General features: G+C 33.5%; 2 protein-coding genes across 3 annotated transcripts in view; both read left to right on the forward strand.

Moving 5' to 3' along the window:
• Positions 1 to 5,899: 5,899 nt before the first annotated feature.
• LOC114333077 (serine protease gd-like) lies at positions 5,900 to 92,192 on the forward strand. Its single transcript, XM_028282901.2, has 8 exons — positions 5,900 to 6,038; positions 12,957 to 13,172; positions 23,220 to 23,373; positions 32,143 to 32,491; positions 49,510 to 49,757; positions 60,276 to 60,470; positions 67,854 to 68,102; positions 91,890 to 92,192. Exons 2-8 carry the CDS (start codon positions 12,966 to 12,968, stop codon positions 92,090 to 92,092), a joined length of 1,605 nt encoding a protein of 534 aa, XP_028138702.2. The 5' UTR covers positions 5,900 to 6,038; positions 12,957 to 12,965; the 3' UTR covers positions 92,093 to 92,192.
• A 7,265-nt stretch (positions 92,193 to 99,457) lies between these two features.
• LOC114333078 (serine protease gd-like) overlaps positions 99,458 to 144,179 on the forward strand; it is a 57,158-nt gene continuing 12,436 nt past the window's right edge. Inside the window, exons 1-6 of one of the 2 annotated variants that reach the window (XM_028282903.2) lie at positions 99,458 to 99,879; positions 106,265 to 106,483; positions 116,389 to 116,542; positions 123,438 to 123,726; positions 128,875 to 129,140; positions 130,275 to 130,469. In XM_028282903.2, the coding sequence (XP_028138704.2) occupies positions 106,274 to 106,483; positions 116,389 to 116,542; positions 123,438 to 123,726; positions 128,875 to 129,140; positions 130,275 to 130,469 (1,114 nt within the window). In that variant the 5' untranslated portion in view covers positions 99,458 to 99,879; positions 106,265 to 106,273. The other variant, XM_028282902.2, reaches the window with a different exon arrangement.

The following is a 144,179-nucleotide window of genomic DNA, read 5'->3' on the forward strand; positions in this document are numbered from 1 at the left end:
TCTCCCTCAATTGTTTCCACACTTCACGGTTTTGTGCTGATTTTTGCCAGTTTTTACTAATCCGCCTGATATCATCTGCCCATCGTGTAGGCGGCCTTCCTCTACTTCGTTTATCTTCTCTTGGTCTCCACTCCATCAGCTTTCGTGCCCATCTTGAATCTTTCAGCCTGGCGACGTGTCCTGCCCAGTTCCATTTGAGCCTGGTGATACGTTCTACAACATCTGCGATACCGGTTGTTTGTCTGAGATCTTCATTTCTTATTTTATCCCGTAGAGTTACGCCCAGCATGGATCTTTCCATGCGCCTTTGAGCAACCCGCATTTTCGACGCTGTTGCCTTGGTTAGAGTCAGTGTCTCTGCTCCATATGTCATTACCGGTAGCACACATTGGTCAAACACTTGTCTTTTTAAACCGATCGGTATACTGCTCCTAAATATGTCTCTCAGAGCTCCGTAGGCTGCCCAAGCAAGAGTTAATCTTCTTTTTATTTCGCATGTTTGGTTATCTCTGCCAATTCTAATTTCATGACCGAAGTAAATGTACTTTTCCACTAGTTCTACTTCTTGTTCGCGTATAATCAGCTGCCCGCTAGGAATCAGATTAGTCATAAATTTAGTTTTAGAAAAGTTCATTTTCAGGCCTATTTTCCAGCAGATAGCGTCTAACTCATTTAGCATTTTCTTTACTTCTCCTAGGTCATCAGTTATAAGGACTATGTCATCTGCAAAACGAAGATGATTTAACTTTTCTCCATCTATTTTGATCCCTTTATTGTCCCAGTTGAGCATCTTAAAGGCATATTCCAGAACAGTTATGAATAGTTTTGGCGAGAGTGTGTCGCCTTGTCTTACGCCGCGTTCTATGCTTATTTGTTTGGTTTTATCCTGTAACTTAACACTCATTGTTGCCTCTTTATAAATATTATAGATGAGTGTACTGTAACGGTAGTCAATGCGGCATTCATTTAGAGCTTCTAAAATGCTATCCAGCTCTATCGTGTCAAAGGCTTTATGAAAATCCACGAATGCTAGGACAAGGGGTTTATTATATTCTATTGACTTCTCAATTAGTAACTTGACTGCCTGCAGATGGTCGTTTGTCCCAAAGTTTGATCGAAATCCAGCTTGTTCTTTTGGCTGGTAAAAATCCAGCTTCTTTTCTACTCTTGATGTCACTACTTTTGTAAAGAGTTTGTATAAGTGGTTTAGCAGGCTAATGGGTCTATAATATTCTAAGTCTGTCTTATCTCCCTTCTTATGCAAAAGTATTGTTACTGCGTTTTTCCATTTTTCAGGTATCGACTTTTGATGAAGGCATAAGTTGAAGAGATTTTTTATTTTACCTATAAGAATGTGGCCTCCGTTTTTAATGGCCTCTATTACGACTCCATCTTCACCTGGTGCTTTTCCATTTTTCATTTTTCTCAGTGCTTGATGGATTTCGCTAGTGGTTATCTCTGGTAGTATTTCGGAGCCTTGGTTTATTATTTTCTTTGAAACCGCTTCCCTCAGATTATTTTGATTCAGCCTTTGGCTCCTATATAGTTCCAAATAAAATTCTTCTACGATATTTAGTAAATCTTCTCTGTTTGATGTTATTTCGCTGTTTTTATTTTTTAATTTATGTATTTCGCATTTTCCGTTGGTCAATTTCCTTCGTAAAACTTTCAAACTTTTATTTTCTTCTATGGTTTTCTGGATGCTTTGAGTTTTATACTTCCTTAGATCTTTTCTGATTTCCTTTGACACTTTCTTGTTGATGTCTCTTAACGCACTTTTTTCAGTATTTTCGCTTCCTCTCATTTTACTTCGCGTTTTGATTAGTATTTGTATACAGTATTTGTACTCCTTCTAATATCTTCGTTCCTGATGTAATCTTTTTTGGATATACCACACGCTCTCCTTAGATAATCCATTTCAACTACTTCTGTTCTTTTTCTATCTTTTTTCGTGATCTGCCAAACGTCTGCCCCATGAGTCATAATAGGCCCTACCAAGGTGCGATAGATTGTCAATTTCGTTTTTTGTCTTATATCTTTTGGTAGTGCCTTCTTTAGATATTATAGATCCGAGATATTTATATTCATTACATGTTTTTGTGTTTCTAATTTCTAAATCTGGATTTGCTTCATCATCCCCTATTTTAAGATACTCTGTCTTTGACATATTCATATTGAGGCCACATTTTTCATATTTTTCTTTAGTTTTCTAAACACTTAGTCCACGTCTTCCTCATCACTTGCTACGACTACCTGATCATCTGCCAAAAACAAAGTTGTTAGACATTTACCACCGCCTATATCTATTCCCATTCCGGATACTTGTTTCCTCCACTGCTCTAGCGATGTTAGAATATATTTAAATAAAGTCGGAGACAGACAACAGACAGATTTAAAATTTACTATGGCAATTTCTCCTAAATTGCTTTGAAATATTATCGACTCTTAAATCGGTATCAGAGAAGTGAAAAGAGAAGTAATAAGGAGTAAAAATGACACATGGGAAAGAAAGTGCGAAGAGGTGGAAAGATACATAGGCGGATCCAAAGTAGCTGAAGCATGGAAAACGATAAAAAATATCAGAAAAGAAAATAAAGGGCAGAGTAATTTAAATTTAATAAGTACCAAAGAATGGGAAGATTACTATAAGATACTACTGAAAGAAACTAGACCCGAATTTGTGGTAAATGAAATGGACATGCAGACGAATGTAAATGAACAAGTTAGAAGAATAACTACAAAAGAAATAAAAGAAGCCTTATTAGAATCAAAAAATGGGAAAGCATCAGGACCTGGAAATATCCCCATCGAACTGATAAAATATGGACCAGACATACTGCACGAAATAATGACGGATCTCTTCAACAAATGCATGTTGCAGGGAGAAAAAATACCAGAAGACTGGAATTGTGCATACATTAGCTCGATTTACAAAAAAGGAGACAAAACGTTGTGCAAAAACTACAGAGGTATAAGTATATCCAGTGCAATGGGGAGGTTGTATGGCCGAGTATTAAAGAAAAGGGTGGAATTTGAAATTCAGGACATGGAAGAACAAAGTGGTTTTCGCGCCGGTAGATCGTGCGCAGATAACATATTCGTGATGCAACAAATAATAGAGAAAAGAAGAGCAAGGAATCTGTCTACTTACCTAACATTTATTGATCTGAAAAAAGCCTACGACACGGTACCTTTAAAGAAACTCTTTGAAATTTTGACCACGATAGGCATAAGCGAAGCATATGTGCGAGCAATTCAAAATATGTATCAAAATCCGAAAAGTTGTATTAAACAGGGAAAATCTATGTCGAAACTATTCCCTGTTACAAAAGGTTTAAGGCAAGGGTGCTGCTTATCGCCAACACTATTTAAAATATACATCCAGAAAGCTCTGGAGCAATGGAGGAAAACAGTTGCTGGGATGGGAATAATGATTGAAGAAAACTGCTTAACAACTTTGTTTTTTGCTGATGACCAAGTAATTCTTGCCAACGATGAACATGATATGGATTATATGCTAAGAAAGTTACAGATCGAATATGAAAAATGGGGCCTATGTATGAACATGGAGAAAACGGAATATTTGAGAATAGGAGTTAAGAAATATAAGGAAATGTAAGGAATATAGATATTTAGGATGCATAATATCAGAAGAAGGAACTACAAAAAGAGACATACAGCATAGGATACAGCAAGGAAGGAAAGCAACTCGTATTTTAAATGGTCTACTATGGTCTAACAAGGTGAAGCTGAACACAAAGTTAACAATCTACAGAACAATTGTGGAACCTATTATAACTTATGGAGCAGAGTGGTGGCAACTCACAGGAAACGAAAGAAAAAATATAGAAGTAGCGGAAATGGATTACTTACGTAGAGCATGCAGAGTATCTAGATTAGAACATGTACCAAATGAGGAAATAAGACGACGGACAAAAAGTTTATATTCCACGGTTGACTATATAGAAACAAAGAAATTGCTATGGTATGGTCATGTTATGAGGATGTCAGAGGAAAGATGGCCAAAAAGAGCATTAAATTACACACCCATAAATAGAAGAAGAAGAGGAAGGTCTACAGAAACATGGAAGAAAGGCATAGAACAGTATATGGCAGATAGAGCTATTGACGAAAACGAATGGGTGGATAGAAAACGATGGCGAGCGAAATGTAGGATGCGGAGGAGACCGTAGGAACCCCACTACTTATATATATAAATCGGTATCAAGACGCGGTATCAAGGTTTCATGACAGTGATACAGATGGCGATACCTTGTGATACTGAGGCAGCGATACTGAGACAGCGAAATACACTATGAGATTTGTATCGAGATACTGATACTTGCAACATATATCGATGCCCATCTCAATGTGAATAGGGATCTACTCCGACAGATATTTCACAGTTTTGAATTCATCAACCTACTGCGTTTTAGTTCCTGGTTTTGAGTACAGTAGAACCCCGCAAATCCGAATCTAGCTCATCCGAACGTTCGGCAAATCCGAACCAACATAAAGTGGAAAAAATTTTAAAATTCAAGACAAAAACTTAAAAACATGTTTATTATACAGAGTAAAACCAGAAACTTGAAGAATGTAGGATTAATAGGGCTTTGAGATTTAGAATTTCTTAAAAATAAATACATACTTTATACGTATTAGTGCTTATAAAGATTAAACATAAACTAACGTAGCGCGTCGGCTCTTTTGTAGTCAACTTGAGTCGTAAAATATTGTCCAGACTCTTGCGAGAACGTTTGCAGCCGTAAAGCGCATTCTGAAAGAAGTCGGTCATTTTTTTCTGACACATGGAAGTGTAGCGGCTTTACTCAGCGATGTTGAACCATTTAGGCATAAAAATTACATCGACCGGCAACGCAGCAGAGTTCTGTTCCACGTAACGTAGAGCCACATCCAGAGCTTCAGTTGCATCTATGTGTGACTGTGACACTCGATCTGGCAGGGAAACTTCTTTCTCGCTTTCTTTATCTTCATTAGGGTTGCCTTGAGGTTGAACAAAGTCTACAATATCTTCATCCATAAATTCTTGGTGCCCATTGTGGTCAGCTTCAATCCATTCGGTAATTGCACTTTCTTCTTCAGTTTCTCATTCTGGAAGTTGTTGTAGGACTTCTCCAAGGTCATCTTATAATGGAGCTTGGAAAAGTGGAGCATCTTCAAATTGTATATCTAGTCACAACTTCTTCCACGACTTTCTAATTAAAGTCTCAGGGCAGTTGTCACAGGCCTCAGCCTCCCAAAAAATGACATCTTTTACGGTGATATTTTTCAGATTGTCAGTAATGGAACTTTCCTCACCTTCTAATACAGTCCGTACCAAATTATTTCTATAGTACAGTTTTATAAACTACAGAATACTTTGGTCACATGAGTCACATTTGGTGGTAGGAAAACAGCTTTAATTTCATCACGTATAAGTTCCTTTACTTCATTGTGTGATGTAGCATTGTCTGAGAAACGTAGGGCTCTGTTGGGAAGCCCCATTCCCTTACTAAATTTCGAAACGGATGGAACAAATTGTTTTTCAAACCATTCCTTAAAAAGTGCACTATTTCACCCATTCACTATTCATTTATTATATAATAAACAGACAATGCGTTCTTGTTATCGACTTTCAAAACAACTAGTGGTTTTTTATGCTGTTAACGGTATTTTGTTGGTTGCTGAAGCATTAAACAGGCCATAACAGTCAAACGTTGTTTATTTATAGGCTAACTTTAGGATAATCCGAACTTTTCGGAATCCCAGCAGGCTGTCCCCCAAATTAGTATGGATTTGCGGGGTTTTACTGTTTCTTATTTTTATTTATATTCGCGAAGCATACTGTTGTGAGGTTAGAGGTTATTGGTATCTCGCTAGATCAAGTTTGAATAATAGTAAATATTTTTAATCAGATAGTCAAGGAATACAAGTATTCAAATGTGTAGTGTTTAGCCCATAGAGTTTAGTAGTGATTAGTATAAAGAAACATTTTTAGGTGTGAAGTTTAATAAACAAGAATAATATAAAAAGATCAGGTAAGACTATGTGTAATTTTTAATTTATATTTGTTAATTTTTTTCTAAATTTTTGGGAGCTCTTGAAGTTCTAAAGATGTTTTTTTATTTAAATTAACACCCCCGCAGGGGGTGATCAATGTATAGTTCTGTTCTAACTTACATTACTACCGGGGTACTATATAAACTAAGAACTCAGTCAGTCGTGTTCTTTAAGCGGCCCCTAAATACTTAATATTTTTTCAATATATTGCACAATATTTAATATTGTACAATATATTGATCACATATAGATCACATTGAGCGATTGCGCAATATATTGCGTCAATCAACAGTATTTTGATTTTTATTGCGCAATATACTAATATTGCAGCGTCTGGTCTATATTGCGTAATATCAAAGAATACCCCAGTGGGGTATATTTTTTCACACGATTACTTAATTTTTTATTAAAAAATCAAATTTGCCAAAATCTCAATTTTACCATAAAAATAAAAAAAAATAAACAACGTTTTTCTTAAAATTAAAAGTTTCACCATTTTTTTTTTCTATAACACGCCTAGATCTAAAACTCTCCATAACACTTCTCTTTGGACTCTATAGTTTAACAAAGACGTGATCAAATAGATAAATTTTAAATTTTTTCACTTAATTTTTGCGATCTAACTTTGCAATTCACGAAGCTGCATCTTTTATTTTTAAAAATTCATAACTTTTACGAGAAGAAGACTAAAAGTCTACAACAATTGTCATAGTCTTCACAATGGTAAGAGATATGTGCTGTAAAAATTTGAGAAAAAAAATTTAAAATGGAACGTTGTAGCGAGTTAAACCGTGATTTAGGGCCGGTTGTTCGAACGCTAATCAACAATGATTATTATCAAATATTTAATTACTGTCACCAACTGTCAATGTCAACTTTGTTTGGGTTGCTGAAAACATAATTAATTACAATTATGAGACTAGTTAATCAATTAACATAACAATTATTAACATAATCGATTAATAAATCTCATAATTATTGTAATTAATTATGTTTTCAGCAACCCAAACAAAGTTGACATTGACAGTTGGTGACAGTAATTAAATATTTGATAATGATCATTGTTGATTAGCGTTCGAACAACCGGCCCTTAATGTTTTTTTTTTCATTTTTAGGTGAAAACTCCGATTTTGACAAATTTGATTTTTTAATAAAAAATTAAGTAATCATGTGGGGAAAAAATAAATATGCCATTTTAATTGCCTATTTGTCTAATTTGTAAAATTCATATTAGAGTTTTCAAAAAGCGTATACAGGGTGAAATTTTTTCTAAGAAATAATTTTTTAAATCCGGGCCTGATTTTTTCTTCTTTGAATAAATCAGTTGATTGGGTGGTAACATAAATTCAATATTTGTTCAAAAACAATTAATTTTTGTAATAAAAGTAATTTTTTTAAATCTATGGTTCACTTTACCAAACTTTTAATTATTATTCATAGTCAAATTTGATTTTTCTATAAAAAATTAAGTAATCACGCGGGGAAAAAAAGAAATATGCCATTTAATTGCCAATTTTCTAATTTGTAAAATTCATATTAGAGTTTTCAAAAAGCGTATACAGGGTGAAATTTTTTCTAATACCCAAACGAACTAATTTTTAAAGCCGGGCCTAATTTTTTTTTAGTCTGAATAAATCAGTTGATTGGGTGGTAACATAAATTAAATATTTGTTAAAAAAAATAATTTTTGTAATAAAAGTTTTATATATACACCGTTCTTAGGCGTCAACGCCCTTCGGTAGGGATCTATGGAAGAGTATCACCAAGTCGGAAGCCCTTATCCCTTCCCGTACCGCTCCTCCATAGGCCGATCAGACGCCAGTATATTCCAGACCAAGCCGTAGACTCTATTGAGTTTTATACTACGGCGTTGGCCTTTTAATAATTTCTTGACCTGGCTGAGGCTCGAACCATCGATCGCAAACCACTATACTTGTCGATCGACTGCGCCTTTGCCAACTGGATCGTCTAGACCGACTGTAATTTAATTTTTTTAAATCTATGGTTTACTTTACCAAACTTTTAATTCATAGTCAAATTTGATTTTTCTATAAAAAATTAAGTAATTACGCGGGGAAAAAAAGAAATATGCCATTTTAATTGCCAATTTGTCTAATTTTTAAAATTATATTAGAGTTTTCAAAAAGCTTATACAGGGTGAAAGTTTTTCTAAGACCCACACGAACTAATTGTTTAAAGCCGGATTTGATTTTTTTCTAGTTTGAATAAATCAGTTGATTAGGTGGTGATAGTGTAATGATTGACCAAAATAAGAGACACATCGATCTGACCATTAAAAAATTATGACGAATATAAATTTCTGTCAAAATGCGAAACTAGCCCTGTATATTATTAAACAAGCGGAGCAGACACTTTTTAATGGTCATTTGTTATTCCCCATAGGAGCCTCTATACGAGGTAGGAGTATGTACATTTCCTCATGACTCACCCTGTTTATACACAAAGTGTTCTAGAAAATAAGGAGCCAAGAACTACACGATTAAGTAAGATCTAAATAAACTGAAGAGTCTTAGATACAGAATCCACCATTATAATAAAATTAAATTGGTAAATAATTATTTAAATCTAAAAATTTTTCTTGTTAGAAATTCTTTACAATTTATAAGACAACAGATGACGAATATAGAAAACGAAAAGGACTCTACTATATGCAGTCACATTCCGTTTTCATTCGTCTAGGAAAAGGACAGAAATAAATTTCTTAGTACTTAAAACTGAGTAAAGATAACAAAGAAAAAGGCGGTTTATGCTTGCTTTCGATTCAGAGGTATGCACAATCCCTAGACAGCTGTTTCTGTCTTACAGACTTCCTCATAAGAGCTAGCGTGCACCAGTGGCGGCTCGTGACCTCAGTATGCGGGTAGGCTACACATATACTTCGGGTAGGCGAGAAAAAATATCCTAGAGTTTGTAATACATTTTGAGCCGTCTTGCAATACTAAATGTAATCTATGAGGGCAACAATGTGTAAAAATTGCTTTTCGAGCATCTACTTTAATTTTTGATTGTAATCCGTTTAAAGAGCCAGCCATTACACTTGCACCATCGTAAAATTGAGCAATTAATTTATTTTTGTAATCATATGGCTCAAGCACGCTTGAAATTAAACTATATAGAGCGTCTGCAGATCTATTATCGCTAACATCAAAAAACCCTAAAAATCTTTCTGTTACCTGACCAACTTTGTTAACAAAACGGATTGTTAAAGTACACTGTGATTTTTCGGTTATATCAGTAGTATCGCCAGCTAGTATAGAAAAAAATTGACTTTCATTAATTTCTGTTGAAATTTCATTTTTTACGTAATCGGCAATCTATTAAATCATTTTGTATTGTTTTTGACAAACCCGTGAACACCCCTTCTATTTTTTAACATGATCCTGGATTTCCTGATCGCGTTTAAATACTAAATTAAAAATTTCTTTAAAATTACCCATGTTTGTAGAATTATGGCTCTCATCACGACCGCGAAATGTAAGTTCTTGTTTTGCTAAAAGAATTGTAACATCAATTTCTTCAACTTCTTCAATCTTTTTCAACTTCTTCATTATATATCTTATTAGATAGAGAAATATGTCCAGCGAAAGCACTGTCAGTAGTTTGTTTATTTTTTTCTAGCCGTTTTAAATCCAAGCAATTGTTTAAATGTTCTTTCGAAGATTCATGTTTTTTTACACTAGCTGATAAATTTTTCAAATCTGAATATCCCTGACTCACCCAAACATTTTGCTTCAAATTTGAGAGCAACGGACAAGGCCAACAGAAAAGTGAATTTTTAAAATAACTTCCGCTTAGCCATTTATGATTTTCATACCATATTGTTTTAAATGATCTCGAAAATGGTTGATTGTCTTTTGTCTTATCTGTGGATAAAATTGTTAAATTTTGTAAAGGTCGGCCCATTGAAATAATTACTAATCTTTCTTGATTTTGGCGCCTTGAAAAAGGCGTCTCGATCAAACTGCATATTACATCGTTTAAAATATTCATATTCGATGACTAAAGTTTTTCCACCAATAAAACTAACACACCTACGTTTCAACAACGTCAAATATTACTTATTTTATTTATGTATCAAATAATAATTTACTATTCGAATAAATTGATAAGTTAACAATTAACCTCGCTTTGAATTTTTAATTATCTATATAATCTAATAACACATTATTCAGTTTTCATAAACAAATTTAAATTGTCCTACCTAGTTTTATTCAATACTTAACCTACTAATAACAGCCAAAATCAAAAAACAATTATTTTAAAACAGTTTCACAAGACACAAGAGAAGCAACTGATAAAATTTTGTAGGTCCAGCTATAAGACTCTGTGCCTATCCGCCCGTTCAAAATCGTAGAATACGGTCGCTACGAGCAGACCTGCAGCAAGCCTGCTCGCGTAAACAGAGAGAGATCGCACGTCAATTCGGTGTTGGCGTCGTTCTATTTCAGGCTACGTTCCCGAGTGCCTGACCAAGGAGAATATAGAATCTATACAGTACTACTGATACTACAAGGAGCGTACAATAATTATAACTACGGAAAAAAAATTTTGGATATTTTTAAAAATAATTTGGATAATTTTTGCTATTTTATTGTAGATATTGTGTCAAAATTTATAAATTACAATTTTGAAATAAGTAATTTATATTAATAATTTATATTATTGTACTACATTTGAAGAGGGCCGCCCCTGGCGTGCACACCTCTGTAGCAAAACCAAGCGAACCCATCTACTTATGTGGAATTTAAAATCCACTTTGGGACGCAATCAGCGACACCTCTTAAATAAACTGAAAAGTCTCAGATACAGAATCCACCATTATAATAAAATTAAAATGGTAAATAATTATTTAAATCTGAAAACTTTTCTTGTTGGAGATTCTTTCTGCTACATCCTTAATCTGCGACTTTTACAATTTATAAGATAACAGATGACGAATATAGAAAACGAAAAGGACTCTCCTATATGCAGTCATATTCCGTTTTTATTCATCTAGGAAAAGGACCGAAAGAAATTTCCTAGTACTCAAATTTGAGTAAAGATTGAAAAAAAAAGACGGTTTATGCTTGCTTTCGATTCAGAGGGATGCACAATCCCTGGACACCTGGGTTTTGTTTTACAGACTTCTTCAGCAGAGCTAGCGTGCACACCTCATTTTAACGTCTACCTTAGTTTGCAGTATCAGCTCGTGTGTGAATTATTGTTATCTTTTCAACAACTTTCTCTATTTTGCGCTGTTTAAAAGTTATTCCAGCATGTTTACTCTTGTGAGTACTTCGTATTTAGTGCTCAATTAATGAAGTTTTAACCAGCTGGGGATCCACATCTTTCACAATACGGTTTAATATTCTTAGCTTTAGTAACTAGGTAGAGGACCACAAAAATCTGAAAAGGTTTAGATTGAATCGAAGGAAAACATTCCCCTCACATAAGTAATTAAAAAAAGAGTGAATGCAACACTATGAGAATATAAAGTTGCAGTATATAATATGACTTACAAGAGCAAATTACATATGGAATTAACCATGCCGATGCCGGGAATTTACGAAGGCGATACTAAAGTATAACAATATACAGGGTGTCCCGAAAAGATTGGTCATAAATTATACCACAGATTCTGGGGACAAAAATAGGTTGATTGAACCTCACTTACCTATATACAATAGTGCACACAAAAAAATTTACAGCCCTTTGAAGTTACAAAATGAAAATCGATTTTTTTCCATATATCGAAAACTCTCAGAGATTTTTTATTGAAAATGGACATGTGGCATTTTTATGGCAGCATATTCTTAAAAAAAATTAAAGTGAAATTTGTGCACCCAATAAAAATTTTACGGGGGTTTTGTTCCTTTAAACCCCCCCAAACTTTTGTGTACGTACCAATTAAATTATTATTGTGGCACCATTAGTTAAAAACAATGTTTTTAAAACTTTTTTGCCTCTTAATTCTTTTTCGATAAGCCAGTGTTTATCGAGATATTTTGAATATTTGTCAAATCCACCACACATTTTTATATGGATTACGATTATAGAGACCTGTTAATAATCTGAAAATTTATTTATAATTTACATTTTTAGGTGTATTTTAAAAAAGAAGCTACATCTCGATAAAAGGTGACTTATGAAAAAAAGACTAAGAGGCAAAAGTTTTAAAAACACTGTGTTTAACTAATGGCGCCACAATAATAGTTTAATTGGAACGTACACACACATTTGGGGGGTTTAAAGGAACAAAATCCCCATAAAATTTTTACGTAAATATATTGAAAAGAAGCCGCATCTCGATAAAAACTGGCTTATAGAAAAAATACTAAAAGGCAAAAAAGTTTTAAAAACGTTGTGTTTAACTAATGGTACCACAATAATGTATTAATTGGAACATACACAAAAGTTTGGGGCGGTTTAAGGGAACAAAATCCCCATAAATTTTTTATGGGGTGGAAAAATTTCACTATAATTTTGTTTTAAGATGATCCTGCCATAAGAATGATACATGTCCATTTTCAATAAAAAATCTCTAATAGTCTTCGATATATTAAAAAAAATCGATTTTCATTTTGTAACTTCAAAGGGCTGTAACTTTTTTTATTTGGGGCACATTTGAACTAAGGTAAGTTAGGTTCAATCGAACTATTTTTGACCCCAGAATGTGTGGTATAATTTATGACCAATCTTTTCGGGACACCCTGTATAAGCAGCATGAATAACAAAAAAAAAAACATTAAAAATTTAATATAGGAATTTTTTTCTACTGTTGATGGAATTCCAAAATTGTCTGATATAGCATCAGTCTATGATGGACTCTTTTTATCCTGTTTATTTTAATAGCCAAAAATATATAATTTTGTTTATACTAATTATTTTACTTTCAGATCATTAGAATGAAATACAAATATAGTCTTTATTTTCTACTAATTTGGCTGCCCGTGATCCTGAGCAGATTACCTCCCAATCCCTGCCCTGATATTTTTCACTACTACAAGAGTCCCTTTGGAAGAATATACGGAGTAGTGAATCTTCCATACGATGACGACACGTCGTTAGTGTTTGGTGTAAACGCATCTTTCGTGGGAAATCCTAAACAAACGGTAAGTAGTTTTAATTTTTTTCTTCTACCTCTCTTTCTCCTTTCTCTCTCTCGCTCTCTCTTGTCGTTTCCTCATTACTGAGAATCGTGATTTCTTCCAATATTCCTAACAATGTTTCTCCATTGGTCTCTATCTTGAGATGCTCTAAGAGCTTCGCAAAATAAGTCTCCAGCTAAATTTTTAATTTGGTTGGACCATCTAGTTGATGATCGTCCTCTTGATCTTCTCCCCGGAACGTTTCCAAAAACAATTACTCTCTCCAAACTATCGGCACCTCTGCGAACCACGTGACTCAATGATTGCAGAATTCGTTGCAGACATATTGTGTACGGCCTTTTTTTAATCTCGAGTTGATTTAGAACGGAAACGGTTGTTCTATAAGCTGTCCAATGTATGCACAGTATTATTCTCCAGCACCACATCTCAAAAGCATCAATTTTTTGTGCGCGAAGAGTCCAAGTCTCTGCCACGTATAGAAATATTGAGAATACAAGGGCATTCACCTAGCTCGTCTTGATATTTTGAGAGGTAGATCTGTCTTTCGAAATTTTACTTAGGCGACTCATCGCATTTTTTGCCATTACGTCTCCGAACTTCTGCTTCACGGTTACCATCGTTAATTATAATAGACCCGAGATAGACAAAGCTGTTTACTATCTGGTATTCCTTTAACATGTTATTCAGTTGAATAGTGTGGCATCTGTCGACCACCAATATTTTTGTATTAGCTTTATTGATTTTTAGACCAACTTTATTGCTTTCTTACTCAACTCTTCGCAGGAGTTCAACCATTTCTTGCTGATTTGCTGCTATAAGTGTAGTGTCATCAGCAAATCGTAAATTGGAGATTTTCCTACCAGCTACTGTTACTCTTCCATCTTTATTACATTTATCTTTCTAAAGCCATCCTGATGACATGCTCACAATTTATGTTGAATACGTCAGGTGACAGCACGCATCCTTGTCTAACACCTCTCTCGGTCTTGAATTGGTTTGAGAACTTCTGATCTAGCCTTACTGTTGCTATACATTGGACTGGTACAGATTTTTAGTAAGTGTCACCAAGTGCATTGGTGTGCCCATTTCTATTAAAATGAACCACAGATTTATGCAATTTACAATCCACAGATTTACACAATCAAATGTCTTTTGGTAGTCAACGAAGCATATAATCGTAGATACCTGAAATTTTGTAGACTTTTCATTGAGTTGTCTCAGGTTCAGGATTTGTTCCCGTGTACCTTTACCCTTTACAAACCCCGCTTGTTCCTGAGGTATTTGGTAATGTAGACAGGTTTTTAATCTGTTTCTGATGATATGCAACAAGATTTTACTAGCATGTGTTATTAGTGACAGTGTGCGGTAGTTTTCACATCTGGTAGTAGTTCCTTTTTTGTGTAGTGGGATATAAATTTAGGTACACTAAACAGATGGCCATTTTCCTGAATTCCAAACAGCGACACAGATAGAATGGATGATATGATATGTAATTCTTTGTCACCTAGTAACTGTAGTATTTCACCTGGTATTGAGTCAATACCTGGGGATTTATTTCTCTTTAGCGATTTAATTGAATCTTTGACTTCCTCGAGTAAGACAGTAGGTTTTCTAGGGTAGCCAGGGGGCCACTGAAGTAGTTTTCACATCTGGTAGTAGTTCCTTCTTTGTGTAGCGGGATATAAATTGAGGTACACCAATCAGATGATCATTTTCCTGAATTCCAAACAACGACACAGACAGAATGGATGATGTAATATGTAAGTCTTTGTCACCTAATAACTGTAGTATTTCACCTGGTATTGAGTCAATACCTAAGGATTTATTTCTCTTTAGCGATTTAATTGAATCTTTGACTTCCGCGAGTAAGACAGTAGGTTTTCTAGGGTAGCTAGGGGGCCACTGATTCTCTGCTGGTACCTCGTTACTTTTATGTAGATCGCCACAGTAGTTTCCATGTTTCCAATATTTCGTCAGTATAGGTCTTTAGATTACCTTCCTTATCTATTACAGACCACGTTTCAGATTTAAATTCTCTGGTAAGGAGTTTGATCTTCTGAAATAAATCCCTCGGTTCATTTCGACAGCCTTGTTACTCTATCTCTCTGCATATTTGAGATATGTAGTCAGATTTGTCTTTGCAGTACTGTTTTCTGATTTTTATTTATTTAGCGTATGGCTTAAGTATATCACAGAACATATTTAGATTTATGCATTATACAATGCATCACAAACAGATGTCCAATTTTTTTATATATTCGATTGACCCTTCGGTTGCCATTACAAAGTCTATAGGGTCGCCTGTGTATGCTCTGCGTGGGCAGTCCTGAACAATGTGACTGATCGTCTGTCTTGCAGCGCCGCAGTCACAAGAAGGCGAGGGGAGTTTACCCCATCTGTGGAGGGAGTCGGCGCATCTTCCACAGTTTGTTCGAATTCGATTAAGGGCTGCCCAAATCTTACGGGGACGTTCAAATTCGCCAGGTTTCCCTATGATGTCCGGTAGACTATGGTAATGTGGATCTGTCCTACTTTCCCAATCTTCTCTCCATCGGGTATTTAAGTCAAAGTTGGATTGCTGCAGCGCTTGAGCAGATTGTAGAGGGGGTAACCTGGATCGGAGACGGTTTCCAAGAATATCGGGGATGTCGTTGTGGACTAGAAGCTGGCGACTGTCCATTATTTTGTTATATTCTTTAACCAATGCATGTTCGCGGCGTAGGTTGGGTGGTGCTATATTACTAAGGGTAGGTAGCCACATTGTAGGGGTGGGCTTAATTGTGCCTGTTATCATACGCATAGTACGGTTTAGTTGGGTGTCGACCAGGTGGGTATGCCTGCTATTTAGCCACACTGGAGCACAGTATTCTGCCACCGGATAAATCAGGCCAAGAGCAGAGGATCTTAATGTTGATGCTGTGGACCCCCATGTAGTGCCGCAGAGTTTCTGTAATATATTGTTGCGTGTTTTCAATTTTGCTGCTGTTTTCGTCAGGTATTCTCTGAATGTGAGCGTTCTGTCTAGAGTAACCCCAAGGTATTTCGGGTATTTATTGTGTTTTAACAGCTTGTTATTAAAATACACTCGCAATTCTCTGTTTGCCAACTTGTTGTTTAGATGAAAAGCTGATACTTCAGTTTTTGTAGTACTTGGCTGTAGTCTCCATTTCTTAAGGTATTCGCTGAGGATGGATAAGTCATTCGTGAGAGTGATTTCTGTAGTTTCTAAAGATTGGTGGCTTGTTGCAAGGGTCCAGTCGTCAGCATATCCAAACTTCCGAGATTCGGTTTCAGGCATGTCAGCAATATAGAGGCTGAAAAGTAAAGGGGCAAGGACAGAAGTTTCATCTGTCTACTCGTCTCCTTTCCCATTATAACCTGGAAGGCTCTGTTGGTCAGCATGTTGTCAATGAGGTTAATTATCTTTCTGCAGGGGATAATGCGGGCCAGTTTATATATTAATCCCTGTCTCCAAACAGTATCATATGCTGCTGTTAGATCTATAAATACTGTTACTGTCTTCTGTTTCTTTTGAAAACTAGCTTCTATAAAAGTTGTTAATGACAGCACTTGGTCCGTACAGCTTCGATGAGGGCGGAAGCCAGCTTGTTCAATGGGGACATTTTCTAGTATCCTGTGACTAATTCTGTTGAGGAGAAGCTTTTCTAATAGTTTATATACCATGCTGAGTAGAGCTATGGGGCGGTAGTTTTCTGGCTTATCGTTTGATTTGCCCGGTTTCGGAATTGCAATTATCTTTGTTCGCTTAAGTGAGAAAGGAATGTTACCTGACTGAAGTATATCATTAAAGAACATTGCAAGCCACTGTTTCGTGTATGCACCACTGTGTATCAAGAACTCTGGATGGATACCATCAAAGCCAGGTGCTTTACCTGATTTCATTTCTTTCAGCGCATGTGTGATTTCAGAAATAAGTATTCTTGCTGAATATTCGGAGTTCGTTCTGTTCATTTGTTTTAATGTCCTTAAGTCTCTTTTCACGTTGGTAGTAGGTGTTCGATCTCGTGGAGCTCTGGATAGAGATACTATATGGGAGGCAACCTTGTTAGGAGACATTTTAGACTCTCTGGATTCCAGCTGGTTAGCTCCTCCAATTTTCCGCAACAAGGACCATGCCTGCCGGCTTGATTTTTTGAAGTCAAGGTTTTCGACAGTCTTTATCCATTTTTGGCGTCTAGCTTTATCGATGTTGTGTAAAAGCTCATCGGCTATTTCTCGGTCACCACTTTCGAGAAACTTCGTGTATAAGTCTTCACATGTTTCAGTCCATCCAGGCACATATTCTTTGCGATACCCCCTAGGGATGGTTTTCTTGGCAGTGCTTATTACTGCGCCCACAAACCTCTGATAATGTTTGCTGGTTGGAGGGACCCAGCTCAAGGTCCGGTCTAGTTGTTCAGAGAACTTCTTCCAGTTTGCTTTTCTAAGATTCCACCTGGGTCGAGGATATGATCTAATTATTGGAATTGATATTCCGATGGTGATAAGCACCGGACGATGTTGAGTATGTGGGAAGTCTGCAAGGACACTTCTCGCAGTTGTTAGTGGTCTGTCATTGGTATCTTTTGAGACAAAACATAGGTCTGGGTTATATTCTTTTCTCCATGCAGCTGATTTAAATGTTCCTCTGTCTTTGGCATCAAAAACTAGATATGTGTTTTGCTCTTCAGACCATTCTACTAGTGCCTCCCCATTTTCATCATTCGTGGTGTACTTCCACATTTCGTGGTGGCTGTTGAAGTCGCCGATGTATATAGTAGGATGTGGATGAGTATTTAGCACTTTTGGGTTCCATGTAGTGGCTGGAGGTTTGTATATGTTAACTACGGTAATATCTCCAATCTTGGTGACTACTTCATGTATATTATTTTCATTGGAAGCAGAAAGTAGGAAACCATTTTCTATATTGCAGCGAATGTAGGTTGCGACGCCGTAATGTTTATCATAGGTGGCTCCCAGTAAATCGTAGCCAGGTATCTTTCCCCTTAAATCAAGCTGGACTTTGTCTTCAGTATGGGTCTCTTGTATGGCAACCAGGTCAATGTCGTTATCGTGTAGGATTTTTTGCAACATTTGGCATTTTGCCTGGCTTATGCTCTCGATGTTAAGGTGACAGACTCGGATACACGGTCCGAGATCTCTAGTCAGTTGGTTCTGAGAAGAACCTTTATTTGTTCCCATCGTATGTTTACGTATAGATAAGATTTCTGTTTGTGATCTGTGATGTTGGCAGGATATTGTTTTTGTTTTTCGTTCGTCTGCCGCCAAATTTTTGCTAGTTCATTTAGCGTTACCCAGGGTGCACCACATGGAGGCGAACTAGCATTACACCCTAGCATTACACCCTGTTTTCTGATATCTTTCGATAACGCTCTGTATTTATCGTTTGTTTAGAATCTAGTTTAATGTTATTTTCTGCGTTGAATCAGAGTCCACGTATTATGGGATATCCATGACTTATGGCCCGTGAAAACCGCTGCATGCCTCACAGTTCGTGCAGACTCGATTACCTTATCTCTGAGACAGATCCAAGTGCTCTCAGGGTCACTATCTACTTGGTCTAAAGAAAGAGCTTCTTCTAGGTTTTGTTGGAAGTTATTAATTTTTGATGGATTTAGAGACATGACTTTTCTCTGGGGTCTACTTTTGGGGACTTTAAAACGAACGTTTTAAGTCAAACGTTCAATACCACGCAGGAGTTGATGATCGCTTCCACAGTCTGCGCCAGGATATTTTTTAAAGTTGATGGCCGATGACTTCCATCTTGATCTTATTAGAATGTAGTCTATTTGATTTCTTGTTCATCCATTTTGGCCATATAATCATGTATAACATCCGTGGATGATGATGATGTTAATAGAACGTGTTTGTAATAATTACAAACAATTATTGTAAGATGTTGTTCTACACAGAACTCCACTAGACGGTCGCCATTATAATTTCTTTATGCCAGTCCATTTTTGCCCAGCACCCCTTCAATATTTTCATTAGATTACCCTAGTTAAAATCTCCTAAAATTATGATTAGTTTACGATTCGGAATAGCGCTAACAGTTTCTTCTAGACGACCATAGAACCTCTTGATGTCTTCTTCTTGTGCAGCTTTTGTACGAGCGTATATATTATCCTACTATATGTGGGTTTATAAAGCTCTCCGCCGCTTTGTCCGGTTGTTCCATAGGTCCTTGTTCCGAAAACGCGTGGTTTTAAATTTAAATTAAATATTAGAGCGCCAAATAAAAGATGAGCCGATAAGCTGGACTTATGTTACAACGGGGGCGTGGACAGTACGGGGCACGTTGAAGAATCGCCTGATATGAAAAGCATTGGTTAGTTTATCATACAACGGAACGGGCAACACCGGGAAATGCCGAGGACGTGCGCTTTCTATTGTTCTGTGCGCCGTGCCATCCACGGTGTAAAATAAATCAGCCTTCATGTCCACATTTATCAGAAGGCGCGAGAAATTGTTTTCGTCTCGTCACGTCGGTCGTTTAGTACGTTGGCTTTATTGGAGTTTTATACACACGCGTGTTGGAAACTTTATCAACCATACGTAAAAATTGTAATTTAATTTTTTGTATAAATGTTGGATAAAATAATTGTATATTATCTTAAATTCTTTAGTTTTATACAGGAGTGGATAGAAAATTGTCACCCAAATGTGTAGTTCAGCATAGTTCATCATCATCGTTCTCTTTGCCTTATCCCTAAGCGGGGTCGGCTTCCCTAATTGCATTTCTTCACACAATTCTATCTTGGGTCATATCAATGTCAATCCCCTTTACCAACATGTCCTGCCTTATCGTCTCCCCCCAGGTCTTCTTTGGTCTTCCTCTCCTACTCCTTCCAGGAATCTGCACTTCAGCTATTCTTCGTATTGGGTGATTAACGTCTCTACTTTTAACATGACCAAACTATCTTAACATATGCTCTCTCATTTTGGCATCAATTGGTGCCACACCTAGATTTCCCCTAATATACTCATTTCTAATTTTATCCATCTTTGTCACTCCACTCATCCGTCTAAGCATTCTCATTTCCGCCACATGCATTCGTTGTTCCTCTTTTTTTATCACTGCCCAACATTCAGTTCCGTACATCATAGCCGGTCTTATGGCTGTTTTATAGAATTTTCCCTTCAGCTTCATTGGATTTTTTCTGTCACATAACACACCACTCGCTTCTTTCCACTTCATCCATCCAACCCTAATTCAACTACATGCATCTCCATCTATTCCTCCATTACTCTGTAATACCGATCCCAGGTACTTAAAACTATTGCTTTTTACAATCAGTTCACCATCCAAAGATACCATTTTATTTGTAGTAACTCCATCTTTAAATGAACATTCCAAATACTCTGTTTTTGTCCTACTAAGTTTTAAACCTTTTTCCTCCAGAGCTTGCCTCCACTGTTCCAGTTTTTGTTCTAAGTCTCTTTCACTATTTCCTACTAACACGACATCATTAGCATACATTAAGCACCATGAAATGTTACATTCTAGTTTCGCTGTTATCTGGTTCAAAACTAATGAGAATAAATACGGACTAAGCACAGAGCCTTGGTGCAATCCTACTTTCACATGAAATTTATCAGTCTCTCCCACACCTGTCCTAACACTAGTCGTTACTCCCTCATTCATATCCCTCACAATCTTTACATATTCACCAGGGACTCCTTTCTTATTGAGTGCCCACCACAGAATCTCTCGAGGAACTCTATCATATGCTTTCTCAAGATCAATATAGTTTAGCATAGATCATTGGGTTCTATTTGTGTAGTGATTTAATCGAAGTAGTAATGAGGTTGTAGATTTGTGGGGTTTGGGCTAGTTAGTCGTGGTCCGTGGCCCTAAGTTTCGAGACCAGCAGATTGCTTTGAGTTCGAGTTGTGAAGAAGTTTGAGAAATCCTTGATAACCAGTCATCGTGAAGTGCAATAGGACTGGTAGCTATAACAGAACTTTTTAATAAACGTTTTCAAAGAGACACGGAATTGCCAGCGAATGTCTTCTGTTGTTTTAAGTTTCAAGAGGTTAACTACAAAATTGATATTTACTTTCATAGCCATAAACGAAAAGGACTCACTAATATTGTTTTCTGCCTTTTAAAGTATAAGAACTTTGCAAAACTTTACAGATTTCATCAATAAGCTTTGTTATCGGTTTGATGTAAGTATTCACTTCTGTAAGAACTCATGCCACGCGCCATTTTTTCTTTCGTCTCTAAAATTATCGCCCGTGGCTTATTACCCAAAAATCTAAAATAACTATATAACTATAAAAATAAAAAAAAAATAACTATAAATTTTTTTTATAGTTATTTTTCCATAACTAAGATTTGAATCTTGCAGTTGGATTTCATTAATTATTAATATGTATTCCAAAATTCTTTTAATCATAATCATATTGGTGAAAACACTTTTTTAGAATACATAAATATTTAAATATTTTTTGTATAATTCACAAATCTTCATCGAAAATAGTTTATTAATGTTAATCTGATCCGAATTAATTAACATAAAGACTTTTATTTATAAACATAATTTGGTAAAACCACATTTAGTTTAGGGAAATAAGCAAAAATTTACCCCGTTTGTGTTACGGACCCGGCCGCGTATTTACGTTTCCTTAATCATTTCACATTTCACGACAGGGTAGTTTTGAAATAGCCACGGAAACGGCGTAGCATATTGGCCTTCAAACAAGTGTGCATTTCAAGACAACAAATAGGTACTTGTTAAATTGGCAATTTTTTTTGGTCTATTTCAACTGTTTATCACAAATAGCTCCTATCTGCAAAAAAATTGTTGAGCTGAAAATTAAATATGTTTTTAATAGAATAATAATAGTCCAAGAAGTAATGAAGCTTACAATAGGAAAAAACCTCGCAATTTTTACAGAATGGATCGATTTGCTTGAAAATTTCAGAATAAGTAGTGGATAGTCCAAGGATCAAAATCTATATGATGCCTAAAGGCGCTCTTACCATGGGGTGGTTGCCACCCCATGTCGGGGTGGAAATTTTTTATCATATTTTGACCTCAAAATTTGGTAAAAACATTCATTTTAAGCAAAAAACGTTCTATACATTTTTCTCATAAAATTAATAGTTTTCGATTTATTCGCTATCGAAAGTGTTAGTTTTATATCGAAAAAATCAATGTTTTTAATAAGTTTTCTAAAAGAACACAGTATTTTTATTTTCTTTAAGACCAATAGTAATCGAGCTATAGTTTATTATATTATATTAGCTCTTCTTCGTCAAATAAATGCTAAATATTGTAGTTTTAAAGTCAAAACACGGGAAAACTATGTATTTTTCGAGGATAACTTGTTCAAACTAATTTAAGGTACTTAAAAATATCTATCTTTAGAAATAAAAAAGTCTCTAGCTCAAAAATTTAGTGACTTATAATGAAAAGAATGTCAGTCCCTATTTTTTTCAGCGAAAAAGTGATTGGAAGCAGCCTCCTAATTACCACTCTAATTAAAATAGTCATTGACCTTATTTGGTCTTCTTTACGCGTCATCCAGAAATAATATGACATACTTCACCTTGTCATGCAAGGTAAAATAATGGGAAAAAGAAGTATGGGCCGCCGTACAACTTCTTGGCTTAAAAACCTACGCCAATGGTTTGGGAAAACTAGCACTGAACTATTTCGTGCGGCTGTAAATAAGACAATGATTGTTAATATGCTGGGCAACATGAGAGCCAACGATCGACAAACGGTCTCGGCACCTTAAGAAGAAGAAGGTGTTCTTTATTTATGTATGTAAACCTAATAGAATGGAATCGACTTGAATCGAATCGTATATATTTGAATCTACAAAAAGTATTTACTTCTGTCGGCACTTTGCAATATCCACGCTCTTTTTGTCAGTGCAACAATAAATCAGAGAATAATAAAGTTACAGTAATTCTACAGGTAGCTTGTGAAAGAAGAATGTTTGTTGAACTGTAAAGTTCAAACGACGTAGTCATATTTATTCTTTTATTTAACCACTTCTTTACTTTTTTTGTAGATACTGAAACTGGAAAGAGTAACTAAAGTACATGAACTTAACGATGGCACGGCGGAAGTTGTCTACAATATATTTTTCCCATTTAACGAAACTATACCTAAAATAACGTTAATCTCATATAACGATAAATTTTACTGTAGCGGTCATAAACCAAGTAAGTCTTTTAAACACTACCTATAAGCTTATTTTCATGAGCATTGTTCAGTGAGTCACAAATGATAGAAAACTAGGTAAGTCCGTGATAATATACATTTTAGCGACATGAAATATTAGTTAAATCTGACAGTTGTCACATTTTATTCGCAATTTGGCATAAAAACAAATCAATTGTGTTTATTGCATTTATAAAATGGTATTTTCTTTGATTTGTATAGTCTTATAAATTGTACAGATTATATTCGTAGATATATTATATAATTCGTATTTTTTTTTCGATTATAGCGCCATCTATTGACAACTAGAATAAATGTTATAAATGTCACCGATGAAATGTAATCACCGACGTGCGTTTTTTTCTGTCACATACAATTTAATGCGTTAGAATGAAATCGAAAAAGTGTGACGCACTGAAAGATGCTCATGAGAAAAGGCATATCATATTTTATTCGGTTGCATTCTTCGCTCATTTATTAAAATATTTTTATCTATATCTTCTCTTTAAACCTTATTGATAATAGACCAGGGCGTATCTGTTTTGAGGTGGATGTGAGAGGTGGCATTCGGATTTTTGCTGATAAAGTTAGGTGACAACTTCAATAATTATAATTAACTTATGCTCCTCAAATATGCCCAGGATATTAATAAAAAAATTTAAATATTTAAAAATTTCGAAAAATATCGTTTTTTTCTACTTTTATTGCTTATAACTTTAAAATGATTCATTTTGGAACAAAGTCGTAGGGAAATAAAATAAAGATAATTAATTTTGTATAATATACGGCTGGTTTAAAACGTTTTAAATTATTACCCTTTCCGCAAAATAGCAATGAATAAAAAATAAGGGGGCAAAAAGGACTGTTTTTATTCAATGTTTTTCAACCACTTTGGTTACACTTATAACCTTCATAATGAGTTTAGAAAATTCTTATAACATACCGGTTATAGAAAAACCGGTTTTCGGTTTTTTTAATCCAATAGGTTACAAAGTTACATTTACAATACACTTTAGTTTGCGATACTCCATTCGACTCGATATCAATATCATCAAAATTATTATTTACTATCGAAAGAATATGTATTACTTTTAACACGTTTGTATATTTTTAGAATAGGTACATTTTAACTCATTTAACACTTCCTGTATGATTGTATTGTTTTGAAAACGTAGCGAAATTCTTGGAGATTCGTATTCGTAATCAGTAATTCGATATTCATAGTCAGAGCATTATTTTTGGTAATCAGAAAAAGTCATTCACCCACTTTCAATGTCAAGAGTTAAGTGTGAAAAATAGATGATGTTTGCGTCTAATTCAACCAGATCGCTTCTTATGTAAATATTATGATTACAAATACCTTTTCAAGGAAATATTATAATAAAACTTATTAATTGTTTCTGGCTGACTTTCAGTTTGCTTCTGTATTTTATAAAATAAAATAAAATTTGAATTATGGTTTTGTTTGGAATAATTACTTGACAATAATAATTATGATTGGGATCCAAAATAATACCTAACCTAACCGGTTTTTACTTTCAAAAGAAAAAACCGGTTATAACCGGGACAAAAAAACAACCAGTAAAACCGGTTATTGCGGAGTAAAAAAAACCGGTTTTAGGTTTAAACTGGTAGGTTTTTCCATCCCTGTTTTAAAATTATAAACAAGGTTTTGCTTATAAACAAATACAGTGATGTCGTTTGAATTGGAATAAATTCATTTTCTTGAGAATCGGCGACTCTGGAGGTAAGTAAATTCCGAAACAGATCGATTTCTATTTTTAAATTATAATTTTTTGGCATAATATCATACTAGTGATGTCATCCATCTGAGTGTGATGACGTAATCTAAATGTTGGAATTAATTTAATTTAATTTTTTTTAATTCAAACCCTGTATAAATAATTATGTTAATGTTTATATTAGTGAATATAAAATTAAATAGCCTTTCGATTGAGCTATCACGGGCACCTGTTCTTATTTAAAAAAATAATCGATTACGTCATCACGCCCAGATGGATGACGTCACTAGTATGATATATATACCAAAAAGAATTTAAAAGATAAAACTTTAAAAAAGGGAGTAAACCCTGTAGTTGGCTGTATACCTTCAATATAACAACGTGGAATGAAGTAGAAAATGCTGTTGTATGTAGGCATATATGAATTTATTAAAAAAATCCTTAAAATTTATCCACGAAGGAGTGAAAGTACAAAACGTTTTCGGTCAGACTGACCATCATCAGTGCAAACGTCCAGTGTACAAGTAATTGAAACTAGCCACTTCAATAGGTATAAAAACCTCTAAAATACATTATTGTTACATTCTATAATAAAAAGTGGTCGACATTAAGTCGATGTCTTGAGATTTAAAGATCACATGTGAATGTATTTCATCCTTGCTCGAAAATTGCACAAGGTAATTACTTGTGTTCAGGTGAGAGGTTGGTTGAGAGGTGAGAGGTGAGAAGTTGGTTCGTAACCTCTCACCTGAACACAAGTACTTACCTTGTGCAATTTTCGAGCAAGGATGAAATACATTCATATGTGATCTTTAAATCTCAAGACATCGACTTAATGTCGACCACTTTTTAGTATAGAATGTAACAATAATGTATTTAAGAGATTTTTATACCTATTGAAGTGGCTAGTTTCAATTACTTGTACACTGGACGTTTACACTGATTATGGTCAGTCCGACCGAAAACGTTTTGTACTTCCACTCCTTCGTGGATAAATTTTAAGGATTTTTTAATAAATTCATATATGCCTACATACAACTGAAGTGTTTACTTCATTCCAAGTTGTAATTTAAAAGATTTTAGAATTTAAAAATAAAAATCGACCGGTTTGGGGATTTATTTCCAGAGACGCCTATTCTCGAAAAAATGAATGGATGTCAACTGAAACGTCCTCACTCTATTTGTTTATAAGCCAAAAACTTGTTTATAGCTTTAAAACAGTGCTGAGGTCTCCTAAATAATCCGATTTTAATTCTGTAAAGTGTATTAGATAGGTAGAGAACCTCTTTATATGTAAAAAAATTAGCAAACTACTAAATGATCTACTTTTCCTTCAGAAAGTTTTTAAAAAATTTGAACTTTTTTAAAAAAATATAGATTGCAAAATTTTTCTGCAAAATCTATCAGGTCGATTTTAATGAAATTTGGTGGACGGTTTAAGTATGTTGTAAGGAATTTTTTAAGCTCATTATAAAGGTTCTAAGTACAACCAAAGTGGTTGAAAAACATTGAATAAAAACAGGCTTATTTTGCCCCCTTATTTTGTATTTATTGCTATTTTACAGAAAGGGTAATAATTTAAGACATTTTTAACCAGTCGTTTATCATAAAAAATTCAATTATCTTTATTTTATTTTTCTACGACTTTGTTCCAAAATGAATCGTTTTAAAGTTATAATCAAATAAAGTAGAAAAAAATCGATGTTTCTCAAAATTTTTAAATTTTTTAATTTTTTTATTAATGTTCCGGGCATATTTGAGAAGGAGCATAAGTCAATTATTATTGTTAAAATTGTCACCTAACAGAAGATTTTTCACAGATCCGCCCTGATCTATAAATGAATGCAAAATGCAGCATAATGTGAAACTCTAGGTTTACCCTGGGCACCAGGTAGCTGGTCCTAGGAGGACCATCATCGTTATTATATTCGTATTCAGCGACCTCGAGAACCATCCAAATAATGACTGTCGATTGATTTCGATTAAAAGTAACTCAAAAATTAAAGTTTATTTCCAATTTCCCTTTTTTGTACCTACTCCTCAATTAATTTCCTTGTAGACCAGAACTAATCTGTAAAAAAACGTGTATTTTTGTATTCGGATTTTTTCAGATAAAGTTAGGTGACACCTTCAGTAATAATAATTGCCTTAGGCTCCTTCTCAAATATGCGCGGAACATTAATAAAATAATTAAAATATTTAAAAAATTCGAATTTTTTTTTGGAACAAAGTCGTAGAAAAATAAAATAAAGATCATTGAATTTTGTATGATATACGACTGGTCAAAAATGTCTTAAGGTATTACCTTTTCTGCAATATGGCAATAAATACAAAATAAGGGGGCAAAATACGCCTTTTGTTATTCAATGTTTCTTAACCACTTTGGTGGCATTTAGAACCTTAGTAATTCGCTTAGAAAATTCTTATAACTTACTTAAATGGTCTACCAAATTTCATTAAAATCGACCTAATAGATTTTGCATAATAAATTTGCAATATACATGTTTTTAAAAAAGTTCAATTTTTTTAAAATCTTTCTGAACAAAAAGTAGACCATTTAGAAGTTGGCTAAGTTTTTTACATATATAAAGGTTACCTATCTAATACAATTTACAGAATTAAAATCGGATTATTTAAGGGGCCTCAGTAATGTTTTAAAATTATAAACAATTTTTTGGCTTATAAACAAATAGCTTTGTTTAATAATAAAAACATTAATTTTTAGCAATGCAAATAATTAAAACCGGTATAATTTGACTTAAACTTTCAAATGCTGTCAGCAGAATTGCTATTTTATTTTTTAATCAAAAGTTATTCTCGTTCAAAAATTGCAATTTTTCGATTTTTTTAATGTTACACCGCGTTTATCTCGAAAACTATGCATCCTACGAAAAAATTTGTAAGAATATTGTTTGCTTAGAATTACCCAAGAAATACAAAAAAATGTTTTATTTTGCGAAAAATCGATGTTATTTAATTCCTGAAGTTCTTTGTTTATAACAATCTTATCTACATCCGGATCAACTATTACCCAAAAAATTCGTGTTCTACGGGTCAAAATACATAAAAAAAATTTGGATAAGTCCATCTAAATAAAAGAGCCCGTAGCATCCCCTCCTGGACACAGTACTAGTTTGTTTATAAGCCAAAAAATTGTTTATAACTTTAAAACATTGCTGAGGCTGCTTAAATAATCCGATTTTAATTCTGTAAAGTGCGTTAGATAGGTGGAGTGCTTCTTTATATGTAAAAAAATTTACAAATTTTTGTATGTTCTAGTTTTTGTTGTGTAAGATTTTAAAAAATTTTATGCAAAATCTAGTTAGACAATTTTAATGAAATTTGGTGGACGGTGTTAGCACATTACAGAAATTTTCTAAGCGAATTAGGAAGGTTCCATGTGTAACCTAAGTGATGGAAAACATTGAATAAAACAGGCTTGTTTTGTCCCCTTATTTTATATTTATTGCTATTTTGCAGCAAGGGTGTTAAATTAAGACATTTTTAACCAATCGTATCTGATACAAAATTTAATTATCTTTATGAATCGTTTTAAAGTTATAAGCAAAGAAAGTAGAAAAAAACGAAATTTTTTGAAATTTTTAAATATTTTATTTTTTTTATTAATGTTCCGGGCCTATTTGAGAAGGAGCATAAGTCAATTATTATTAACGAAGCTATCACCTAACTTTATCCGCAAAAATCCGAATGCCACCTCTCACATCCACCTAAAAACAGATTCTTCCTGGTCTATTGGTACTTATTCTATATCATCGTATTCTTGCGCTAGTACAAGTTGGTCGTCTGCAAATGACAATGTGGATATTGTATTGTTATTGATCGATAATCCCTTGTTTCTACATTTACGTTTCCAAAGTTTTAGAGTTTGTTCGAGGCCTGTTCTGAGGTTGGACTTAAATAATCACAGCGAAGGGCAGACCCCTGTTTTAGGCCTTTGCTAATTTGGCAACCTCTCGATAGACTGCTTCCAACTTTCACTCTTGCTCTGGTTTTGGTATACAATTGTTTTGGTATACAATGTAGTTTGCTTGGTAAGAAGCTATTATATGCTTTTCTTAAGTCCACGTACAACATGCTCCGGGTTGACGGTCAGATTCTTCTCAATAAACCCCCTGACCTAAATCCTGCCTGCTCTTCCCGTCTGCCTTTTTTATGTATCATCATCATCACGTAGCGCTACAACCCTGGGTGGGTCCTGGCTGACTGTACAACTTTCTTCCAATTGGTTCGGTCTTCCATCAACCTAGGATCAAATGGGATGTTCATTTTTCGGAGATCTGCTTGGATGTTATCTCTCCATCGCATTCTGGGACGTCCGAGTGGTCTTTTGCCTGTAGGAATCTCCTCCCATACCAATCTTAAAAGTCTCTCGTTATGAAGTCTGTGCACGTGGCCTGCCCATCTTAGTCGCTGTGATTTAATTTCTTGGACAATATCGATGTCATCGTAGAGTTCTTTTAATTCGAAGTTGGTGCTGATCCTATACTGGTTTGTGTTAATGTCGTGGTGAGGTCCGAAAATTTTTCTAAGTATTTTTTGTTCAAAACGTCTGAGCTTTTCTTCGTTTGATTTGGTCATGGTCCACGTTTCGCAACCATATGTTAGTACAGGTCTGACGATGGATTTACAAATTTTAATCTTGGAACTTCTTATAAGATTTTTTGATTTTATAAGCTTATCCAGTGCGAATAGACAGCGATTTTCTGATTGGATTCTGCCTTTTATTTCTTCAGTAACATCGTTGTCAGCTGTGATTACGGCCCCCAGATACTTAAAACGTTGTGCTCTTTCGAAATTGAAGGTGTTGACCGTCAGATTTTGTCCTATCCTGTCTTTTCGTGTCGTTCTATTTATACACATATATTTCGTCTTCTCTTCATTAATCCTCAGCCCTACTTCGCTTGTTGCTCCTTCCACCTTGTTGAAAATGGCTTTTGTGGATAGGATGGAGTCTCCAACGACATCAGTGTCATCTGCGCATGCTAGTAATAACTTGGGACCTTGAACCGATAGCAGTTCTGTTTTTATTTCGGCCGACCTCATGGCTTTCTCTAATACAAGGTTAAAAAGTAGTGGAGATAACGCATCACCCTGTTTGAGTCCACTGTTGATTTCGAAGCTGTCAGATAGTTTATTATTTATACGTACTTTTGATATTCCACCCTCCATACAGACTTAAGTCATCCGAATGAGTTTCTTTGGTATTGAGAACTCCGCCATGGCATTCCATACTTGGCTTCTTTCTACGCTGTCATATACCTGTCGAGAGTCTTTGAAGAGATTGTGTATGGGTCTGTTATACTCCCATCCCTTTTCTAGAAGCTGTTTCAGCGTGAATAGTTGATCTATTATGGATCTGTTTGCCCTAAAACCGGCTTGATATTCTCCTAGGAAGTTTTCAGCATAAGGTTTTAGTCTAGTAAGAATGATGTTTGAGAGGATTTTATATGCCGTGTTTAAGAGTGAAATTCCTCTGTAATTCGCGCATTTTGTTTTGTCCCCTTTTTGTGGATGGGCACTATGATGTTTTCCTTCCATCTTGCTGGTATCCTTTCTTCAACCATATTTGTGTTATTAATTGGTGGATTTGGCGATGTAGTGTTTCTCCATCATATTTCAGAAATTCTGCTGGTATCTCGTCCGTACCCGGCGCTTTGTGATTTTTCAGCTTATTTAAGGCCTTTCGGGTTTCTTCAAAAGAGGGATTTTCGACGGGCATGTCTGCTGTTATATATATCTCTTCTTTGTGCTGTTCTTCCTGTATGATGTTTAGAAGGTCCCTGAAATGCCCTTTCCATTCTTCTGTTAGTTCTTTATCGTCTGTTGTCATATGGCCTTGATTGTCTCTCAGTGTATAGGCAGAATTGGTTCTATGTCCTCTTTTCTCTGTGGAGACTGCTTTATAGGATTCTCTGAAGCCTGTTTTGGGTCGGTCTCTCTCCATAGCTTCATATTTTTGTTGTTCATAGTTCCTTTTCTTTGTGCGTATCATTTTTCTTGTTTCCTTTTTTATGTATGGTGGATATAAATTATGTTTTCCATTCCTCTGGAATTTCCACTCCGTTGATGCTTTGAATGAGTTTGGCTAGGTTGTCATATAATTATGTTATGCCATATTTCATTAGCTCAGCCGTTATGTTCCCTGGTCCTGGGGTCTTGGGCCCCTGCTTTGTTGTTCTTTAAAAATTTATGTACTTCTTCTGTTACTACTACACTAGTCACTTTTATACCTCCTGATAACGGTGAGCAAAGTCTTTTTCTTCGTGCGACTAGAAATACTTCTGTTTGTCTGCTATTACTTATTCTGTTTCAGTTGTTGTTGACCGTACATTGTCTTTCCACCTTTTCGGCATCCTTCCAACGGGTCGTCTGCTATACGACTTGTCGTTTTTACAAATGTTTGCTTATTATCTGGTCCCATTCGATTTACATGTTCGTTCCAGTTTTTTTTCTCGTTTTTATCTACCTATTAATATTTTAAATTTTGCATCGTTCACGTATACTTCTGTTGCTTTGTCTGTCTCTTAATGACATGCCCGCTATTAATTTTAATACTTTAATTTCGATATTGTTGATATGTTGTTTCGTCTTTCTTGAATTGGTCCTTGTCACCGCTGCATATGTTAGGATTGGTCTTACTGTTGCCATTACTTTCATTTTGCTTTCCGTGGTCAGATATTTGTTTCTTCATATATGGTTTCTCGGAGGCAACCACTTATTCTTGCTGCTTGGCTTGTGATCTATGTTCTTATATGTTCTAATATTAATTTGTTTGCTGTGATATTGCAGGTGTGGAGCTGCCTTTACATGTCATCTTCGTTATCAGCAATTAATGCTGCACCATCGACATGGGATTATTAAACACGATAGGATTATTACCATCTTAAGTCACATTGGTCCACGTATGTGGACGTTAATTATTATCCTTATCCCCCTTTTTGCCTTTATGAATTTTCTACCGCCTGATCGCTAATAAAATAATAATATATTGTTTATTTTTACTTTTAGTAGGAACCGAGATAGTTAACGTTAGGTACATACACAAATCCAATTTTATTAGACACGAAAAAGGATTCTACAAACCTGAAACTGAACAAGATATTTCAGAAGACGATATCCCTGTTAAAAGTCCAATTGACATACCTACAGCAACTCCGGGAATACCAAAACTGATTCCAGACAGAGTCACTACAGTAACCCCTCAGATACCACCACCACAGAACATACCAAATAAATCGCCTACTGTACTTGATCCACCCATCGTCGACAAACCTGACATCGTGTACATCGACATACCTGAAAAACTATCTTCCGTTCCTGACCCTAGTGAGGCTGCTGCGGAATTCAACCTTGATAAGTACATAAATATATCTAAATATTTTACTATAAAACTCATAAAATATATTTTTTATGCGCATGCTTAATATAGTCCAGGAACTGAAGCTTTTCACCTCGTAATTTTTACAGAATGGATCGATTTGCTTGAAAATTTAAGAACAAGTAGTGGATAGTCCAAGGATTAAAATCTATATGATGTCGAAAGGCGCTTTTACCATGAGGGTGGTTGCCACCCCATCCCGGGGGTGGAAATTTTTTATTATATTTTGACCGCAAAAGTTGATAAAAACATTCATTCTAAGCAAAAAATGTTCTATACATTTTTTTGATAAAATGAATAGTTTTCGATTTATTCGCTATCGAAAGTGTTAGTTTTATATCGAAAAAATAAGTGTTTTTCAATAATACACTAATTTACGATTCACTTAATTTTTGCCGTAGAAAAAATTTTCTCAAACCAATTTCTTGGGAATTAAATAACCTACAATTTCATATTTAAACATTTTTTCGTATCTCTGATGCTAATCTTTCTATTCTGAAGAAAAAGCCATTTTTTACCAAACTGCAAAAAATCGTTATTCGCTTTTAACTCCAGTTTTTTAAAAACTAATCTTTCTAAGCCAGTCAAACTTCTAGAATCTATTATTAATACATAAATAAAGAAGAATGAATAAGGCCAATGACTAAAAACATTGCTAAAACTACATTATTATGCTTCCAATTTGATTTCTCCTTTTTTTTTTTCAAAAAATATATTGATTTTTTAACCGTAACTTTTCTATTTTTTATCTTAGAGAGTTTGGCAAAAATGAATTTTGTAGGCTTTTATAAGGTCTATAAGACTATTAATATTAATTGTTTTTAAAATCCTCAATCGCAAAAAGAGGTGACTTTTAAAGGGTTGGTAAAGGTGGTTTTTGCATGTTATTACAAGTTTTAATTATTAATAGCTCACTCAATTTTTGTTATAGTAAAAATTTTTGCAAACCAGTTTCTTGAGAATTAAATAAGCTACAATTTCGTATTTAAACATTTTTTCGTATCTCTGATGCTAATCTTTCTATTCTGAAGAAAAACCATTTTTTCCAAACTACAAAAATTCGTTATTCGCTTCTAACTCCATTTTTTTAAAAACCAATCTTTCTAAGCCGGTCAAACTTCTAGAACTTATTAATAATATAAAAATAAAGAAGCCCAAATAAGGTTAATGACTAATTTTACTTAGGGTGGTGATTAGGAGGTTGCTTTGTGCAAAAAATGCATAGTTTTCCCGTCTTTTCACTTTGAAAATACAGTATTTAGCATTTGACGAAGAAGAGCTAACATTTAATAATGTATAGTTCGATTACTATGGGTCTTAAAAAAACTAAAAGAAACGGTTTTACTTATTGTTTCAAAAGGTACATTTTTGTTAAGTAAAGTTGTTTTGATAAAACGAAAACTTTTGAAGTTATTAGCCGAAAACTTATTAACAACATTGATTTTTTCGATATAAAGTTAACACATTCGATAGCGAATAAATCGAAAACTATTAATTTTATCAAAAAAATGTATAGAACGTTTTTTGTTAGGAATGAATGTTTTTACTAACTTTTGCGGTCAAAATATAATAAAAAATTTCCACCCCCGAGATGGGGTGACAACCACCCCCATGGTAAAAGCGCCTTTCAGCATCATATAGATTTTGACTCTTGGACTATCCACCACTTATTCTCAAATTTTCAAGCAAATCGATCCATTCTGTAAAAATTGCGAGGTTTTGTCCTATTTTAAGCTTCATTACTTGGACTAATAACACTAGTTTACAACCAATTTGCGACTGGAATGCAAAATGGTGTTTTTTGTTAATTTATGCTCTCTAAATATGATTATGATGGTAAAAAGTTCCCAACACGTAAGATTTTTGAGTTATGATTTTTTCAAAAAAAATGAGTTGTGCTTTTTAAGTTATGAGTATTTTAATAATTTTTTTTAAAACAGTCATTTGTGATATATCGTGGCGTGATCTTATCAAGTTACCGTTTTTCCTAAAAATTGTGAATAATTTGGCCACACTGGGATATCTAATGTCTACGAATAACACATTAGCATTTAAATAAAGAACAAACCAAAGGTAGTCCTTAATCAGTAAACCTAACCATTTAAACTTATATAGTTCTTAACCATTTTAACGACTGTTACTCTTGCATGACAAAAGTGTCTGGGTTTTCAAGGAAGAACAAGCATAAAATTAAATATCCAGATATTACCTCAGCAATAAAACCGGTTTTTCATGGAGAAGATTTACCAGTTCCAGGACCTCGGCAAATCAGGAGAAAGATTTGGAAATGTATGGTGACAAAAGTGAATCTGATGATGTATCGGAAAATAATGATTCTTATTTTCCCGAAAGCGACGTAAAAGCACCTTATTGCATCCAAAAAGCCGAATTACATTATTTAGTTCGAGACCTTCACTTGTCCAAAGGACATGCTTAACCCATAGGCTCTAGATTACAATAATGGATTTTTTAATGGAATTTACTAGCCAGGACAACTTATAACATTTAAGAACTGTAACCAGGAGCTATCTTCGTTTTTTACTATGCAGGATAAAAGTGTGTTTGTGTTAATCCAAATAGTGATATGGGAAAATTGGGATATGCAAAAAATTGTGTACAAAATACTTAATATAATTTTTGTTTCTAGTAGTGTTGAACTTAAATGTATATAGTATATAAAAATTTTTATAATAAACAGCCATATTTGATGCATTCTATAACTCCAAATCTAATATTTCACATGACCAGACAATGTACGGTGGACGCATATGCAGAAATGCGCGAAGCTTTAAGAAGAAGATAACTCAAAATATATACGTGGTGGAACATTTTGGTGTTTGAATTCGCAGTCTGGATGCTTGTAACTCCCCGATACAGCCATTTTAACATCAGTCGCAACTTTTTTTTGTTAATTTGTTGACTAGTGTAATCAGAGATATATTATGTACCTATGTTAAAATTATGCGAGGTAGAGGTATACGTGGGAATTAAACGTTATGAGGGTATTTTGAAAAAGTAGAAAGGTACCCCCATTAAAATAGGCAAACTGTCCAGAATTTATTTTTTTACGTTGTATGTGATTAAAAATTCGATTCAGCGCAATTTTAATTTTCTGTAAAAAACGAACAAAAAATATAACAATATAGGGGAGTCTATAGAGAACGAAAACTTGCATTGTTTCGGAAAAATTCAAACAGGCTTATATTTTTCTAAAACTTTTTTTTAGTTTATAATATGTTACAGTAAAAATTTCTACTCACAGATTTCGACGCTAATTGTTTATTAATTGTTTAAACAGTAACAATTTTTTTGTGTAAATAATTTTAAAAATATCGTTGAATTCATCATTTTACTTTAATAAAATATGTTTATATTTGTTTAATTACGAAAATTCAAAAATTTTGAGCTCTTATACACGTCTGCGTAACTAGGAACCATATGGAAAACTTTTTATCAATTTTACGAAAAAAAGTTATTCTTTATAGTCTAGGCGACAAATAGAGGTCACCGTGTCATTTTCAATTCTGATGGACAAAGTCAACGGTTTCTTATGGATTTTTGGCTGCTGATTACGAATTTCGAGGGGGGATTTCGATCTGAGTGGTCAAAAAATTGTTATAAACAATTTAATTGTTTATAAATTGTTTGTAAGGCTCTGGCTCAAAAACTATAAAATATACAAAAAAATGTTTAAAATAAAATTTGTTCCTTAATAAAAAACTAAGAAACAACCGTTTACCAAACTTAAATCCGACAATTAGAACTCAAGATATTGTAAAATTAGTGCACAATGCAAATTGCAAATTGTAAAATAAGTATTTTTCGAAGCTTTATCGATCGTAACTCGGCTTCTACGCATGTAAATGAGCCTTATTAGGTGCCCTTTTAAAGCTTAATTAAGAGGCTTCCAAACAAAGTTTGTTAAATTTGTAAGTTATAATTTTCTTAAAAATATTGTACATTCATTTGTTTATAAGGGTTTCAAGCAAATTTGAGCTATAAACATTTATACTTTAATTAACAATAATGATAGAAAAACTCAAAAGGAACAATTTGAGCTTATGAAACTGTTCGTAAGTTTATTTTTGGCTAAGATATCGATATTTTAATGGCGCGCTATGAGGCGCAAGATTGGCCCACAGCGTAAAGGTTCACGCGCTAAGATCTCGACGCAAATTACAATTTCTATGTATATATACGTTATCTTCATTTTTCATTTTTGAAGATCCTAATAAAATTTTATCATATACTTCTTATAATTAAATCATCATACTGTATCTCGTATCACATTTCATTCTATTTATTTTGTCTTCTATTTTTTGTACTAAATGACAGAAAAAAACACATTAAAAACTAATATTTCAGAAATATAACTAAAAGGTGAGTTGATATTATTTATTATTACTATTTTTACAAACATTTTCTTTCATACAGCTGCATCGAGATATACAGGAAATCTCAGCTTTTTTCTTCTGCATAAATTTTTCGAGCAATTTTTACAGACACATGGTGGTACTAATTATGATTTTGAAGGCATTAAAATTAAAACTTTTTGGGGCTTCAGAGTTTCATTATCTATAAGATATCCATAAACAAGTGGATCAAGTTCTTTTGCAGAATCTTCGAGGCACGTTAATTGTGTGTACACCACATAAAATGCTCGTTTTATATGTAAGTGGATTGAGTTTGATGTTGGTGGCATATCTTTAACAAGAGAAATGCCTCCTTCAACAAGAGAAAACAAGAGAAAAATTTTTACGAATATTTGCTGTTTCAATTATACGTGCACAACCGTTCTCAGTAGAAGACACTTTGATGTTGATATATTTTTGACATATATTACATAATTTATTATTAATAATTATTCATTATTGCAACGAATCAATATCACATTACACTATTAAGAGATAATGATTTTGTTGTAACAAATAGACAGAATTGACAGTAGTAGTATATTATATTATTGTAGACATTGATAGACATATTAAGAATCATACATATAATGGCTTCCTGAGCAAAATAGTGTAACACGAGAGCAGTCGATCGGTATATTTACCAAGATATTTATTACTTGACTGAGAGTTGATCTTGAGCCTCAGAGCGTGCTATTATATTATCAATATCTTGGCCAAAAATAAACCTACGAACACTTTCCTAAACTCAAAATACACCTTCTTAGTTTTTCTATTATTAGTTTTAATTAAAGTATAAATGTTTATTGCTCAAATTTACTAAAAACCCTTATACAAAAATTATTGTACAAATTATTTACGAAAATTATAACTTCAAACGAGTATAACTTTAGAACAAATGAAGATAAAGTAATTTGACAACTTTGTTTGGAAGTCTATTAATTCAGCTTTAAAATGAGACCATGAAAAGCTCATTTTACTGCGTAGAAGCCGAGTTACGATCGATAAAGCGTCGAAAAATACTTAATTGACTGTAAGCCGATCTTCCGCCTCATAGCGCGCCATTAAAATATCGAAACCTTGGCCAGAAATAAACTTATGAACATTTTCGTAACCTCAAATTGTTCCTTGTGAGTTTTTCTATCATTATTGTTCATTAAAGTATAAATGATTATAGCTCAAATTTGCTTGAAACCCTTATAAACAAATGAATGTACAATATTTTTAAGCAAATTGTAATTTCAAACGGGTATAACTTTAAAACAAATGAAGATCAAGTAATTTAACAAACTTTGTTTGGAAGCCTGTTAATCAAGCTTTAACACGACACCTTCTAAGGCTCATTTACATGCGTAGAAGCCGAGTTACGATCGATAAAGCTTCGAAAAATACTTATTTTGCAATTTGCAATTTGCATTGAGCACTAATTTTACAATATCTTGAGTTCTAATTGTTAGATTTAAGTTTAGTAAACGGTTATTTCTTCGTTTTTTATTAAGGAACAAATTTTATTTGAAACATTTTTTTTATCTCTTTTAGTTTATGAGCCAGAGCCTTATAAACAATTTATAATCAATTAAATTGTTTATAACAATTTTTTGACCACTCGGATCGAAATCCCCCCTCAAAATTCGTAATCAGCTGCCAAAAATCCATAAGAAACCGTTGAGTTTGTCCATCAGAATTGAATATGACACGGTGACCCCTCTGGCGCCTAGACTATTATAAAATGCTCTGCATAGTCTAAAATCTAAATCTCAGCCATCAGATATCAAATTTTATCAATGTTATACGAGGTATGTAAAAAATATGATTTTTTTTTAATTAATTTTATAATAATTATTTTTTGGCCACCATGTATAAATAATGATATTAATGTTTATATTACTGAATAGACAATTGCATAACGTTTCAAATGAGCTACCACACGACACCTGTTTCCATTTTAAAAAAATCATCGTCAGCGTTTCCCAACCGGTGGGTCGCGACTCACTAGTGGGTCGCGAGCGAATTTCAGGTGGGTCGCGGCGTAACGCTTACAGTAGCTGAGTAGCGTGGGGAAGGGATGGGTCGCGAATATGAAAAAACATCAGAAGGTGGGTCGCCAGACATAAAAGGTTGGGAACCACTAGATTACGTCATCACGCCCAAATGGATGACGCCACTATTATGGCATATAATATGTCAAAAAATCATAATTTAAAAATAAAAATCTACCTGTCTCGGGATTTTTCTCAAAAGTGGCCTATTCTCGAGAAAATGAATTTATTCCATAATTAAATAGATAAGTGGATAAAGGTCATATGTCACATTTTTTTAGAAAATTGTTTTATTAGCTTTTTGTTCTTGTAATATGCTGTTTAACTTATTAAAATTTTAAAATTACCTATTTTTAGCAAAATAAAAATAACAGGAAGGTATTAAAGCAATATGCCACACAGTGATTTCCGAATTGTGGTGGATAAAGGTATTATGTCCAAAATTGCGTTTGGACATCATACCTTTATCCACGTGTAAACATGGAGAATTTTCTACTACTTACTATTTGAATAAAGGTAATAATATGTCCACAAAATTTGAAATATTTGGCTTTAGGTAACTTTTTTTAAATTTAATTTAAAGCGTAAAAAGTACCTTCAGATACCTGTTTAAAAGAATATAGTAATGCAAATTTATAAAACAAATAGTCGAGGAAATGAAGCTGAAAAAATGTCAAAACCTCGCAATTTTTTCGTCCAGCATCGATTTGTACAAAAATTTGGGATTAGGCTCATTACACCCTCTAGTTCATTTTCTATATTGAGACGTTGTACGCTTTTGGTTTTGTAAGTGTGAAAACAACCCCTAGTTGTAAAAAATTATAAAATAACATTTTAAACTTTAATATTGTCAACATTGGTTCTTATTAGTTACATAATGAATGTTTTATGCTTTAAGATATACTATCATAATATTTCAACCCTTAAAACCACCCTTGTTGGAGCTATATACAAAAAATTACTTATCCTAAAAGAATAATTTCGGCTTGCATCGATTTGCATGAAAATTTGGGATTAGAATCATCTCACCCTGTACTTCATATTCTATATCATTCTTAAGGGCGTTGATTATTTTTAGGGGTGTAAACAACCCCTTATTTTCAAAAATTATATAAAAACATTGTATACTTTAATATGGGTAAAATTTGGTTTTGATTGGTTAAATAATGATTGTTTTATACTTTAGGATATAATATCATAATATTTCAACCCTTAAAAACCACCCTTAATAACATTGCAGTTTTTATAAGTAGATATTTTAATAGGTCTATACAGAAAAAAAAGTAGAATTAAAGAATTACAAAAACATTTATTTACAATACAAATAGTTTTTTAGTCATCTTCCAGTATACGAACCGGTTCTGTGGTATTATACGTACATTGAAAATTATCCATAAGCGGACTATCCGAATTTTTCGAAAAAAAAAAATGGTTTTATAAACATAGCTCCTTCATTTTTGGCGGTGAAAAGATTTTTCAATAATGACTTTGTAGGATTTTTGAAGAGTTATAAGACTGTGTAAAATAAATTCCGTAAGATCTCTCAGTTTTTAATTAGGGTGGGATTAAAGGGCTCGAATAAGGGGGTGTCTGCTCGTAAATAGAGGCTTTAAACAGCTATATCTCGCTAACTGTTTACTATAATGAAAATCTATGTACAAGGAAATTTTAGATATTAAAGAATCTATAATTTGGTAATCTATAATTTTTTTCGTATCTCCAGTATTTTCGGAGATATTTTGAGGTAAACGGTGAAAAATGGTAAATTCCAAAAAATTAATTTCCATTTAAACTCCAATTTTTTTAGAATTAGGACTTTTAAATAGGTCAAACTTCTTGGGTGTATTTATAATACAAATATAAAAGGAATTACAGAAAGGTAAAGACCAATTTTTAATCAGCAGGGTAGTTAGGGGTTTGTTTTCACTGATTTTTTCATAGAGAAAAGCTGTTACCGACCTTTTTGGATCATTAGTCGCTTACTTTTCAGGCTAGAAACTTTTTATTATTTTTTTTGATAGGCCTAACTGTATACTTGAAAAAAGATTAGGTAAGTTTTCCTCTAAAAATGCAAAGTTTTTCCGTTATTTTACTTTGAATATTTCAAATTATGCATTTGACGAAAAAAGCTAACTTTTAACATGCCGTATCTCGGTTTGTATTAGTCTTAGCTATATTACAGAAAAACAATTTGGTTTGTGTTACTAAAAGATACAATTTTGATATCCACAGTTTTTTTGATTAAATGCATATTTTTGGAGGTGTTCTCAAAAAACCCTCTAAAAATGTCGATTTTTTCATCGAAAAACTGTTACTTTCAAGCGCGAATAACTCGAAAAATATTAGTTTTACGAAGAAAATGTAAAAAACATTTTTTTCTTATAATCACTTTTTACATCGATTTACATAGTTAAAATGTAATAAAAAATTCCCACCCCCGAGATGGGGTGGCAACCACCCCCAAGGTTTTAGCATACAGCGGCATGATATAGAAAATGATCCTTGGACTATTCCCTACTTTGTATGAAAATTTCAAGTAAATCCATGCTGGACGAAAAAATTGCGAGCCAAAATGCTTCATTTCCTCGACTAAAATAATTAACTTGGAACAAAGACACTAAAATGCTCATTACTCAAAAACATTATTATGTGACATATGACCTTTATCCACTTATGTCTTAAATTTTGAACTTCTCTATATTTACAATCTATATACTATTATTATATCGGACTTTCGTAAATCTCTAGTCGATGTGACGATATTTTAGGTGTGGATCCGGCGTATGAAAAAAAGTTGATTAATAGCAAGCTGAAAATTTGTTAATAGCTTACCGGTGTCTCGTCGGACAAACTTTGATGTATGGGAACACTGAAACAAGGAAAGTTTTAATTGTGGAACAGGTTAGAGGTTTCGAACGTCAGACTACGAAAACGTCCCATGTATTTTGTCGGACAGAACTTTCAATTGATTTGTTACCTTTTCATTAAACACTCATGCAAAAATCAGACTGCTATTTGTCACCTGTCATAATTCCTGTCATTTGACATGTCCTACGTGTTCCACTCATTAAAATGCCCAGTTGGGGGTAAATAGCAGTCTGATTTTTGCAGGACAGTTTAATGAACGGCTAACAAATTAATTGGAAGTTCTGTCCGACAAAATACATGGGACATTTTCGTAGTCTGACGTTCCAAATTTTTAACCTGTTAACAATTAAAATTAACAATTAAACAAATTAACAATTAAAACTTCCCCTGTTTCAGTGTTCCCATATATCAAAGTTTGTCCGACTAGACACCCTTAAGCTATTAACAAATTTTCAGCTTGCTATTAATAAACTTTTTATTCATACGCGGGATCCAGACCTATTTGATACATGATTAATGATACTAAACGACGATCGAGTAGATTAGAAATCGGAATTATTTATTAACGCGAAATAGGTGTATACGGAAAGGACATCTCGCTCATCTCGCCAGAAGGTAAGAAAATGGCAGGATCGTTTCGCTCAGCTCGCGTGGCTTAGTATGGGGTTTTGACTCGTCGAATTCGCTCAGCTCGACAAGACGACGGGGTTTGGAAGGTTCCGGAATATGGTCAGGATACGTTTAACTCACCTATACCTGATTGGTTATTCTCCGTTCAGCACACAGGGAATCAATCGAATGGTTTTTTGTTTCGTCGTTATACTGTCAGAGACATGGGCGCCCATATAAAAATTTTTAGGGGGGGGCCAAACGTGTAGATGTTGCACATTACATTTTGTATATGTCGGATGACAATATATACAGTAGACTCTCTCTATAACGAACACGGATATAACGAGGTTTCCCTTATAACGAGGTACATTAGGTGTCCCATGAAATTCCTATTGAACTATAACGCTCTATAACGAGGCATATTTGGTTATAACGAGCAGTGGCGTGCTGGAACTTTTCAAGCGGCCCGGTGATTTTATAGAAAAGCGGCCTCCCATCCTTATTTTATCTTCTATTATCAGAATTTGTATTTCTAATTTATAAGACAAAAATACTTCTTCTTCTTTTTCTTCTATTTGTATAAATATGACTGTCTGTTTGTTTTTTCAATGCGACTCTAGTAAGTTGCCATTCCATCGTTTTTGTGGTCTTCTCACTGATCGTCTTCCTATTGGGGAACCGTCTCTCGCTGTCCTTACTACTCTATTTGTTGTCATTCGGCGTATGTGGTCATTCCATTCTATTCTTCTGTTTCTTATCCAGTTATTAATATTGCCCACCTTGAATTTCCGCTGTATATCTGTACTTCTAGCTCTGTGTCCCATATAGTCTTACCATCGATTTTTCGAACGGTTTTTTGTCCTCTCTGTGTCGGGTCATGTTTCTGCGGCGTATGTCATTATTGGTCTTATGACTGTTTTGTAAATTCTGCCTTTCATTTCTTTTCCGATATTTTTATTTCTCCATATTGTGTCATTCAGACAACCTACCGCTCTGTTTGTTCTATTCACTTGATCTTCCACTTCTGTTTAGACCCTTTCGTAGCTAGATAGTGTGATGTCTAGTTATTAAAACTCCATCACTTGTTCTATTAGCCCTCCAGCTCCAATTTACATATTATTGAATTTGCTGTTATAACCATGCATTTTGTCTTTTTTGGTGAAATTAACATGTTAAATTTTCTGGCGGTTATGTTAAATTGGTGCAGCATACGTTGTAAGAAATGTTTGATCTCCTGCGAAGAGTTGAGTACGAAAGCAGTAAAGTGGGTCTGAAAATCAATAAAGCTAAGACAAAAATAATGGTGGTCGACAGATTCGACACTTTTTCTTCTTCTTCTTCTTCGTCTAGCCATTCACTTCAGCATCTGAACATAAGCCTCTTCAAGTCTTCCTTTCCATTGTTTTTGTTGTACGCTACTTGTAGCCAATTTTTCCCGGCAGTTCGTTTCAGATCATCTGTCCATCTCATAGGAGGTCTGCCTCTGGGTCTTTTATGTTCGTATGGTCTCCAGGTTAGAATTCTTCTGTACCATTTGTTAAGATCGCTCCTAGCTACATGTCCAGCGTATTCCCATTTCAATTTTAGTGATTTTTGAACCACATCGGTGACTTTGGTTTTCTGTCTTATCCATGTGTTTGTTCTCCTGTCCTTAAGTGATATGCCAAGCATTGCTCAGATTCGACACTATTCAACTGATTAACATGTTACAGGAATACCAAATAGTAAACACCTTTGTCTATCTCGGGTCTAGCAGTACAACTAACGATGGTAACTGTGAAGCAAAAGTTAGGAGACGTATTGGTATTGCAAAAAATGCGATAAGTCGTCTAACTAAAGTTTGTAAAGACAGATCTATCTCTCAAAATATCAAAATGAGACTGGTGAATGCCCTTGTATTCTCAATATTTCTATACGGGGCAGAGACTTGGACTCTTCGAGTCCAAGTGTGGTGCTTTTGAGAGCGAATGCCTTTGAGATGTGGTGCTGGACAAGAATGCTGCGCATACCTTGGACAGCTCATAGGACAAACGTTTCCATTCTAAACCAACTCGAAATTAAAAAAAAGTCTGCCCACAATATGTCTGTAACGAATTCTGCAAGTCTTCGGTCATGTTGTCCACAGAGGTGACGATAGTTTGGAGATTTTAATTGTTTCTGGAAACGTTCCGGGCAGAAGATCAAGAGGACGATCACCAACTAGATGGTCCGACCAAATTAAGAATTCAGCTCGAAAGTCATTCTGCAAAGCACTTAGAGCAGCTGAAGATAGATACCAATGGAATAAAATTGTGAGGAATATTGGAAGAAATCACGATCCTCAGTAATGGGGAAACGACAAGAGAGAGAGAGAGATACGCTGTAAATCATCTTCACTTTATATATTTCTAATGGATCTATCCTCGCTAATTTCAAGATAACCGCGATACATCGCCTGGTTTTGTCCACTCAGCAAAACCGAAAACATCCAAAAATACTTAACGAACTTTTCCCAGGAACACATATTATCTAAAAAAATATATACAATTGCTGAGTCGTATTTTGTGTAAAAATCTGTGTTTATATTATCAGCCGAATAATACCTATTCATGGCTCAATTGAACGTCTTAATTTTAACCGTTTTGAAATACAGGGTGTGTATAAAACAAACAACTGCAACAAATGCAATATTATTCAAATGGCTCGAACACTATGTATGGAAATAAAATATTTTTGAAATGTTCTGTTAATATCATTCGATTAGAAAATAAAAAAATTTTTGTTACATCCAAAATTTTTTGCGAAAAAAACTTATTTGACCGGCCTCAATAGGCCGCGGCCTCTCGGTGATTGCACCGATTCATTTATATGGCCAGCACGCCACTGATAACGAGGAAAATTGAAATTGAAGAATACATATATCTTTACCTGTTTTTAGCGTTGTAATGGTCATATATAAATAAATGCCCCAACTGCCTGTACATAGAAATGTCCAATATCTGTCTTATTATAAGTGCTGTAATAAACTCGGCCACCTGTAATAAACTTCTGCCTGTTTATCGACCGATATTGAATATTATAGGAAATTTACAATTTATGACAGCGAAGTCTCATTGTTTACTGTTCAGGTTGACCATCGACACCTAATAAACTACGTAAGAGGTATCAAAACAAGGCATCATATTACTGTTGTTTGAAATAATGAGATCCGGTTATAACGAGATAATTAGTCCACCATTTCAGTTCTTGTTATAGAGGGAGTCTACTGTAGTCTAAACCACCTAAAAAACCTAGTTTGAACCCTGTTGTGAGAAATCGTTCATACATTTAAATACTAGACCAAGTTTTTAAATGAAAATGTCATGGGTACCACAAAAGTTGCGCCTCTCTTAAAACCCGTTTTGAAAAGAATACAATGCTTGCAAAGCCATACCTTCAACTTTGGCGAGTAGACTAACCATAAGCATTGATTATAAATATTCCATGTAGTTATTAATCAATGCCATAAGTATATACCGAACCAAGTTTTTACTTTAAAATCTTAAAAAGGAGCCCCCTTTATTTTTGCAGATTTAGAATCCTTATGAAAAATAAGTCACATATTATATTCCAAACATTTTTAGAATTGTTTATAGATGGCGCAAAAAAATCGCATTTTCCGATTATAGCGCCATCCGTCAACAATTCTAAAAAAAGTTTCGAATAAATGGGTTCCATGAGAAAAAACGAGGGTTCCTATTTAAGATTTTAAAGTTAACTCTCACCGCCACCTCCAGAGTGTGGAATAAAAAATCCTGTTTGGTGTCATTCTATAGATTTTTGAAAAATTTTAAACACGTGTTCTTTAGTTTTTCATTTGGAAGTATGTATATTTCTCGAGATATTAGACCGTTTCTATAATTATTTTGCTATGGAATCACGATATATCGTTTTTTCCGATTATCGCTCTCTATCCACAATTCGCAAAATGGCTCGAATAAAATTTGCTTATTTTTACAAGGAAAATCCAAATCTGCAACAAAAATTAGGGGTTCCATTTAAGATTTTAAAATTACCCCCCACTCCACACGCAGGGGTTGAAGTGGTGGACATGTTTAGTGTCATCGCATAAATTTTTGAGAAATATTTAACGCATATTTTTCAGTTTTTCGATCCGATGTTCATTTCGCGAATTATTCGACCTTTCCGCTACTTTTGGGACACCCTGTATATAACACTCATTCGTCATGAAAGATCACCTGTTTTTCATTTAAATAAAATTGTTCTGTTTATCATAATGTAGGTACACTTTAAAATAATCTACTTACTAAAAAAATACTTTTGCAAACTAAAATTTGACTATGTTCAATCAATTTTAAAAATTATTTTTCAATATGAATTTATTTCTGCTTATGAAGATGGTTCTATTCGGTATACACTTATCTCTATAGTGCCAGTTCTTTTCTTAAAGACAAATGGCTCATTAGTGATTATCGGTCAGAGATCGGATTTCTTGCGGATGTGATTTTCTTTGCGGTATTATAAATGATTCATTTAATTTGTAATTTTGGGTGTCGATTACAGTATATATTATGTTCCCACGTTTCTAATCTCTTTTAATGTTTTAGTTAATGTCATACGTGACTGTGCGAAATGTGTATTATGCACATTCCATATAGACCGCTGTCGCAGACACACATATTTTTTGTTAAACTATTAATTACCCAATATGTGAATTTTTTTATTAATAAACATGTTCTTTCCAATTTATCTCTCAAAATTATCCAATAATTTTTTGACAAAACTACGTTTATGTAATATAAATTTAATTTTTGTTCTTTTCCGAAAAGCTAGGGGGCCACGGCCCCCCTGCCCGTGTGTATGGGCGCCTATGGTCAGAGACGCTATAAAAACACGTTTTGCTTAATACATAGGCGTAATCTAGACGATAAAATTATATTATCGTGACAGTGCTGACACTTAGACAGTACCCTTGGCTGGTAGATTTCTTCTGGAAGAGGAGATCCGTGTACGAATACAAATGCTCTGCAACATTGATTTCAGATCAACATGATATTTTATTTTTAGTAATTAATGTATTTAACTGAACAAACTTAACAAGCGACTATTTATGTTAAAATAGCAAAAAATCTGACTAGTGTAGTCGCTGAAGGTGGATATGAGCTATTACCTCCGATTTCGCTGAACCTCCATCGATTTGCATGAAAATTGGTAAGTGGTCAGAGAATATCTCAAGGAACAAATGTGACATGGTGCCAACTTGCGCTTTTATCCTGGGGGTGGATGCCACTCCTTCTCGTGGGTGAAAATTATATTATTTAAAATAACCCCATAAATCGATAGATGGACCAATTCTTAGTAAAATTTGTTATATAAAGTTATTAAAATAAATCAATACTTTTTGAGTTATTAAAGATCAAATATTTTAATTTTTCGTCAGAAAAATGCATGTTTTAAACCGAATTTTCATAAATAACTCAAGAACTATAAGTTTTTACAAAAAAAAATATTCTCAAAATTGAAGCTAATAAAAAATTAAGCTCCTAACTTGAAAAACCTTTTAATGTTAACTAGAAGTGAGTTATAGGTAATTGAAAGTATATGTTTTTCGGCGAGTACCCAAATCTAAGAATTCAAGCTCAACCTTAAATAACGGGAAAATGGTGCATTTTATAAAGTATAGAATTTATAACATAAACTTATTTATAACATAAACATTTTATAACATAAACTTATTAAATATTTTTCAAAGCACTTAGAAATATCTATCAAATAAGCCACCGAAGAAGTTGATAGTATTAAAATTTATACTCCAAAATTTTTTCAAAATTTATCTTTTATAAATTTTTCCAAAAAATGTTATTGTTTTTTTTAATCCCTTTAATTTATACGATATCGGGTTCAGCTATAAACCATTTAAAAGTTAATTTCAAGAGACATTAATCCACGTTGCACATAATATTTTAAACCCCTTACTTTTTTAATATAAAAGGTTAAATGGCCCCGGTTACATAGCTCTCATAGTAACAGTTAAGCTTTAAACGTTTCTATCTCGGTTATTTTTTACCACACAGAAATAGTAAAACCAGTAAAATATTTGCTAAAGAAAAAAAATGAAATTTGGTTAAATATCATTTAACCAAATATATTGAGTATTTTTGGAGTCATTATGAAAAGAAAATGAAAATAACAATAGTTTTAAAAATTCAGATTTTTTTAAATTATACCTTTTTCTCAAAAATATGCACTCTAAACCGGTCAAAATTGTTGAAATCATTACTTATGCTAATATAAAGAAATTCTTGTAGGGATTACTATAAATTTTAATTTTTGTGGAAATGGCGTATGTTTTATTTTTCACTTTTTCCTGAAATATTCGAAAGGTTTCTCTTATTTTCATCATAACATGCTCAATTTTGATGCTATTAAATTCTTCTGTAGCTCATTTGATAGGTATTTCGAAGTACTTTGACAAGTTTTTAACAGATATATCTTATATCTAATAACAGGTATTTTAAAATACATAGTTTTGCCGTTATTTTAGCTGAAATATTTAGATTTGAGTACTCGCCAAAAAAAATATACATTCAATTACCCATAACTCACTTTTAGTTAACATTAGTGTAGTTACTTAAGTAAGGAGTGTATTCAATTTTGAATTATCTTCAATTTTGGTAATAATATCTTTTTTGTAAAAGCTTATAGTTTTTGAGTAATACGTGAAAAACAGATTTAAAACATGCATTTTCTTTGCGAAAAAAATAAAAATTTTGATCTTTAATAACTTAAAAAACATTGATTTATTTTAATAACTTTATATAACAAATTATGCTTATAATTTGTCCCTCTATCGATTTATGGGATTATTTTTAATACAATAATCATTTTTACCCCCGAGAAGGGGTGGGATCCACCCCAGGATTAAAGCGCAAGTTGGCACCATGTTACTTTTGTTCCTTGAGGTATCCTCTAACTACTCACCAACTTTCATGAAAATCGATGGAGGTTGGAGGTTCAACGAAATCGGAGGTTAAAACCTTCAGTGACTGCACTAGACAGCAACTTAATCAATCCTGTACGTTTTCAGAGTTATCGACTCGATTTTTGCCAAACGAGAATTTGAATCTCCATCGTTAAATAGTTATTTTAAATGTGGAGTGGCTAGTGAGGAACAACCGAAAAACGAGATAGTTTCGATTGACCCTCGTACATCAGGTAGTACTGACACTAAGATTGGACAATGCCCTTGGCTGGTCGCTTTCTTCTGGAAGAGGGGACCCAAGTACGAATACAAATGCTCTGCAACATTGATTTCAGATAAACATGTTCTCACAGGTAATATACTTCATATTTTAACATTTTAATAGCATGAATTTTTAATTATTATTTTTTTATATTACTTTTTTTATTATTTTGAATTAAAAATATTATAAATTATATTAATTTATTAGTCCATTGAAAAGTTACATTTAGAATTGCATTTTTCAAAAGACACAATTTAATTTTTTCGATGTGTTGGGGGCAGTGGCGTATCTAGGAGGGGGGGGGTCGTCAGCTCCAGGTCTCTGATATAAGCATATAAAACTATAATCTGGTACATAACATAAAATAATTTTAATACTTACTTTATGTTTTCTTTTAAAAAAAATTATTTAGTAGGCATTGTAATACACGCTGCAGTCACATATAAAGCTTATTCAAATGTGGTATAGCTACTGCACTTAGCTTTAAGTACAAAAGTAGTATGTACTACATCTAGTTTAATTTATTAATATTTTGTATTTTGACAACGACATCCGATAGGACGTCGAAATGTTAATAATATCATTTTTTTAGTTAAATTGTGGCCTATTTCCCATTAAGAATACAGTGGAACCCCGATAAGTCGGCCCCCGATAACCCGGAAATCCGACTAACCCAGACCGATTTTCATCAGACAAACATTTCAACAATAAAAATGTATGTAATATACTATTTGAGAGATAATGTGTATTTGTGTAATTTGAAGTATACGATAGTAAAAATGACTTATAGCACAGGGCGGCAGAGCAGAGCAACGTTCATTGCCTCGGTTTATCGGAAACAACAGGCACCTGTTGTAGTATTCCTTTATTTATTTCAAACTGTCTTAGCATTGTTTAAAAAAGATTAAAAGACTATTTAAAAAATTATTTTTTAAACAATGGTCTGAGTTTTCACTATTCATAAATAACATAACATCCTTCCGATTTTTGACTGTATTGTGTGTAGTACAGTCTTGTATTGTTCGTTTCCGTCTGTTATAGGTTTCTGTTTGCGTGTTTTTAGTAATTCAGATGTGTAGGTACTGTGCTGTGTATATATACAGGGTGTCCCGAAAAGATTGGTCATAAATTATACCACACATTCTGAGGTCAAAATAGTTCGATTGAACCTAACTTACCTTAGTACAAATGTGCTTATAAAAAAAGTTACAGCCCTTTGAAGTTACAAAATGAAAATCGATTTTTTTCAATATATCGAAATCTATTACAGATTTTTTATTGAAAATTGACATGTATCATTCTTATGGCAGGAACATCTTAAAACAAAATTATAGTGAAATTTGTCCACCCCATAAAAAATTTATGGGGATTTTGTTCCCTTAAACTCCCCCAAACTTTTGTGTACGTTCCAATTAATTCATTATTGTGGTACCATTAGTTAAACACAACATTTTTAAAACATTCTTGTCTCTTACTATTTTTTCGATAAGCCAGTTTTTACGGAGATGCGGCTACTTTTTTAATACATTTAGATAAAAATTTTAGGGGTGTTTTGTTCCTTTAAACCCCCCAAATGTTTGTGTACGTTCCTACTTCCAACTAAGCTAGTATTGTGATACCATTATTTAAACACAGTGTTTTTAAAAATTTTTTGCCTCTTAGTCTTTTTTTGACAAGTCACCTTTTATCGAGATGTGGCTTCTTTTTCAAAATATATCTAAAAATGTAAATTATAAATAAATTTTTAGATTATTAACAGGTGTTTATAATCGTACTTAACCATGTCCAAATATGCGGTGGATTCGATAAATATTCAAAATATATCGATAAACACTGGCTTATCGAAAAAGAACTAAGAGGCAAAAAAGTTTTAAAACATTATGTTTAACTAATGGTGCCGCAATAATAATTTAATTGGAACGTACACAAAAGTTTGGGGGGGTTTAAAGGAACAAAACCCCCATTAATTTTTTATCTTCTTCTTCTTTAAGTACCGTGCCCAAATTTTTAGGCGTGGGTAGCTTCCATAACAATTTGCCGATATCGTTCTCGATCTTGTGCGGCATGTAACAATTGATCTGCTGATAAGCCAGTCCATTGACGAAGGTTTCGGAGCCATGAATATTTCTTTCGACCAATTCCTCTTTTTCCGTCGATCTTTCCATTGAGTATTAACTGCAGCATCCTGTAGCTGCTACCTCTCATTATATGCCCCAGATATTCAAGTTTTCTCTTTTTTATCATCTTCATTAAGTCACCTTCGCCTTGACCTACTCTGTTTAAGACTTCTCTGTTTGAAATGCGTTGAACCCAAGATATTCTGAGCATTCTACGATACGACCACATCTCAAAGGCTTCTAATTTGTTCATCATGTTAACCTTCATGATCCAGGTTTCACATCCATATAGTAATAAAGGATACACATAACATTTTAGGAACTTGATTCTTAGTTGTAAGTTCAGCTGAGAGTTGCTCAGAATAGATCTAAGTTTCATAAATGCTCCTCTTGCAATTTCTATACGAGTTTTAATTTCTTCATCCGGATTTAGTGTCTCGTTTATCCAACATCCTAGGTATTTAAGATGGTTAACTTTTGTTATTGATTCATCATTGACAATTAGTTGCATAGGGCTGACGTCTTGTTTACTAACCACAAGTAACTTTTAATTTTTTATGAGGTGCACAAATTTCACGTTATTTTTTTTAAGATGTTGCTGCCATAAGAATGCCACATATCCATTTTCAATAAAAAATCTCTAAGACTTTTCGATATATGAAAAAAAAATCGATTTTCATTTTGTAACTTAAAAGAGCTGTTAATTTTTTTTGTGTGCACTATTGTATATAGATAAGTGAAGTTCAATCAACCTATTTTTGACCCCAGAATATGTGGTATAATTTATGACCAATCTTTTCGGGACACCCTGTATATTTCATGTTATTTCAATTATAACGGAGTTTATCGGTAAGTATACCTTGTTTTATTAATTTTCACCATATTCTCCGGCTAACCCGGATTTTCTATAACCCGGATCGGCCGCGATCCCGATTAATCCGAGTTACCGAGGTTTCACTGTAGTTGATTACAAAAATGCCACAAGGAAATAGCTTCAGAACAACACTACATTTAGTATTACCTATATACGTGATTGTGCCACAATTGTAGGTTCAATGAAAATTACATTTCTTAATTAACTTCTGTTTAACGTTTAGATTTTTACTCCGGAGTACTCCTCAGAGTAAATTAAAAAAAAAGAATGTGTGTGTACTTTGTACGCACGTAAGAAGTTATACTTCTATCTTATGATTATATGATTATAAACGAAATTAATATACTTTTTATTTATATTTTATTTAAATATTAAACTAATTTATACCGATATACTTATACTTTTTATTTATATTTTATTTAAATATTAAACTAATTTATACTTACTACTTCTCAAACATTTTTATTAAAACAGTGCCAAAAATTAAAGTAATAAAAGAATAAAACACACACAAACACATTAAAAATGCCACAAATGATTTCTGAACATTAATTGTCGGAAAATGTTTTAACTAAATACCTATTTTCTGAAAATAAAATTATATAATAAATATACTTACAATCATAAAATGTATACAAAAATAAAAAAATTAAAGTTTCTATTGGGATTCGAACCAACTTATCAGCGCGGTTGGTATTGGCGCTGTATTGGGGGTCATTCGCATTAAACGCTTCGCCACGGAGACAACGTGTCATTATGTGCGAAGATCGACTAACTAAACGGATTAAACTTTTGACATTTTTGAATTACATAAATCAAATTATTTTGATTTTGAATTGAAATGATTTAGAATTGAAAAAATACAACAAAACATAGAGTAAGAAAACAATATATTAGGTGAATATTGATAGAAATTTTGATGGTAATCAAATTATGTAAATAAAAGTATTACATACTATGTATTTTGGTAGGTTCAAATAGGTAGGTACCTATGATACATTTACAATTATTACGTACCTGTTGCTTTAAAAACTATTCACTATAATTATAAACTTTTTTGTTTCTGTCCTCACAACAATAAAACTAATATATTATACATTTGTTTACCTTCATATTGAACAATTATTTATTATTGACAGATCATTTCAACACCCAATCAGAGCCCGTATAACGACTAATACCATACTGTCGGTGTGCGCATGCGCGCAGATCAATATAAATTCACCCTCAATCTCAATCGCGCCTAAAGAAGTATAACTTCAAAAAAATTAAGTTTAAAAATTCTGGGAAAATTTCTCATAAACCGATCTTTTTAGGTTATGTGTAGGTAATTTCCATACAAATAAAATTTTGGTCTCGATCTTATGAACATTTGGTTACCAATACTAAACGAAAAAGTCAAGAACAACTTGAACATAAAGCAACAACCAACGTTATGGTTGTTACCATAAGGTAAAACCAACAGAAGAACATACCAACAGAAAGGCCGAAGAAAATACCAACATTAGCCGAATGAAGAACAAACCATCGAAAATCTCATTCCCAATACATGTGCAACACACACAATTCTGAAGAATAATATTGAATTTTTAATTTAATTAAACAAGTTATTATTAAAAAAATGCTATTAAATAGATTATTGATAAATTTAAAATTTGATAATGAAAATAATTCAATTTTAAATTTGATTTTTTCAACAGTCACATTTACGATACTAGGCGAAGCAACGAAGCACTAAAAAGCCCAAAAACCTAGGAATTTTGTGCAGTAAGATGAATCATCATGCAACTTTTTGCATTCGCTTCGAGAGAGTGTCAGGCAATTTTGTGAACTAAAATTGATCTCCGGCAAAAAAATTTTTGCACGAGAAAATACATTTTCAAAGTGTTCTAAAGAGTTCTAAATTTTTTATTTTCCATCTCTTCGAGATGCACTTTATAGATGCATTTTCTTATGCACAAAAATTTTTGCCGGAGATCAATTTAGTTCACAAAATTGCCTGACACTCTCTCGAATCGAATGCAAAAAGTTGCATGACGATTCATCTTACTGCACAAAAGGCTATAGCGGGATAAGATGGTCAAAAATGCCCCCGCACCGATCAGCCCAGCTACTTATGTTTTCGATAAAGGATATAAAATTATGCCCTCATGCAAATTTTAGCTTCCCAGAGGTCCTAAAACCTCTTAAATTGAGAAAAGAACAATTTTTAGGTTTTATTTTTTTGTGAGCGCAATTTTAAATTAAAAAATCTGAAAAAATTCAAGAGGATGTATATTTCGATAATTAAAAAAACCGTTTTTGGCTGTCTCGAGATGCATCTCGGGACAGCCAATTTTAGGATTTAGGATCCTGACTAGAACAACTGAAAAAACACTAAAAGTGTGAATTTTGTCATAAAATTTGGTATGTGGGCTTATAATAATATTTGGAACAGCTTTTCCAAATAACTTTTTTCGATATCTCTAACGCGAAGCAAATCGAATTGCATATCGAATGAATGATAATTTATTGCAACTAATATAATCGTATTTTTTATAGATTTAAAATATACAATGAGAATACTGACTGATTCACTAATTTTATCATAAAAAGTTCAAATTGATTGCATTGAAGTATTGAACCAATTAATGCTTATTAATATAACATTATTATAGTAATTATAATATTCAGAGTGAGTTTTATGTATAGAAACCCTCAATTATCTCGGAAACGTCTTGCACGATTTTTATAGGTTTTGGTGGGTAGGAGTTTTCTAATGCAGTCAATATTATAGTGATAATTACATTGTTGTCAGATCTTCCGTTTTTCTGTATATCTTTTGCGTTTTGAAGTCCTTAAGAAATACTGATTATCTTTCATGTTATATTCCCTATACCCAAATGCCATAATTTCGGAGTTATTACTACATGTATTTAAAAAAACTAAACACATTATAAAAATCAATTTTTTCGGACCGGGTAGACAGTATTTTACATTCTTTGGATCATTGGGAACAAAAAAGGTCTTTTGTAATTTTTCTCTAAAGTTAATGGTTTTCGAGCTCAAAACAACTTAAAACTGAAAAAAATCGAATACTGACGATTTTCAAGGTTCAAAAATACAAATAAAAAATATTATTTTTGAATCTGCTGAGTACCCAAATTTAAGCTAAGCCCTTCTTCTAGGCGCTCGCTATAAACTTTTTTGGCCCGTTTTATTCTAAAACATTACTTTTTAATAATTGTTATTGAAGCGCATATGAGAGGACGGGCGATCGGGCTGCATTAACAACTAAAAAACAATATTTTAGAATAAAACAAGCTTAAATTACTTATTGGTAACTGAATAAGGCTTGAACTTGAATTTTTATACTGGGTAGTAACAAAAATAATATTTTTGATTTGTGTTTCTGAACCTTGAAAATTGTCATTATTCGATTTTTTTTTCAGTTTTAAATTGTTTATAACGCGAAAACGATTAACTTTAAAGAAAAATTACAAAAGAAATTTTTTGTTCCCAATGGTCCAAAGAACGTAAAATAATGTCTATCCGACACGTGTAAAATAATGTTCAATGTGTTTAAATTTGTTTTTAAATAAATGTAGCAATAACTCCGAAATTATGGCCTTTAGGTATGGAGAATATAACATGAAAAATAATTAGTATTTTTTAAGGACTAAAACGCAAAATATATAGAGGGTATTTCAATTGAATTAAAAAATTTAATTAGATTTTTAGAAAAACGGAAGATCTGACAACAATGTAATTATCACTATAATATCGGCCGCATTAGAAAACCCCTACCCACCAAAATTTATAAAAATCGTGCATACCGTTTTCGAGATAATTGAGGGTTTCCGTACCTAAACCTCACTCTGTATTATATTATTATTACACATTAATTGGTTCAATACTTCAATGCAATCAATTTGAACTTTTTATGATAAAATTGTGAATTAGTCAGTATTTTAAATGTATATTTTAAATCTAGGTATAAAAAATACGACTATATCAGTTGCAATAAATTATCAAATTGATAATATATCCACAAACAGGGTGAATTTCCGATATGCGATTGGATTTGCTTCGCGTTAGAGATATCGAAAAGTTATTTGGAAAAGCTGTTCCAAATATTATTATAAGCCCACATACCAAATTTTATTCACAATTTTCAAACAGACAAAACTCACAATTTTAGCGTTTTTTCTGTTGTAAAAAGTCAGGATCCGAAATCCTAAAATTGGCTATCCCGAGATGCATCTCGAGACAGCCAAAAACGGTTTTTTAAATTTTTTCGTTCTTTCCGCTCAGATATTAATAATTCTGCCTTTGCCATTCAAAAGAACGACAAAAAGCACACAAAAAAATACTATTTAAAAGTTGGCCAAATCATATTTACGTAACCTAAAAATTTTTTGAAAATTTCAAAAATTTTTCCTGGGCTCATTTTTTATTAGAAAAATCTGAAAAAAATCAAGCTGTTTTGTATTCAAAATATACATCCTTTTGAATTTTTTCAGATTTTTTAAGTTAAAATTGAGCTCACAAAAAAATAAAACGTAAAAATTCTTCTTTTCTCGATTTAAGGGGTTTTAGGACCTCTGGGAAGATAAAAATTTGCATGAGGGCATAATTTTGTATCCTTTATCGAAAATATATGTAGCGGCGCTGATCGGTGTGGGGGCATTTTTGATCATCTTATCCCGCTATAGCCTTTCTAGGTTTAATGCTTCAGATCTGACAATCGCATCTGTGGCCTTTTTCGTTTGTGGTTCCACGGTCTACAATGTATAATCATTCATCATAGTCCATCTTTCATCCTTCTTCCGTAGGGTGTGTCCGGCGAACTTCCATTTGAGCTTTGCTACTTAGGTTGAGAAATCTTTCACTTTTGTTTTGTTACGAATCCATTCGTTTCATTTCGTGTCTGATAGTTTCAACATTTATCTTTCCATGGATCTTTCTGTCTTAGCTATTTTTTCCGTATTTTCTTTTGTAAACGTCCATTTCTGAGAGCCATATAATAAAACAGGGAGTATACATTGATTGAAGACTCTTGTACACATAACCTAAAAAGATTTATAAGAAATTTTCCCAAAATTTTCAACTTAATTTTATTTTATTTTTTTTTGAGGACGATTTTTGGAGTGGAAATCGAAACGTCAAAGAATTGTTAATAATTAAGAAATGTAACTTTTATTAAAGCTACAATTATGGCTCAATTCCATATAAACATAACACTAAATTAAACATGCCACAAGAAAACAGTTTCAGAACTTCGATAGTACTACATGTATGTACATATGGACCATAATATGTCAGTATTAGTATGGTATAACTAGACCCAAACCCAGACATCCAAAGTGAAAGTTATCCTCCAACACCAAGTCACCAAATTGTTCTATATGGTCCACATATTGTTCAGTAAAAAGTCACACCATTTTGAGCGTCGGGTTTGGGGGGGGGAGAGGGGAGAGAAATCGGTAAATTTGTAGTTTTTTAGGTTTTTCGTCAATATTTCTAAAACTATGCAGTTTAGCATGAACAACCTTCTACACAAAATTATTCTACATAAAATTTGAAATAAAAAAGGCCCTATGCATAATCCTTCTAAAATGAACGGTTCCAAAGCGTACGGAGATAGTATATTATAATTGGTCCAAAAAAGGCCTAAACCAGACATCCAAAGTAAAAGTTTTCCTCCAACACAAAATTGTTCTAGATGGTCAACATATTGTTCAGTAAAAAGTTACACCAACTTGAGCATCCGGTTTGGGGGGAGATGGGGGAGATGTCGGTAAATTAGTAGTTGTTTTACGTTTTTCGTCATTATTTCTAAAACTATGCTTTAGCGTAAATTATGTTCTATACTCAAATTTTCTACATAGAATTTAAAACAAAAAAGGTCCAATACATAATTGTTATAAAATCAACGGTTCCAGAGTTACGGAGGGTGAATTGTGGAGGTTTTCGATACTTTTTATATTTTTTGGGCAATTTATAATATTATTATTGATGAAAGAAATTTTTTTGTAAATAAAATTTGCTGTTTCAGTGGCCGATGGTATGTTAGTGATAAGCTTTAGAAAAAACGTCAACCTCACCACCCAAAATCATCATCAATTGTCCAAATCATATAAAAAGTATCGAAAACCTCCACTTTTTACCCTTCGTAACTCTGGAACCGTTGATTTTATAACAATTATGTATAGAACTTTTTTTGTTTTAAATTTTATGTAGAACATTTTTGTATAGAACATTGTTTACGCTAAAGCATAGTTTTAGGACTATTGACGAAAAACGTAAAAAAACTACTAACTTACCGACTTTTCTCCCATCTCCCCCCCCCCCCCAAACCGGACGCTCAAAATGATGTAACTTTTTACTGAACAATGTGTGGACCGTATAGAACAATTTGGTGTTGGAGGAAAACTTTTACTTTGGATGTCTGGGTTATGCCATTATTTGGATCAATATTATCATTACTATATTGGGAATATTAGGCAGCTGATTATCCTCCTTTTTAGATTCTGTCAAAGAGAGTCCTTTCATCTTTTGGCCATCTTTCCCACGGTGTCTTTGCTAGATCACATATATTATGTTTTATATCTTCCTGTGGTGAACATGCATTTTTTATCAATAATACCAGATATAAGTACGAGCTGACAACCTCAAACCGGTCAATTGTGGTTATGTGTGTATGATTGTTTGATGTGTGGATGAGTTTTGTTCTCTGACAACATCAAGGAGATATGTAGAATGCCACATGAACTTCACTTAGTGTGTTCTAGTGCGGGTCTTAAAATAAATATTTTTCAAAACAAAATTCATGACCAACGTAGTACCTATCGAAAATATCAATATTGGAGACAACGAAGTAAAGCTGGAGGAAAAATAGATATACCTTGGACACGAAATAAAGATCACAAGAGACAACCACACATGCGAACTACGAAGAAAAATAAACCTAGCATGGACAGCCTATGGAAAATTCAAAGACATATTTAAAAACGAAATACCAATTTTTTAAAATGTAAAACATTTGACCAATATGTGTTACCTGTGATGATGATGACCTATGGTGCCGAAATTTGACATTGATAGCTTCAACTTCTAAGAAGCTGCAAATAACTCAGAGTAAAATGGAAAGGTCATGGAGCTGAGTATATCGCTTCGTGACCGAGTTAGAAATGACAACCTAAGACGAAGAGCAGGGGTTACCGTTCTAATTTCCCGAATTGCCACACTGAAATGGAACTGGGCCCGACACGTCGCTGGAATCAGTAATGAAAGTACAGGAAGACCCCCGACTCGTTGGACTGACGATCTCGAGAAAATGTCAAGAAATTGGATACAAAGTGCTCTAAATACTGCACAATGGACAAAAATGAGGGAGGCCTATGTTCAGCAGTGGACGCAAAGGGCTGGGCGATGATGATAATGATGATGTGAATGATTGTTATGTTGTCTTTTCTTTTCACTTTTCCACTTTTTTCACTTTTTTTATCTTCCACTCTTTAACTGCAGACCAAATATTTAACAATCATTTTTAATCAGTAAATGTATTTTACTAGATATTTATTACAAAAATAATTGTGTGTGTAATAATTATTATTTCATTTTGTTTTGTTTTTAGCTGCACGTTGTGTTCAGTACTTTAAACTTCAATTAGTAGAAACCGAGGACATATTCTTAGTAATGGGTACCAATGACTTAGAAAATTGGAACAGTAATGGAGCTGTTACCAGGAAAGCTAGACGAGTTGACGTACATCCATTTTTTATGCAAAATTCAAAATCTGCTCATGGGGATATTGCTATTATTTCAATGGGTAAGCAATAATCAACTTTAATTAGTCTGATTATTTCATTCATAGGAGATTCTGACCAATAGAAACCTACAGAAATCTGAATTAAATTGATAATTTTTGATAATTGCCCGTCGTTTAAAAGTATATTACGTCACATGTCCTTCGTTGCTACGAAAAAATACATTCAGTGACATTAATGACAATTATTAATGTTTTAAAAATTATAAAAGTGATGACTTTCAATCGTCAAATATTTATAAAAACTTTGTGTTTAATTGTACTAATTTGTACTTACATAAATAAATTACAATAAAATTTTTGTTTTGAACAGTTTTATTCATGAAATAATCGCAACAAATTGCACGCGATCTCTAAAATTAATATAGAATTTTAGAGCTCTTGTGCAATTACTACTGAAAATCTATATAAATAATAATTACATTTTTATAAAAAATAACTTTTTTATCGAAAACCTTTTTATTATTTATAGGAGAGAATATAAAATAATTTAGCGATATAAAATGCTCAAAATTCCAAAAATACACTGTAATAAAAAAGTACTTTTTATAATATCACGGTTTTGTTATTGTATATTATAAGACACAACATGTTTCGAAAGAATAATTAACTTAGAAAATATGAATTTTTAGTAGGTGTATTTTATTATTTATAATTATGATTCCAAAAATTACACTAGTATAAAAAAGTACTTTTTATAATACCACGGTTGTTTAAAATAGTATATATAATTTTAAGTATATAAACTTTTAATTATTTATTAGAACAATTAAAAAAAGATACGTAACAGCCGGGTTCCAACTCGGGACCTCTCGATTTGCAGTCTAATGCCACTGAGCCACCATCAAGTTTTATGTAGCAAATATCGAGTTATTAACGTACTTTAAAATATCATTGCATTAGTCACATTTTTAAAATGGTTTGAAATTTAAAAAAATCGATTTATCCATACAGTGCGATTGGTTAGTGGGGTAAAGCTCTGTAGATTTGTTATAGTAATAGATAGTAATAAAAGTTAATATTCTTTTTCTCATGATCATCTTTCAGTGCGTCACAGTTTTTCGATTTCTCTCTAACGCATTAAATTGTATGTGACAGAAAAAAAGGCACGTCTGGGAATACTTCGGTAAATATTCTAGTTCGGTGATTATTCTAGTTGTCGATAGATGGCGCCATAATCAAAAAAGAATTATTTATTAAATAAAATAATAATATTATCAATATAATCTGTACAATTTATAAGACTATACAAATGAAAGAAAATACCATTTTATAAATGCAATAGACACAATTGATTTGGTTTTATTCCAAATTGAAAATAAAATTTGACAACTGTCAGATTTAACTAAAATGTCACGTTAGAATAAATGTCATAAATGTGTATTATCACGGACTTACCTTTTTTTCTATAATTTGTGACGCACTGAAAAATGTTCATGAAAAGGAGAATAACAAAAATTGTAACTTTGATTATAGATTGATAATCAGTAATCGTAAATTGTCAGTTTTAGACAATTCAGTCATGGCTTACTTAAAATTTGGAAAGATTTAGACCCGTATTTATTCATAATTTTGCTCTGAAAAATGAAAATATCTCGAAAACTAATAAATTTACACATAGGCAATGTTAGGTATATAAAAATTAAAGTATGGTAATGGTACTTTTCGATGATATAAAATACAGGGTGTGCTATTTAAAATTACTGAGAAAATAATTTACTTGCACTTTGACTCACCCTGTATTCAATATAAAGAAAATTAAAGTGCAGCTCAAAGTACGCTACAATGTTTGATATTAAGTTTTATCGCTATATATTACTATAACGGATCTACGGAGCTTTACCCCACTAATTAATCACCCTGTATAATAGCAGTTAAATATTGCATTGTTAGCTAGTTCTGAGCTTTTCTGAAAATTTCAGGTGTCTAGGTAGCCTAGAACTATTTTTAAAATGGATTACAAAATTTGCGAAGTCCGTGACACCAACCAAGCCAAGTATATAAAAAGGTTTTAATAATATTCAATAGTTTTCACAAATAAAATATGAAATTAATATGACATATAAAGTAACGCCATCTATTAACAGTAAACATCAACCGAGTAAACTAGTAGCGTCATCTTTTGTATAAAGCCGCGGCGAAATAACAAGAACCAACACTGCATTATTTTATTAACGCAGCCGGCTGCGGTTTCCGTCGTTGTAATATGGTCTTTCAACAAATTATGAGATATTATCAGATTTTTATCAACATCCTAAGTGCTCTTAACTTTGTTGCAAACACACGCTAAACACAGTTACTCGAAATAATATATAGTGTAGTTTAAACTCCGAGGTCCAGTTTATAATTCCAAACATTACACTAGTATAAAAAAGTACTTTTTATAATACCACGGTTATTTAAAATGGCATATATAATAATTAACTTATAAAGTATGAATTTTAAATATATTAACTTTTTATGAATTAAAAAAAGGTAAGCGAGAGGTAGGATTTGAACTCAGGACCAGTAGATCTCCGGCCTAACGTTCTAGCACTGAGCTATCAGGACTCGATGTATTATGTTACGTTAAAATGGAATTTAACTGTCATAGCATAAGTCACATTTTCAAAAATATTTTGGAATTAAAATAAAAATCATTTATCTATACAATAGCAGGTAATGGTTTTTCAACCAATTATGGGATATATTATTGTAGATTTTTATTAACATCCTAAGTGCTCTTAACTTTATTATGGTAGGGGAGCCCAAGCGGGGATTTTTGCAGTTACTCGAGCGCGTCAGATTAGCATATGGGAGAAACCTGGTACCCTGCAGATGAACCTCTACCATATATTGGCTCTTAACACAGGGGAGTTCGTTAAGGGGGGCCCGAAAAAAAAAATCTATCCTTAAAAATACTCGAAATTGTCAGATTAAGATAAGGTAAGTTAAGTACATGCAAAAGAGTGTATATTTCAAAAATCTGACGATTTGAGCAGGGGGTAAGGAAATGGGTGAGTCCCAAAGTTTCACAAGAAATAAGCGAATATGTCGCGAAATAAATGACAGATCGAAAAACTAAAAAATATGTGCTCAATATATTTTAAAAATCTATCGAATGATACCAAACACGGCTTCCCACGGGGAGGGGTGGGGGGTAAATTTAATATTTTAAATACGAATCCCTCGATATTTCGCGAAATGAACATCAGATCGAAAAACTGTTAAATACACTTATTCGATACTTTTAAAAAATCTATCGAATGGCACTAATCACGACTCCCCAAGGAGGTGGGGTGGGGGGTTACTTTAAAATCTTAAATAGAAGTCCCATTTTTTACTGCAGATTTGGATTCCTTACGTAAAAATAAATAACTTTTATTCGAAACATTTTTTCGAATTATGGATAGATGGCGTTATAATCGGAAAAAACGATTATTGGAAATGGAAAATTAAATTAAAAAATGGCAAGCGCCCACTAAAATGGAAAATTTTACTTAACTTTTTTTGGTTTTAGGACCTACTCTTCACAACCCAATAGGTCCCCATAACGCTCGAGTGACTGCACATTTAGCATACTTTGCTCCCCTACCATTACAAACACACGCTAAACACAATTACCTACTCGAAATAACATAGTGTAGTTGTTTACCTCCGAGTTCAAGATTATTTTCCAAAAATTACACTAGTATAAAAAAGTACTTTTTATAATACCACGGTTGTTTACAATGGCATAATATAATAATTAACTTATAAAATATGAATTTTAAGTATATTGTTTCAATTATGTATGAAAAAAATAAAATATATATGAAAAAAATAAGAAAATGTAAGCGACAGGGAGGTTTTGAACTCAGGACCAGTAGATCTCCGGCCTAACGTTCTAGCACTGAGCTATCGGCCCTCGACGTTTTGACTTACGTTAAAATGGAATTCAAATGTCATAGCGTTGACTGATAAATATACTGGTCATAGTTAATAGAAAATGTCATAAAAATTACATTTTTAAAACAGTTTGAAATTTAAAAAAGAATCCATTTATCCATACAGTAGCAGTTAAATATTGCATTGTTAGTCAGCTCTTAGCTATCCTGAAAATTTCAAGTACCTAGTTAGTCTAGAACTATTGTTAAAATGGATTACAAAATTTGCGGAGTCCGTGACACCAACCAAGCCAAGTATATAAAAAGGTTTTAAAAAATTAATGCTTTGTCTGTATGTAATATTAATAGTATCCTGCTTTATACCGCTAACGCGGCTTTGGGATTACAGCAGGGTAGTTTGCTATATCTAGGGCCTACGGTATACACGGAAGGTAACAGGGCCAGTACTACGCTTCAACCGCCTATTATTGCCCCTGGTTTTACCCAAGGTACTCATTTTTATTCAGGCTGAGTCGACCTGGGGCCTATAGACATTTTAAAAATGTCTAGATGTTCTGGCCGGCCGGCGCATTTGATCAAAGTGATGATCTTAAGTTGTTGTGCTTAAATCTAGGAAGGTTTCTGTGGTACAACCAACATAAGTGATCAATAGTTACGCATACACTACAAGAAAAATATTGTTTATCAGAAAAAATATAGACAATATTTTTGAGTATTCATTTTTTGTTTTCTGGTAATTTTTAGTTATTTAACTTTTAAACATTATTTAGTTCAAAAGCGGTACCTACGAAGTTCGCCGAGTCAGCTAGTAACATAATAAAATATATTTCACTTTGCGACTGCTTTGGGTTATCGCTAGACACTTGTAAATTTATTGATCTGGTAATGAAAATATGAAACAATAATTCCTAAATTGAATTTAAAAAATCCTTTAACAATATTTTTCACAGTCTTAATAAGAAATTATTTACAGTAAATTCCTTTTGGTATATTTGGAACAAACGGAAATAGGGGTCATGTGCTAACTCATTTAAAAATGTATTAAATTCTCTATTCAGTAATATAAACATTAGCATAATTAATTATAAAGGGTGTCCAAAAACGTTGTTTTGAATTAAATTAATTGACACAAAAAGAAGAATGTAATGTAGATATAAAAATTATTTAATTCAAAATATATTTTACTGCTGTCAAAAAACAGAAAAAAATGTTTATTTTACAAATAAATATTTCTTTTCTCTTAAATTTAATGTTCAAGCATGAACATTGAATTTAAGCGAAAAGCAATCTTTTTTTATCAAATATACATTTTTTCTGTTTTCTGAAAGCAATTGTTCTGTTTATTTTGAATTAAATAAATTACATACCTTCTTCTTTTTGTGTTAATTAATTTACTTCAAAAAAATGTTCTTGGATACCCTGTAAAGATAATTATATTCATGTTTATATTACTGAATAGAGAATTAAATAAATTTTCAAATGAGGTATGAGGTAGCACACGACTCATATTCTTATTTAAAAAAAATCATCGAGTACGTCATCACCCCAGATTTATGACGTCACTAATAGGATATATATGTCAAAAAATCATAATCTAAAAATAAAAATCGTCCTGTTTCAGGGTTTTTTTAATGTCGCCGGCTTACAAAATAACGATTTTTTTCCTTTCGTTTGCACCTTAGACCATAAAAACTGATAGACACGCCGTAATGGTATTCTCTCGTCTCGAAGAGTAATGAAGCCAACATAAAACGATTCACACAGCTGTGCGTAACGTCTGTTTACGGCAGAAAACGTTAGAGATTAGAAGTGTTTATAGGCGTTGTAAACTTTTTAAATTGTTCCAATTTAAAAATTTTCCAATACACTAATTTTTTAATTATGGTGTTATCTTGCAGAGCATTTAATTGTACGCAGCGACAAAAAAAGGGGGAAACACCTAAAATCCAGTTTACAGCAGCATAATAAACAAGCGATTTGTCAAAAAACTGAAGAATTTATAAAGTATCTTAATTCACTCAAATATTCCAACAATGGTGAACCACTGCATCTAAGCCAAAAATAAACGGGTTTTATTGGTATGATGCGAATGCGAATTTGGAAAAATTACGTGAAGGATCATATGGATGGAGGTCTGAAGTATCTTTCGACCTATAAACTTTCTCAGTATCACTTAGAGGTTTTCTTTAGTTCTATTATAGGAGTCATGGAGGTTACAACAACAACCCAACGGCAAAAAAAATTTGAAGATGCATATAAAAGAGTCTTAATGCACACAAGTGTTACAGGATCTACCCAGGCTAATTGTATAGAACAGGCACCTTCCACAATTTTAGCAATGAGCACAACAAATACTGTGAAAATGAAAACTGTTGATCATCAACTCATTGACAACTCTAGAACTGATGAAAATAATAGGGAAATAATTACTAGTAACCATGATTATACTGTAAATAATTTAAGTTTTTGAAAAAGAGTCATCTTATGTTTGTGATGTTGTTGACAATATCGCTGGGTTTGTAGTTAAGAAAGTTAAGAAAACATTACATTGTGACATATGTTTGTGTGCAATTGAATGTGATAATTTACAATGTCCATTCATAAGACACAAAAATTATAGCATATCAAAAAATGTTTTAATTCAACCTTCTAAAGAGGTCATTCATATTTACAAAATTGCTGAAAGCGAAATTAGAATTATGTAGGTACAATTCAAACAAATTGAACGATTCTAAATTATTGACAAAATTGATCTTAAACGTGCATGGTTCTGTGTTTAGCGAATACAAAGAACATGATCATCAAAGAACATAACAAGATCATGATTTTGAAACAAACCATTTGTTTAATCAAATAAAGATAATTTGTTCGCATTATTGATACATCAGATTGTACCACGATGGTGAAAAACTAAATAATGTAATAAGAGTTAAAAGTAAGTTAACAAAAGCTATTTTGTTTTGTGATCATTAATTAATAGATTTCCTACATATTTTTTCACCTAACTTGAAACTAACACCCAAAAGAAAATTACTCTCCTTTAAATTTATTATTGATTATCAAACAAGAAGAGATATACCAACGATATAATTTCAAATAAAACATTTATTTTTACAAAATTACTTTAAGTCAAAAATATTTATTAATTACTTTGCTAAATGATTTTTCTTCCATAATTTTTACAAAATATTAAGTTATACTACAAAACTACTTATATGACAAAAGTTATACTATAATTAATCTAAAATTGGGTAATTTTATTAGTGCTTTGCTAAGAATCCAAACAAGTTCTTGCCGTATTGTGACGTCACTTTCACGGAAGGTCTTTGCTTCAACGGTTCGATACAAGGCGTGTCTATCAGTTTTTATGGTCTAAGGTTTGCACCATACTGTATGTTATATTCATTCGTTCTTGGAACTTCAATCAAAGCCAGCCCTGCTTTTCGAAATTTCCAGTCCAGTTTAGAATTGTAACGTCTTGAACTACGAAATGTCTTTCATGTTTTAATTTATATTTTAGACAGTCCAATACAATTTTCCCAAGTCCTCAGTCCAGTATGCCTATGGAAAGGCAACACAGATCTCTATCCTCTGGTCGATAAATTAGGGATTGTAACAGGATTCGAGCAAGATAATGACTCTGCTCAAGTAGGTTTGACATATATTTTAAAAGAGAAACGAGCGGAAATGACCATTATCTCTCAATTGGACTGCTTCACAAGTGCCCTGGGATTCCTTGAGGTGACTTCTGATAAGACGTTCTGCACAAGTAAGTAATTTTGGTAAAAAATGATGAATTTTGTAACATAGATGTCAAAAATTTTTGAATATTTACACTTTTCCAAAATATTAACGCACCACCTTAAAAATGGGTCATATTCGATGTTTCTAATTTCCTAATAGTCCAGGAACCAAAGGTTTTCACCTCGCAATGTTTACAGAATGGATCGATTGTTTTGAAAATTTGAGACTAAGTAGTGGATCAAACTCTATATCATGCCGAAAAGCACTTTTACTATGGGGGTGGTTGCCACTCCATCTCGGGGGCGGAAATTTTTTATTATATTTTGACCGCAAAACTTAGTTTTTATTTATTTATTAAGCTCAACAGGCTTTGAAAACCTAGAGCTGAAAGATTTAATTTTTTCTTACAATAATTACTACTTATTACATATTTATTATAATATTTATACCACTATATTCTATACTACTATATTATACAATATTACATTCATTCATATAAAACACTTACAATATTCCTTATAGTCTTTCCATACATTTCTTGACCACTTCCTTCCATTGTTTTCTGTCCAAAGCTTTTTCTTTCCAGTTCACAATACTACTTATTGTAAGTCTTCATATACGCTGTCTTTCCATCTCCTTCTTGGCCTACCTATTCTTTTTTGTGTGGGTTTATTATTAATTATTTTAGCTCTTTAATTTTTTTAGCTCTTTCTTGCTTGTCGATAATAGTGGTAGACAGAGGCGTGCGGTCCATGGATGCGGGGGAAGCACCGCTTCCCTATTATACTTCGATATAACAAAATATATTATTAAATAATATTTAATTATCAAAATGTTTTCCCTAATCCCAGTAATCTACATATTATTACCTAGGCAATAGGCATTGAAAAATATTAAAAATTAATCGCATGGGAAGGAACTCAATATGCACACAATTCAACTATTCAGTCCACCCCTGACAGAAGCACATCTCAAAATCGCCGCTTGTCATGCAGTTGTCCCGTTTAAAAATTGGTCAGGGTTCAATGACCGCACCCACTAGTCGCGCGAATTTTGGTACCCTGGAAGCGATCGTTCGAGCGCCTTCCAAAAGTGGTGCTCTGTTCCAAAAGCTCTGACTGTTACTGCTGCTAAGGGGTGCTTAGGTACATACATTCGCTTAAAGAATATTTCGATTTAATTTTTTTGCAGAGATTTTTCCTTTTACTGATCTTTTATTTGACATTTTACAGATGAAGTCAATTGACATTGCATTTTGTATAAGACAAATTGATGACTTTATTAATACGATAATTAAAAAACGAGAAAAAAACTGAAAATATGGGGTTTGAACATGAAAGAAAAAGAATGAAGATTGATAATGTGGGCAACAGAGAGACCTTTTGAAAATATTTTACAACAAATGAATTTTCGCTTTCAAAATTTTAACGAATTAAAATTTGTAGAATTATATATAATCTTAATATTTCTAATTATAATTCATCAAAATTTCCCACAGAGGAATTTATTTCACTACGATTAAATAATGAAAATATTTTGATATGCCAGCTTTGCATTATAAGTTAAGTGTTGTTTATGAAACAACTGACATTAGTGATAAAGATTAAAGATATACTCAGAAATCTGGGTATTTCTTTATAACTACTGGTTTAAACAAGTCCCTGTGTGAAGTGTCCAAGTTGTGTGAATTACTACTAACTATCCCAGTCACGAGTGCATCAGTTAAACGAAGTTTTTCAGTATTAAAATGCATTAAAAGTTTTACAAGAAATTCAACAAGAGAAGACAGACTTTACAAGTCCATTGAAAAAGACTGCATTCAACAATTATCAGAAGTTGATAGGAGAATAGAGCTCAAGTATAAATAAGTGTCATATTGTTGAAAGTTGTGTGTTGTGGAAAATGCCTCGGAATTTAAAAAAAATTTAAATAGATCTCTTCTTTAGGAAACGAAGCTCGGAGCGAGGACTTAAGGCCCGAGCAAGCAATACAGATCAATGATAGGTCACTAGTCACTGGAAATAGCGGCAATAGAGTGCCTCACGCATTGATCGGGGTAGGATTTAGTGTGTGACTCCTTGTATCCAGGACGTCTCACATAAGCACTTTGCTGATATATAGCCCCTATAGCGGATCAGAGTGTTATCAGGTGGGAAGTGGCTCGACCCTCGACCCTTAAGAAAATATTTTTATATCCTTATTGAATCGCTTACCCTTTAGAAAAAGTCACCGCACGCCACTGGTGGTAGATCGTCTGCGAATGCTATACGTTGATGGCCATTTTTAAAAATCGTTTCCTGTGTGTTTATTTTACTTTTTCTAATTGTTTCTTCCAGTATTACATTAAAAAGAGTCGTTGATAGTGGATCTCCTTGACTTAATCCATGTTTCAAAATTATTTGATTTATGCCCCTGTCCCTTCCACGTTATTTCGTTTGTGGTGTTATCCTGTTATCCATAATCATTTTTACCAGCCTGAGGATTTTCTTTGGGACCTTTGGGGTAGGCCCATGTCTTTCATTAGTTCGTACATCTGTTGCCGCTTTACCGTATCGTAAGCCTGCTAAAGGCAAGCGTCCACTGATCCGCATCGTACGGATCGCATTATCGATTGTCAAACTAAAATCCGTTGCGTACGATGCGTACGATGCGGGTCTGTGGACGCTTGACTTAAAGTCATCCGCATCGTACGCATCGTACGCAACGGATTTTAGTTTGACAATCGATAATGCGATCCGTACGATGCGGATCAGTGGACGCGGTTACATAAGTTTCTGTACAAGGCAAACTAAAATCCGTTGCGTACGATGCGTCCGATGCGTACGATGCGGGTCTGTGGAAAGTCGACGAACAGGACAAAACTTAATAAAGAAATTAATTCTAAGAAGCAACTATTCTACTATACATATTTTGATAAAATAAATTAATAGTTTTCGATTTATTCGTTATCGAAAGTGTTAGTTTTATATCGAAAAAATCAATTTTTTAATCAGTTTTCTGCTAATAACTCAAATATTATTCGTTTTATCAAAACAACTGTAATTAATAAAAGTATACTTTTTGACAAATAAACCAAATGGTTTATTTTAATTTTCTTTAAGACTAATAGTAACCGAGCTATACTTTATTATAGGTTATAGGTCTAGATCCCGCATATGAAAAAAAAATTGATTAATAGCAAGCTGAAAATTTGTTAATAGGTTAAGGGTGTCTAGTCGGACCAACTTTGATATATGGGAACACTGCAACAGGGGAAGTTTTAATTGTGGAACAGGTTAAAAATTTGGAACGGTCAGACCACGAAAACGGCACATGTATTTTGTCCGACAAAACAGACTTAAACTCTCCGAACAGAGATTAAGCTCTCATGCAAAAATCAGACTGCTATTTATCACCAAATGGGCGTTTTAATGAGTGGAACATGTAGAATATGTCAAATGACAGGAATTAGGACAGGTAATAAATAGCAGTCTGATTTTTGCATGAGAGTTTAATCTCTGTTCGGAGAGTTTAAGTCTGTTCTGTCGGACAAAATAAATGTGCCGTTTTCGTGGTCTGACCGTTCCAAATTTTTAACCTGTTCCACAATTAAAACTGCCCCTGTTCCAGTGTTCCCATATATGAAAGTTTATCCGACTAGACACCAGTAGATAGGCAAAGCGGTTTCTGGCGCAACCCCTAAATCGCAACCCTTAAATAGCAACCCCCGGTCGTAAATGCCAAACGGCTTAACGTAGGATGACGTGTGACGTATCGTTGGAAAGGGGATGAAAAAGGGGGTTGAATGCAGTATGTGGCGTGCGCATCAGAATATGCCAAAAGGGCATTACGTCATATCTTCGTTTCTATTGGTCCGATTGTGACGTAAGAGGGCTCGTTGGAACGGGGAGGGGATAACGAATAAGTTGAGACAAAAAACAAAGATGGCGGCAGTGTCAAAAGGGCATTACAGCATATCTTCGTTGCTATTGGTCCGATTTTGACGTATGGGGTGTCAAATGAAAGCGGCGGCGACACAGAAGCCAACTGTCAATTCTTCTTCTGTCAACGTTCAATATTAACTGTCAATTCTTCTTCTTTTCCGTATAGTGCCTAACAGAACGTGACATTTGACGTATGACGTGACAAACGAAATAAATAAGAAGAAGAATTGACAGCATCATGACAAACTAAAAGAAGAGGAAGAATTGACAGCAACATGACAAACTGAAAAGAAGAAGTTGACATGACAAACGAAAAGAAGAAGAATTGACAGCAACATGACAACTAACAGAAGAAGTGACAATGGCTTAACAAAATGAAGAAGAATTGACAAACCGGAAAGAAGAAGAAGAATTGACGGCTGCGGAAAAGAAAAAGAGTTGACATGACAAACGAAAAGAAGAAGAAGAATTGACAGCAACATGAGAACTAAAAGAAGAAGTGACAATGTCTTAACAAAATGAAGAAGAATTGACAAACCGGAAAGAAGAAGAATTGACGGCTGCGGAAAAGAAGAAGAAGAAGAAGGTGACGTGACAAACGAAAAGAAGAAGTGACGATGGCTCGACCCAAAGTAGAATTAACAAACCGAAAAGAAGAAGAATTGATAGCAACAAGACAAACGAAAAGAAGAAGAAGAAGTAACAATGGCACAGCACAATGAAGAATTGACAAACCGGAAAACAGAAGAAGAAGTGACACACCGAAAAGAAGAAGAATTGACAGATGGCTTGACACAAAGAAGAAGAAGAAATTAAATACGAGTTTATTATTCATAAAATTCACATCTAATACTAAGTATTAAATAGAATTTCATTAGTCACACAAAACGAATGTGTCAGCGGAAGCAAGGCACATTCCCAATCTCATATTACACCTGTAACATGATATTGCAATAGTAAGAATGTAGGGCAATGACCGCAAAAAAAGCAACGATTATATTTTTTGCAACATCGCCAGAAACACCTTGCAAATTTTACACGACTCGTTAAAACGGAAATTAAAACTGCAACTTATATAAATAATATTCACATGTCTAATATTGCATTTTAACCTGATATTGCAAAATAAATAAGAATGTATAATATGGCAATGACCGCAAAAAAAAAAAGCATCAATTATATTTTTTAGTATACGATTTCATTATTATGACACAGCACATTCTACCCGACGCGTTAATAACGGAAATCAAAACCGCAAACTCTAGCAATAATATGCACATGTCGTTTCAAAGAATCCTGCAAGTACATACATGTAAATTTTAATGCGTCATCAGATTAACCTACTATATAAATAGAAATCGGGGGATAGCCAGTTCATTGAGTTTCCGACAGGCATAAAGTACACCAATTGTGTCCGAACCACAGTTTCTGAACGTGTCGCTAGTTAGTTCGCAGTGCAGTGATAAATACTGAATCAAGGTAAGCTATCTTTGTTGTTCATATTAAATATTTTTTCTGTATGTATTTGTTGTGTACTTGTGTTTCATGTCTTAAATATTTTTTAAATAAGTTCTTGTGTTAGTATTATGTACTTGTGGTTCTTTTATCTATGTTTAAAATAATTACGTGCAAAAAAAAATTCACGTCTACTGTGCTTTAATAATTGTGGACTATTTCTATTACTCTCTCCCCAATTTTCTTTTGCCGGCCTTCTATATACTTGTGTTTCTTTTATCTATGTATTTTTAAAATACTTACGTGCAAAGAATTTCCCTTCTCCTCTTCTTTAATAATTTGTGGATTACTGTTTTCTATTTCTCTGTGTTCCCAATTTTTTGTCGGTCTTCACAATTCACAATTTCTTATTTTTACACGATCACATTATTTTGTTAATGTAAATTATCGATTTTTTGTTTTTAATGTCTCTGTTTTTGTTACGTACTTCTGTGGATTTTGTTTTCTCTAAACTATTATTTATAGGAAAATAGTAAGATTTGTGCACGTTTTCTAGCAATTGTTTCTTATTGTTTTAGATGGATTTAACAAAAATAAATGCCGTTTCTTTGGTTGCAAACCGTAAACCAATAATTAAATTAAACGAACTACCAATAAACGAGCCACAAAAAGTAATAGACGCCAAGCTGGTGAAAAATAAATTTGGCCAAGTAGTTTTGCTGGAACTGGAGGAGAACGTTGTGTTCCTGCCAAATAGAGTCACAAACGTATATACTCCATTCATCTCTGACTTTGCAACTAAGAAGTATTCCATTATATTTCGAGGACTGATCGATACCGGATACCACCGCCCATCAGCAAAATTTGAGATAATAGACAACTAGCTATTAGAATAAAGGAAAAAGGGTAAGTGATCTTGTTCTTTCTTGTATCTTTTGTGTTTGAGTAGCCATGCAACATAAACAAGTGATCAAACAGTCTGATGATTTGCTTCACATTATTAAAACGCTTCGTAAAATAATGTTTGACAAATTCACTGATAGGGACCGTAAAGTGTGGACAAGACGTGTAAATAGTCAAATTTGGAGATGCAATAAAGTTATTAAAAACAATAAGCTACCCATTGGAACAGTTAGAAAATTGCAAACTAACATAGGTCATTTTAAGCATTTTAGACAAATTATTTTAAATTTCAATAATAAACATGTTGGGATGGGGTTTAGTTCAAAATTACGCAATAGAGTTAAATGGGAAAATGTTATGTCGTGTTTTGCCAGTCGAATTAAAACCGGTGTAATAGTAAATTTAACTCATAAGGACATTGGCCAATTTTTAGAGGATGCTTATACTGTTTTTAGCAACAAAATTAAAATTATTTTGAAAACACATAGAATACTTAAAGTCAATACTGCATTTTGCGGGGAGTTCATTAAAAAATCAAGTGATAGTGAAAGTGTAGATTTAAAATATTTTAATACGAAAAATGCTATTATAGATACATCGACCGATTTACATCTTTGGTTTCGTGAAAATGTTAAAGATAAAATTTATACAAAGCTGTCCGAATTTGCAGAAAAAGATTCAGGAGCCGCGCTGTCTAAAGTAATTTCATTAGAGGTTAATATTAATAGAGTGGACATAGGAAACGGTTCGTCCTTCATTGACTTGCCAAAAGAGATTAGTAATAAAAAGGCTTGTATCAATGTTCGTAATTTTGATCAAGCATGCTTTTATTGGTCAATAGTTAGTGCTTTGTATCCTGCTAACAAAGATGCTCAAAGAGTATCCAAATATCCACATTATTCTACTATTTTTCAAACGGACAAATTAGAAAGCCCAATGCCATTAAATCAAATTTCAAAATTCGAAAAACTAAACGCCATATCAGTCAATGTTTTCGTATTAGAATTAAATATAGTTAAGGACAAACAATTTTACGAAGTAGTACCTGCCAGACTGACACCAACAAAGTTGGAAAAGCATGTTAATTTGCTTCTTGTGCAAGATAAATATTTTCCAAAATTAAATGATTACGATGCTCCTCCAGAAGATGACGATCAGACGGAAATACGTTTTCATTATTGTTGGATTAAAGATTTGGGAAAATTAGTACAGTCACAAGTGAATAAGAGCAAAAGTAAAAAATATATTTGCGATCGTTGTTTAAACCACTTTAGCAGTGAAATCAAACTAGCAGAGCATGAAGAAATGTGTTCGGATATGAATAAATGCAAAATGACTGTTCCTAAATATGATCATGTGGGTTTTCGCAATTTTACGTACAAACAAACAACTCCGTTTATAGTTTATGCCGATTTTGAATGCCAATTACATAATTTTACGGATTCCAATGTCAAATTGAGTAAAACAGCAAAATATCAGAAACATGTACCTTTTAGTGCAGGTTATTATTTTAAATGTGCTTACGATGACAGTTTATCTTATTTTAAGAGCTATAGAGGTGAAAATTGCATGGAGTGGTTTGCAAAAGAAATGGCTGAAATTTCCAAATTTGTAAATTCCAAGTTGAAAACAATTATACCTATAGCCGAAAAGACTAATACAAATGGAGCGACTGTTTGCCATATTTGTGAGAAACGCTTTTTGGCTACAGATACAATTGTAGTAGATCACAACCATTTTACCGGAGAGGTACGTGGATTTGCACACCAAGCATGTAATTTGAACTTTAAAAAATTATTTGTTGTTCCCGTGGTTTTTCACAATTTTAGTGGTTACGATTCGCATTTTATGATTATTGATTTATGCAAACATGGGCACTTGAGTCTACTTCCAATTAATAAAGAAAAATATATTTCATTTACATTACACTCTGACGAACATCAAATTAAATTACGATTTATTGATTCACTAAGATTTATGGGAGCTTCACTCGACGAATTAGCATCAATTTTAGACACATCGGAAAAGAAGATTTTAAAACGAGAATTTAGTAATTTAGATGATGATACATTCAATTTGTTAACTTGTAAAGGAGTATTTTGTTACGATTATATCGATAGCGTGGAAAAATTAGATGAAACTTCTTTACCCAACATTAGGCATTTTTATAATAAGCTAAATAATGAATATATTAGTGAAGAGAAGTATGCTCATGCGCAGAATGTTTGGAATAAATTTAATTGTAAAAATTTGGGTGAATACAGCGATTTGTATTTGAAAACAGATATTCTGCTGCTGGCTGATGTGTTTGAGCAGTTTCGACAAAAATGTCGAGACACGTATAAACTAGATCCTGCTTGGTATTATACCATGCCAGGATACACGTGGGATTGTATGCTGAGATACACAAAATGTAAATTAGAATTGCTAAAAGATGTGGATATGATTTTGTTCATGGAAAAAGCCATAAGAGGCGGAATATCTGTTTGCAGCAACAGGTATTCGGAGGCCAACAACAAATACATGTCGACGTATGACCCCACACAACCCTCTAAATACATCATGTATTTAGACGTGAATAATCTGTATGGCTGGGCCATGAGTGAGGCTTTACCAATAGGAGGATTCAAATGGATTGAAGATGGTACCAAATTTGGTGTTGCATCAAAATCCACTAATCTTCCCGAAGGTCATATTGATATTATGTCAATACCAAATGATGCGAAAGAGGGCTATTTTTTCCAAGTTGACTTGGAGTATCCACGCGAATTGCATGATAAACACAAAGATTTTCCATTTGCTGCCGAACACCGCATTCCGCCCGGTTCAAAATTGCCAAAGTTAATACCAACCTTATATCACAAAACAAAATATATTATTCATTATAGAAATCTTAAACAGGCATTAGAGAACGGTTTAATTTTAACAAAGATACACAGAGTGTTGAAATTTAAACAATCTGCGTGGCTGCGACCATATATTGAGTTAAATACCAACTTACGAACAGCAGCCACAAGTAGCTTCGAAAAAAATCTCTTTAAATTAATGAATAATGCTGTGTTCGGTAAGACAATGGAGAACATAAGACGTCATCGTATCGTAAAATTATGTAAAAAATGGCATGGAAGGTACGGAGCTAAAAATTTGATTGCAAGTAGTCGATTTCATAGTCGAACGATCTTTCATGAGAATTTGGTGGCTATCGAACTGAAAAAATCAGAAGTATGCTTTAATAAACCCCTGTATATAGGCGCAGCAATCCTTGATATATCCAAATTATGTATGTACGATTTTCATTATAACTTTATGCTTCCAACGATGGGAGAAGAAAACTGTTCATTGCTGTACATGGACACAGACAGCTTTATTTATGAACTGCAATGTTCAGATGCATATAGAGAGGTTTTAAAAGCATATCCAAGCAAATTCGATACCTCCGACTACGCCGAAAATAACCCATATGACATAGAACGATTAAATAAAAAAATCCCTGGATTAATGAAGGATGAGGCAAATGGGAAAATAATTACACATTTTATTGGGCTAAGATCAAAAATGTACACATTTAAAATGCAAATAACAGACGTGGAGAGGGAAAAAGAAAGACAACGCCTGGAACGAAAACAACTAAACAAAGAGAGAATTGAAAGCGACGTAAGCAATTTGGGAATAACCAAAAAGGCAAAAGGAGTGAAATATAATGTCGTTCGAAATAAAATTACGTACGAAGACTATGAAAAATGTCTTAAAGAATTCAAAATTCAAAACGCAAGCCAAAGATGTATTCGGTCATATCAACATTCAGTATTTAGCATCGAACAATCCAAAACGGCTCTAAGTCCTTATGACGACAAGCGGTACTTAATACCAAAATCATTTAATACGCTTCCGTGGGGGCATTATAATACATAAAACGGCAGTGTCATCACTAAACATTTATTTGTTGTTGTTGTTGCAGAAATACAGCAAAAGAAAAGATGGTAACAACATTACGCACACAATCTATAAAAACTATTTGTGAAAATATCTTGAACATAACTGAATTTGTTGAGATGTCACCACTGCCGTGGAGCCTTACTGTAGAAATTTGTAATAATTATAGTATTTATCGCTTTCGAAAATTATATGAAACTGATTATTTGCATAAAATACAAATATGTGATCAAATAGATTTTGAACAAACAAAACGTGAAAACGAAGCAGAAAGAAATCATCTTTGTGAGTCAAATTATTATAAAGAGAAAGAACTTAATATGTATTGTGTTTGTTTTTCTGCATTTGTAGCAGATGCTATTGCTTTAAACTTTTGTTTTAGCTGTTTCAAACTTTTCCGAAACGTACTTAAATCAAAAAATAAATGTTATGGTTATGAACAGGTTCTTAATTGGAATGAATATCATGAATATGAAATAAAATATTTGTATGATTTAACAGATAATTGGTGTCAAAATTCGTTTGATCACGTCTTGTTTGATACAACTTGGTCCTTTCAATGTAGATGCTCAATGCATAAATAATTTTCTTCTTTTTGCGCAGTATATGGTTACTAAAAAAAAAAAGAAAAGATCACTTATCGCAAAGTTTTTGTAAATTGTATATAAAAAATATTATCCATTGTATAATGTAATTTTTATTAATAAAATTGTTTAATCTTAATTTTTGTTTGTTTTATTTATATTAGGTAAAAATAAAAGACAACATATTTATTAATATTATTTATTCACAACTATCCAAATCATTTACAACTTTATTGCTATAATACCATACATATTCATTCAAAGCTTGACTTAACAAAGTATCTGGAGAAATTTCACAAAACGCAGTTAAAGCGTGAAGTCGACTATATAAACTGTTACTCTTATGACAATTTTGCTGAATAAAGTATACAACATTTCTATAATACGAAAAAAACTGTAAATTGTCCAATAACGACACTCGTTGAGACACTAAATCAATGTTTGCTCTCAGGATCTGGCTTACATCATCTTCACATAAATAATATTCGATTCCGTGTTTCTCGATAGTCAGGAACTTTACATTTTCCATTACCAATTGTCTTAGTTTGCAGAAATCACCACACTCAAATTCGATTGGATCATACTCATCGGCATAGGTCGGCAAAGGTGGTATGAAAAATTCTTCCATAATTTGTATAAACATCTCAATTAGGGTAGTCCACTCGAATGTGTTTAAACTGATTCTTGTAAATTTACCATGTTGGTACAGAATAATGGATGGAGAAAACTGTCGAGCTGGAGATAGGCCAATTTTTATGTGAAAACATCCTATTGGATAGGTAGTTTCCAATAAATAATATGGTTCATCTTTGGCAGCTTCTTCATATTTTTCCAGTACTCGATCTAATTCAGCGTCGTAGATAATTGTCTCTTCACTTTCGTATCCGCTATCTTGAGAAGTCATAGTACTGCTGTTGCAACTGAATACACAAGTCGGTTGGAGAAACTCAAACTGAATGTGACGGATGGTTGCTGAGAGAATTTATACTTTTTCAATCCCCCACTCTTTGCGTGTAATTGTCAGCATTTTCTAAAAAATGTATGTCTACGCGGCGTATCGAAATATAGATCCTTAAACTACATCTGAACTAGTAATCCAGCTGTTGTGTTTGCTATCCAATCCTAACCATTTAACATACATTTTATTGCCTTTTCGTCTAAGTACTTTTTCAACCAAGTAAATGTCGGGATTTTTTGTTTTCTGTAATTCTTCTTCGTAAAACCCGCCGCTAATCGGTGTACCTTGCATGTCTTCGAGCAAATACGTTATAGGATTCGTTATCTTAACTTGTACAATTCTAAATAATTCTGTAGTCCAATTGGGCGTGTAGGCCTTTTCAAAGAAATGTTTTGCCTTTGATATACGTACAATGTCGCCAACTTTAAATCTCCGTGGACCGGCAATCTTTAAATGACTATAATTTTTGTTTAAAATGGCTTTTTCATTGGATTTGTTGACATGAGATGGCTTGTATCCTGTTTTACTGTGCTTTGTATTGTTGTATTCCTCAGTGACTGTAGGTAGTGCATCTAGCCATTTGTATGATCCATGTAAACTAAAATACTTGTACAACTTTGCTTTCAACGTTCTAATAACTCTTTCACAAATGGCAGCCTTCTTAACCGTGTATGTGCTGTAATGATTAATTTCGTGTTTTTTCATTAAATTTTGAAATTTTCTGTTGTAAAATTCGGTTCCCTGATCAGATTGTAGGTTTTTCGGAACTCTTTGAGTACGGGCGAGAATATCCGAAAATGCGCGAGTAATTTCCTCACCTGTTTTGTTCTTTAGAGGACGTGTCCAAACAAATTTTGAAAAACAATCAGTTACAACTAGTATTAGTTTGTAATTTTTATTTTGGTGCGCATAAGGACGCATTTCAGCCAAATCCATCTGCCACAAGTCATCGATTCCTTTGATTATTGTTCGTCGACGAGGATAGTTTTTTCGTGATGGTTTATGCAACTCATACACCACCTGTTCCTTTTCTTTAGACATTTTTATAAACGACTTTCAATTGCTGTTAGGCGGGTATCTATATTCATCGAATGAAGGTTGTCTACTACATCCTGTAATGCCGCGTTCATTTCTTTTATCTTCTTTTCCATCTTCATATCGTATATCGCATGATGTGCAATGGTTTCTGCAGCCGATTTTATATTCTTATCCGTATCCTTTTTTAGTGTATTCAAATCATCTTTGAATATTTTTTGCAACTTTTGCTCGAGAAGTGGAACTGTGGTTTTATGAAGCTCTTTTCTTACTTCGTTTAGTTCCATGGTTAAATTCTTTATATCATTAGTTTTTTGCTGCAACAACTTATTTACATTATTCTCCGTGTCCTTTTTTAGTGTATTCAAATCATTTTTCATTATTTTCTGCAACTTCTGCTCGAGAAGTGGAACTGTAGTTTTATGAAGCTCTTCTCTTACTTCATTTAGTCCGATGGCTAAACCTTCTATCTCCCCAGTTTTTTGCTGCAACAACTCACCATGTGTTTGAATTAATGGTGACTGTATGTTACGCAACTCATTTATTTGTGCATCGACGTATTTTTTCGTTGCAGCATCACCATTTTCTGATGGATCCTTGACATTGCAAATTTTCACATTTTCGGCATTAATATTTCCGTCAGAAGTATGTGGAAATGTAACTCGCGTCACCTTTTGAGCGCTACCACCACCACCACGAGAATGATGACCGAATTTGTCGACACTCATAATGGAAATGATATTGTCATTCCCAGTTACTCTATTATATTAGCTTCTTTTAGTTCATTGATGATGGCTACAATTTCGTTGTCGAGAGATGTGTTGCCGGCGTCTTTCGAAGCCACCAAGAGTTGAAGACGATCCACCAATTCATTTGGGTCGTCCCAGTAAATATATTCCCTAGGCAAATCATTGTATGTCAAATGCGTAGGTAATCCAGAACCGACATCTCCTCTACTAGTTTCTGTATGACGACGTTGAGGTATTAATGATGGAAGATTAGGTTTAATAATTTCCTTCCACTTGTAGCCGTGGGTTCCCTTTAGTGTACCATCCCGTCTTTTATGAGCGCCGGTTATATCCAACAATGAAATATAGTCTTTAACGTCTTCTTCTTTAAAATGATCAGGGTCTTTGTAAAATATTAACTCATATAGTCCACGTGTCCCTTTAACATATTTTCCTTTCGTTACAATCCTACCATCCCGAGTGAAATTAATATCAGTGGAACCAAGTGCCCATTTTGCCGTTTTGCTATCATAGGTTGGACCGTATACCTTATCTATTTGATCTGAAGATATCCCGTGATTTATCACGTAAGGTTGAATTAGAGAATGATATTGGTCTAGGTAATCTTGAAATACTTGTTCGGATACTTCATCTTGCGATTGGTTTGTTTCTATGTTATCTTCGTATTCTTCATCTTCTTTATCGTTGTTTTCAAACACATCTCCATCACTTATAAATGATAATGGTGGTGTAGGATTTTCCTCTCTATCTGGCTCTTTTTTTAGTCCTACTTGTTCCTTTTTCACCTCTTCTTCTTCTTTTTTAACTTGTCTAAACTTGTTATCGATAGCATGATGCAACGTTTTTGATGATTGCGCAATATTCTTGAGTGGTTTCGAGATTGGTTTAAAAAGTTTATTTAGTGACTCATCTTGTTCTGTCTTGCCTAATTTCAATGCCAAATATTTTTTGCGAATTGATCTAGCCAATTCGGCAACTTTCTTCTTGCGCATGGCAATGGCGACCGCATCATAAGACATTTTGTTGACAACTAAACAATACATCAACTTACAATTTTATATATTTATCAAATCCTTTGCGGTATCGGCCATTGTTAAGGGGAAAATCTTTCATAATGACCAAAGTACCATAGCGGTCTGTCGTCCAACATTCTGAACACATTTTTTTAAATTCATCAAACGACATGTCTGGCGATACGTGTTCATCAAATATATGCTTCAAATTTATCTCGTCCTGCTTGAATAATACAATCATGTTACAATTGTCTCTTATTAGCTGCTTCGGTATTTTTGAATATGTTTGACATAAATAAGCGGCATCGATATTTTTATGTCTGCACATGGAATAATACTCGCGAATCTTCTGTTGGCCATCACATGCAACATCGTCAAATAAAAAAATTGAGTTTGGTTGTGCTTCATCTGGACTGATAATTTCTTCATTGTCTTTGAATGGAAAGTACCCAACACCTTTGACTTGGGCTATTACATCTTGCAGTAGTTGGTATTTCGGTTGAAAAAGGGATTTCGAATAAACATAGACATTTTTGAATTTGGCGCCATTCGGATTAAATAATAGTGATAGCATGACATTCGTTTTTCCGCACCCACTTGGACCGCAAATAATGGCTCTAAATGAGTTTGGTAGCAATTTACCATGTTTACTGACTGTCACTTTCTGGACAATGTCCAGATTATCAATTGGCAACGTCTGCTCTTGTTGAACGATCTTCATCGTGTGGCAAGTGTAGTACATAAGTACGGCAATATATTATAGATGTCATCACTTGCATGGCATCAGTCCAATGTTGGTCGTCGAAGGAGGAGGTCTCGTGAACTCTTTAATTAATAAACTGCCATTTGAGCTACATATTCCTGGCGGTTATCAGTACTGTGGACGTAAGTAACTTTGCGACAATTTTGTTGTGTTTTATAAGTAAAAAAAAATACGTTCTTTATAGCTGGAACAAAACTACAAAAACGTCTTGCACGTGGAGATCCAGGTATTAATCCATTAGACGCAGCTTGTAAACAACACGATATCGCTTACTCGCAGCATTCATCTCTCGAAGAACGTCACAAGGCCGATAAAGAATTGGAAAATAGAGCCTGGGAGCGATTCAAGTCGAAAGACGCTAGCTTTGGTGAAAAAACTGCTGCCTTACTTGTAACCGGTGGAATGAAGACGAAAAGAAAATTGGGAATGGGATGTCAGTTACGTCGTGGAAGAAAGGGGCGTTACTCTTTCAATCGCGATGTTGTCTCAAAAATTGCAAAGTCCATGAAGAGAGGAGCATCGTTACACGATACTGCTTTGACTGCTGTACGAATTGCAAAATCCATAATCAAAAGACTTGGCGGCCGAAAAGAAATTGATGTTCCTCGCGTACTACCACTAAAATCTGGAGGTTTCCTACCCCTCATACCTCTCTTTGCTGGTCTTTCGGCACTGGGGGCTTTAGCAGGAGGTGCTGCGGGGGTGGCAAAAACTGTGGTCGACGCAAAAAATGCCCAAAAGAAATTGGAGGAGGATATACGTCATAATAAGGCAATGGAACATATCGGTTCGGGTCTGTACCTACGTAAGAAACCCAGAGGCGGATTCGGCTTGTATTTGAAAAAAAACTTCCAATAAAGCTGCCCAATCGTCCGCTGTACGACTTGGACATTGCACATTACGCGAAAATACTTAACATACCACATTTTCGAGGAGTTTTCATGAATGACGCTCTGCCTAGAGACGGTCCTCGACAACGAGAATGTGCAATAGTTAACTTGGATGTGTCCGCGCATAACGGAACACATTGGGTAGCATATAGAAAGATAAACAACGACGTGGAATATTTCGATTCATTTGGTAATTTGAAGCCGACCAAAGAACTTGTGAAATATCTGGGTGCACGTGCCAGAATTTTCTACAATAATCACCAGTATCAAACTTACAATCAAATCGTTTGTGGGCATTTATGCTTAAAATTTTTATATAATGGACAGTAGTAGATTGCTTATGTCCCATATGTTTCGCGAAAAATGTTTTACGGAATATAGTGAAGAAGAACTAAAACACATACCGCTAGAGTATATTATACGGACTGTTAGACCTTCAGAATTGTTAAGTATATGGCATAAATTACCTGGGGAATATCGAGGAGAATTTAACTTGCAGATACTACTTCCGTGCTTCGTACATTACAACAGACCAGATTGGAGGACTCACTGGGATGGACCACCCGATTCTCAAGCATCTTGTCATTTATGTAAACTTGCTTTAGAACAAATAAAAAATATGTGAAAAAAAAAATTGGTGTTTATTCAACTATATATATAAACCTATTAATCTATCGACTTGAATCAGTCATCATGTCGCAGTTGTTGAGAGTAGTTAGCACCACTTATACATTTTCATTTCAACCACCCACACCAATCGTGTTGGATCCGAAAAAAGATTACGAAATAGCTCTTCGTGCCTTCCATTCCTACAACAGTATACCGAACATTGAAAATAACAAGTTTTATTACTGCAATGACAAAAACAAATGGCAAAACTTTGCTTTTCCCGATGGATGTTATGAAATTGCCGATATTGAAGAATACATACAAAAGAAACTGGGTGCTGACAATGAGCTTAAACCAGAATCGATATTTAGTCTAAAACCTAACCACAACACGTTGCAGTGTCAAATATTTAGCAAATATAGGATTTCGTTTAAGCAACCTGATAGCCTTGGTACAGTATTGGGATTTTCTCCGGCAATACTCAATCCTGGACGGATACATACTTCGAATCTACCTGTTAGGATTATTAAAGTATCTAGCATACGCTTTGAATGTAACATTAGTACTGGAGCCTTCGACGGTAACAGACCTGCTCATACGATCTACGAATTTGTCATACAATCAAATCCTGGGTACGCAATTGACGAAACTCCTCACAATTTGTTGTATTTACCCGTTGTGCCGCAGCGTGAACTTACCAATATCACTGTCTTGGCTCTCGATCAAGAAGGACGACCTGTAAACTTTAGAGGAGAAGAGAGCACATTGGTGCTGGAACTTAGATCAAGAGGGAAATGGGACTAGTAATAAGGTCATCTACTGCTCAAAGGACACCATTAGTTGTGCAGCCGTCCAAGCGACAACATCGTATTAAAAGAACACCATTAGTTGTGCAACCGTCCAAGCGACAATATCGTATTAAAAGAACACCATTAGTTGTGTCGAAGCGGAAACCTCTTACGTTCGCAAAAAAATTGTTTTTACAATCACTTGGTTTTAAACTAAAAAATGACAACAATGTATGGAAAACGAGCTCGTTCAAACGACAGCAGCGTAATGCCTCCAATATTCGATATTTATCGTAAGCCAATGTTTGATGAGTCGATTCGAAAGGCCGAATACCGAACTTATGCACCATTCATCAAATCATTCAACTGTAATGATATTGTAGAATTTAGCATTAATCAAGTTGACTCGTTTTTTGCAATGAGCGAAACCTTGTTGTGCATTAAAGGATCACTCGTCGATAAAGAAGGATCTGGCGTAGTCAAACTAGCCAACAATGTGGGTGCTTTTCTTTTCGATTCGTGTACGTACAGCGAAAGCGCACGGGAGATGGAAACAGTGCGGGATCCTGGTATCGTAAGTGCTGTACGTGCCATGACGTGTTACAATCAAGAAGATTCCCATTATATGGTTATGGCGGGTTGGAATTACCCTAATGATCCCATTCTACACGATGCAGATAATTCATTCAACATACAGATACCTCTTAAGCATATTTTTAACATTTTCAACGATTATCCAATGATTACGTGTGGTCGTCAAACAATAAGACTAGTTCGAGCTCGAAACGACAACGATTGTTTAATTATTACTGATGAAACTACAAAAGCAAAGATTAACATCACCAACATTGAACTCAGAGTGAAGCACATATTTCCAAATGACGAAATTAAACTAGAACTAATGAAGTCCATTCAACAAGATCAACCTATAGTTATTCCATTTAGAAAGTGGGAATTGCACGAATTGCCTACCATTACCAAAGGTGCTAGGCGTGAAGTTTGGGCCGTCAAAACTAGCACATCAGTTGAAAGACCACGTTATGTCATTGTTTTCTTTCAAACAGGCAAACGTAACACGATTACAGCTGATCCTACCTTATTTGACAATGTTAGCATCCAAAGTATTAGATTATCCTTAAATGGAGAATATTGGCCAAACGAGAGAATGCAGTTGGATTTCAGCAAAACTGACTACAACGAGGCCTATTTCAACTATACCGAATTTTATCCCAGCTACGTACATTCCCACCAAAAGCGACCTCTACTCGATTTCTCAGCTTTCAAGAATCGTGCATTGTTCGTCATCGACTGTTCAAAACAAGAAGAAAGCATGAAAGCATCCACTGTTGACGTAAAACTAGATATTGAAGCACATAATGGTTTTCCCGAAAATACCAAGGCCTACTGCATTATAATTCACGACTGCGTAATGGAGTACTACCCACTTACCGAAATTGTAAAAAGTCTAAATTAGACGCATAAAGTGTCAGTAGTACAAGAGCAGTCATCATGAGAGTAGCATTCGTAGATATTCAGGGATTCGCTGTGGACGGGTGGTTTGTTCCCAAAGAACTTACCATCGAAATAGGTTTTAAACGAAGTCATTACATCTTTTTACCTCCGAAACCATTCAATGCGCTAAGTAATGATGATAAGAAGACAGCATCATACGTGGAGAAAAAACTGCTTGGCATTCGATATTCTGATGGAGCAGTAGAATTGTCCAAAATAAATGAAATACTAGAAACCAAGTTGTTGTATGCAGCCGATTACATATACGTTCGAGGAGAACAAAAAGCAGAATTTTTAAGCAAGAAATGTCACATTTTTGGAGTTTTTCCCCTTATTATTGATGTTTGCAAGTTTGATGGCACGCCTCTTGCTACTGGAAACGTTGGTCCTGCTACAAACCCCTGTCACGCCGTTGGACTATTTTCGTGTACAGAAAGAAATGTGGATCGTCTACGTCACTGGTTTTCTTATACAATATTACCATTGTAATTTTTCTATGTATAAATAAATATTTTTAGAGAGAGATTTTTGCTTTTTTATTTAAACACCTTATTTACTGATCAAGTCTTATATTACATGAAGATTCAAATTTTCTCTTTACAATTTCAAACATAATTTTTAAAATTAAGATAAATATAGATGCTAATATTACACAAGACATTGCAAAGACATTGTCTATTTCACTTTTCACATACTCGCTGGTGTTGTTGCTGGCACCCATGGTGTAGGCTGAATACGTCTCAATGGATATGTAGCTTGTGGTAGTTTTCTAAAAGCGTAAAGACCTTGCTGCTGCTGCTGTAAATTCAACTCTTCAGGCTTCCACGTTTTGTCCTCAATATGCAAACTATCGAAATGTCTTTTAATTTGTTTTATATCCTCATATGATTTAATATCTTTATTTAACTGATTAAGTTTAGTTTGAAATTCCATAACCCTATGTATGTACTCGGTGGGATTCATATCAGTACTGAACATGCTCAGTGTCACAATGTCTCATAAATGCCACGTTCTGCGTCAAATGTCGGACGGAAAACTGAACAATGTCACATATCTACGTCAAATGTCACGTTCTGCGTCGAATGTCAGCGCTTTGCCACGTCACACATAAATGTCACGTCATACGTCAAATCTCACGTTCTGTTAGGCACTATACGGAAAAGAAGAAGAACTGACAGTTAATATTGAACGTTGACAGAAGAAGAATTGACAGTTGGCTTTTCCACGCAATCGTTGACATAAGATTTAACGGACGAAAAAAGAAGAAGAAGAATTGACAAACGAAAAGAAGAAGAAGAATTGACAGTTGGCTTCTGTGTCGCCACCGCTTTCATTTGACACCCCATACGTCAAAATCGGACCAATAGCAACGAAGATATGCTGTAATGCCCTTTTGACACTGCCGCCATCTTTTTTATGTGTTCGTTACCCCCTCCCCGTTCCGACGAGCCCTCTTACGTCAAAATCGGACCAATAGAAACGAAGATATGACGTAATGCCCTTTTGGCACTGCCGCCATCTTTTTTATGTGTTCGTTACCCCCTCCCCGTTCCGACGAGCCCTCTTACGTCAAAATCGGACCAATAGAAAAGAAGATATGACGTAATGCCCTTTTGGCATATTCCGATGCGCACGCCACATACTACGTTCAACCCCCTTTTTCATCCCCTTTCCAACGATACGTCACACGTCATCCTACGTTAAGCCGTTTGGCATTTACGACCGGGGGTTGCTATTTAAGGGTTGCGATTTAGGGGTTGCGCCAGAAACCGCTTTGCCTATCTACTGACACCCTTAAGCAATTAAGAAATTTTCAGCTTGCTATTAATCAACTTTTTTTTCATACGCGGGATCCAGACCTATTAGCTGTTCTTCGTCAAATGCCAAATTTTGTAGTTTCAAAGTTAAAAGACGGGAAAACTATGCATTTTCGAGGACAACTTATTAAGACTAATTTAAATTATTTAAAAAGGTCTGTATTAAAAATAAAAAGAAAGTATTTTTCTCAAAAATTTAATGACTTATGATAAAAAGAAAGTCAGTCCCTATTTTTTTCTTCGAGAAACTGAGCGGAAAAAACCCCTAATTATCACCCTAATTAAAATTCGTCATTGGCCTTATTCACTGTTCTTTATTTATGTATTTTTAATAGATTTTAGAAGTTTGACCGGCTTAAAATGATTATGGTAGGGAAGCCCAAGCAAGGATTTTGCAGTTACTCGAGCGCGTCAGATTATCATATGGGGAGAAACCTGGTACCCTGCAGATGTACCTCTACCATATATTGGCTCTTAACACAGGGGAATTCGTTAAGGGGTGACCGAAAAAAAATCTATCCTTAAAAAAAACCAAAATTGTCAGATTAAGATAAGGTAAGTTAAGTACATGCAAAAGAGTGTATATTTCAAAAATCTGACGATTTGAGCCGGGCATAAGGAAATTGGTGAGTCCCAAAGTTTCACAAGAAAAAAGCGAATATTTCGCGAAAAACATATCGAAAAACTAAAAAATATGTGCTCAATATTTTTTTTTTAAATCTATCGAATGATACCAAACACGTCTTCCCACGGAGAGGGGTGGGGGGTAAATTTAATATTTTAAATACGAATACCGCGAAATTTCGCCAAATGAACATTAGGTCGAAAAACTGTAAAATACACTTATTCAATATTTTTGAAAAATCTGTCGAATGGCACTAAACACGACCCCCCACCGAGCTGGGATGGGGGTTGCTTTAAAATCTTAAATAGGAGCCCCCATTTTTTGGGGATTTTTGAGGGAAGGTGAACTTAATTCCAAATTTTCATGCAAATCGGTCTATTCTGTAAAACTTGCGAGGTTTTGTCCTGTTTTAAGCTTCCTTTCTTGGACTATAAACCTGTTGTCAGATTCAAGTGATCTTTTAATATGTTATAAGGTTTGTTCCAACTCGATACACAACCGTTCTTGAACGGTTATGAGTATGCGCAATAACGAGAAATGTGTTATTGCGCATAATTATTCGTTATTGCGCATGCGCGTAACGATTCAAGAACGGTTTTGTATCGAGTTGGAACAAACCTATAGCCTTATTCATCAAAAATATCGGCGTAATAATATTGTTGCTAGACATAAATTTTCATTGTATACCAGGTGTACCAATCAAACTGTTTTTTTTTTCTCAAAGTTCTCAACACCCTGTGTAATATTCTAGCATTTATAGAATACTGAAATTAAAACCCAACTATAGCCTCAGGCTTTCTTAACATATTCTTTTTTATTCATTCGCTTATGTTGGATAATAAAAAAGTTAGGTACTTTAACAACTAGCCATATGTTTTTCATCAAATATTCTCATTTTCTGTCCAGTTTAATAAACAAGCCCAAAGTAGGCTAGACAAAACAAATTAATTTAGAATTTTCTTTTTACTTCTCGGTTGCTACTATTTATTAAACATTTTTATAATTAATATGACAAAATGTTATTGTAAATAATGCTATTTAATAGTATTTATATATTTAATGTTATTATAAAATTATTGATATCAGATCTCTTATTACTTATTCTGATAGGGTCCCGGTGAATCCGTAACTATTTTAATCCCCATCCTAATTACAGGCCAGTTGGTAACTCTGACCCTCAGGTAATTTTTCGGTAACCGATCAACTACCGGAGAATTCGTAACTAAATATAGGTATAATCTTTTAGACTTGAAATAAACATATGGAAAATATCTTTGCTTTAAAATTATCAGATGGATTTAAATAATTTATCATTGCTAAACATCTAAATATTAAATTTCCAATTACTTGATAAAGCTCGTGTAGAGCTATACATGATATAATATTTACAACACGTGTTAATGAAACACTATAATATTCATACAGAAGTAAAAAACTTCAAGTTGTATACTGGTATAAAATGGTTTATTAAAATAATAATAATAATAATAAACTATTTTATAACAGTATACAACTTGAAGTTTTTACTTCTGTATGAGTTTTTTAAACTATGGTATACAGCCAACTATTGGAATTTTTCCATTGATTTTACTATAATATTGTTTCAATTATTTTATTAAGATATTTCAATTTTTGCTATTTTTATAGGTACATGTAATACAAATATAATGTTTTTAAGCAAACCAAGAAACATTCGGTTTAGATTTAAGATTTAATCAATGGTTTCGAATTCACTTGAAGAAAGTTTCGAGTTGGCAGGTCAGGTAATAGAAAAGTTACGAATTGGCCGGTGTACATTTTGACTTGAAAATTTTTGTCATTAAAAGTTACGAGTTGGCGCGTGTCCCTCTGATAGACCACAACTAAGAAAAGGAACTTTTCATAATTGACTAGGGCGGTTTCAAAGGACTGGAATCTTAAATTACGAGAAATCTGGTCGAACAAAAACTATTGTAAATGAATAAAATAAATTAAGCGTAGGTAATCCTTAATGTCACTAAGAATCTGTATATTAATATGACCGTTCTCGTTATCTAAGTATCTAGTCCGTCGAAACCATTCTAGTAGCTTTGTTTACTAGAGTTTCTTTTCTTGGTTGGAGTCCAGCAGTATTAATAATAAAACTAATTATAATATATTTATAGTTATAATATATTATATTATTATATCTTGACACCTACGACCTACGGGTATAAGAGGTTTTCGATTATGTATGTATGTATGTATGTATACTATTAACGTATTTTTTCATTTAGCAAGCGGCGAAGCACTGACTGGTCCTTGCAGCATAGGAAACACTGGCGCAGGATTATTTGTATCCATGGACGGAGCATACTATTTAAGAGGTATAGCATCGGCTACGCCCAACAAAGGCGGAAGATGTGATTTGTCAAGCAGATATTCAGTGTTTTGTGACGTTGCCAAATTCTTGGATTGGATAAAAGACCACATGACGTAAATAAGTGTAGTGTAAATAAACTGTGATCTATAGAATACCTTGGTAATTTTTATTAAATTTTTGTCAGTTTTTATAAGAAATAAAGCCTTTTTGCCTTAAATGTGTTAACACAACGATCCAGAGACATGAATGTAGATGTTTATGTATGTTTTATTGATTATGGCAAAGCATTTGACTGCGTTAGCGATGAAAAGAGAATCGGAATTTTAAGAACAACTGGAATTATCTTATCAGAACCTGCGAATCTTCTGATCACAGTCTCCTCATTGCTAGGTTTCAATTTCAACTAAAAAAGACGCAAAAAAGCCGCAACAACAATAAACTTAGAATACAGAAACTAAAGTCAGAAGAAACAAAAGAAAATCTGAAACACGAAATCAATACAAATCTAGACAGAAACCCAGGAAATAATTGCAACGTAGAACAGCAGTGACAATTCTTCAAAACCTCTATATTAGAGTAAGTAAGAAAGTACTTACAACAACCAAATGTAAGAAAAAAGAATGGATGACGGAGGAAATTGTAGAGTTGATGAATGAAAGAAGAAAAAACAAAACCATCAATAAGACCCGCTATAAACAGCTTCAAAACGAAATAAGAAGAAAAATTATGGAGGCTAAAGAAACCTACTTCTCTGAAAAATGTAAAGAAATAGAAGAATTGTAAAACAGATATGACAACTTTAACCTACATAAAAAAGTCAAAGAACTAGCCGAAATAGGAAATAGAAGAACCTCAAAAATATTACTCGACAAAAATGGAAATATTATAATGGACACAGAACGAAAACTACGACGATGGAAAGAGTACATCGAGGAACTATTTCATGACCAGAGAGAAGCTAGTACATCCGTAAATAGCCAAACCGGAGATATGGGCCCAGAGATAACCAAATCAGAGGTTAGTCAGGCAATAGACTCTATGAAAACCAATACATCTGCTGGTCCAGATGAATTACCTAGCGAGCTGATAAAGTTGGTCAACGAGAAAAACCTACACATAATAGTGGAACTGTTCATTCAACGCTATCTATACTACGGGAATCATCCCTAGAGAAATGTTGACATCAGCATTTGTGTGTTTGTCAAAGAAAATTAATGCCAAAGAATGCAGTGACTACAGAACCATAAGCTTATTGTCACATACCTTGAAAATTCTGCTGAAAATTATCCACGCCAGAATACACTCTAAACTGGAGCTGGATATTAGTGACACTCAATGTGGGTTCCTCAATGGTATGAGTACCAGAGAGGCATTATTCTCCTTCAACGTGCTGACACAGAGATGTCTGGATGTTAACCGTCCTCTTTACGTCTGTTTTATAGACTACAATAAAGCGTTTGATAAAGTAAAACATGATCGACTCATGGAAATTCTGAAAACTAAAAACCTAGATAAAAGAAATTTAAGACTAATAACACACCTCTATTACAATCAGCGAGCAATAGTAAGAATTGAAAAAGAAACATTTGAAGAAATGGAAATAAAGAGAGGAGTCAGGCAAGGCTGCATACTATCACCTCTATTATTTAACGCTTATTCTGAAGAGGTAATGCGAGAAACTCTGGAAGATGAAACAGTCGGCATAAGAGTAAATGGAGTCTTAGTTAACAATCTCAGATATGCAGATGATACATTAATAATAGCCGTAGTTTACAAGACCTGCAAAGACTCATGAGTAAAATAGTAAGGTGTATTAGGGAGTACGGACTCTCTCTTAATATCAAAAAGACGAAGTTGATGAAAATTAGTAAAAATAACTAGAAGTTGAAAAGCAGAAAAATAGAAAATCTTAATAGTAGAGGGCCAACAGATCGAAAGAGTAAAACAGTACACTTACCTAGGAACACTTATAACAGAAAATAATGACTACACTGCAGAAATGAAAGTCAGAATCGAAAAAGCACGTTCTAATTTTATGAAAATGAAAAAGGTCCTATGTAGCAAAAATTTAACATAAGCTCTTAAAGTACGCCTAACAAAATGTTACGTATACAGTGTACTATACTATGGAGTGGAATTATCTACGTTACATGTAGAGACAATGAGACGACTTAAAGCCTTTCAAATGTGGACCTACAGAAAAATTATGAGGGTTTCCTGGGTAGCTAGAGTTACGAACAAAGAAGTACTGAGAAAAATAGGTAAAGAGAAGGAAGTTGAACTTACAATTAAAGAAAGAAAACTACAGTATCTCGGACATGTGATGCGGGGCGAGAAGTATGGCATCCTGCGACTCATAATGCAAGGAAAGCTAGATGGCAGAAGAAGCATCGGAAGAAGACGAATTTTATGGCTGAAGAACCTGAGAGAGTGGTTTATATGCAGCTCAAAACAACTATTTAGAGCTACTGCCTCAAAAATTAAAATAGCTATGATGATTGCCAACCTCCGTAGCGGAGACAGATTAAATACAATACAATACAGATGAAATAAAAGCGGTGATAAGACCGAAACCTTAACCGAAATTAAGAGCACACAACATCCGAAGATATACAAATCCGACGATGAGTGCGAAAGGTTTCGGTCTTATCACGGCTATTATTTAATCTGTATTTAGAGTCTATAATATTCAGAGAAGCATTAATGTTCAATCACAAATTAATCCCTTAATTTGTTATTTCACATTATTCTTAACTTCCTAAACTTTTATAGTTTCACCGTGTATAATTGAGATATTGTGAAACATATCGAGTAATATTTTAATAATTAGAGTCCATTCAACCTGCAAACCTGCAAACTTAATAAATTGCCAAATAGTATATTTTCTAATTGAACTTCCTAAGTGTTGCAATAACGTCCTCGATTAAATTGTATTGTAAGCTCATAGTTCAAAGTTTGTTATTAGGATAGAGGCATTGGCCTCTGTGCTGATGTATACATTATTTGTGAAATTATAAATTGGGGATTTAAGCTCTTTTGAGCGCAGTATATTTAGAATAGTTACCTCATTAACAAGTGCGTAAGTCGTTGTTCCAAGTTACATAATCTTCGAAGTTGTTCGAAGAAACATAACATTATTGTATTTAAAACAAACAGCAGAAATAGCGTTTGTTAACTATAATATTACTCTTAACTCAAAAATAATATAATCGACGCTGCAACAGAATCACTTGGAGAGAGAAAAGTAACGAATACTCACATATTAAAGAAGAAAACCCCGTGGTTTAGAGAGGAAGTTAAGATAAAATGCGAAGAAAAGAAGAAAGCCTTTTTACAATACAGAACAAACACAAAAGGCATACAACGACTACAAACGAATCAGAAACGAAACGAATACTTTAGTGAGACAAATAAAAAGGGAGCACTGGCAGACTTCTACGGAACACAAAAAGAAGTATGGAGAATGATCAGAGGGCAAAGAAAGGAGATGAACGAACTAATAAAAGCGAAACACATTCAGAAGGAAACATGGGCAGACTACTTCCGATCTCTCTTTGCTAAAGGTGACGATAATGAACCACCAACACCTGAACTTACGACAAACGAAGAAATAAACATCGAGGAGGGAGAGGTAAAGGAAGCATTAAGAAAATTAAAAAATAGAAAATCTCCAGGAGAGGACAGAATATCGAACGAACTCCTAAAGTACGGAGGACAAGATCTAACTAAACAACTATTAAAACTAATACAAAAAATAATAGAACAAAACAAAATACCACAAGAATGGAGATCAAGCATCCTAATACCTCTCTTCAAAAAAGGAGACAAATCAGACCCGGAGAATTACAGAGGGATTAACTTATTAAACACAACATTAAAATTAACAACAAAAGTGATAACAAACAAATTGAATGAAATAACATTAGCAGAAAAACAACAAGGTTTTAGGTCAGGAAGGTCATGCACTGACGCTATATTTATAATGAGGCAAGTTCAAGAGAAATCGTTGAAATACATCAAACCGGCATATTTATGTTTCGTGGACCTTAAGAAAGCATTTGACAGGGTAACATTAAAGGACGTTATCCACTTGTTATACTAGAGAGAAGTATCTCTGGGAATAATTAAAACGATAGAAAACATCTACCAGAACAACACAATAAAAGTAAAAGTGGAAGATGAACTAACTGACCCAATTGAAGCAGGCAATGGGATAAGACAGGGATTCCTTGAGCCCTTTATTTTTCAACCTGATCATGGACGAAATAATAAAAAAGTAAGAACTAAAAAAGGATACCAAATGGGAGAAAAACAACTTAAAATAATCTGCTATGCGGACGATGCAATACTAATCTCTCTGCACCAATTCAACATAATCGCCAGAAAATTTAACATGTTAATTTCCTCAAAAAAGACAAAATGCATGGTTATAACAGCAGACCCAATAAGATGTAAATTGGAGCTAGAAGGTCAGATGATAGAACAAGTGATGGAGTTTAAATATCTAGGCATCACACTATCTAGCTGCGGAAGGCTCGAAACAGAAGTGGAAGATCAAGTGAATAGAGCAAACAGAGCCGCAGGTTGCCTGAATGACACAATATGGAGAAATAAAAATATCGGAAAAGAAATGAAAGGCAGAATTTACAAAACAGTCATCAGACCAATAATGACATACGCGGCAGAAACACGACCCGACACAGAGAGGACAAAAAGATTGCTCGAAACAGCGGAGATGAAAACCCTTCGAAAAATCGACGGTAAGACTCTATGGGACAGAGCTAGAAGTACAGATATACGACGGAGATGCAAGGTGGATAACAGTAATTACTGGGTACGAAACAGAAGAATAGAATGGAATGACCACATAAGCCGAATGACAACAAATAGGGTAGTCAGGACAGCGAGAGATGGTTCCCCAATAGGAAGACGATCAGTGGGAAGGCCACGGAAACCATGGAACGACAACTTATTAGAGGCACATTGAAAAAACAGACAGAGTCATGTCTATACAAAAAGAAGAAGAAGAAGAAGAAGAAGAAGAAGAAGAGAAGAACTATAATATTATCAACATAGAAGAGATTTTTTTAAATTTTGATATTTAATATAAAAAAATAAAAATAAAACAAAGGAAAAGTATTATAATGAATATAATCTTATTTATTGCAACAGCTTAAGCTGCCATGACACTTCGAATTGCACAAAAGCCCTTTTTCTGTACAACTACATTTAGCCGTTGAACACTTTCTTTTGCAGCTGCAACGTGTATAGCCTTTTCCTCCACTTTTCGAATTAGAACAAGCTGCTTCTCTTAGCGATATTTCATCAATTGTCATTTCATCCATGGAAAGTAATTTTTCTTTACAAATTGCGAACTAATTTCGTGTGAAAAGCTGCCTGACGGTACCATTTTTGTTTGCTAATTTATGATAGTGTGAATCCTCTATTTCAACAACAACCGCTAACATATTTCGTCAGAGTACGACCACGGTCAATATCAGGCACTTTAATTCTGACAGTACCACCTATTTGGGACATGGGGAACTTTTTTTTGAGGTTCGCAACATTTTTTTTGCTTGAAATAAAATATTATCTTTTGCAACTGGTCGCTTTGAAGAAGTTTGCTCGTGCTGTTCAGTCAGTACTTACTAGGATGAAGAGGTGCTGGGCTACGGAACGGCTATTTCTTGAGATGTAGAAGTGCTACACTGCGAATCAGTCGGTGTTTTAGATATAGGCGGGCTAGTTTGCAGATCTGTTCCAATCGAATTTTCTTGAAAAGTATTCAAATAGCCCTCCAGCTGTTCCTCAGTTTCAATATTTTCAATTTCACCGTAAAGGAGAGACGACGACGCTAGCCCCTTTTTGGTTTAATGCCAAACGGAGCTTCATATAGCGAAATGAATTAACGGTAAACCTTCCGACCATTTATTTGAATCAATACAATCACTTATTTTCGACATTTGCCAAAACTCTTTTGCGGTTGTCGACATACACCGGTCATAGTCCGAAACTATAACAAAATTTATAAATTTTCGGTCTTTCACCAAGTCATTTGGTGTGTGTCGACATTCACCGGTGAATGTCGACATACACCAATTTCGGACTTTCACAGTAACATATATATTATTAAATAATACCGGGGACAGAATGCATCCTTGTCTCACTCCTATATCTATGAAGACTGCTTCTGTCAAATTGTCTTCCACTTTAATGCTGGCAGTTTGGTTATAGCATAAATTATATATAGGGTGAGGCAGATAACTGGCCTATTAGAAATATATCGAGAACTAAAGGCAACAGAATTATGAAAATTGGAGTGAAGGGGTTTTGAAGAGTGATCTATTAATTGAAAATATTTTCACCTATTTGCTACTTCCGGTCATACCGGAAGTTACTTATAACTTCGTATTTTTAAATAGGACACCCTGTATATTTTTACATTTTTGGATTCTCCTCGATGTCTTCTTTCTTAAATATGAAGTTTTGTAATATTATACAGGGTAGTTTAAAAGATAATTACGTTTTTTTTTTTAAATTTCGTAGCAATATTCACACCCTGTAGAATTGTAGCAGTTTGGCAACAAAAACTCTGTTTATGTTTAAATGGTTTTTAATATAGTCTACTATTGTTAGGAATTGTTAGTATAGCTAATTTTTTAAGTTTAGTATACAGGGTTGCTCGAAACTCGGAAAGAGTATTCTCTGAGTTTTCTTAAATGGAACACCCTATATTTTAGTATTGTGATGAAATGATATTTTATGATACTTTTTTATTTCTTAAGCATTCCCTATACCTAACTTCTTTTATTTGTGCTTAATTGTTAATTGAATCAACAACCTTAATTACGTAGTTATTTTGATAACTCAAGCATTATTGCTGATTTTAAGGATCAGTCTAGATTAATATGTATTCATTTCCGAAAAATTATTTGTGATTGAATATTTTCACGGCCAACCTAATAAAATTTCACGTATTTTTTGTTACAATTAATATTTGGCTTGAATCACTCATATCTCACAATTTAAAGCAGTTAGATATAGGGAATGCTTAAGAAATAAAAAAGTACCATAAAATATCATTCTCTTACAATACTAAAATACAGGGTGTTCCATTTAAGAAAACTCAGAAAATACTCATTCCGAGTTTCGACCAATCCTGTATACTAAAATTAAAAAATTAACTATACTAACAATTAATAACAATAATAGACTATATTAAAAACCATTTGAACATAAATAGAGTTTTCGATGTCAAATTAATACAATTCTACAGGGTGTGAATGTTGTTACGAAATTAAGAAAAAAAACGTAATTATCTTTTAAACTACCCTGTAAAATATTACAAAACCTAATATTTTAAGAAAAAACACATCGAGGAGAATCCAAAAATGTAAAAATATACAGGGTGTCCCATTTAAAAAAACGAAGTTATAAGCAACTTCCGGTATAACCGGAAGTTGCAAATAGATGAAAATATTTTCATTGAATAGATCACTCTCTTCAATACCCCTTTATTCCTATTTTCATAATCCTGTTGCCTTTAGTTCTCGAGATATTTCTAATAGGACTTTTATCTGCCTCACCCTGTATAATTCTTAAGTCTCTTTCATCTAATCCCGCTTCTTTCAAGACGGTTTTAAGCTTATCATGTTTTACTCTACAAACTCTACGCTACTCTACAAACCTATAATGAAACTAAAACAGTATAATATGTTCCAAGACATATACTACTATTCCTGTGCTATAAGTTATTATTTTACAAATATAAAGTTGATGTAAGTCAGTTGCAATTAGTCTGACAGTTCTTTCACAGTTTCAGCATCAACAGCTTACTGCGTTTTATTTCGGGTTTTCACATTTTTTTTTCTATATTCGCGAAGCAAACTGTTGTGAAGTTAAAGGTTAGTGATATGTCTCTAGATCAAGTTTGTATAACAGAAAATATTGAATAAGATATTATTTAAGGAATGCAATTATTCTAATGAATAATTTGATAGTATAGGAGTGATTGGTATAAAGAAACACTTGTAGATGTATAGTTTATTAAACAAGAATAATATACAGAAAATAGTAAGAATATGTTTAGTTTTTAAGTTACAACAGCTCTGTTTCCAAATTTTCCAAGTTTTTATAAACAATTTAAAACTGAAAAAAAAACGAAAGATGACGGTTTTCAAAGCAGAAAACATAAGTAACAAGCTGAAAATGCGAGCATTATCATAACGAAAACTTTGTTTATTTACATATTTTAATTCATAATATGGAAAATTGCTATTATGAAAAGTAGTTTAGAATAAATAATTATGTTTTAATGTGCAATTATATCATTCTAATTTAAATGTTATGAAATATAAAGGTAGTTTACTCTTGATTGAAATTCATATTTTTTGTATACCTCTTATAAAATTAATAAAATTCTATATATGATAGTTGCATCATAAATCTTAGAACATGAAGAGCTTTTTATGAAGAAGAACCTTTTTTGGTCAAATTAAAAATAAAAGAGTTATAAATGAAAATGTTATTGGTATCCATAATTTGAGAAAAATCTTCAAATATTTTTTTCCATTAAAAGGATGTAATTGCACATATCAGACCATTATTTTTTATATTAAACAATATTATTTCATATACTGTCGGTTCGCTAAACTCAGACACAAGTGGCTAGTGATTTTAGTCAACAATTTTGCCAATTTGGCAAAAAAAATTTACTAATTAGTAAATAATTAGTAAAATTAAAAAATTAAAATAAAAAAAATAGCAAAAAATAAAAAAAATTACCTACTAAATTCGACCTACTAAGTTTAGCGAACCGACTATATTTTAATTTCCTAACAAATGGAACAGTCCATTTATCATAAAGGGGAGGCCGTATACTCGTATAAACCTTTTTAAAGCTGTTAATGAATTATTGCTTTTAAAATACACTTAAATTCTATTTTTGAACATCTTATTTATTTTATATAATAATTAAATTCACTATCAAATACCATTGATGTTTTATTAATACACAATTTAAAATTTAGTTTGACATTCGCGAAGTGTCAAACTCAAATGTAAATAACCTATGCTTTGCTTAACAAATCGAGATTAAAAAACTAGCCTACTTACTAGCAACTATTTCAGCTGGACGTGTAGTGTGTCGGCAGAAAATAAAACGATTGTGACGTCACAGTTTGGACTTTGAGGTCGATTATCTCGAAGACGGTTAGAAATATCGAAATGCCGTTTTCAGCTTTGGATTCAGAAAAAAACTACATAAGAATCCATCGATAAATCTGATCTGAGTATTGCAGGAGCGGCAACGCAATAACACACAGACTTTGCGAATTTATAAGCGAAATGTTTTCGCTGAAAATATCATTTTTGAAATTACGAAGTAATTCTAAAACCTAAATTTAAGTTCAAACCTTTATTAAGTATATCAGTTCTTGATAAGTATTTTGGACTTATTCCATTTTAAAACATTGTTTTTTAGATGCAGCCCGATCGCCCATCTTCCCATAACGAACCTTTGCCACTCCTATCGGAGATTGCAAATCATCAAGGCTATCCTGATCTTGTTTACCGCTAACCTAAAAAGTTCATTAGTGGTGCAGCCAAACCACTCTCTCAAATTCCGTAACCATGACATTCTTCTACGTCCTGGATATCGTTTTATTGTTCCTTGCATTATATTTTGAAGTAATGCGTATTTACGTCCTCTCATTAGGTGACTCAGATATTCGAGTTTTCTTCGTTTTATCGTTAACAAAATTTCTGGATCTTTTCCTATCCTCCGTAATACTTATAGTTTGTGACTCTTTCAACCCAACTTATATTCAGCATTCGACGGTAGCACCACATCTCGAAACTTTCAAAATTTTTTATGTTGTTCTGTTTGAGAGTCCAGGCCTCTACACCGTATAATAACGTGTTAAATACGTAGCCTCTTAGCATTCTTAATCGTAGAGAACAGAATGTTTAGAATAAAACATGGCAAAAATTCTTATCGGGTTTCATACACCACTTCTTTGCATCTTCGGAACGATTCATCCAATAAATCGATTCTCAAATTCTCTCAAAGCCTTTCGTTACAAGGAAATAAGCTCCTGACGATCTGTCGTGTAACTAAGTACTTTGGCTATTCTACTCTTTGAAATCACCAATTGTGTTCTCTTTTCGGGACCATCATCATTTTTCAGTACTCGTTTAAGCAAGCCTTTTCCACGATAAAAGGAGTCTCACTGGTAGAGATGTTGAAAAAGTAACTATTCGTTACAAAGTACTCGTTACTTACGAATACCGAAACTAACGATTACTATACAGAGAGGTAAATCGTTACTTTGGTTACTTTAAATACTCTGATTACTTCATTACTTCGTTTAATCGTATCAGAGCGAGTACCTATTTTGATTTTGAGTATAGGTCTTTTCATTCACAGTCATTTGTTTCGAGCTTCTGTCATGTGTCGTATAATATTAAGATATCTACGTCATACGTCTTTCGTTTGGATCATTGGTACGGTCGGAAAAATGAAAAAATACCCATGAACGATCACATCAATCACATATTTTGTCTTTGCTGTTTTTTTTTTATAAATAACAAACGAGAGAGATAGATTTATTAATAATCTGAATAATATGTGATTGATGTGATCGTCCATGGGTATTCTTTCACTTTTCCGACTGTATATACCAATAACGTATGACGTAGATATATTAATATTTGATGACACCTGACAGAAGCTTGAAACAAATGACAATCGATGAAAAGCACTATTGTATCTACTCGGTTGATATCGGTTGATATCGGAGTCGGACCGGTGTTCCACGAGTGTTCGGTATCAGTCATCATCATCATCAGCCCATAGTCGTCCACTGCTGAACATAGGCCTCCTCGAAAAACTTCCATTCAGATCTATCCTACGCTGCTGCAATCCAGTTAGTACAAATCCTCTTTATGTCGTCAGTCCATCTTGTGGGTGGTCTTCCCGGGTTTCGTCTATCCGCTCATGGTCTCCATTCCAAGATTTTTTTGGTCCACCTATCATCTCTCATTCTAGCGACGTGTCCTGCCCACTTCCATTTAATTTTGGCTATGTGTTTTATTTGGTCTTCTACACCACTTCTTCTACGAATTTCTTCGTTTCTTACCCTATCTCTTAACCTTATGCCCAACAATGATCTTTCCATTCTACGTTGCGTCACTTGTAGTTTTCGTGCAGATGTCCTTGTTAGGGTAAGTGTCTCTGCGCCATATGTAAGAACAGGCAGGACACATTGATTAAAGGCTCTTCTTTTTAAGCTGATAGGTATATCACCTTTAAAAATATCACGTAGTCTTCCATATGCTGCCCATCCCAGAGTTATTTTTCTTAGCAGCTCAGCAGTTTGATTGTCTCTGCTAATTTTTACCGTATGTCCAAGGTATATGTAGCTGTCACCAACTTCAATTTCGACGTCTTCTACCTTTAAAGGATGGCTTGGAACTAAATTCGTCATCATTTTGGTCTTTTGGTAATTAATATTTAGACCTACTTTACGTGCTGCATCGCGGAGTTTATTCAACATATCATTGGCTGTTCGGTATCAGTACAGTTAACTAAAATGTTATCTATGAAGGGCGAAGGCTATGAAGAGTTATACAGGATTACAGGGCGCAGAGAAGTAGCTGAAACAGAGGGAGGTATATCATTTAACAAAGCATGTACCCAGAAATAGATGTTTATACGATTTGTCGAGGTAGATAATTCACAGAATTTCACAGATGTTAGTTCTTCTGAAAATAAAAATGCAACACATTAGATTTTAATAAATACACACTATTCTTATCAGGCCTAGAAAAAAAATAGCTTGGATTGACCGGAAAATATGTAAAAATGACGATAATATTTCTAGACTATGATCATCAACTTTAATTTTACATGTAGGTATGGCATTGTTTTTATTAGACCAGGGCATTTAACACTAAAAACACAGGAATAAATCTATTTTTAAATATAGTAGGTACATAAAGACTTGCAACTTTTTGCATTGTATTTAGGATTAGGATGACGTCTGGAAAAAAGTCTACAATACAAAAATAGGTGGAAATGCATTATTACATTTTAAAGTGTATAAAACACATCTAAAAATTCATAAACATGTTAAAATCAGTATATTAAGGGTCAGATTTTTTTATTTCGGGGTATTTGGGGTCACTGAACACGAATTTGCAATCAGACCCGACCTTCGAAGCACCTGGGTGCCCAGGGTTACTGCTAATGTACGTCATCTAGAGTTTCGAGGGTTTGTTTTTGGCACTTAATTGATGCAAACAGATTACTCGAGATTACTGATATTGTGGAGCAGCAATGACAGAACAATTACTTATCATTTAATTTCTATCCATTAAATAGACCGCTGAAGGTCGTTATATCGGATCTTATACTTATAATAAATACTGAGAAATGCGATTCTCGATATGATTACCCGTACTGAAATACACGAGTAATCATAGTAATCAAAGTATCCGACTAATACTATTTATAATACAACATAATATGTACTGAGAAATGCGATTCTCGATATGATTACCGGTACTCAAATACAAAAGTAACAAAAATAATCAAAGTAATCAAAGTAACGAATACTTTAAATGATTACTTTATACAAAAGTAACGATTCGTAACGAATACTCGAAAATAACTATAATCAACATCACTACTCACTGGGCCCAATACTTTTTAACTACTGACGACCTCCCGGTCTACTTCATTTCATGATTGCAAAGACGTGATCATGAAATGCTATCTGATAAATCAATGTTGATTAGAATCCAAAACACTTGTACAGTATCAGGCTGCGATGGACTCTTATTTTATCCTGTTTATTTTTTTATTTAGCTAAATGCCTCGACAACGAATGGCCATTGGTATGATATAGTTGATTATGCAATCAGGTACCTAGTGTAGTGTGTAGTGTCTGTGTTGAGTGCACGTTTTGTTACTTCGAAAAGTCGCTTTCATTGTCTTTACAAAGAGATGGTCATTGTATCCGAACATCACCCGTGTTGAGCTGCCCCCCCCCCCCCCCACTTGCAAAAATCAACAAACAAATAGCCCTGATTTATGAGCTATTTATGAGCTTTCATATTCCGCAAACTAAAAATTTTGAGCTCGTTCCACTGAGCAGGAATTTAATACTTTAGTGGGGGGGCTGAGCCCCCCACCACTTAAAAATAGGAATATTGAATCGGTTTTTGCGGCAGAATTACGAGCTATTTATGAGCTCTTGAAATTATATAGTTTCAATTTTTGAGCTCATCCCCTTCAACCCCAAACAACCCTTTAATTGATTTAACTTAAGAGAAAAATGCTGAGAAAACTTAAAATATATCGTATTGCGGATCTAATTCCTATAGCTTATATACTCATAAACTATTAAATCACGTGCATTTCGATTATTGAGCTACAACCCCTTCGCAAGAAAACCACTCTATCTTCCCGGCTTAAGAGAAAGTTGTACTTAAAATGCATTAAATTAATTATTTGGCGACTACATATCATTTAATAATTTATAAGCTTCCAAATTAGGCGCATTTAGATCAGCAAATTGCAATGTATTTTGTATAGTGCAGTCACTGAAGGTAAAAACCAACGATTACCTTCAATTTCGGTGAACCTTCATCGATTTTCACGAAAATTAGTCAGTGGTTAGAGGATACGTCAAGAAACAAAGGTGACATGGTACCACCTTGCGCCTTTACCCTGAGGGTGGATACCGCCCCTTCTCGGGGGTGAAAATTATTTTATAAAAAATAACTGCACAAATCAATAAAAGAACAAATTAAAAGCAAAATTTATTATATAAAGTTATTAAAATAAGTCAATACTTTTTAAGTTATTAAAGACCAAAGATTTTAATTATTCGTGAAAAAAATGCATGTTTTGAAGCGGTTTTTCGTAAATCACTGAAAAACTGTAAGTTTTTACAAAAAAGTTAATAGTAGTTTAATTCGTTTAGTTTATATTCTAAGAATAAACATAATGTTGCACTACATCCCACCAGACTGAAAACAATGGGAACCTTCTCTGGTTACACCTCCGAGGCTTCTACAATTTGCAAGCCATACGGATGCTGAGACTAAGCAAGATGAGGGAAATTTGAGGACATTTTAATAAATGCAAAACTTACTACCCGTGATGAGATTCGAACTCACGACCACCCGAATCCAAAGGTAGGTTCACTTATGAGAACCACAGAGGGGATAGGTTTATTTTAATTGTCAGAAATATGTTTTTTACAATAATTATTTTATTTTCAGATTATCAAAATGAAGTACAAATATAGACTTTCTTTTCTACTAATTTGGCTGCCAGTGATACTGAGTATAAGAATACCTCCTAATCCCTGCCCTGATATGTTTCAGTACTACAAAGATGATGAAGGGGTAATATACGGAGTAGCGCATCTGCCATACGATAACGCTACGTCATTAGTATTTAGTGTAAACGCATCTTTCGTGGGAAATCCTAAACAAACGGTAAGTATTTTTAATTTTTTCTTCTACTACTAGGATGACGGTTTATAACTACTATCGTACTATCTCCTCCGTTTTCCGACTTCAAATCGTCACTTCGTCCTGTTGCTCCATGTGGCGACACGCTTTAATTACGATTTTTGCTAATTTTATTTTTTAATAACTTTTCTCAAAACGGTCATATAAATTCACATCTAATATACAAACCAGATGCTAAGAAGTTTTACAAACCATAATATGTTTCTGGTGTGTTCAGTTTAACAAACTGAGTTCCCCATAAATTAAATACCTTATCAGACTTTATGTCAACTTCTTAAAATACAGAAAGGTTCTCAACTTTTAAAACGCCAGATGTAGTAATTTATTGCCTTTTCTAGCTATATTGTAGAAACACAAACGTATTAGCGTCTGTGTTTTTTTTTTCAGCCACAGTCAGTCGATACACAACCACGGGTCGATTTACAACCTCCCGTCGGCAGTCACACCCCAGCGGGCGTCGGGATAGACGTGGTACGTCAACATCACACCCTTTCGAGATATGAGCAAAACACGTCTTTTTATCGACACAAATAAATATATTATTGTTCATTGTTTACACTTATTTTTAATTGATTCCGTAACCTACCCTGGGAACACTCCATAAGTCCTCTTCTAAGTTTCTTTCCCTTAGCGCTTTGTCTATTCCTTCACTCCAACTTTTTCTGGGTCTACTTCGTTTTCTCTTTCCTTCTGGTTGCCATTTTAGTATTTCCTTTGGTATTCGTTGTTCGTCCATTCTTTCTACACTTCTCCAAGAAATTAACGCACCACCTTAAAAATTGGTCATTTAATGTCTCGAATTTCCGAAACCTGTTGTTCGATTTTAGTGATTTTTTTAACATGTTATAGCCGTATTCTTTAATAATATCGCTGTAATAATATTGTTGCTTCTTCTTCTTTAAGTACCGTGTCCAAATTTTTAGGCGTGGGTAGCTTCCATAACAATTTGCCGATATCGTTCTCGATCTTGTGCAACATGTAACAATTGATCTGCTGATAAGCCAGTCCATTGACGAAGGTTTCGGAGCTATGAATATTTCTTTCGACCAATTCCTCTTTTTCCGTCCATCTTTCCATTGAGTATTAACTGCAGCATCCTGTATCTGCTACCTCTCATATTATGCCCCAGATATTCAAGTTTTCTCTTTTTTATCATCTTCATTAAGTCACCTTCGCCTTAACCTACTCTGTTGAAGACTTCTCTGTTTGAAATGCGTTGAACCCAAGATATTCTGAGCATTCTACGATACGACCACATCTCAAAGGCTTCTAATTTGTTCATCATGTTAACCTTCATGATCCAGGTTTCACATTCATATAGTAATACAGGATACACATAACATTTTAGGAACTTGATTCTTAGTTGTAAGTTCAGCTGAGAGTTGCTCAGAATAGATCTAAGTTTCATAAATGCTCCTCTTGCAATTTCTATACGAGTTTTAATTTCTTCATCCGGATTTAGTGTCTCGTTTATCCAACATCCTAGGTATTTAAAATGTTTAACTTTTGTTATTGATATGATTCATCATTGACAATTAGTTGCATAGGGCCGACGTCTTGTTTACTAACCACAAGTAACTTTGTCTTTGTTGCATTTATGTTAAGTCCGTTATTGGAGCATTCTCTAGTGACTCGATCTATAAGGAATTGAAGATCTTCGATATTTTCAGCCATTATCGCGGTGTTGTCTGCATATCTGATGTTGTTAATAGTTTCTCCCCCGATTCGAACTCCACGTTGTCCTTCCAAGGCTTCATTAAAAATTATTTCTGAGTATACGTTAAACAAAGTTGGGGATAACACACAACCCTGTCTGACACCTCTTTTAATGCAAATTTTGTCTGTTTCTTTGCCGTCTACCAGAATAGAAGCTTCTTGATTCCAATATAGATGTTGTAAAAGTCTCAGATCTTTATCATCTATTCCAATCATTTCTAGATATTCAAACAACCTATCATGTTGAACTCTATCAAACGCCTTCTCAAAATCTATAAATCAGACGTAAATTGGTTTCTGTACTTCCCATGATAAGATAGACAGGTAAATTGTCATTGTAAACCGGGTGTACCAATCAAACAGTGACGGTTTCTCAAAGTTTGCGTCACCCTGTGGAATATTCTAGCATTTGTAAAATACTGAAATTAAAACCTATAGCCTCATGTTTTTTTAACATTATGGTTTTTGATCCATTCGCTTATGTTGGATAATAAAAATGTTAGGTACTTTAACAACTAGCCTTGTTTTTCATCAATACATGGTGTTTTTAAATAAATATGGCAAACTTTAAGAGGTAATTCTGCATGAAAGAATAGTGACAGTTTGCGTTATAAACACATGTCCGCAAATGCTTCATTTCCGAGAGAGGTGTTGAAATTTTTCTTACAAACTGACGATTTATTTATTGCTCTAAAACCAGTTGAGATATGCAAATGAAATTTGGTGAGTTTTACGAGGTAGTTATTCTAAAGTTTTTGACATACAATTAAGAACATTATGTTCACAATTGGCGCACATAAGGGTCATATTACCTGTATGCGCGCCAATGTTGAATATTAAATTCCTAATTTTATATGTAAAAATGCGCAATAACTACCTCTTACAGCCTATCAAATTTCATTAGCATATCTTAACCAGTTTTAGAGCAATAAATAAAACGTCAGTTTGTAAGAAAAATTTTAACACCCCCTATCTCGGAAACGAAGAATTTGCGGACATATGTTTATAAAGCAAACTGTCATTAGTTTTTCATGCAGAATTACCCCTTAAATTTGCCATACTTATTTTAAAAGACCCTGTATTGACGAAAAAAAGGCTAGTTGTTAAAGTACCTAACTTTTTTGTTATCCAACATAAGCGAATGAATCAAAAAACAGAATGTTAAGAAAACGTGAGGCTATAGGGTTTTAATTTCATCAGTATTTTATAAATATTTCTAGAATATTCCACAGGGTCACGCGAAATTTGAGAAAAAACACAGTTTGATTGATACACCCGGTATACAATGACAATTTACCTGTCTAGCAACAATATTGTTAAAGAATAAAGCTATAACATATTTAAAAAGTCACTTAAATCGGACAACAGGTTTAGGAAATTTGAGGCATCAAAAATAAACGATTTTTAGGGTGGTGCATTAATTTCTTGGAGAAGTGTATGTTACTGGTAAAGTTAGGTAAACGGGTAATTCTAGGATTACCCGGGTAAAGTGCGAAATATGTACTCGCGAGGTATCGATATTATTCGATAGAAAGTCCGAAATATAATTTAAATAAATAGTTTAAATTTCGGGCTTTACTCGTGTAAAACACATTTCACCAAGTGGAACAAGATGCCTCTTGGTTAAATGCTTAATTGGGTATACTAGTAATGACAAGGCCGTAGCTATTTGAAAGATATCTTAATTTAAGAAAAAACGCATTTTGCAAAAGTATGTAAGAAAAGTAGAACTATAAATACTGCAGAAATAAAAATTATAATCTATTTGTTAAAACAAGACAAGCTTTTGTGGCATTTGGAGTTACAAATATTTTCATCAGCTTTGCAGTTATGTACATTTATTTTTCCATAACCTGGCGAGTACTTTGAACTTTACCCGGGTAATCCTAGAATTACCCGCCCGTTTACCTAACTTTACCCGTAACATATTATATATCCTAACCAGATAAGATGTTTTGTTGATAAGTTATCCGCGATTGTTCGTTTGAACAAGCGTTATTTTGGCGGTTATGGTTGCACACACTATTAACGAATTATTGTTCTTAAGAGCGTATAGTAGCGCATCATCAATGTAACTTCGGGAGATAGTATCATACCTTTTTTCGTAAGGTCTGCGAAACTTTGGCAACGGTGGTAATCTTTGACATTATCGAAGATCAATATTTTGACAATTATACTCATAGGCGCGCTAAATGGGAGTAATAGAAAACAATTTTGTTTATAGTAAATAAATATTTATAAAAATAAATCAAAATGGGTGAACATTTTATGTTAACATAGGTATTTGCACGAAATAATAATAATAAATAATCATTTCGTTGTGAAGCGAAACAAGAGCCGTCTTATTTTATTTAGTTCATAGAGTGTCAAAGCCACTTTAACTTTATATACTCGCATTATAATTCGAAATATGTTTATGTAAAATATACTTACCTACCTACATACAGTGCAGTGGAATAAGTGTTGCCCCCCCCCTGTTAACTTGTTTATTTTAAGAATATAAGCAAAACGATCGGACAGGTCGATTTCTAAACTAACTATAGTATATTATAGCATCAACGTTTCGAACTTTACGCGATTCCTCTTCAGGTGACAGCCATAACTTTGATTTTTTTAAACTGGACAGTACATCATGTGACACCTCATATAAAAGCTATTAAAATACTGATTTCAAAAATGTATAAAACTTTTTTCCTATTTGAGAGCGTAGGCGCAAAATTTCGGTCGAATTCTTTCTAAATGCCATTTTCTTCGAATCCTGAAAAAACTAATATATATGTTTGAAAAATTTAAACGCAGAATGAAATATTACAGTATTCTCGATGGTTTAAAGTCCCTGAGAACTCCTATAATGTTTAGTTTAATAAGTCACAGTGGTGAAAGAAGAGAAAATTTAGTGTGATTTTTAATTTCAAATATATCATTCAAATGAAACTTTTTGTTTATTCTAAGGGACTGTCAGCCCTCGGTAATAATATAATCTTTCATTCTGCGTTTAAATTTTTCAAAAATACTTATTAGTTTTCTCAGAATTCGAAAAAAAAATAAATGCGTTTAAAAAGTGTTCGACCGAAATTTTGCGCCTACGATCTCAAAAAGGAATAAGGTATTATACATTTTTGAAATCAGTATTTCAAAAGCTGTTAAATAAGGTGTCACATGATGTACTTTATCGTTTAAAAAAATCAGAGTTATGGCTGTCACCTGAAGAGGGATAGCGTAAAGTTCGAAACGTTGATGCTATAATATACTGTGGTTAGTTTAAAAATCGATCTGTCCGAGAGTTTTGCTTATATTCTTAAAATAAACAAGTTAACAGGGGAGGCAACACTTATTCCACCGCACTGTATAACTAAAACTCACAAATTAACAATAATCTATTTTCTCAAATAGGCCAACAACTTCGTTCTTTTACACAAAAATATAATAAATTAACTATAAATAAACACTACTTTCCTATGAAACAACAATGACGAATTCTTAAAATATTACACTACTACACTGAACAGATATCGATAAAGATAACAGAACAGGTAAGAGAAAATCTGACGCAGGTTTATCAAAATGACAGTGGCAATTTCTCTATGTTGCCTAATTAGTAATTAGGTATAATATGTTCGATTTTTGTTAGAAATAAAAAATTTTAGTAGGTCCAAAATGACACAAAATCTAGGCATGGGATAAAAAAGTTTATTTGAAGAAAGTGTATTTTTTGTTCTTCTTAATGGCAGTACAGGCTCGCTTTTTTTATTGCAATATTTTATTTAGTTATAGAGTAATTTCCACTCCACATAATAACATAATTCTCAAATTGGGCTCTGCATCGCCATTCTTTATTATGTTAAAATGTGTGCCAAATAGCTCGACAAAGTATTCAAAATTACAGCCGCAATCTTGGACCGCGTTTGTTGCTACCTGTTGATCGATACTGTAGCCTCTTAATAACTTTTCGTTATGTTAATATTTCGGGTAAAAATATTAATTGCCAGTACGAACTAACTGTGGCTAATCCCATATAAACATAACATTTAACAAAAAAGATTTTAGAAAAATATAAGCTTGTTTGATTTTTTCCGAAAAAATGCACGTTTTCGATCTACATTGACCCCCCTATTATGACTATAAATTTTATTTAATAAAAGGAATCGTGGGTTTTTCCTGTCACTGAGATTTGCATCTCGCAGACAGAATTCATTAATTGAATTGCAAAATTATTTTAATCATATTGGGGAAAACACTTTTTAGAATAAATAGAAAAACAAGGAAAAAATATTTTTCCGTAGAATTCACAAATCTCTAAATTGTTTTCTCCGATAATAGTTTACCTATTGGTGTTTATCGGATTCGAATGTGGTATGCATAACCAAATTTTGGTAAAACCACATTTAGTTCAGGTAAATATAGTGCAGTCACTGAAGGTGGATATGAGCTATTACCTCCGATTTCGTTGAACCTCCATCGATTTGCATGAAAATTGGTGAGTAGTTAGAGGATACCTGAAGAAACAAAAGTGATATGGTGCCAACTTGCGTTTTTACTCTGGGGTTGGACGTCGATTGGACTCTTGGGGGTTATTAAAGATCAAAGATTTTAATTTTTCGTAAAAATATGCATGTTTTAAAGCGGTTTTTCATAAATCGCTCAAAAACTATAACTTTTTAGAAAAATGTTATTATTACCAGAATTGAAGCTACAAGTTGAAGTTTTAATTAAAAAAAAAATGTTATCCTATGACAATTTGGATTAGTCCGTCTTTTTTTAATTCACAGCAGCTTTCTTTAAAACAATTAAGTACGCTTTCAGATTACAAGGAATAAACTGTGGAACATTCTAGAAGATAGAGGCGTCATTAACAAATTAATAAGAATAATTCAATATATATACAATAAAAACAAGAACTACATAATAAGAAATAACATGATATCAGAACCATTTACAACGAGTAAGGGACTAAGGCAAGGAGGGGACTGAGTCCATTATTATTTAACATATACTTAGACGAGATCATAAAGAAATATAGAGTAAAGGCTAAAAAATTATACTTATGTAGAACATAGAAATTTACAAAAAGTAGAAATATCTGAAGGAGCTTTTGCTTATGATGTAGTAATAATAGCGGACAGTAGAAACAACTTACAGTACAATCTAAATCTCTGGAATGAAGTTCTAGAAAAATATGACCTGAAAATCAACAAACAAAAAACAAAAGTAATTGTTAATGATGAAAACCCAGAGATATTGAATATAGTGATTCAAGATGTTAGCATGGAGCAAGTAAAATCGTTTCAATATCTAGGAGTGGAAATAGATGCAACAGGAAGAAGTGAGTTAGAAATCAATAATAGAATAGTCAAAACAATGAACCTTTATTATGCAATGAACCAGAAATTTATCGGCAAAAGCGAAATAACGCAAAAAACAAAAATTAACGTGTTCAAGACGATATTCAGGCCTATACTAACCTATGGGTGTGAAACATGGGTGTCGGATGAAAGACAGAAAAGCCGAATCCAAGCAGTCGAGATGAAATATCTAAGAAGAGTTAACGGTATGACCAGACATGATAGATTAAGAAATTCTGATATACTAGAAGATCTAAATATAGAAGCTACTCTGGAATACATTGAAAAAAGACAACTTAGTTGGTGGGGACACTTGCAAAGAATGGACAAAATGAGACCAGTGAGAAAGGTTTGGGAAGCATAAAATACAGAAAAGGGAGAAAAGACGATGACCAAGAACAACATGGGATGGGGCAGTAAGAAGAATACTAGAAAAGAAAAGAACAACATGGAGAGAGGTAACCAATGTGGCAAAGAATTGAAAAGAATGGAAAAGTTTTTAAATGATTAGTATAGATACTAGTAATTATAATGTAGAAATTGTAAACCCGACACCGTAAGGTGTAAGGGTACTGATTATATAATATAAGTACCCTTTCAGACCAAGACACTCGTGTTTGACACCGGTGACCGCCACCGGTGTTCAATTGCAGCAAAGCATGAGCCACTAAAATCAGCCAGACACTGAAAAGTGGCTCGTCTTTTCATGTAAAACAATGCTTTGCTGCACGGTGGCGGAAACCGGTGTCAGACACCGGTGTCTTGGTCTGAAAAGGGAATTAAGAGATATAATTATTAGCGGCATTTGAAAGAACATACTTTGAAGTTTTAATGTATCAAATTCTAAAAAAAAATTCCCTTCTACAGAATCGTCCACAAAGCTTTCAAAATGTGGGTCAAAATCGCACGGCCCTGAAACTCTCAGAAGAGCGATAGAGGGAGAAGGAGGCGTCTCAGGCAGAGATGCATGGAGAATCACGATCCAAGCAATCTAGATAATTTAATGATACTCTTCCATGACTCAAGAGACAGGAGAATATTGTATGTTTGCATTTCTGAGTTTAAAATTCGGAAACTGTAGCTATTAATTTGATCTAACAATAAAACACTGAAAACGTTTGTTTTCTATACTTCCACAAAATTTATTATAACTATCTGACTACAGCTGTTTCTTCATCTGACTACACCTTCTTGAAATTTGCATAAATCAAGACTATTTTGAATTTAATAATAAAATATACACAAACAACAGTGCAGGACTTATTATGGGTAATCCTCTAAGCCCATCGCTATCAGATATACAGTAGGAAAAATGAAAGAATACCCATGAACGAACATATAAAACACGCTGTATTTTCCTGTCGCCGTGTCACACAAAAAATTGTCCAGCGCAAGTACATGTAAGAATTATTATTACATGTACTTGCGTTGGACAATTTTCTTTGTGACACGGTGACAGGAAAATACAGCGTGTTTTATATGTTCGTTCATGGGTATTCTTTCATTTTTCCGACTGTATTTATGAACCAGCTTGAAACAACAATTTCTAAACATCCCGTATTTAAAGAGTTATTATATTGGTGGAGATACGTGGATGATGTACTAGTATGCTGTACAGGAACTAACAGGCAACTTGACCAATTTCTATCATACATTAATTCACTTCATAGTAACATTGAGTTCACAATAGAAGCAGAACAGAATAAGTCCATAAACTTTCTAGATGTAACAATTACCAGACTAAACAACAAACATGAGTTCTCCGTATATCATAAACCTACCCGTACTGACATAACTATACACAATTCATCATCCCATCTTACACAACTCAAATTAGCAGCCTACCATAACATGATACATAGACTGACAGAAATTCCCATGTCAAAAAATAACTTGGAGATAGAACTGAACATCATTAAGCAAATAGCAGTAAACAATGGCTATAACGAACAAACAATTAACAAAATTTTAAACCAAAAACTCCATAAAAAATCCCTGAAATTAGTCTATCCACCACCACAGAAAGAACCCAGTACCTTCTGCTCTATCACATATGCAGGCCAGATAACAACAAAAATAGCCAGATACATAAAAAAGAAAAAAATAACACCAGCTTTCAGAACTAACAACAACTTAAGCAAATATATTAAAAACAATAAGAGCCGAAAGAGAAAGTAAATACAGAGTGGCGTTTACGAACTAACTTGTGGTGACTGTCCGAAAACTTACATCGGCCAAACTGGCAGAACCTTTGACAAACGGATAGCAGAACACAAAAGGGCTTTCAACAATAGAAAACAGACACTTCTACATACGCACTTCACCTTCTAGACCATAATCATTCTTAACAGTTTCAAATTTTTTATATTCAAAATAAAGGCCTTAAGCTATCTTTATTAGAATCTATGAAAATTAATAAATTGAAAAATACAGATATAATTCTGAATGACCAACTCGAGTCAAACAGCTCCCCACTTCGAAACCTCTTCAGTTAAAGACTTTAAAATGCAAACCCATAGTAAACTAAATCACTTGACAAAGGCACTCTGCCGAAACAGCTGTAGTCAGATAGTTATAATAAATTTTGTGGAAGTATAGAAAACAAACGTTTTCAGTGTTTTATTGCTAGATAAAATGAACTTCCATTAAGTAACGGTCGAATCCATCAACTATTAATTTGATGTTAATATATGATCCATATTGATCGTCAACCACAATAGAGAAGGCACTGATGAGGAGGAGGAATATACGAAAGTTCAAACGATGTAGCCATATTTATTCATTTATTTTACTTTTTTACTTTTTTTGTAGACACTAAGGCTGGAAAGATTAACTAAAGTACATGAACTTAATGATGGCACGACTGAAGTTACATACAACATATATTTCCCGTCTAACGAAGTTATACCTAAAATAACTGGAATCACATATAACGATATAATATACTGTAGCAGTTATGAACCAGGTAAGTCTTTTTAAAACTACATCATATTTTGTTCGGTTGCATCCTTCGCTAATTTATTTAAATACCTGTTTCTACAATCACTTGATAAAGAAGAATTTTTCGCTTGTCAATGTCAACGAAAAGTTGACGTTTACTGAGTACCGTCACTTTATCGCTCTAGGGCAGTGATACTCAACCTGCGGCCCGCGGGCCGCATGCGGCCCTCTAGCGTTTTTTATGCGGCCCGAAGGCTAACTAAAGGGCCCTGTGATCAAATTATTTGTCAAATTTCACGTGTTTTTCAAATTATTTGATAGTGTGCCGATGTGTTTGAGGCGTGAGGCAGAAAATTTATAAACTTTAATTTTAGATTATATTGAAGTTTTTGAGAACTCTGATTAAAAAGCAAGGTACTATTAACTTTAAATAATAAATTATTAAAGTTAATGAACAAACAATCATTTTAAAAATATTCAATATTTATTTACTACATTGCAACGACCCATTTAGTAATTACAAGAAAAATTCAGGTCCGCATTAACAAAAAGACATTAAAATAATTGTGAGCTTAAAACAACACCCTGTATATTAAAATGTTCAAAATTCGTCTGCACATTTTGAAAAGAGCGCAAAAAACTAAGTTTATTAACTGCTCGCTTCAATTTTTGCGCAGATAATTTAATGACATTAATTTTGAAATTATATCGAAATTTTTGTTTTGAAAGTCAAAGTTCTTAAAAATTTCGACATAATTTCAAAATTAAAGTCATTGAATTGTCTGCGCAAAAAATGGAAGCTCCATTAAAGCTCTTTTCAAATAAGCAAACGGGTTTTCAAAAATTTCAATATACAGGATGTTGTTTCAAGGTCACAATGGATTTATAATTTTGTTTAATCCGGACCTGGATTTTTCTTGTGATTAGTAGTTGGGTGGTTTGGGTTCTAAATGTGACATATGTGTACCAACTATCAAAAAAATATACAAGGTGGTTCTAAAGTTATGGGTCCAGAGAAAAATGGGCAAAATCGATAAAACACCCTGTAGCTCGGTTATAAAGTCCATGGAGCAATAAATTTGGTATGCCTAGAACGGCCTCATTTACCTCTATTTGCCGTTCAAGATTTTCCGCTTTCCAATGAAACACCCTGTATAGTACTTCATCTTGATTGCGGCCCGCAAGCTGTGGCAATAGCTACTATGCGGCCCAGGAAAGAAAAAGGTTGAGTATCGCTGCTCTAGCGCGTAAAGTTTGATTTTACGCTCGTCGTCCGTAGCAACCCTACAACCATACAATTGGCTCCGTGCGTCTCCCCTCTACTTACAGTCACGTGACACGCTGTCATATTTTGTCAGGACGTTTTAACATTGAGTCTTATGGGATTATTTTGTTAAACTTGAATATTTTATTTTGTAGTGATAATAACCGAATACAATAATTGTTAGAATTCATTAGTTATTAATTTATACTGTAATTTATAGTGCAACAAAAATATTTTTTTTTTCGTTAATAAAGATTTATTGACATAAACTGCGATAGTGAGGTTATGTATACAAAATCAAACTGATAATCAATATTGGAAATAGAAGAATTTATATTAGATTAAGTGCGTTTTTATTTTCTGTTTATATTAATACATAATATCACTAGCGTGACACGGCATTTTTTTAAATGTCTCATTTAAACATACACAAAGCGTCCTGATAAAATTTCAAAAAACCGCCACCATGAGCAGGTCGGTCGATTTTGCTTTGACACTTTGTTAACGCTCAGAGCGAATACAAACACATTGAACATTCAAACTGAAAGATAACGAGCGATCCACTATTATTATTGGGATCAAAGCTTGCCGTACAAAAAATTACGTATGTCTTGTTTTAATCTGAGTTTATATCATTGGTTTATCAATTAATTTTGATTAACATTATAAAACATAAAAAATTAGTCAAAATCTTTAACACAGAACTTTAATCAAAAATAAAAAGAATTAAGAAAATTATACGTAACAATAATAAATAAAATCAAACAAGATGCTGTATATGTCCACCACCAACATCTCTACATAACCTAACTTTTCTTGTTAAGTTGACGTACACTGCAAAGTTGACGTAAACTGGAAAGTATATCTGCATAGGGATTACGAACACTCGATAAGAATCGTATCCTCCATGTTTTACCATAAGGCACTACGGTAAAACATGGCGGATACGATTCGTATCGAGTGTACGTAATCCCACGCCTGAATTAAGAATAGACATGCACTGTGATCTATCTCTGTCGTTCAGAGCCACCTATGGTGACAATAATTTTGGATCACACGTTATAAAAGTTAATGTTATGACATTATAATGACAGATATAAAATAGTTACAATAAAGTTAATGATTTAAAAATAGTTTCATTTTATTAAGTGATTGTAGAAAAAATGGTGTATGTATTACAAGCGCAAAGAGACATTATCGCTTTCAAGTAATTACCGCTCGACGCGTAGCGGAGCTCTTACTCTCAAGCAATAATGTATCACTTTTCGCTCTTAATATATAAATAACTATTATCTATACCTTCTCCTTAAGGTGATACAGTAGCGATCAACAGGTAGCTAAAACGCGTTCCAAGATTGCGGCTGTAATTTTGAATATTTTTTCGAGATACTTGGCACACGTATTCGTAATATAATAAAGAATGGCGGTATAGAGCCCAATTTGAAAAATATATTAATATGTGGAAATTGCTCTGTAATTAAATACAATATTAAAAAAACGAGCCTGTACCGCCATTAAGAAGAAAAAAAAATACACTTTCTTCAAATAAACTTTTTTATCCGATGCCTAGATTTTGTGTCATTTTGAAACTACTAATGAAATAAAAAATTTTAGTAGTTCCAAAATGACACAAAATCTAGGCATCGGATAAAAAAGTTTATTTGAAGAAAGTGTATTTTTTGTTCTTCTTAATGGCGGTACAGGCTCGTTTTTTTAATATTGTATTTAATTACAGAGTAATTTCCACATATTAATATATTTTCCAAATTGGGCTCTGTACCGCCATTCTTTATTATATTACGAATACGTGTGCCAAATATCTCGAAGAAATATTCAAAATTTCAGCCGCAATCTTAGAACGCGTTATCACTACCTGTTGATTGCTACTGTTTCCTCTTAAGGAGTCTTAATTTACGCTAATATTTAAATCGGTCTTAAGTGGGTTATTCCAATCACCTTATTGCTAACTGAATGCGGAATGCAGCAGAATGTGTTACGTGAAACTGCAGCAGATGATGTCCACCCTAGGCACCAGGTAGTTAGACAACTATTGCCGTCATCGTATTCGTGTTCAGCGACCTCTAAAACCCCCCAAGTAATGACTATCGACTGATTTCTAATAAAAGAAACATTAAACTCCAGGAGATGAGGTCCACTCTGAGCACCAGGTAGCTTAAATTCCATCGTCGTTTCAAAAACCCCCGAATAACAAAATTGAACTGATTTCTGTCGATATTTTCTTAGTTGCAAATTTTGCATTTTCTATGCACTTAGGAGATGCCTTTTCTTCTTATATCACCGTATTCTTGCTCTAGTACAAATTGGTCGTCTGCAAAAGACAATGTTGTTGTTGATCAATAATCCCATGTTTCCCAAAGTTTGTTCGAGACAGATCTTAAATAATGTCGGCGAAATGCAGCACCCCTGTTTTAGACCTTTGCAAATTGGCCATCCTCTCGATAGACTGATTCCTCACTCTTGCTGTAGTTTTGGTATAAAATTGTTTTGTCGCTGTGTAGCGTTTGAAAAAACCCAACATTGGTTTAATATCCTATCCGCAAAAAGATACCTAAATTTCTGATTTATTTTGTGATGCAAGTTATCATTAAAATATCCTAAGCCGCTCCTGTTAGAAATGTTTAAAAATGTTTCACAACATTGAGAAAATACCTATTTTCCCTGAAAAAATGTATTGGACTGGTCCCAAAATCGTAGATTTTCACCTCCCTAACGAACCTATGACCCGCCACCGAACAACCCTTGAGCTGCCGTTCGCAAAGAAGGTTTGAGTGCCTGCTCCTTCTACTTTAGCCCTATTTCGATCCCCCAGTATTTATGTAGGTATTTTTATCCCTGTCCCATCTGAGCAGACACTTAAAACGCTTCAGTTGTTATTAAATTTTTGATTATGTCCGTTTTCTCTAATGCTTCCCATAGTTTGTTTTGTGGGATACTATCATACGCTTTACTTAAGTCCACGTGGATCAGATGCATCTCCTGGTTGACGGTCAGTTTCTTCTAAATAATCTTCGTAATACAAAATAGATGGTCAACCGTTGGTCTCCCTGCCCTAAATCCTGCCTATTCTTCAACTGTTATACCTTTATTTTCGTTTTCTATTCAAGTTTTAATGATAGATTTCAGCTTATAGATCATATTTTCCATATATTCAGCTCTGTAGTTGCCTTAATTATGTATGGGGGATATAACTGATGTCCTCCATTCTTCTAAAATTTCCTCTCAGTTTATGCATTTTTAAAAGTTCTCTATGCAGAGTGCCTTTCTCAAGTGATTCAGTTTACTATGTGTTTGCCTTTTTAAAGTCTTTAACTGAAGAGGTTGAGGAGTGGGGAGCTGTTTATCTCGAGTTGGTCATTCAGAATTATATCTGTATTTTTCAATTTATTAATTTCCATAGATCTAGAAGGTGAAGTGCGTATGTAGAAAGCTGGTGTTATTCCTTTCCTTTTTTATGTATCTGGCTATTTTTGTTGTTATCTTGCCAGTATATTATGTTATAGAGCAAAAGGTACTAATTTCTTTCTGTTGTGGTGGATATATAAATTTCAGGGCTTTCTTATGGAGTTTTTGGTTTAAAATTTTGTTAATTGTTTGTTCGTTATAGCCGTTGTTTACTGCTATGTGCTTAATGATGTTCAGTTCTCTCTCAAAGTTATTTTTTGATATGGGAATTTCTGTCAGTCTATTTAGCATGCTATGGTATGCTGCTAATTTGTGTTGTGTAGGATGGGATGATGAATTGTGAATATTTGTGTCAGTATGGGTAGGTTTGTGATAAACGGAGAACTCATGTTTGTTGTGTAGTCTGGTAATTGTTCCGTTTAGAAAGTTTATGGACTTATTCTGTTCTGATTCTATTGTAAACTTAATATTAATATGAAGTGAATTAATGTATGATAGAAATTGGTCAAGTTCCTGTTAGTTCCTGTAAAGCATACTAGTATATCATCCACGTTTCTACACGAATATAAGAACTGCTTAAATACAAGATGTTTAGAAATTGTTGTTTCAAGCTGGTTCATAAATATATCTGATAGCAATGGGCTTAGAGGATTACCCATAATAAATCTTGCAATGTTGTTTGTATATATTTGTATATTGAATTCAAAATAGTCTTCATTTATGCAAATTTCAAGACTGACAGAAATTCCCATGTCAAAAATAACTTCGAGACAGAACTGAACATCATTAAGCAAATAATAGTAAACAACGGCTATAACGAAAAAACAATTAACAAAATTTTAAACCAAAAACTCCATAAGAAAGCCGTGAAATTAGTATATCCACCACCACAGAAAGAACTCAGTATATTCTGCTCTATCACATTATACTGGCAAGATAACAAAAATAGCCAGATACATAAAAAGAAAGGAATAACACCAGCTTTCAGAACTAACAACAACTTAATCAAATATATCAAAAACAATAAGAGCCGAAAGAGAAAGCAACTACTGAACTTGACTGAGTTAAGAGTTCAAAATAGTCTTCATTTATGCAAATTTCAAGACTGACAGAAATTCCCGTGTCAAAAAATAACTTCGAGACAGAACTGAACATCATTAAGCAAATAGCAGTAAACAACGGCGATAACGAAAAAACAATTTACAAAATTTTAAACCAAAAACTCCATAAGAAAGCCCTGAAATTAGTCTATCCACCACCACAGAAACAACCCAGTACCTTCTGCTCTATCACATATGCAGGCAAGATAACAACAAAAATAGCCAGATATATAAAAAAGAAAGGAATAACACCAGATTTCAGAACTAACAACAACTTAAGCAAATATATTAAAAACAATAATAGCCGAAAGAGAAAACAACTACAGAGTGGTGTCTATAAACTAACTTGTGATGACTGTCCGAAAACTTACATCGGTCAAACTGGCAGAACCTTTGACAAACGGATAGCAGAACACAAAAGAGCTTTCAACAATAGAAAAACAGACAGTTCTACATACGCACTTCACCTTCTAGATCATAATCATTCTTTTAATAAAGAGTTTCAAATTCTGCATATTCAAAATAAAGGCCTTAAGCTATCTTTATTAAAATCTAGGGAAATTATTAAATTGAAAAATACAGATATAATTCTGAATGACCAACTCGGGACAAACAGCTCCACACTCCTCAACTTCTTCAGTTAAAGGCTTTAAAAAGGCAAACATGTAGTAAACTAAATCAATTGAGAAAGGCACTCTGTCGAAACAGCTGTAGTCACATAGTTATAATATAATAAATTTTGTGGAAGTATAGAAAACAAACGTTTTTAGTGTTTTATTGTTAGATAAAATGAACTTCCATCAAGTAACGGTCGAATCCATCAACTTTAAAAGAGTTTGGCTAGGTTGTCATATAATTTTGTTTTGCCATATTTTATTAGCTTAGCTTGTGTGGTCCCTGTTACTGGTATTTTGTTACAGTTATTGCTACACTAGTCATTTTCATACTACCTAATAACGCTGAGCAAAGTGTCCTTCGTATCTTCTTGGTATATGATCGGATTATTACCATCTTAAGTCACACCTTGGTCCACATAAGAATGATTATCGTCCTAATCTCATTTTTTGCCTGTAATACTTTTCTGTCTTCCGACCGCTATAAAATAATAATATATTCTTTATTTTTACCCTTAGTAGGAGCAACCAGGATAACTAACGTTAGGTACCAACACGAGTCCAATTATACGAGACAAATAAAAGGATTCTACAAACCTGAAATTGAATCAGATATTTCAGAAGACAATATCCCTGTTAAAAATCCAATTGAAAAGCCAACGGCAACTCGAGGAGTTCCCAAACCGACTCCAGACAAAGTCAGGACCGTAACTCCTCTGATACCATCACCACAGCTCATACCAAACGAATCACCTACTGTGCTTGACCCAACTGAGACTGACCCGGGCCCGGATCTAATTTATGAGAAGTATATCTAAATTTCTAATATTGTAAAAGCCTAATGCGGCAAGTCACGCAGTCTGTCTGGGACATTTGTAGATGTGTAAACATTAAAAGACGTTTCATAAACGTCATACCTTAAAATAAAAAAATATAAAAAAAAGAATTTGTGTATACTTTGTACGCACGTAAGTTATCCTTCTATTATATGATTTCAACGAAATTAATATACTTTAAATAGTTTATTTATATTTTATTTAAATATTAAACTAATTTTAATACTTACTACTTCGCAAAAAATTTTATTAAAACAGTGCCAAAAATTAAAATAATAAATGAATAAAACACACACAAACAAACACATTGAAAAATGCCACAAATGATTTCTGAACAATGTAGGAAAAAATTTTAACTAAATACGTATTTTCTGAAAAAAAATTATATAATAAATAAACTTACAATCATAAAATGTATAAAAAAAATAAAAAAATAAAAGTTTCCATTGGGGTTCGAACCCGCTTATCAGCGCAGTTAGTATTGAAATTCATTCACCTTAAACTTTTACCCACTAAATTATTTTGATTTTGAATTGAAATTATTTAGAATTGAAAGAAATATTAAAATACAACAAAATATAGAGTAAGAAAACAATATATTAGGTGAATATTGATAGAAATTTTGATGGTAATCAAATTATGTAAATCAAAGCATTAGATACTATTTTGGTAGGTTCTTTTTAAATTCTCCAAATGGGTAGGTACGTATGAAATTTTTTATTAGGAAACTTAAACATTTACAATTATTACGTACCTGTCGCTTTTAAAAACTATTTAAAAAGTCACTACAATATTATAAACTTGCTTTTTTCTCTGGCATCATAACAATAAAAACTAATATACACAACATTAATTTGTTTATCCAAAATCTCCATATTGAACAATTATTGACAGATGATTTTAACACCCAATCAGATCCCGTATAACGTTTATACCATACTGTCGGTGTGCGCATGCGTCCAGGAAAATGAAAAATTTACCCTCGTGCCTAAAGAAGTGTAACTTCAAAAAATTTTAAGAAAAGCTTTTCTTTAGTTACGAGTGACTAAAATTAAAAATATTATAAAGAAATAAACTAAAAAGCAAAAAATAAAAAAACCCAAACTCGAAGGATTATATTATCCGAATAAAACTGTTAGACAGATTATAGCCCAGTAAATGAACGGGTAATACGGCGATACCGTGTAAGTTTCAGGGGCAACTCCGAATTGCATGAAAATTTGGATTTAGTTTCTAATTACCCTCTACTTCAAAGTTCAAATTGTGCCGTTGGTTGCTTTTACTTGGGGGTGTCAGTCACCCCTTCTCGGTGGTGAAAATACATATGTTCAAGATAAGACCGGAAATGGATAAATTGACTGATTTTAAGCAACTTTTGTTTTATAGAGTTTTTTAAGTAAGTCAACATTTTTCGAGTTGTTTGCGATTGAGAATGTTTATTTTTCGACAAAAAAACTACGTTTTCAGACGGTTTTTCGCAAATATCTCAAAAAGTAAATATTTGATCGAAAAAATATACTTAGCTAAAGTATAGCTTATAAAAAACCGAAAAAAATGGTGTATCAGTCAAGTCTATCAATCGAGTAAAAACAAAGTTGTAGCTCATGAAAAATACGTTCTTATTCGTCTAATTCCAAATCGAATATTTTAAGGTGAAATCACTGAAAAAATTAGCACCATTCGAGAAAAATCCATTTAAACTTTTTTAAAGTGTTTATAAAAAGCTTTATTGTAATTGTTATAAAAGTTTCTAGCATTAAAAATAAGCGAGTTACGCTAAAAATAAATCGCTACCGCTTTACAAACAATTTACTTACTTATCTATTTTTTATATGATCCGTCAGTCTCACCGGTTTAAAGTGGCTAATTTTTAAAGGGTTATAGTTGAAAAAGCTAGAACGGGTCACTAATTAGGAGTGTATGCAAATTTTAAACAGCCATATCTTAACCACTTTTTGTCTTACGGAAAAACAAAATGAAACTAGCATATTTATAATAGCAAAACCTACATCTTTTTACTTTTTAAGATTTTTCTTATCACTAATACTTTTTAAGTTATTTTGAAAAAAGAAAATTTTCAAACATTTTTAGAAAATTTTTTTTAGAAAATTTTTTTTACTATGAAACCAAATTTTTTCAAAAATAAGCACTTCAAACCAATCAAACTTACAGATCATATAAAAAATACACATACAGTGTTAAAATAGATGGTAAAGCGGTAACGATTAATTTTATTTAGGGTACTAAATAGAGGGAGGTTTTCAGGATTTTTTACCAAAATAAGGGGTCAACTTTTTTTTCAGTGTAACTCGTTTATTTTTGATGCTAGAAACTTTTGTACAAAACAGTATAAAGCTTTTTTAAATACTTTAAAAATGTTAATAGGGAAGACATTTGTGGAATCGGTACTCATGTATGGAAGCGAAGTCTGGACATTAACAGCAGAGTCCAGAAGAAGGATCAATGCTGTGGAAATGGACTACATACGTAGAAGCGCTGGAATCTCCCGATTGGACAGAATACGTAACGAAGAAATAAGAAGAAGGATGCAGGCACACGATACAGCGGTAGACAGGCTCGAGAGAAGAAGCCTAAAATGGTTCGGTCACTTACTTAGAATGGACGACCAACGATGGCCAAAGAAACTCCTGAAATGGAAACCCCCAGGTAGGAAGAAAAGGGGAAGACCAAGACTATCCTGGAATGACACGATAAGGAAGGCCATGGAACACCGAGATTTGGAAGAGGAAGATGCCCAGGATAGAAATAGATGGCGGTTAGGTGTGGGGATGCGGCGTCAGCCGATATGACACCCCGGATATATATATAAAAATGTTAATAAGCTTTTCCCGAAAAGCGCTTAATTTTTCGGTGATTTCGAGTTGAATTATTCGATTTGGAATTAGCCGAATAAGAACGTATTTTTCATGACATACAACTTTGCTTCTACTCAATTTATGAACTTTATTTTACTGATACACCATTTTTTTCGTTATTTTATGGGCTACACTTTTGCTGAGAATATTTTTTTCGACAAAATATTTACTTTTTGAGTTATTTGCGAAAAACGGTCTGAAACGTAGTTTTTTTGTCAAAAAATCAACATTTTCAATCGCGAATAATTCGAAAAGTATTGACTTATTAAAAAACTTGATAGAACGAAAGTTGCTCATAATCTGTTAAATTATCCATTTCCGGGCTTATTTTAAACACGCGTTTTTCACCCCCCGAGAAGAGGTGACTGTCACCCCCAAGTAAAAGCAACCAACAACACAAATTCAACTTTGAGGTGGAGGATAAGTAGAACCTAACTCCAAATTTTCGTGCAATTCGGAGTTGCCCCTGAAAATTACACTCCAAAACGGTCATTTACTGGGTTATTAAATATACAAAAATCTCACACATTCGTTAAAAAATTGAAAAAATCTGACAAATTCGTTAAAAAAAAAGCGTGGGGCGCGTCTTTATCGAATAAACGGTTTGAGTATAGATACTTTTTTAATTTTCGCGCCCCACGCTTTTCTTTAGCGAATGTGTTAGATTTTTTCAATTTTTTAACGAATGTGTGAGATTTTTGTATATTTAATCTGTTAACAGTTTTTTTCGAATAATCCTTCGAATTTGGATTTTTTTTGTTTTTTGCATTTTAGTTTATTTTTTTATAATATTTTTAATTTTAGTCACTCGTAACTAAAGAAAAGCGTTTCTTAAAAACTTTTTTCTACAACCGTGTTAAAAGAGGAGCGTTAAAAATGCTACTTTAAAATTTTTAAGGCACTGCAGTTCGTATTGACCGTATAGGCAATTTTGATGTTATGTCAAAAAAATATAAAAATGGAATGTCAGTCAAGTTCAAGTAAAAGTTTTTGTAGATATTGTCCTGTAATTACGTTTGTAGAAAAAATATTGTATGATATGCGTGTTAAAAAGTACATTTTTAAGGCACTCATGTGAATTGCAGAACTCGCTTCGCTCATTCCGCATACTTTCACATGCGTGCCTTAAACGTGTACTTTTAACACTTATATCATAAAATTTATGATATAAGTGTAAAAGGAAAAAATTAAAAAATATGAAAAAATAATTATTTAATAACTATTTTTTCATATTTTTTTGTTTTTTACTTTTTTACTATTTATTTCAACATTTGATACATACATTATACATTTTCTATAATTTCTTCATACATTTCTTAAATCAAAATCATTATTTACACCTATTACAGTTTTCGCAGTCTTTCCATCTATTCTAATTAAATGCTTTACTATTGCACGATGCGATGTAGACCCTGTTAATTTCTCGCGAATTACGAATTCTTATGTTAATTATTGTAGCACGAAAAGTTTCTACCGGTGGTTTTTCTAAGACTACGTTAAAAACACGACTTTTTTTAATTCGAGTTTTGGTTGAAGTTTTGTTTTGTATCATATTAAAATTTAACACAAATAAGCGCCGTTGTTTATATTTATAAACAAAGATATGAGCGTTCAAAATCGTTGACGCTTATGATGTACAAACATAGTGGGAATCGGCAAAAAAAATTTAAACTTTATTGTTTATTTATGAAGCATAACGTAAACAATTAACATAAAAAGTGAAATTAGGTATAGTTTATATAATTAGCTACAATCTGTAAGAGTTTTAAGTTTCTACACTGTAAAAAACAAGAGAATTATAAGGGCATTTTCCATTAAAATCAATTTTAATTAAACAAATTAATAAACATAAAATTTTTTTATTGATTATTCGTGTATTGTTCCCGCGAATGCATATATCTGCAAATTTTCATTCATTTGCATTGAAGAAAAGGCAGTCAAATTAACGTCTAAATATTTGACCCAAACGATTAAACTAAAGAAAAGCGTTAAATAAAACCTTTTTTGTTTAAAATTACCTAAAAACCTATAAAAATTTCTGAGCCAAAAAGGGTGATATTTTGAATGTGTTTTAAAAGAATTGTGTAAACAATTGCTACCCAAAAATTTCTCCCGGCACCGTTTTGATTTTTGACCTTTCTGAACAGAATTCCGCAAAGAAACCGAATCAGATTTTTTTTCATACAACATGTTTATGTTTATATCTATTATGCGGCCTCACAACTTGTTTATCTATATTTTCAGACTTATCGACCAACCCTTTCCAATACCATCTACCAGTCTGTCCCCACCGAAGACATTTATAATTCCATCGTCCAATAGCGATTTCAAATGCGGAGTGGCTATTAGGAATGAACAACCAAAAAAAGAGGCACTACCGTTTATATTAATTGGTACTGACACCGAGATTGGACAATACCCTTGGCTGGTCGCTTTCTTCAGGAACAGGGGATCCAAGTACGAATACAAATGCTCTGCAACATTAATTTCAGATCAACATGTCCTCACCGGTAATATACTTCACACTTTAATAACTTAATTGCATGAATTTTTAAATTATTGCAGAATATTTTAAATTAAATAACTTAACGTGAAGTAAAAACTTCCTGGTGTAGTTGGTATAAAATTTTAATGAAGAATTAAAATTCTAAAAAATCCAAAAGGATTACATTCATTGTTCAGAAGGTTTTCGGACTCATTCCATCATCAGTGAACCTAAAAGCAAGTAATCCCACTTAATAAAATTAAAAAAGGGGTGAAATTTTGACTGTTAAAAATTGAACACTGCGGTTAGATTACGGAGTAAGATTACTTACTCCCGACGTTCTGATGGTTCAAAACATTTATGGCGAATGATCCATTATTAACGATTTCTACCAGTTGACCAAAGAAAAATTGTCGATGACGTTATCCAAAGGAATGCTTATGTTGCCCATCCCGAAAATGTATTACTCGGTATGATGAAAGATGAACATATACGGGAGCTAGGACTACGCAGAGTGCCGAAAGCTAGAGAAAGTCAGAAAGAAAAAAGATCCGGAGATTCAAAATAGCAACATTAAATTTTAGTGTTGCAGATTATACTGACTTAATTTCTATTTCTGGATTCAAATTTATGGCTCCTCCTTTGCTAAAACATATTTCCAATGAAGATGTAAGGGATATGATTGATGCTGGGAATTACAACAACATAGAGGTCTTAAACTGCCCTTGTCATACAAAATCCGTGGAAAGAACTGTTAAGTTAGTAACTAAAGTATCAGCTGCTGTTTGTGGACCAGAATCAAGACATGGCTTTATTCATTCAAGTTTTCAGTCTAGAAATATTATGCCGCTTTTAACACAAAATCAGACTACCAATCTTAAAATGTATATTGTATCATAAAACAATTATTTAGATTCTAAGAACTGAAAAAAAAATAAATTTTAAAAATTTAATTTTTTTTCTTACACATCAAAACAACTTTTTCGCACTAGCCCCATAAAAAATAATGACTTAGAATTTTTCGTTCCACCCTACTTCCCGTCTATCGAACGTTTCAAAATTCCAACGAAAACATGGTCTCGATACTCAAATAGAAGTAAAACTAATACAAAATTCTTTTTTATATACAAATAATTATTTGGTTTGTTTTTTTTTCTAGCTGCACGTTGCGTCCAACATTATAAAATTCAAGTTGTACAAACCGAAGAAATATTCTTAGTAATGGGTACCAATAATTTGGACAACTGGAACAGTAATGGAGCCGTCACCAGGAAAGCTAAGCGAGTGGATGTACATCCGTCTTTTATAGAAAATTCAGAATCTGCTCATGGGGATATTGCTATTATTTTAATGGGTAAGTAATAATCAACTTTAACTCTTAACCGGAGATGTGCCGTCTGACAGACTGTAGCATAAACATATTCTAATGATTATTCCGAATAACTCCACCCATCGGCATCACGCTTCATATATTCCTAATACTATTGGTTGTTTAGCAGTCGCCTGATTTGGAAAGAAACATTATTCACTCCTTGCAAAGTTATAAAAACTCAGTTTTTACTATACTAGTCTGTCCGGCGGCACGTCTCTGTTCGTGTGACCAAGTTGATTACGTTAAGTGCGTGTACAGTACATTTCTTATAATATCAGTTGTATAGGCGCAAAATGTCGCCTGTCAAATTGTTCAGTGTGCTTGAAATGTATTCATTTTTTTCGAATCCTGAGAAATCTAATAAGTATTTTTGAAAAATTTAAACGCAGAATGAAAGATTACGCTATTACCGAGGGCAAAAAGTCCCTGAAAACTTCTATAGTGTTTATTTTAATAAGTTACACTAGTGAAGGGACTTTCGATCCTCGGTAATAATGCATTTATTTTAATAAGTTACACTAGTGAAGGGACTTTCGATCCTCGGTAATAATGCAATCTTTCATTCTGCCTTTAAATTTTTCAAAAATACTTAGTAGTTTTCTCAGAATCCGAAAAAAATGAATACATTTAAAACACATTAAACATTTTGACAGTCGACATTTTGCGCATATGCCCTTAAATTGTTGTCTTCATTTCTGTTTAAGCTATACGCTGTGAGCTCGTACGTAGAGGGGATATTTACAAATTCGCGAACGCCAGTAGTGACAAGTTTGTAAACGTTTACTGGAAATTTGACATAAATGTCAAAGTGATTAATTTAAAATTAAAATTAAAAACATTAATTATAAACAATATTAGTTGGTCAAAGCTGTGGTATATATTTTTACCTTAAATATACTTACGTTTTAAATACTGAATTTAAGTTTTTTTAATGTTCCGTAATATCTAATTATAAATAATCTATTATAATCTTAGCGCCATCTACACGATTATTGTCAAAGTATCCGAAGTAAGAAATTGATATTTTATCAATAGAACGTCAAAATGATTAGAAAAATCTTTAAAAAATCGATTACAATTTAATTACTTTTTTGCGTTGTAAATATTAAGCGATAACAATTAAATAATAAATTTAAAAATTACCGGTAAAAGTTGAATTAGTAACCGCTAGGAGCGACACCAGCGAAGCTCAGAGCCAATACGCTCTGAGCTTCGCTGGTGTCGCTCCTAGCGGTTACTAATTCAACTTTTACCGGTAATTTTTAAATTTATTATTTAATTGTTATCGCTTAATATTTACAACGCAAAAAAGTAATTAAATTGTAATCGATTTTTTTAAGATTTTTCTAATCATTTTGACGTTCTATTGATAAAATATCAATTTCTTACTTCGGATACTTTGACAATCATCGTGTAGATGGCGCTAAGATTATAATAGATTATTTATAATTAGATATTACGGAACATTAAAAAAACTTAAATTCAGTATTTAAAACGTAAGTATATTTAAGGTAAAAATATATACCACAGCTTTGACCAACTAATATTGTTTATAATTAATGTTTTTAATTTTAATTTTAAATTAATCACTTTGACATTTATGTCAAATTTCCGGTAAACGTTTACAAACTTGTCACTACTGGCGTTCGCGAATTTGTAAATATCCCCTCTACGTACGAGCTCACAGCGTATACTATTTTCTAGCATTATTATTAGTGTGACCAACTAGCCCGAAAAATCCGGGACATGGCCCGAATTACGAAGTCGTATCCCGGCGTCCCGGACAAGGCTTCCGGGCCATCCGAATTTTCAACTTTTTGGTAAAATTCTATTTTGAAATTTTGAATACGCTATTCTTCTAAGAACTCACATGAAACTGACTTGGTGGGACGAAAAAATTTATGGTGGGTCACCGTCATTATTATATAGCAAATTTCATTGCAAGACAAATTGTATATTTTAAGAAACAAGCAATGTAAACAATGAATATATTTTGTTCGTTGGAGTCAATTTAAAATATTAATGGATTTATTTTTAAAGATTTCCTTCTCATTTTTAAGTAAATTTAATCGTTCGACAAATATGATAGTAAGAAGTAATCAGCATAATGATGTTCTGAAGCTGTTTTCTTGTGGCATGTTTGACAATTATTTTTTTGATGGGATTAAGCCACAATTGGTTGTAATGATAATTACATTTTTATATTCACCTAAATTTATATTTACATAGAAATCCAACATCGGCTGTTTTACTAATTTTTCTTTTTTTGAGAACGATTTCCCGATTGGAAGTTGAAACATCAAAAACTAACAAAAATGTAATAAATGTAGTAATGAAACAAAGACTTACTCACAATCATTTAATTATACTTTGACGACCGGTTTCGATCTCTACATTATTCAGATCATCTTCAGGTCGGCGTTACAAGTAGTTAAATGATGCCGTTACAAGGGATGCGTTGCCACTTAGTTGTTAACATGTTAATACGTCCAACTTATGCTAATAGCGTTGATTGATAAATACGGAAAGATACGAAACCCTATGCATTATTTTGTTGTCTTTAAACCTGCCCGTATAGTGGCGCGCCTAGCTTAAATTTGTTGGAACTAGCCTTAGAGGGAAGTGTAAAATTCTCCCTACTCAAGGAACTAGCCAAGAACACGCGGTTATTTCACGTGGCCCGTATTCAAAATTTTAACGCAGCAGTCACTATCATATTAATCTGTATTAATTTTTTTTTGTTTTTGTTTCTGCAAAAATGTTGAAAATATAAATTGACTATAGAGTTTTTTTCACTACTCTTGACCTCACAAGTAAATACTTTTCGAGTTATTTGCGAGTGAATATATTCATTTCTCAAAAAATAGTACGTTTTTAGACGGATTTTCGCAAATAACTAAAAAAGGAAGTATTTCACCAAAAAAACATTCATAGCAAAAATACAGCTTATCAAAAAGTGAAAAAAATGTTTTATATAAATATGACATATTATGAAGTCGTAGACCCAGTAAAAGCAGAGTTATAGCTAATGAAAAGTAGGTCCTTATTATTTGTCAAATTCAAAATTGAATATTTCTACATGAAATAACCAAAAAATTAAGAACTTTTCGGGGAAAACTCATCATAACTTTTTTAAAAAGTTTAAAATAAGCTTGCGCACAAAATAAGCTTTTGCGCACAAAATAAAGTTGATCCTTTTTTTTGTAAAAAATATCTAAAAATCACCTCCTAATTAGCATCTCAAATGAAATTAATCAGTAGCGCTTCATAAGTTACTTTACGTATGTATGCTTATTATAGAGGATCTGTAAGTTTCATCGGTTCATAGTGCTTATTTTTGAAAGGCTGTAGTTAAAAGGGCTTCAATGAGTCACTAATCACGAGTATATGCAAATTCGGAACAGCCATATCTTAACCAATTTTTGTATTACAGAAAAACAAAATATTCAGAAAACCAAAACCTTTAAATTTTGGGATATTTCGTATCACAAGTTATTTAAAAAAAGGCATTTTTTTTCAAAATAAAAAAATACTGTAAAACTAAATTTACGATGAAATTTACAGATCATGTGTATTATAAACAATACATAAGTAAAGTCACTTGTGAAGCGGTAACAATAATTTGATTTTATTCGTCTTGAGGGGCCAAACGAAAAACACAAACTACTTTTTTTCTTTTTAAATCGTGTGCTGTTGTGATTTATAGCAAATTTATAGCATCTCTTTCGAAATAAAAATTTTATGCAAGTTCCCTTTTAGAGGGTGATTTTCACGCTTTTTTAAAACTATTTTTACAAAAAAGGACCAACTTTATTTTCAGCGTAACGTGCTTACTTTATGCTAGAAACATTTTTAAAAACAAAAACAAAGCTTTTTAAACACTTTAAAAAAGTTGCGATGAGTTAGCAAATTGAAAGCATCTCTTTCGAAATAAAAATGTTATGCAAGTTCCCTTTTAGAGGGTGATTTTCATGCTTTTTTAAAACTATCTTTTACAAAAAAGGACCAACTTTATTTTCAGGGTAACGTGCTTACTTTAATGCTAGAAACTTTTTTAAAAACAAAAACAAAGCTTTTTTAAAGAAATGTGTTTTATTTTTTGGTTATTTCACGTTGAAATATTCGATTTGGAATTTGACGAATAAGAACTTACTTTTTTAGCTACAACTCTGCTTCTACGAGTATAAAGATTTTATACAGAAATTTTTTTTTAATTTTTTATAAAGTATATTTTTATTGAATACCTTTTTCGATAAAATACTTACTAGTTGTGTTATTTGCGTAAAACCGTCTAAAAACGTGTATTTTTTGTTAAAAAACGAACATATTCACTCTCAATTAACTCGAAAAGTATTAGCTTAGTCAAAAAACTGAATGGAATAAAACTTGCTACAATTAATCAGTTTATCCACTTGATAGATACTAGATAGTATTAGGGCCGGTTGTTCGAACGCTAATCAATAATGATCATTATCAAATATTTAATTACTGTCACCAAAACTATCAATGTCAACTTTGTTTGGGTTGCTGAAAACATAATTAATTACAATTATGAGATTTATTATTAATTATATTAATAATTATTGTTATATTAATTGATTATAGACTCCACAGACTTTTTAACAACCCAAACAAAGTTGACATTGACAGTAATTAATTATTTGATAATGATCATTGTTGATTAGCGTTCGAACAACCGGGCCTAAGACTTATTGATATTATAGCTACCTAGCCTTATACAAAGTGGATTTAGAAAGTCCACATCTACATTAGACAACCTAGTGGATATTGAATCTGTAATTCATGGGTAATTTGGATGTGATAAAGTATGTTTGGCTTATGGCTATCTTTTATTATATTGTATAACGCGTGCCATTTGGGGATTAGATATAAGAATTCTATTAAGTTGGTCAATTCCAGGAAACATAAAATTTATTAGTAATTTCCTATATAGACGAAACTTATTCGAATAAATAACGTCCTTTTAGACTCAAAAATCCAATTAAACGACATTCCTCAATGGTCTACTCGTTGCACTTTTCCTTATTGCAATCAATGACATCGCTAAATCACTTAACCCACTAGTCATTTAGAAATTAGAGAATTGGTCAAACACTACTGGCCTAGAATTTTCTCCCACTAAAACGAAAACAATAATCTTCAGTAAAACTCCAAAGAAGCACATTATACTACCAAAAATCTACCTAAAGAATTTCTTCTTCTACTTTTTCTTTTATATAGGCAGTACTGCCTGTTTTTCTTCAACGGTGCCTTACATTCTGTCCCTAAATTGTCATTCCATCTTTTCCTTGGGCATCCTATACTTCTTCGGCCTAACGGTGACTTGTCCCTGGCTATTCTTATTATCCTTGATTCAGACATCCTGCTTATGTGTTGATTCCACTCTTCTTTTCTATTCTTTACCCAGGTATTTATATTGTCTACCCCACATATGCATCTGATTTCCTCACTTCTTACCCTGTCCCGTAGTCCTTTTCCAGCAATCCTTCTTAAAATCTTCATTTTGTTGGTATCCAGACATCTTTGTATTTTGCTTGCATCTGGTCTTGTTTCGGCAGTGTAAGTCATAACTGGTCTAATAACTTCAGTCAAATGACTTATATATTCGGTCCTTTGATTCCACTCTAAGGTATTTGTTTTTCCAAATTGTGTCGTTTAGGCATCCGGCCGTTCTACTGGCTTTAATTATTAGTCTTTAACCTCTTCTTCGATATTATTGTCGGCTGATAGATTATTTCCCAGGTATTTACTTTTATTGTCTAAGTCCAATTGGCATCTTATTGGTTCTTTGGATATTACTAAGCTTTTTGTTTTTGGGCTGATATTTTCATATTCATTTCTTTTGCGCTAATGTTGAATTCGTGCAGTAATCTTTGTAGGTCGTCTTCGCACTCTGCTACTAACACGGTGTCATCAGCGTAACAGAGTATTTTTATCTCTTTATCGCCCATTTTTTACCCTCTTTTTTCTTCACTTGTTTTATCATTGCATCCAGCGTTATGTTTAACAGTAGAGGGCTTAGTGAATCTCCTTGCTTGATTCCTGTGTTTGCTTCTATATGGGTTCTGTTATTATTCCATTGACTTCATTTCTATTTTATTTCGTACATAAAGGTTTTCTATCAGTTTTATAATATCCAGTGGTAAATTGTTGTCATATAGTAGGTGTATCACGTCTTTTAATTGTATTCTATCAAACGCTTTCTCTAGGTATATAAAACAGAAAAACCCTCGCTTGTTATACTCTAATGATTTCTCCGCTATTTGTTTTATCACAAAAACTGCATCGTTATGATCTTCCCCTTCTAAATCCTTGTTGTTCAACCGATATATTTATGCACGCCATTATTTTCTTCATCAGTATTTTTGTTGGGAGTTTCAGTATAGTGCTCCGTAAATTAATCCCTCTATAATTACTGGGGTCTGCCCTATCACTTTTCTTAAATAACGCTATCATCTAAGTGGTACTCTATTCTTCTGGAATTCTTCCTGTATTTATTATTTTACTTATCAGGATATTCAGTTCTTTGTGAAGTCTCTCTCCTCCGTATTTTAAAAGTTCATTAGCTATTCCATCTTTCCCTGGTGCTTTTCGATTTTTCATCTGTTTTAAGGCGTTCGTTATCTTCCTCTTTAATTTCTGTTTGCTCATCCGATTCTAATCCTGGTTTTCCAGTTCTTCATGATTAGCTGTTTGATACAGGTTTTCTAGGTAAGTTGTCCATGTATTTGTATCAATATGTTTTACTTCTACTATCAATTCCTTCATCTCTGCTGTTTGACCTCTTATCATTTTCCACATTTCCTTTTGCATCCCGTATAAGTCGTGCTCCATCTCTTTTGAAAATGCTTACCAGTGTTCTGTTTTCTTCCTTTTTACTATTGAGTTTAACTCATTTCAAACTCTTTTATATTCTTCACATATGTTTGTCTCGTTCTTTTGAATTTGTATTCTAGCTAGATTTTCTTTTTTTTTGGCATTTTATTTTTATTTCTTCACAGATCCATGGGGTGTTCTCCTTTTCTTTCGTATATGTTTACTTATCTTACGATCTGCAAATGCGTCCGTTGCTGCCATTTTGATATTATCTCTAATCTTCCTCCAAATTTCTTCTATGTCTTCATCTGGTGTTATGTAGTTTTCGTTCAGTACTTTTTGCAGTCTTCTCTGGTATAAATCTCGTGTTGACAAGTCTTGTAGCTGTTTTACCTTTATTCTTGTCTCACATTCAATAGGGTCTTTTTTCCTGTTTTTTTTTAGATGTAAAGTGGAACCCCGTTAACTCGGATTAATTGGGACCGCGGCCGATCCGGGTTATCGAAAATCCGGGTTAGCCGGAGAAAATGGTAAAAATTAATAAAATATGGTATGCTTACAGATAAACTCCGTTATAATTGTCACACAGGCACTGGTAAACCACGTTCGCATTCCACACAAAACCACACATACAAAGCGTCGTCAAAAGTCTCATTCTTAGCTTTATTAGCTTTGCACCGATTAAACTTTCTTTTGTTATCATTTTGAAAAAAAAAATTCTTCGATTTTAGTTCTATTTTTCTTCCAATCCGATACTGTAGATGTACCGACACCATAATATAATGCTGCAAGATTCACCTTTATCAATTCTACTTAATGCTTCTAGTTTCTTTTCCATTGTCACTACAACATTTTTACGTTTTGTTGCCCTTATAGACAAAAGACACACAAACACAAAATCTGAATAAATTTACGAACGATTACAAAACGGAAGCGAACAATAATACGACTTTACTACACATAATACCGTCTCTGATGTTATGTTATTTAATAAAAGTGATGACTAGGACCATTGTTAAAAAAATAATTTTAATAGTCTTTTCTAAACAATGCTAACACAGACAGTTTCAAAAAAATAAAGGATAATACAGGTGCATGTTGTTTTCGACAATGAATGTGGTGTACCATGAGTCATTTTTACTATGTTATATGTAGTTCAATCCGGTTCCATTATCTCTCAAATATTATATTACATAGAGTTGGTACAAAACCTCGTGAACCTTGAAAATGCGTATGTATAAACGAAATAAAATGAAGCCAAAAACATACGACTATTTTATTTGCTGCGAATTGCGCGACAGGGTCCCATCTGCACCCTGATTGCCCTGATATTTTCAGTAATGTCGGATTCATCAATCGTTTCGTTCGTATATTGACGTCACCAAATGAATGAATTAGGTTTACGAGATTTTGTAACAGCAATACATTTTTATTGTTGAAATGTTTGTCTGATAAAAATCGGTCCGGGTTAGCCGGAGTTCCGGGTTATCGGGGGCCGACTTATCGGGGTTCCACTGTATTCTGATTTTTCCAAGTACTAGGTTGTGATCACTTCCGATATTAGCTGCACTTAAAAATCTTATGTCTAGTACTTGAGAATGATGGATGTTTCTGTTTGTCAATATATAATCAATATCGGATCTGTGTGCTCTTGTATTTTTGAATGTATATTTTTCTTGATCTTTGTGTCTGAAGAACGTATTGTTTATTCGAAATTCGTTCTGAGAGCAAAAGTTAATAAGTAGTTCCTAAAGAGTTTACAATAAATTATTCATAATTGATTAACTTCTTGGGAATAAAACTGGATAATCGTCTATCTTGGTAAGACAATATACACTCACTCCGCTCAACTTAATGAAAAATATCTCTCATAAACAATGGGATGTCGACGTCCAAACTCTTATGACTGTTTACTGAAATTTTGGTTTCAACCTGAGATACAGTCGGAAAAATGAAAGAATACCCATGAACGAACATATAAAACACGCTGTATTTTCCTGTCATCATGTCGCAAAGAAAATTGCCCAGCGCAAGTACATGTAATAATAATTATTACATGTACCTGTGCTGGCCAATTTTTTGTGTGACACGGTGACAGGAAAATACAGCGTGTTTTTTATGTTCGTTCATGGGTATTCTTTCATTTTTTCTACTGTACAATACGCTAAAGTGTTACGTTTGGCTTGTTCTCTTGTATGTAATAAAAGCATGGATAATAAAGGCCAGCTCCACTAACAAACTTGAAGTCTTTGAAATGAGGTGCCTGCACCGAATGCTTAAAATATCATGGACATATTGCGAGGAGAACGATATACTTGTCGGCAACTGGAACTCGAAGGAAATATAGAGGGTAAGAGAGGTCTAGAAAAAGATGTCATGGCTGAATTAATATTCGCCAAATGATATTAATGAAATTACTCTTAATAGAATAATGTAATCGTGACTATCTAATATCTCACCTGACAATACAATGCACGGTGGACGTCTACGCAGAAATACACGGCACCTTTAAGAAGTAAAGTTAATAATAAATAATTCAATAATTATACTTGGTCACTATTTTCCCCCTAACTCGGAAAATATCAACGGCACGAAAAAACTTGGAAGAAATTGTTGGAAATCGCGATTGCAACCATTCATGAGTCCTTACCATTTTTCTCTCGAAGAGTTTAAAGTGGCCGAGCGGGTTACTAAGTCAATTTCATTTAAGTAAATACGTTTGCAATATCTCCAAACAAAATATACAATTATCAGAAGAGACTGTAATTAACGAAAATAACTACCTATTTTTTTATCGAGAATATGAGGCAAATAAGAAATGTACAATATCTAAAATCACCGAGTGAGTATTTTTCTCGTTAAATAAATTTTTTATTAAATAAATTATATTATTATACATATATATTATATAAAATTATTAAATAAACTTTAGAATATTTAATGATTTGTTTCAAGAATTCAAATTAGAAGACAAATTACAACTACAAAACTATTCTTGCTAATTTAAAAACGAGTTTAGAAAGTAATACATAGGTACACTCCAATAATTATTTTAAAGATTGCCATTGTTATCGTTGAATGAGAACTCAAATTTAAATGCATCAAAAGAATTAAATAATTTTTATTTTAATCCGATCGACCCGACCGACCCCAAATTCCGATAACCAAAGCTACCTGAATACGTCTCATCGTTGTCTCAGGTAAATTCAATCTCGCACCTAGAAAGCTGCTAACGCCATCTATTTCTAAAACCACTGGTGTCGTACATAAACGCTCATTTAGTTTCGTATCTTCCAGTATATTTATCAGTCAACGCTAATAGGTTAGCTGGGAGAGGTATAGGGCAAACAGACATGTTACGTAGGTCAAAACACAGTAAATTTTTTGAAATTTGAATGGATCCTGAAGGAAGATGCGTGCTGTGAAACAAAGGATGTTGTGTTAGACAGGAGAAAGACAATGCTCGAGTGGATGTGTTTTAAATGTAGCTAAGTTTGAAATAACTTTATTGTAGACTCTTGTACTAATGTGATGGTCTTTGCTCGTTGTTTTGCGATATGGGCAGAGGTCAAAGTATGGGAAATGACAAATATGGGAAATTAAAATGTCTTGTTCCCGGTCAAAGGACTAAGGGATGTCACAAATTTAATAAAATTGTAGGTGCCAAACACTTTGAAATATATGAAATGTATAGAAATTATAAGAAGGCTAATTAGATGAAAAAATAGTAAAAAAGTTGTCAAAAGAGAGTGGTTTAGAAACTGTAAAAAGTAAAAAATTGTAAAAGGATCAGAAAAAGGCAAGGGTTATTTTGTTTGAGTTATTGTGTGATGGAATATGTTCAGAGAGAAAGTTAATGGTAGGGTGTAGACACTTACTTGAGAATAGTTTTAAAAAATAAATAAATAAATTAACACATAACACATAGGATTTTAAAAACACACAGACATAACAATAATTGGTAAAAATTTTTTGAAAGGAGGTAGCACTACATTTCCCCAATTCAGTAAATAACTAATTTTTATTTTTTAATTAAAGTCTGGTTTTTCTGTTATTGAGAGGGGAGGGGGCCCCCTACAATACAATTCTACAATAAAGTTATTTCAAACTTAGCTACATTTAAAACACATCCACTCGAGCATTGTCTTTCTCCTGTCTAACACAACATCCTTTGTTTCACAGCACGCATCTTCCTTCAGGATCCATTCAAATTTCGAAAAATTTACTGTGTTTTGACCTACGTAACATGTCTGTTTGCCCTATACCTCTCCCAGCTAACCTATTAGCATAAGTTGGACGTAATAACATGTTAACAACTAAGTGGCAACGCATCCCTTGTAACGGCATCATTTAACTACTTGTAACGCCGACCTGAAGATGATCTGAATAATGTAGAAATCGAAACCGGTCGTCAAAGTATAATTAAATGATTGTGAGTAAGTCTTTGTTTCATTACTACATTTAATATGGACTCACATATGCAACCCATTCAATATTTAAAAATGTAATAATTACCATTACAACCAATTGTGGCTTAATCCCATAAAAATATCATTGTCAACATAAAAATGTTAAATAACACTGGTCAACAAAAAAAAATTAAAAAAAATGAACAGACACTCTGATGGGTGTTCTTTACTAATTTTGGGTCGCTGAACTCGAATATGACCTCCGTTTTTTTCCATCACCCTCCATTTTTCCGCTCCCCCCTATTCTTGCCAAAATAGTGGTGAAATAGGTAAATTTCGTTTAATTTGCTCATTTCGCCGCGATAAATGCCAACTTATAGATTAAAATTACAGTAAAATAATGATTAAGATTATGCCCAACGATAAACATAATTGGGGATCCGAGGGGGCGAAAAAAGGGGAAGAAAGGGGTATTTTTCTGAAAAAAACGTAAAAAATCAGCATTTTTCAGTATTTTTTTTGGAAAAAAAGCGACATTACAGGCCTTTTGCCATTTTTTACACCTTCCCAATACCCCTCTTGAACCGCCTTGCATCATCATATCTCTCTTTTTCACCCTCCCCCCCTTAAAGCCCCCTCGTTCTTCAACAAGAAAAAAAAACATAAATGTGGATGTACAAAAAAAAAAGAAGTTACCTATTTATTTGAAACAAACTCTTATGTGGTTTTGATTGTATCTGAGAATTATGACAAAAATATGATTAGACAAGGTGGAGGGGGAGAAAAAGTATTGAAATTAATCATAAGGCTAAGCAATCAAAAAGTCTGAAAAAAAAACATACCTGCATCTACTTGGAAATTTTTCTCCTTTTGTAAGCGTCCTCCGGTGTTTCTCGAATTTGAGTCCAACAGTAGTCCGCCAACATACTAGGGTTCCATTTTCCAGCGTATCTCTTCTCCATTTGGGCAATCTGCTGATGAAATCTTTCACCATGCTCGTCCGAAACGGCTCCACAATTTTCCGGGAAAAAACTCAGGTGGGAGTGGAGAAAATGGACTTTCAATGACATATTGCAACCTAAAGCCTTGTAAGATTTAAGTAGCTCATCAATTCGTTGTTGATAGTCATCTGACCTTTTGTTTCCAAGAACATTGCGACAAACAAAAACAAAAGACTCCCAGGCTCTTTTCTCTTTTCTTGACAAACTGTTGGAGAAAGCATCGTCATCAAATAACTGTTTAATCTGGGGTCCCACAAATACGCCTTCTTTGATTTTGGCATCACTTATATGCGGAAATTTTTGCTTCAGGTATAAGAATCCTTTACCATCCCTATTTAGAGCCTTAACGAATTGTTTAAAAAGGCCCAGCTTAATGTGAAGTGGAGGTATAATGATTTTTTTTTGTCTACTAAGGCACCAAAAGCGATGTTTTTACAACCGGGAATATCATTCACGCGCAAGGGCCAGTCTTTTCGCACATAATGTTGATCTTTAGCACGGCTGTCCCATTCACAAAGAAAGCAACAAAATTTAGTGTATCCAGCTTGCAATCCAGTTAATATTGCCACTACTTTGAGGTCAGCACAAACATTCCATTGATGATGATCGTAACTAATTTTTTCCAAAATTTTTCTTAGATTGTCATATGTTTCCTTCATACTGGTTGCATAGGCAACAGGGACCGATGGTAGATCATTTCCATTATTAAGTAAAACCGCTTTTAAACTAGTTTTTGAGGAATCAATGAAAAGTCTCCAGTTTTCAGATACGTATGGTATTTTTAGCTCAGTCATTAGTCCTGCAATGTTGTTACAGCTAATTAAATCTTCATTGAGAAAAAAGAAATGAAGGCGGAATTTCTTTTTCTGAAAAACGTAATATTGACATCTTTCTGCAGGAGATTTTTCTGCTGAAGTCGTGAACCAAGAAGCTCAGCTTTTATTTTAGGCAGGTCTAAATCGCGAACTAAGTCGTTCAATTCCTCCTGAGTAAAAAGTTGTGGTTCGTTCGAACCGTTAGGCGTGTAGTCTCCATCTTGGCTCCCATGTGAGGTCTCCTCTTCCAGTGGTGACGCATTCTGTTCAGTTGCTGATTCTTCATCATCTAGGGTGTAGTTTACGGGTGGTATGGGAACAGGCAGCATATTACTATGTTCCACGGGTCTAATTGCCGAAGGGATATTCGGATAAGTGATGGTACGTTTCGATTTTCGCGAAAATCCAGATATTTTCGTCATACAAAAATAACAGTCCTCGGCATGAGAAGTGGGCTCACGCCAGACCATTGGTACAGCGAAGGACATCGGACGTGATTTCCCACGTAACCACGAACTTAAGTTAGTGTAACAACTATTGCAACATAATTTTGGGGCCCATGGCTTGTCTTGATCCCCGACTTTACAACCGAAATAATGCTCATAAGCTTTTCGAACCATCTTATTTAAA

This window comes from Diabrotica virgifera, chromosome 7, assembly GCF_917563875.1.
Source record: "Diabrotica virgifera virgifera chromosome 7, PGI_DIABVI_V3a".
Taxonomy (NCBI): domain Eukaryota; kingdom Metazoa; phylum Arthropoda; class Insecta; order Coleoptera; family Chrysomelidae; genus Diabrotica; species Diabrotica virgifera.

Coding starts and splice junctions, on each gene's coding strand:
- LOC114333077 (XM_028282901.2), top strand. CDS start 12,966: ATGAAATACAAATATAGTCTTTATTTTCTACTAATTTGGCTGCCCGTG. Junction 13,173..23,219: donor TGGGAAATCCTAAACAAACG/GTAAGTAGTTTT, acceptor CTTTTTTTGTAG/ATACTGAAACTGGAAAGAGT. Junction 32,492..49,509: donor GCGGAATTCAACCTTGATAA/GTACATAAATAT, acceptor GTACGTTTTCAG/AGTTATCGACTCGATTTTTG.